Source organism: Tripterygium wilfordii, chromosome 1 (genome assembly GCF_013401445.1).
Source record: "Tripterygium wilfordii isolate XIE 37 chromosome 1, ASM1340144v1, whole genome shotgun sequence".
Classification (NCBI taxonomy): domain Eukaryota; kingdom Viridiplantae; phylum Streptophyta; class Magnoliopsida; order Celastrales; family Celastraceae; genus Tripterygium; species Tripterygium wilfordii.
In genome coordinates, this window is record NC_052232.1 from 2,121,331 (window position 1) to 2,236,437 (window position 115,107).

General features: G+C 36.2%; 12 protein-coding genes and 1 non-coding gene across 15 annotated transcripts in view; 7 read left to right on the forward strand and 6 right to left on the reverse strand.

The window, feature by feature from the left end:
• The window catches only part of LOC119989630 (RING-H2 finger protein ATL16-like), a 1,590-nt gene extending 1,179 nt beyond the window's left edge, over positions 1-411 (reverse strand). The window contains exon 1 of the mRNA XM_038835308.1: positions 1-411. This exon is cut by the window's left edge and continues 1,179 nt beyond it. Coding sequence (XP_038691236.1) covers positions 1-7 — 7 coding nt within the window. The 5' untranslated portion in view covers positions 8-411.
• Positions 412-7,239: 6,828 nt separating this feature from the next.
• Positions 7,240-7,791, forward strand: LOC119989707 (ethylene-responsive transcription factor ERF098-like). Its single transcript, XM_038835416.1, has one exon. It carries the CDS (start codon positions 7,244-7,246, stop codon positions 7,640-7,642), a length of 399 nt encoding a protein of 132 aa, XP_038691344.1. The 5' UTR covers positions 7,240-7,243; the 3' UTR covers positions 7,643-7,791.
• A 6,522-nt stretch (positions 7,792-14,313) lies between these two features.
• Positions 14,314-14,833, reverse strand: LOC120012985 (ethylene-responsive transcription factor ERF098-like). Its single transcript, XM_038864613.1, has one exon. The coding sequence runs from the start codon at positions 14,831-14,833 to the stop codon at positions 14,393-14,395; it is 441 nt and encodes a 146-aa protein (XP_038720541.1). The 3' UTR covers positions 14,314-14,392.
• Positions 14,834-37,162: 22,329 nt separating this feature from the next.
• LOC119999087 (ethylene-responsive transcription factor 1B-like) lies at positions 37,163-38,332 on the forward strand. The gene has a single exon (XM_038846630.1). The coding sequence runs from the start codon at positions 37,180-37,182 to the stop codon at positions 37,933-37,935; it is 756 nt and encodes a 251-aa protein (XP_038702558.1). The 5' UTR covers positions 37,163-37,179; the 3' UTR covers positions 37,936-38,332.
• A 12,488-nt stretch (positions 38,333-50,820) lies between these two features.
• LOC119998776 (serine/threonine-protein phosphatase PP1-like) lies at positions 50,821-54,161 on the forward strand. Of its 2 annotated transcripts, none has more exons than XM_038846315.1 (3): positions 50,821-51,521; positions 53,184-53,743; positions 53,825-53,929. In XM_038846315.1, the coding sequence occupies exons 1-3, from the start codon at positions 51,347-51,349 to the stop codon at positions 53,876-53,878; spliced, it is 789 nt and encodes a 262-aa protein (XP_038702243.1). In that variant the 5' UTR covers positions 50,821-51,346; the 3' UTR covers positions 53,879-53,929. The 2 variants fall into 2 exon arrangements, with proteins under 2 accessions (XP_038702243.1, XP_038702164.1); XM_038846236.1 differs by having other exon boundaries at positions 50,826-51,521; positions 53,833-54,161.
• A 7,360-nt stretch (positions 54,162-61,521) lies between these two features.
• LOC120002365 (probable inorganic phosphate transporter 1-3) lies at positions 61,522-63,347 on the forward strand. The gene has a single exon (XM_038851103.1). It carries the CDS (start codon positions 61,535-61,537, stop codon positions 63,134-63,136), a length of 1,602 nt encoding a protein of 533 aa, XP_038707031.1. The 5' UTR covers positions 61,522-61,534; the 3' UTR covers positions 63,137-63,347.
• Positions 63,348-66,992: 3,645 nt separating this feature from the next.
• On the forward strand, positions 66,993-69,828 carry LOC119994980 (inorganic phosphate transporter 1-4-like). The gene is made up of 2 exons (XM_038841323.1): positions 66,993-67,204; positions 67,943-69,828. The coding sequence occupies exon 2, from the start codon at positions 67,957-67,959 to the stop codon at positions 69,541-69,543; it is 1,587 nt and encodes a 528-aa protein (XP_038697251.1). The 5' UTR covers positions 66,993-67,204; positions 67,943-67,956; the 3' UTR covers positions 69,544-69,828.
• A 2,217-nt stretch (positions 69,829-72,045) lies between these two features.
• Positions 72,046-73,461, reverse strand: LOC119983703 (phosphoenolpyruvate carboxylase kinase 1-like). The gene is made up of 2 exons (XM_038827438.1): positions 72,629-73,461; positions 72,046-72,304 (listed from the first exon to the last, which is right to left on the reverse strand). Exons 1-2 carry the CDS (start codon positions 73,410-73,412, stop codon positions 72,273-72,275), a joined length of 816 nt encoding a protein of 271 aa, XP_038683366.1. The 5' UTR covers positions 73,413-73,461; the 3' UTR covers positions 72,046-72,272.
• A 3,681-nt stretch (positions 73,462-77,142) lies between these two features.
• On the reverse strand, positions 77,143-82,737 carry LOC120001856 (cryptochrome-1). Of its 2 annotated transcripts, XR_005469048.1 has the most exons (7): positions 82,282-82,737; positions 81,638-82,207; positions 80,743-80,964; positions 79,822-80,528; positions 78,012-78,678; positions 77,685-77,737; positions 77,143-77,546 (listed from the first exon to the last, which is right to left on the reverse strand). XR_005469048.1 is itself a non-coding variant. In XM_038850360.1 (6 exons), exons 2-5 carry the CDS (start codon positions 81,945-81,947, stop codon positions 78,022-78,024), a joined length of 1,896 nt encoding a protein of 631 aa, XP_038706288.1. In that variant the 5' UTR covers positions 81,948-82,207; positions 82,282-82,736; the 3' UTR covers positions 77,143-77,546; positions 78,012-78,021. The 2 variants fall into 2 exon arrangements, 1 of the variants encoding a protein (XP_038706288.1); XM_038850360.1 differs by lacking the exon at positions 77,685-77,737 and having other exon boundaries at positions 82,282-82,736.
• A 9,522-nt stretch (positions 82,738-92,259) lies between these two features.
• On the forward strand, positions 92,260-94,213 carry LOC119982227 (transcription factor MYB14-like). The gene is made up of 3 exons (XM_038825532.1): positions 92,260-92,625; positions 92,741-92,870; positions 93,273-94,213. Exons 1-3 carry the CDS (start codon positions 92,493-92,495, stop codon positions 93,808-93,810), a joined length of 801 nt encoding a protein of 266 aa, XP_038681460.1. The 5' UTR covers positions 92,260-92,492; the 3' UTR covers positions 93,811-94,213.
• Positions 94,214-95,262: 1,049 nt separating this feature from the next.
• On the reverse strand, positions 95,263-99,250 carry LOC120011573 (CWF19-like protein 2). Its single transcript, XM_038862758.1, is given in 5 exon segments — positions 95,263-95,933; positions 97,116-97,288; positions 97,291-97,327; positions 97,774-98,128; positions 98,980-99,250. Coding segments are annotated over 5 exon segments (861 nt in total). The 5' UTR covers positions 98,994-99,250; the 3' UTR covers positions 95,263-95,651.
• On the reverse strand, positions 96,374-96,503 carry LOC120004424. The gene has a single exon (XR_005469533.1). It is a non-coding gene; the product is annotated as a small nucleolar RNA snoR111 (small nucleolar RNA).
• Positions 99,251-102,736: 3,486 nt separating the features above from the next.
• LOC120001373 (PH, RCC1 and FYVE domains-containing protein 1-like) lies at positions 102,737-111,580 on the forward strand. The gene is made up of 9 exons (XM_038849709.1): positions 102,737-103,110; positions 104,165-104,251; positions 104,450-104,539; positions 104,665-104,751; positions 104,902-105,000; positions 106,113-108,248; positions 108,366-108,512; positions 109,461-109,918; positions 110,941-111,580. Exons 1-9 carry the CDS (start codon positions 103,063-103,065, stop codon positions 111,146-111,148), a joined length of 3,360 nt encoding a protein of 1,119 aa, XP_038705637.1. The 5' UTR covers positions 102,737-103,062; the 3' UTR covers positions 111,149-111,580.
• Positions 111,581-115,107: the final 3,527 nt, after the last annotated feature.

Consider the following 115,107-nt stretch of genomic DNA (forward strand, 5'->3'; position numbering starts at 1 on the left):
GATCCATGAGAAATGGATTTACTATTGAAAATCCAGGAAACAATTTCTGGGTTTCCTAATTAGATCTTGAATACGAAAAAATGCAGATCCACATGGAGATTGGACAATGAAAGAAGCTTTTTTTGCTACAAGAAAAAGATGATACGAAGAGAGAAAAACAGGAAGAAGCGTGAATGAGGGAGGTGTTTGAATTGAGAGATGAAGACGGTGTGACATTGAATGTGACGGTAATCTTAAATTTATTTTAAGGAGACATCACAGAGATGTCTGAGCTCATCAGAGAGTACGTAGTTGGTGAGTATCTCTCGGCTTCCCACGACAAGTTTAGCTAGAAAAATTGTTCATTTGTCTCGATTTCTGCACTTTTTTCTTTTCAAAAATTTCATTTGATTTTTTTTTCTTCTATTTAACTCGTACATGACATGTTTAATAATACCGTTCTAAATGGTAAACTGGGTACGCGAGTCCTAAAAAAAATAGTTATTGGATCTTTATTTTATGGGGTGACTCCAAATAAATTTATACGATATGTTACTATTGTATTTGAGAAAGGTTTATCCGGATAACTTACCACCCAACGAAAACTTGCAATATTAAAATGTAACAATTTGTGCATATTGGGTGGCTATACATGATGAATGATGAAGGTTTGATATTGATATGTTTAAATCAAAGTGAACTGGTTGGGGACCAGAAATCCAACCATAAGGAAGAAACATACTACTCACCAAAAAGAAGAAGGCCATAAAGAACAAACTGGTCTTATCTTTGTTGATAGGAAAATTTCAACTACCTAATGATTAATTAGATATGCCATGTACCTAAAAAAAAATTAATGGACATGAAACAACTAAAATGCTGGTTGGAGTTTAGGGTATTAAAGTTTAATGTTGATTAGGTAGCTATTATGATTATGGTATAGATTAAGACTATAATTTGTTTATTAAGTTAAGGTTTTTTTTTAAAAAAATTTTTTTATGAAGGATTATCAATTTGTTAAGAAAGGAGAAGTTACTATGTATACTCATTCTGGATGCAAAACAAATCTTCAAGAATCTTGCAAGATCAAGGGAGAAGCGGTCTTCGTTGTCCGAAAACACTCCGACGCTCAAGTCAGTATTCCTCATAAAGAATCAAAGTGAAAGTGAATCAAAAAATAATGTGAAGCGTACCTTAACTTAACCTCAACCTCCTTTATTCCTTTATATATGAGTTGACAGGGTGAGGAGATAAAGACATTTGATATTATCACCTTGAAGGGTCATGGTATGATCAAATCTCCCAATCCTAATCTCCTGAGTTTGAACCTCCTTGGACGTTAGCCTGAGATATTCCCTGAAAGCTAAGAGTTATCCTCTCCCAGTTTTTATTCTTAGCACGGCTTCCAGGAAGCTGCTGCAACCTGCAGTACGTAGACTTTGTTCTTGTGACACCTGACATGCATGCTGACTAGAGATGATTTATTTTTCTCATCCACACTCATGGATGAAGAGAAGTTTTATGATGCTCTCTTGATGATCTTGTAGATAATTATTTTTCTCATCCACACTCATGGATGAAGATAATTTTTATGATGCTCTCTTGATGATTTTGTAGATAATTATGTCAAGCAGCTCAGCTCTAGGTCTAAATTAATCAACAGTGTTGTGTCTTATAATTCAAAAAAAAAAACCTTGACTTTCACCAACAAATCAAATATCAATCATGGAATAGAAAGGCACATGCAACCCACCCATGTAAAGGAAAATTTTTGATCAACTTGATTAATAATTACATTGATAATATTTTCATGTACAGTGTCCCTGCAATTCCTATCTGGAAATTTAAATGGAAAAAATGGCCAGAAAGATAAGAATTCTAACTGGGTACTAATCTCTCTCACACAGAAGTCAAATCTGCGTATGAACAATCTCCAATATTGCAATAAGAAGACATAGATATTTAAGAAAGCACAGAACCGACAGTATTATTGTCTGTCTATACTTGCGTGTTGACGAATTTAGAGCAACTTGCTATAACAAATATCAAGCAATTCAAAATCATTCTTTCTCTTCTCTTCTCTCCTCTCTTGTGTGGCATAATTTAATTGGATGAGTGGGTTCCATAATATACACTATTTATCAACACTTTATACTTTCCAACACTTCATATTCATTTCTTTATTTTCTCTCTCTTACTTTCCATCATCTCTCTCTTACTTTTCATCACATCTCTCTTCCTTTTCATCACATCTTTCTTCCTTTTCATCATCTCTCTTCACGATTCATCAACTATATACATACTTCATATTTCAAGTGTCATTTTCCACAACAACCTATAAAACAAGTGTCATTATCAAGAAAGTGTGTTTTCAAGTGTTCATTTTCATCCATTGTAGAGCTCTAACACTCCAAATTTTCCATAAAACTCACTTTTTAACACTTGAAAATGTGTTATCAAGTATCCATTGGACATGCTTACACAAAATGACGAATTAAAACGAGCATGGGTAAGAAAACAGTCTCTTCTGTCTGTGATCCTTGTTTTCAAAAAGTATATATATATAGTCAAAGGTTGAGGCCCTCTGCCAAAGAAAGTTCCCTTTACCTTTCTCTAAATTTTCCAATCTCTCATGCGTGCGCGACACCGTTTTGTTCAAATCACCATTAACCAATTAACCTGCATTGAACGTTGCAGTCTTGCAGATCATCAAAATTTCCAATCTTTCATGAGTGAAATTGATTTTTCTTTTTGTTTAAAGGAAATAATGTTTGCCTTATATATATTTAAGATAATTAGTCGGGAGCTCCATAGTTTTTTTTTCATCATATCGATTAAACCTCGAAAACCTTCAACCTATACGATTTGATACACGGTTCGGTTGTGAAAACTATGGGGAGCTCACGAAATGAGCCAAAAATGCCAATATAAATACAAATACTAAATGCTTACAAATATTATATTAACCTGATATATATATATATATATATAATTATAATCAAATTAATACTATCAAATATATGTTTCTATAGTTATTTTTTTTGAAATATCATTGAGAAATTTGTTTCTTATAGAAATCGAACACATATACCTAACCCAGTCGATTGTCAACCGAATCACCTCTCTTTGGTATACGTTTCTATAGTTCAATACAATTACTGTACAGATTTTTATTTGTAATAAAAAAAAATTATCGAGTACCATTACGTGGCACAACACCCAACATGTGGCCACACAAATATTACTCTCAATTGAGCGAGCATTGAGAGTGGTTAAAATCTTAAGATATTAGGAATTGATCGAAAAGCATCCATATGTTTTCTAATCACTTTGTTTTGCCATTTTAAACTTACATATGGGTTATTAATGAAGTCCGAGCCCCGAGGGATCGTTGGCTCTTGTTGCAAAGAAACTTATATTTATACATCCTCGAGTGACCATGCATTGGCTTAACTAATATTCATTCATGTATTTCAAAATTAATTCAAACCATCTCGTCTAACTCCGATGACATATATATATTCGATTTTATAGTGATGAGATTTTCAGATCTAAGGGAGATCGAACTCTCTTGTTGAAGGGAAAGCCAAAATCCTTCCTTTAGATCCAAGATGTAATCTATGTGTTGGTTTTTTTTATTTAGTTTTTATTACCTGACATAAACCGGTGGAGTACGGAGTCATTCGGCGGTCGTCCGATGATATCTGGGATAATACGGTAACGTTCGGTGATGATCGTCTTTGTGTTTGTGTTTTTTCGTTTTCTTCTTTTTTTAGTCATCTTGATTGTACTCCATCTATATGATGGCTCAAATATTACCCAATTTATTAAGTAACTTAATATAATCATATTAAAAAAAAAAACTTGGTCGTCAAGCTAGTTGACTCATTGTAGTCTAGAAGCAACTGAACCTATAGCTAGCTATTTTCAAAACCCAACACACAGTCGAGTACATCGAGTGTGGTAAATTGGTAATGACTGCAATCAAAATGAAAACTGTATTGTATATAGTCTTTAATGGAAGTAAATAAATATGAAATTCAACAATCGTATTAGAAAATGGATATGTGGCACATGAATTTATACAACAGCTGTTGAGTACAGACAGTTTATTTAGTTATGAGGACATAGGAATGTGCAAACTGCAAATTCATTGGATTAAAATATAGCATTTAACATTTCTATAAAGTTTTTTTTTCCATCTTTTAATAAGGGAAGGGGAAGGGGAGACTCGAACACGAGTTTTGTATAAAATATCATATACATAAGTGTTATTTGGACCACTCGTGATTCTTTCCATGAAGTTGTAACTTCACTTCTCATAATATATGTGAAAATATACTATAATGTCAATTGTTTGCTCAAATACTAGTTTATTATAATTTGACCACAACTTCATCTCAGTCATGCATGTCTCAACGACGTGTAACGTTCTTGGTCAAAACTATGCAACATGTCATGTGGGCTCTTTTTTACATTTGTAGTATTGCAGTCACGTGCGTACACGTGCTTTGAGTATTTATCTTTAGGGTGCGTTTGGTATGAGCGTAAGAATTTAGGGGTATAATTTGTTACCCATGTAAATGTTACAAGGGTAATAATAATTATGGAGAATAATTGTTACCATTGTTTGGTAAAGAAGTGTAAAATTTATCCAAGTATTTATTACTATTGTTTGTTACAGCTATACGTTACTGGTGTAATACCATTACCATTGTTTGTTATTATTGTAATGAACAAAACTAGAAAAAAGTAAGGTCATATATTTTTTTTTTATTGTTACGACTATCATGTATCAAAATTTAAAAAATATAGATACATATGCGTGTATATATATATATATATATACACACAGAGGCAGACACATATTATATATATATATATATATATATATATATATATATATATATATAAGTTTCTAGTATGAAATCCTTCTCGTTGGAGCTTATTTTCAATTACCATGTGTGAAGAGTTTTTTAGGGATTTAATTAAGGGGGTAATAGGTTAGAGTAAAACTTTATATTATTTTTTATTACCCAGGTCCCCCACCAGTAAACTTTATGTATAAAAAATAAGCTCAATTACTAAAATTTATTACAGGAGTAAAGATTATACTAACATAACAAATATAAGTAAACTTAAAATGTAATTACCCTTGTAACCATTACACCCCATTACCCCTCTACCAAACGCACCATTAGGAGTGATAAAACTCTATCTGATCTGATTAATCAAATTTGTCTAACTCAGATTAAATCAAATTTAAACATAAGTTATATATGTCCGAAATCCGAATTCAAACACAAAAATTTTATCCGTAGATAGTGTTTTTATTTTTCAAAGTGGCCTGGGCCAATTGATTCGGTTGATGTAGTTATATGCGTTTTTCTCCTGCGCGGACTCTCTACTTGTTTTTAAAGCCAATAATTTTCCACGTTCATTACATTTTTCTACTTTCAGGGAAAAAGTGGATGTACCAAATCGTATCTTCATATGTAGAAACGCCAAAAACTAACTTCACATGCAAGCAAGTTACATTTTTCTTTCTGGAAATAATTGCTATAGAAAATATCACCACTATGTGACTATTAAGAACATAAAAGTCCCATATTGATTAGACGTAAGTCTACTAATAAATTTATATGGACAAAGTCCACCCTTAAAGAATATTTAGGCATTTTTTCAAAGTTTAGCAAATTGAGTTTAGTCTACTTATTAAGTTTGGGAGGAATAATGAGGGTAATACGATGTATTTACAGGACATGGAGGGATTAATTCTGACCAAAACATGAAAAAAAAGTTTTTTAAGAAAAGTGTGCGGCTCCGAAGAGAAAAGGAGGTGTCTATATTCAATTCAACAAGTTTAAAAAAGAAAAGGTCACTTCACTCTAATTTATGGTATATATTCCCTACTATTTACATATATCAATTATGTATTATCCTAATGAGTTTTATAATTTGTTCTGATAGACCAATAATGTTTTCTTTTTTTTTTCATATTTTCTCTATTCTTCTAGATTATTTCTTTCAATTTGAATATAATTTGTGACTTGAACATAACAAAACCACTCATTTCTTTTCTTTTTTTAAATACAACTGAAAAATATGTTTTTTATTGAAATCGAATCTTGAACACACGTATGTCTAACTCAGTTAATTGTCAATCAAACCATCTCTCGTACTCATTTCAGTTACCTACTTTCTTCATTTAATTAAACAAACCCACCCTTCACAGAATATGTAATGTAACACGTGGTCGAGTTTGACCAAATTCCACATTTTGGTGGTCGAAGTCTTTGAACAAATTAACCAACTGGTGCACAAGCAAAAACACACCTCATCACTCATCCGGGTCGAAAAGGTCAAACTCCTTGAATAAAAGGTTACAGGGATCATGCGTACGGTAGCAGTTGACTCCAATCTACAAATGAATCATGAAGAAATAAACGACTACGATATGTATTCCATTGTACTTAATTAATTAAGAAGATTAAGTTGTGGAGGAGCGGTAACTAAGCATATTATGGTGGGTGTGGATTTTTACTATAATATCGATCAGAGTCAACTCCACCCATTTGGGTCAACTATTGAGCCTTTCGGATGTTCTTATAGAAGGACCACCCACAGGTGAAAGGTATTTGTAGAGCTTTTCGGATGTCCAATAGACGGACCACCCACAAGTAATCCTAACCTGTACAATCCACTTGTTGGGTCTAATATAATTTAGTTCACAAGTGCGGGGGAATTTTAGTATATTTAGGTACTTTTAGGTCCTTACCATCAACAACATGTTTTCTTAGAGGAGAACATTTCATAGTAACTCTGTAGTTAAGCATGCTTTTGTAAGAGCACTATTGAGATTGGTTAACTCCTGAAAAAGCAAAGCCGTATGGGTTCAATGTATCCATACGAATCGAACAATCTAAAATGAACAATATTGTTGTTGTTTAAAGTGATGACAATTATAATAAACACCTATGACCCTCCCATCCCATGCATCCTCATTTTTGTGAAAAAGATTGCACATAAGCGAGAGGGGAAGAAAGCATCTTTAGAACCCTAAAAGTCACCACATTGACCATCTAGGTACATTGTATATATACCATATATTTAGTCTTAATTTCTAAAAGTTTCTAATTCCCACGTGAGCATATTTCTTTTCCCCTTATTCTAATGTGGACCCCTCCAAATTAGCCCACAAACACTTATATAAATACATTTCGAAGCCATGCAAAACTAACAACAAAAAACACACAAAAACTCCATGGACAAAGCTGAAGGAAAGGTCAAGTACCGCGGCGTACGGAAGCGTCCGTGGGGGAAGTTCGCGGCTGAGATACGCGACTCCAATCGGCAAGGGGCACGCGTCTGGCTCGGGACATATAACACGGCAGAAGAGGCTGCTAGGGCGTATGATAGAGCCGCCTATGACATGAGAGGTCACTACGCTGTCCTCAATTTCCCTGATGAGTACCCTTCGGGGGTTCACGCAGCTGGCTCTTCATCTTCTGCCGCTGCTTCTTCTTCTTCTTCGTCGTCTTCTGCTTCTGCTGCTTCTTCATCGTCAGTGCGTGGTGGAAATGTGAAGGAAGTCTTTGAGTTTGAGTACTTAGATGATAAGCTTTTGGATGAATTGCTTGGGGAGGAATATAAAAAAAAGTAAACTAACCTTGACACTAATGCTGCCATGTTCCATGGAGGATATCATATGCACCTGTTTATCATTTTCATGATCAATCATGGTTTGCTGCTTTAATTTGTTATTTATAATCACAGAAATTGAAGGAAATTAATATTGTTTTTTCTTGTTATAGTAAAAATAAAATTTGGACCGTTGCTCGATTTGTGCATGTCAATCTTGCTCAGTGGCCATGCTAATCATTTTCTCGGAAAAAAAAGGTTGTTTATACATGTAATTTCAACTGGAATGTATGATTTCTTTCAAATTGACCTTGCCTAAGTAATAGCAAGAAACTTAAATCCCTACACTCAATTGAAATTACATGAAATTGACCGTGTTTATTCATTGATGACCCTGAAAATTGCCTGAAACGTAGGAGTAAGAAACCTAAATCCTTACACCCACCCGCGTCCACATCTCCACCCCCGAGGGCATTTTTACAGGCGTTTCCGCCTGCAGCTTTTTTTTTTAAATTTAATTTCGAGGTGGACCCCACTATAATTTAATAGGATCTTTTTAATTATTATTACTACAAACTAATGTGGGGCCCATATTTTTTAAATTAAAAACTATTGTGGGTCTCACTTTAATAAAATAAGATAAATTATAAAATTCACGATAATATAAATAAAAATATCTAAAATAAAAAATTATCAAATATGTTATTTTTTAACTTTTAAGAGGTTTTTATACTTGCAATTAATTTTAATTAAAAATTATATAAAAATAATAAAATCTAATATTATTATACTTTAATTCAAAAGTTTTTCCCCTAGCATCAGCTATTAGTTCGCCGAATACCTCACAACATATTATAAAACTTTTTTAAACTCAGTTTTTTTTTTTTTCACAACTTTTCTATGAGCCTTGAAAATCAATCCAACCGCTCTATCAAATGGACCCTACCTCATTGATCCCTCAATACACCACTCACGCCGGCACTACAATTAAAGATGAGAGATGCATGGAGTATAGAGAAGTAAGAAAAGTACAATGAGCTGGGGTCCCCGAATTTAAGAGTGGAACCCCAAATTCGGAACAAATAACGCAGAAACCTCAAAAGACTAGAACATCATCGGTCTACGACTGTGAACCCAAAAATGAAACCAGCTCCACAAAAAACAAACTCTTGAACTTAGAGTATGTTTGGATTGAGGGATTTGGGGAAAGGAAGGGGAGAGAAGGAAAATAATATTATTTTTCTCTATTTCATGTTTGGATAGATAAAAGAAGAAGGAAAATCAAATTAGTTTAATTTACTAATTTATCCTTATTTTTATGTTAAAGTGTTATGTATAAGGATAAAATAGGTTTTTAACTTATAAATAACTTAATTAGTCATCTCTTCCTTTCTAATGACTCTATTTTGGAGAAGAAGTATTTTGACAAAAATTTAATGAAATATTCCCTCCAATTCCCTTCAAATCCTTACGGACCTTACCCTTAATTTTTTTATAAACTATCTAAAAAAAGTGAATTGGAGGGAAACTTCATTTCCCTTCTTTTTCCTTTCCCCCCATATCTCTCAATCCAAACACATTCTAAATCAAGTGCAATAGATCTAATAGACCCAAATCAACCCAACAAAACAGCATACTAAGACTAAATTTGATCAAGGAGAACAAACCCATAAAAATTGTCTTCATTTTAACTCTCAATCCATGTAGCGTGTGAAATATCAATTGATTATCGATATAGATGTAGGACCCTCTAAACTATTAAGGCTATAGCTACTAAGCCCAAACAAGGCCCAACTTGATAAGTTATGTTTCTTATGTCTTTAGGCCCATTAAGTTAAAATGTATCCGTTTGTCTCAAACGAATCTATTTGTGTCAGTAGACGTTAACTCTGTACAGCAGCTTTACTCTGTCATCTTCCTCAAGTAGTCTTTGATCTCTGCAATATATAGGTCTGTAACTAGTTCAGTAACGTTAATGAAAATAATCTCTTCACAGTTCTTTATGGTATCGGAGCCTTCAAACTCCAACGAGTTAAGCTCCTCCTCACTCATGGCAACTCCTTCTCAAAATCTCTCAACCACTATAATGGTCCCTGGCTCAAATCACTCAACCTCTGTCACTGTACATGCTATTTCTCCTATTGCTCAAAAACTAACTGGCTCTAATTTTATCTCCTGGAGATTGCAAATTTTATCACTACTTAGAGCCTATCATCTTATTGGCTATGTTGACGGAACTATCAAGTGCCCACCACTCCCAGCTACTTCAGACGCTACTACCTCCACTGATTCCTCCGTCAACTCAAAGCATCTTCATTGGACTAGTCAGGATTACTTCATTTTACATGCCATCGTTGCATCCATAGATGGTGCTATACTTCCCCTTGTGGGTGATGTTCAGACAAGTGCGGCCGCTTGGGCTAAAGTTCACTCTCTGTATGCTAATGCCTCTAGATCCCGAGTCATACAACTCAAATCGCAATTGTCCAGATGCCAAAAAGGCTCTAAACCTATGACTGAATACCTACAAGAAGTCAAGTACCTTGCAGATGAACTTACTCTCATAGATCATCCTGTCTCCTCTGATGATCTGACCATCTATATTCTAGATGGCTTAAGTGAAGAATACACTGGTATTGTTGGTTCTATACGCACTAGAGAAAACAGTTTTTCATTTGAAGAACTCAAAGATGTTCTCGTGGCACAAGAGGGATTCATCTCTCGGTTATCTGCTTCATAGCCTCCAAATTCAGTCACGGCCAACTATCATCACAAACATTCGGGGTCTAACAATCAATCTCACGGCCAAGCACGAGGACACAATCCAAAATGGCAAGGTTCACGGTCACAGTCTTGGAATGGAGGCAGAACTTCCTATCCCAATCAAGGTGGTGGAAGAGGGCGTGGCTTCTTTAAAGTGGTTTGTCAACTCTGTGAGAAACCTGGACATACTGCTAATAAGTGTCGCAAGCTCAAATTTTTTGCTGCAACTTCAAATGATCATGCACCACCTACTGCGCACTATGCCACCTCTTCCCTAGCCACCAACATCCCTCATCCACCAGGACCACAGTGGCTTCTTGACTCAGGGGCTAGTCACACTATGACACCCAATCTTCATCAGCTCTCCAACAACTCCGAATATGATGGATCTGATCAAGTCTACATTGGTGACGGCACAGGTTTGCCAATCACACACACTGGTACACTTAAACTTCACACACCACCACGCTCTATCACTATTAATAATGCTCTTTGTGTTCCTCTTATTCATAAAAATTTGCTTTCTGTGCATGAGCTTACCAAGCAAAATCATGTGTTTGTTGAATTTTTCCCTTTTCACTGTGTCATTAAGGATCAAGCTATGGGACGAACACTAGCGCTGGGCCGATGCACTGATGGTGTTTATCATCTTGACTCAACTTCACCTTCTTGTTTTGCTGCTTCCACGCATCAACCAGGAACCACCACTACTAGCACAGGCTGGCATAACCGACTTGGTCACCCTTCAAATCATATGTTCTCCGTTGTTATGAATACCACAAATCTCCCTTGTAATTCCTCAAGTTCAGTTCCACTTCGTCAATGTATTTCCTGCAATTTAAATAAAAGTCACAAATTACCATTTGCTCGCTCCACTTTATCCAGTGCCTCCCCACTTCAAGTTTTGTTTAGTGATGTTTGGGGCCCTGCACCCACAACATCTATTGATGGTTATCGCTATTACGTGATCTTTGTAGATCACTTCACTAGGTACACTTGGCTCTTTCCTTTGCAACACAAATCTGATGTCTACAATGTCTTTATTCAATTCAAGAAGCTAGTTGAAAAACATTTCCAACTGCCCATTCGCACTTTGTATACGGACAACGGTGGTGAATTCGTCAAACTCCAATCCTATCTGAATCAAGAAGGTATCACTTGGCTTCAATCTCCTCCCCACACACCCCAGCATGTTGCACTTGCAGAACGTAAACACAGACACCTAACTGAGACTGCACGTACTCTTCTACACACGGCAAATCTTCCTTCCACGCTCTGGTCATTTGCTTTTCAAACAGCAACTTACTTGGTCAATCGTCTTCCATTAACCTCCTCTAGTCCTATCTCTCCCTTTCAGAAACTATTTAATCAATCACCGAACTACTTGAAACTTAGTGTATTCGGATGTACCTGTTACCCTTGGCTACGACCATATACCACTAACAAATTACAACCTCGCTCCAAGGCTTGCATCTTTGTTGGCTATTGTACTACTCAGAGTTCCTACAAGTGCCTTGATCCTCTTACCAACAAAATCTATCTTTCTCGACATGTACATTTTAATGAATTAGAGTTTATCCCATATCCCCCAGTGCCTTCTCCAATTTTACCCAGTGAACCTCCTCCACCTCCTGCTTCTCTGATTGTTCTTCAACCACCTCCAACACCGGCATCTAATGATCAGCTTGTTCCTACTGCTCCCCTCTCATTTGCTCCCTCTTCATCAGCTCCCTCTTCATCAGCTCCTCCATCTACTACCGTCACTTCTCATACTAATCCTAGTCCTATTATTACTTCTGAAAATTCCCCAGTTGATCGTCCTCATCCTATGATTACTCGGTCCCGTAATAATATTTTCAAACCCAAGCAACTACACCATGCTACTCTACATCCTCTTTCTTCCTCGGTGGAACCTCGATCCGTAAAAGTTGCTCTAGCCAATCCGTTGTGGCGTACTGCCATGGCTCAAGAATTCTCAGCTCTAGTTCATCATCACACATGGGATCTTGTTCCCCCAGATCCTAATATCAGACCCATTGGGTCACGCTGGATATTTCGAATCAAACAAAACCCGGATGGGTCCGTCGCTCGGTACAAAGCCCGACTGGTGGCCCAAGGTTTCGCTCAAAAACCTGGTATTGATTATCACAACACTTTTAGCCCCGTCATCAAACCAGCAACGATTCGTACTGTTCTTGCAATAGCAGTTTCTCAAAAATGGCCACTTCACCATCTTGATGTGAATAATGCCTTTCTCAATGGTGTGTTACAAGAAACGGTTTATATGCGCCAACCTCAGGGCTTTGAGGACTCCTCTCGCCCAAATTATTTATGCAAATTACGTAAATCTATTTATGGACTAAAACAAGCTCCCCGTGAATGGTATAATGCGTTGAGTAAAAGTCCGATCTCTTTGGGTTTCTCCAATTCTGTTACTGACCCTTCTCTGTTTATCTTCAAAACATCTTCCCATGTGATGTATATCTTAGTTTATGTTGACGACTTAATTCTTACCAGTTCTGATGTTTCTTTGCTTCACAGGATCACCAAAGCTCTTGCCGCTCAGTTTTCTCTTAAAGAACTTGGTGATCTTTCATATTTTTTAGGTGTTGAAGTTACTCCTAATAGTGCAGGGTTGTTCCTTTCTCAGCGTAAATATGTTCGTGACATTCTGGAACGCGTTGATATGGACGGCGCCAAACCAGTACACACTCCGCTTCCATCTCACTTTACAACAAGTGTCAACGACGGCACCCCCTTATCTGATCCTACTACATACCGCCAACTTATTGGGAGTCTTCAATACCTTAGTCTGACCCGACCAGACATCAGTTTTTTGGTAAATAGGCTTGCTCAGTTCATGAACAAACCCACGGACACACATTGGTCTTTACTCAAACGGCTCCTCCGATATCTCAAAGGCACTATCAATTATGGCATCACTATTGCTCACTCTCCCGCATCACACCTACAAGCTTATTCTGAATTGCATCATGGATTACCAAACCCCTCAGTTTCTCATCTGCAAGCCTATTCAGACTCTGATTGGGCTGGAAACCCGGATGATAGATCCTCAACGTCTGCCTACATTGTGTTTCTCGGCAAGACTCCAATCTCCTGGCACTCCCAAAAACAGCGTGCCATTGCCCGTTCGTCTACCGAAGCAGAGTATCGTGCCCTGGCGGCCACTGCCTCAGAAGTTATTTGGCTCAAGCACCTTCTCCGTGAACTTCACTGGCATGTCTCATCATCTCCAACCATTCATTGTGATAATCAAGGGGCCACCAATCTCAGCCTCAATCCTGTGTTACACTCTCGGATGAAGCATCTCGGTGTTGATATTCACTTTGTTCGATCTCTGGTGAACTCTGGTCATCTTCGTGTTCGAAAAATTCCCACTGAAACTCAATTAGCAGATCTACTTACTAAATCGCTATTACGTCGTCGTTTTCAAGATCTTCGTACCAAGATTGGTGTTACTGAAGGGCCACCAATCTTGCGGGAGGATATTAAGGCTATAGCTACTAAGCCCAAACAAGGCCCAACTTGATAAGTTATGTTTCTTATGTCTTTAGGCCCATTAAGTTAAAATGTATCCGTTTGTCTCAAACGGATCTATTTGTGTCAGTAGACGTTAACTCTGTACAGCAGCTTTACTCTGTCATCTTCCTCAAGTAGTCTTTGATCTCTGCAATATATAGGACTGTAACTAGTTCAGTAACGTTAATGAAAATAATCTCTTCACACTTCTTTATAAACGTCCAACACTTTAGATGGATGGGGGTTAAAATGGGAGTAAGAAATTAGGGTTATTCATTGACTGAAATTTAGTTTTCTTTCCCAATAAAATACCAAATAAATTAACTAACTTGTGAGTCTGTGACCTCTTAATTCTTTGTAATGAAGCAACTCTACCAGCTAGGCTGGACGTTCAAGCTAACATGTGTAAACTCGACTACATAATCCCACAAAGACATAAAAGATCGAGAAGGAATTGCCATGTCCTTCATTACTTCTTCCTTTTTTCCTCTTCTGGTTCAAGAAGTTCCTCCAACACTTTGTCATCCAAGTACTCGAACTCGAACACTTGCTTTCCTCGTCCACCACTCGACGACGAACTTCCCAGCTGCTCAAAACTCTCTCTATTGCTACCACCACCTGCCGGCGAAAAATTAGGACGAGGCTGAGGAGAGTCTGGGAGTTGAGAATAATACTCGTTCGGAAAATTGAGTATTGCAAGATGACCTCTTAGACTAAATGCAGTTCTATCGTAAGCTCGAGCCGCCTCCTCAGCCGTGTTGAACGTCCCTAGCCACAAACGGGCACCCTGCCTCGTGGGGTCTCGAATCTCCGCCGCGTATTTCCCCCACGGCCTCCTCCTAACTCCCCGGTAACGAACTTCTTCTCCCCTTTCCTGCTCTTTCCCTGCTTGTTGAGCTTCTTTATCCATGTAAGTTTGATTAATTTGTTTTCCGTTAGTTTGTGTGACAGGGTATGGTATTTATTGATAGAGCACCAAGTTAGCTGCCATTCCAATTATGGATAGTCCACATACACAGGCTGTAATTATCTTTCCATCACAACTAATATTGTCAAGTAATTGTGTTCATATTGTATAGCTGTTACACAGGTCATCTGTTAACAAGACTAGTGCCGAGAATAGTGCGATCTAATTCACACAAATCATGTATATCAGTTGTATATATATTACATTGGTAATGAAAAATAAAATCAATCATTTTCTCTCATATTTTCTTCATGGTATCGAAGCCTCTCTATTTTGAATAGAGTCCGATCAATCTTCTTTCTTCTACCATTTTCATTCAGTTCGTCTCTTCTTCTTTTCAATATGGATCCTCCTCTAGCACCTGGTACCACTATTGCATCTTCCAGCAACCTAATCTCTACAAATGGAAGTCTGATTTCTCTTAATGCTTCTTCTCAGATTCCATTCAAGCTTGTCAAAAATGGTGGCAATTATGCCTCTTGGAAATCCGAAATGACCAACCTTCTCTTTGGCTATGGACTTCTAGGCTATGTGGATGGAACCTTTCCATGTCCACCACAAACAGATCCTGGACACATTTCATGGAGTCGTCAGGATCGACTCATTATTCTCGGCCTTCAGGCCACGGTACACAGTACCATTGGTCCAACTATCAATAGCTGCAAAACCTCTACAGATGCATGGAACAAATTAGCAGCAAGCTTCGCAAATCGTTCTAACACGCGAATGCTATCTATTATGTCCTCCCTCATGACAAATAAGAAGGAAGGAAAGTCTGTGGCTGAATACATGAGCAGAATCAAGAGTCTAGCCGATGAACTAGCACTAATTGGGCACCCCTTGAATGACGCCCAAATCATGTCGTATGCACTAAATGGTCTTGCCGATGAATTTAAAGAACTTACAGCGGCCGTTCGTGTCCGTGATAGTCCAATGACTTTTGAAGATCTCTATGATAAGCTCCTTGATGAGGAGTTGATACGCAATCATGGGGAACACAAGGACGACGAGGTTCCAATTACTGCTCAGACAGCCTACAAAGGTCGTAGTGGAAGAGGTGGCTACCGTGGTGGTAGAGCAGGTCGTCGTGGAGGCTACCATACAGCTAATTCTGGACGTGGGGATTACTACACATCAAACTCTCGCTCACATTACAATCCACCTGGACAACCTTTTAGATCTAACTCTATGTTAAATCCACATGGGCGAGGTATGAACACTTACTCATTTGATTCTTTTTCTCCTTCCTGGCACTCAAACTCTTTCCATGGCAATCAAAATCGGTCATGGACTGTTTGCCAACTGTGTGATAAGCCGGGTCATATTGCTAAGACATGTCGTTCAAGTGGACAATCTGGTTCATCAGTCCCTCCACCTCAAGCAAACCTAGCTTCGGGTGACTCAAACAACTCTTCAGACAACTGGTTCCTAGACTCTGGCGCTACACACCACATTACATCTGATCTTGATAACTTGTCTATGCACTCCAAGTATGTTGGCAATGAGAATGTGGTCGTTGGCAATGGTAAAGGAATCTCTATTACTCACACTGGCTCTTCTTCCATTAATTCGCCTAATGCTACATTTACATTAAACAATGTTTTGTGTGCACCCTTGATAAGAAAAAATCTCATCTCTGTTTCCCAATTTTGCAAGCAAAATAATACCTCTATTGAATTCTTTCCTACTTTTTTCCTTGTGAAGGATTTGAATACGGGGGCATCCTTGGTGAAAGGCCGGAGTAGGCACAACCTGTACGAGTGGCCTTCCTCAACAACCAGAGGCATTTCATCTCCCTCTACATCCATTGCTCTCTCTTCTCAGTTGTGGCATCAGCGTCTTGGCCATCCCTCTCCTTCAATCCAGCGACATCTCTTAGCTAGTAACAATCTTTCTGTTTCTGATTCTGCAAATAAATTCTGTGACTCTTGTTTATGTAACAAAAGTCACAAACTGTCATTTCACAATTCTACCATTCAATGTAATCATCCCTTTGATGTGGTTTACTCAGATGTTTGGGGCCCTGCTCCTATAACTTCATTTGGTAATTTTCGGTTTTATGTTATTTTTATTGATTACTTTACCAAATACACTTGGCTTTATCCCCTAAAACACAAATCAGATGTGTTCCACGTTTTTGAAAAATTCCATACTCTCATCAAGAATTACTTCACCACTAACATCAAAACATTGTATACTGATGGCGGTGGAGAATACAAGGCCCTAACACCTCTTCTTGCCACTCACGGCATTCAGCATCTCACCTCACCCCCTTATACACCTGAACACGTTGGTTCCGCTGAACGCAAACATCGCCATATTGTTGAAACCGGACTTACCCTATTACATAATGCTGCCCTACCTCTAAAGTTTTGGTCTCATGCCTTCCAAAGTGCGGTATATCTTATAAATCGAATGCCCACTCCAACTCTTCACCAAGATACACCATATCACAAACTAGTCGGCCAAAAAGCAACCTACGCCTCGCTTCGTGTATTTGGTTGTCTTTGTTACCCTTGGCTTCGTCCTTATAACAGTCACAAACTTGAACCTCGCTCTCGTCCTTGTGTGTATCTTGGTTTCTCCATTTCTCATCATTCGCATATATGTATTGATATATCCTCCAATCGAATCTTTCTTTCACGACATGTTGTTTTCATGGAACACATATTTCCTTACAAAGATAAATCCTTTCCCGATTTGTGTCTCACTAACAAAAATTTTTCACATTTTCTCTCCAAGTTTACATGTCATCAATCTGGTTCCCCCACTATCACCTCTAACTCTCCTCATGACTCTGCTGCTTCGACATTTACCTTACCAGAAAATCTTCCACGCTCTCTCAATCCTTCTAACTCATCACTTTCCATGGATGGTACTCAGCAGGTTGTTTCGACTCCACCAACTGTCCAAGATGCCGCAGATTCACTTCCACAACAGGTGAGTTTTCCTTCTTTAACCTCTCCTTCTATTCCTGATATGTCACCTTTACATGCCACTGCTCCAGCTCAACATACTTGCTCACAAACATCACACCCAAATACCTCACCTGACTCGCCCCATCCTCAACACCCACCCACCACACCTACCATCTCTCCTTCCCAAACACCTTCTCCACTTCCACGTATGGTCACTCGGGCTCAAAATAATATCTTCAAACCTAAGAAACCCTTCACTCTTTTCACCAAAACCTCTCCTTCTTCCACCAAACCAATTCTATCCAGTGAACCTACCTCCTTTACCCAAGCACAAAAACACCATCATTGGCGTGAAGCCATGCAAGATGAATTTTTGGCTCTACAAAAAAATCAAACCTGGTCTCTTGTTCCTTCTTCCGCCACACAAAATGTTGTTGGGTGTAAATGGGTGTATAGAATTAAAAGAAATCCAGATGGTTCCATTGCTAGGTATAAGGCCCGCCTTGTGGCCAAAGGTTTTCACCAACGACCCGGAATTGACTTCAACGACACTTTTAGTCCTGTTGTCAAACCAGCCACCATACGTCTTGTTCTTACTATTGCTATTAGTCATGGATGGACTTTGCACCAATTGGATGTTAACAACGCCTTTTTGCAAGGCACTCTTTCTGAATGTGTTTTTATGCAGCAACCTCAAGGCTTCATTGATTCCCGTTATCCCACACATGTTTGCAAACTCAATAAAGCAATTTATGGACTTCGCCAGGCTCCTCGTGCATGGTACACTGAATTGAAGACATTTCTTCTTGCTTTTGGCTTTCACAATTCCAGAAGTGATGCCTCTCTATTCATCTATATATCCGGTCCCTACACCATGTACCTCCTAGTGTATGTTGATGACATTATTATCACTGGCAACTATGATTCTATTGTTCGTTCCTTCACCACTAAGCTGTCCACCAGGTTTTCTCTAAAAGATCTTGGCAAACTTCACTACTTCCTTGGTGTTGAGACCACTCGGACAAAGAATGGCTTGTTGCTAACTCAGCAGAAATACATCAATGACCTCCTCCAACGCACAAACATGCATGATGCCAAGGCCGTCAGCACTCCTGTGTCTACCTCAGAAACCCTCCTACTTGACGATGGCTCTTCCTTCCATGACCCAACTGAGTATCGTCAGGTTCTTGGTTCATTACAATATCTTTCTCTTACTCGACCAGATGTTAATTATGCTGTCAATAAGCTAGCTCAATTCATGCACCGTCCGACTTCAAAGCACTGGATGGCTGTAAAACGGGTCCTTCGATATCTTAAAGGTACCTCCCATTATGGTGTCTTCATCTCAGCTAGCTCTCCACTTTCTCTCCATGCCTTTGCTGATGCTGATTGGGCTGGTAATGCTGATACTCGTCACTCCACATCTGCCTATGTCGCATTTCTTGGCTCTACTCCTGTCAGCTGGAGCTCTAGGAAACAATCCACCGTGGCACGTTCATCCACTGAGGCCGAATATCGTGCCATTGCTAGTGCTATTGCTGAGGTAAATTGGCTTACTAATCTGCTTGGTGAACTAGGTATTCCCTTACCGGTTCCCCCCACCATTTACTGTGACAATCTTGGTGCTATGTATGTTTGCTCCAATCCGGTCTTCCATTCTCGAATGAAGCATATCGCCATCGACTTTCACTTTGTCCGTGAGCAAGTCGCTCGTAAGACACTTCGCATATCCCATGTGCCAACTGCTAATCAACTTGCAGATTCACTAACCAAGCCCCTTGCTCGAAGACAGTTTCTCCTTCATCGTTCCAAGCTTAGTGTCCTATCTGGACTCTTGCGCTTGCGGGGGCATGATAGAGCACCAAGTTAGCTGCCATTCCAATTATGGATAGTCCACATACACAGGCTGTAATTATCTTTCCATCACAACTAATATTGTCAAGTAATTGTGTTCATATTGTATAGCTGTTACACAGGTCATCTGTTAACAAGACTAGTGCCGAGAATAGTGCGATCTAATTCACACAAATCATGTATATCAGTTGTATATATATTACATTGGTAATGAAAAATAAAATCAATCATTTTCTCTCATATTTTCTTCATTTATATCATCTAATATAATATAAAATGATTGTGATTAGAGTCATATATGACGATATATATAGTCTTAAGATTCTAAAACCTGCGACTGACCATGTAATAAAATACTCTTTTTGGCACAACAGATTTGAATAACGTAGTTTGTCTCCATAGTTTGAATAAGATTAGAGATTTTGTTGGATAATAACGTAGTTTGTCTCCATAGTTTTGTCAATCCAGGATTCACTGAATAATAAACATATTTTAAAAAATTGTACAATGGTATTTTGAAAACTAATCTCACTGTTATTACTCTGCTTCTAGAACTATAAAACCTCTCCCCACGACTTTCTTTGTTCAACGACATCAATGGTTAAATTTGACAGTTTCCAAAGAGCGGTCAGGTCAGCCCAGTTTTTCCGGGTCAATCCTGGTTTCACTGGTCAAACTGGTCTGTCCGATTTTTAAAATACTGGCATAAACATGCGTAATAATTGTGTTGGCCTCTTCTTCATCTGGACAGAAGATCAATCGCTTTTGACGCTTTGAGATAGAAATGATGGATGTAAACATAGGTTCAAGCGTGTCAGAACTCGTTGCCATGTCCAAAGAATTGATAGGGGATTGTGCACCAATATGACCTGATACTAGACGTATTATGTGCAATTTAAGTAGAAAACTGTTGGTTCGAGAGCGTCTTACTAAAAAAGACCTAATATTTATTGAGTGTCACACGAGAGAAGCAAAAGATAAATGACAAACAACGGAATGAAAATTCTTTTATTGAATTGATGAAAAACAATACATCAGTGGAATGTATTGAATTGAGGTTTTCATTGATAATAACTAAAATAACATAATAGCCAGAGAGAGTTGAATAAAGTAAAAACTGGGCTGAAAGGATTGAATAGAGTCATGCTAAGAAAGAAATAGAGTTTGTAGACCCAGAGTTTGTATTTGAGGCGGGGTATCTTCTAGTTCTACTTCTACGTCTTATAATCCTCTTGATCTATGATGGTAATTGTAGAATTCGGAATCCTAACATTCTTGACAAATGCTCGGACATTGTGTATATGGTTTGAATTCTGAAGTCAAGTAACAGATAATCTTATCTGTAAAACACAGAATTTATTTATCCAATGGATAAATCCTACAAAAGGGATAGAAGTTGGTTATTGATAAAAGATAGACTGTTCTTGATACAACAAACTTGTTTTGCTTGATAAAACAAATTCTATCTCAAATCGTGACTCAACAAATCACACTAGAGAAATGTTATATCTTCAGATTGTTAAGGTTGGTCTTTGAACATATTGGTATGGAATAATAGAAGACACATCACATACAAAAGTGGAAGTATAAAAGCCCCAAAGGGATCTCAGTCTGGTATCGAAACAATTAAGAGCAAAAGTGAAGATTTAAGTTTCGAAGTTTGTTGAGTGTTCTTGTAATACACAAAGTAAGTGTGTAAGAGTAAGTGTCAGACATTAGTATCTGAAGCTGGTGAGGTCCGTAGTAATGAAGAGTTCAAGGCACTGAATTGGCTCATGTTGGTGGAGTCCAATTGAAGGTCAACACAAGCAAGAAGACTTTGGTGGAGTCCAAAGCAACTTCAACATTGGAGGATTCTTGCTAAGCTGAGGCATACGTTAAATCTAGATGTACTAAGGTTTTAATTGAGGTTAAGTAATTCCTTGTAATCTACATTTCACTATAATAGATTGCTTCAAGGTTAGTCGTTCTATAGACACGAGGTTTTTCCCATCTGTGTTTTCCTCGTCAAACTGTGGTGTCACATTCATTTTTATTCCGCATCTTGTTTCATATATTGTTGATGATCTGAGTACACAAGTACAAGAGTTTTTTAGTAGATCTTCTCCTATCCACTAGACATGATCTTGTCATGACATGAAGTGATAAATCATGGGGTAGTGTTTGCTGATTTACTGCTCAGGTTACTTGCCTAGATTGATCTACTATAACCTCCGCGTCTTCAAAATGGGTGGATCAATGATGATGGATCCATATCATGGGCTTCGTTCAAGGAGGTTGCTGTGGCATATTATACATGGATCTCCCCCCACTCTCTTGGAAAGTAGGCTTCTTGCATGTTATTGATGGTTTGAGGTCGATTGGTTGTCATCCCTCATTTCTCATGGTAGGTGGTTGTGGGAAAGTGACTTGTCTGTCAAAGTGCAAGAGGCGGTCACTTCCAATCTTTGGTTGATGCGCAATGGCTTAAAACGTGTCTAAAAGAGATTAGGAACATTTGTGCATCGAAGTCTATATTCTTTTGGCTTGTTGTGATCATATCTAACTAAAATCTCGATCATTTGTTAACATACCGCTTTGAAATAGAAGAAAATGATTTTAACGATGAATCACTGGATTTTAACACTTTTGGACAATGCACCTTCAAACACCATTATTTCCAACAACATAATCATGTATTTTAGACCAAACAAGATCTCATATTTCAATGATTAACATTTTAAAATCTTAACTCCGAAGGGGTTGTCTTGATGGTAAGTTGTCATGATAAACTCTTAGCAAAGACAATGAGTCTTGGATTCAACTTTCATGTCAAGTGAATTTCTTTATAGCCATTTTCATGGATTAAAAGAACCATTTAATTTGAGGGATCTATGCGTACACAAGAAGGGGTGAATTGTGTCCTTAAATTCTAAATAGAAACCCCAAATTCACTTTAAAACAAATACGGTCTAATTAACACAACACAAACAAGCTTGGTCTCTAATTGATCCACCTAATTAAATTCAAGCAATGCTGTGTATATGATGCAAATGATCACAAGTGATATATAATGTGATGATGAAATAAGTCAAATGCACACAAGCACGATTCACACTCAAATGTAGTATATACTAGAGCAAGCAATTTTGTCACCAAATTAAATCAAGGATGAAAGACAATGCAAGTAATCACTCCAAACAAGTTAAAGTCACAAGCTTGGTTAATCATTTTCTCTAGCATTTTAGCATATATTTAACTTAAGCATGCTCACACACATTTTGACATACAATCATAACACAATCATAAAAAACACAATGTTGACCTAAAAACCAAATCTTTGTCCAACACCATCTACTCTGATTGTCTGGTGCATGAGGAATGAGAGGACTCACCTACTCGGGATTTACCATGCAGAACGAATGCTGATATGACCGTGTCTTGGATCGATTTCTTATTTTAAAAAAGGAAATTGTTTAAGCTATTTATGGTATACGGGTTTTCGATTGTGGAAATTGTGTACCAAAATTTTGAAAAAAAAAAGAGAGATTAAAATACACTAAAAGAGAAACTGGCCTTGGATTCTCAATAAGTAGATTAGCACTAAAAACAATTAAAATCGTCATTGTTGAAGCCTCTGCATCTGGTTCTTCTATTTTAGTGTTAATTGGTCGTGAGAATATAGAAATCAAAATTAGATTTTGATTCCCCACAAATTAAGAACCACTAATTAGTTTAATAAATCAACAACCTGAGTTTGGGCCAGGTTTTGGCATCCAATTAAGATTTTTTAGCTGTACAGGATCAGTCTAATAGTTTATTTGAGCCTATTATATCACAACCAAGCCTAGCCCGAAAGGCTTTTTATGTAGTGTCCGGCTGATCCACTGGTTTGTCTAGCTTAAACGACAATTCTAGAGATTAGACTTTGGAAATGGCTTTAATTAAGGCTTTTTAGTTAGTTGGGCTCTTGGGTGTCGTTTGGTTTGTGGAATCTAATTTACCAAGAACAAGAGTTTTCCTTTTGGTTAATGATTCTTATATTTAGCTGATGAAATCTTTAATATCTAGAATTTCAAGAAAAGATGAATTACTACTAAAGGAGGAATTCTCCTTTCCTCCCAAAAAGAGAGGAATTCTCCTTAAGAGTTGGGAAACCTTATTTATTTTTAATTAAATAATTATAATGATCTTTTTGAAAAACAAATAATTTCGATAATATCTCATATTCAATTAATGAGATCTATAAATAGTTCAATTCACCAGAGTTTACCTATATATTTTCTCGGCTACTATGCATCAAATTATAAATATATTATATACGTATATGCTACATTTTCTCAAATCAAAATTTGATTTAAATTACGATCGTAAGTTATATCACAATTGTTTAATATTTTATTTTGAAATATATATAATTATAAGGATATTTCAACAATTTATTTTGCTGTAGTTTTTTTACTCTAACCAAACATGGTTAAAGAAACTAATAACGCAAGGAAAATAGTATGAAAATGTGATTCAAACATTGTCAAGGAAGGAGGATGTTAGCAAAATAGTTTTTTTGATATTCTCTTTCCATTTTTATCTCCAAATACACGAATCAAACGAGCTTTACGTCCATCTTCAACATTGCCATCCTATAAGAGTTGTACTATCCAATTACTTAGGGTTTAGGGTTTATATGGACCAAAATCTCATGATTACTTGTCATAAAAACCAAAAAGAACAAAAATTTATTAATATCACAAATTGGAGGTTTGTCCACTTGCTCTTGCAATTAAAAATAAAGAAAAAAGAAAAAGAAGTGAACATTTTTTTTTTTTTTGAAACAGAGTTTGGGGAGGGGTAGGATTCGAATCCACTACCTAATGGGTGAGTGATCCCTTACATGTAATGTGATTGGTGTTCAACTAATGACTCACTTGCAAAGAAGTGAGCAGTTAAACTTGCTACCGGCGGCTCCAGTAATCTTAACATATCAGAAATATTGTAATGAACAAGGATCGTTAATTAGAGTCATGATTAATTTACTCAATCCCACTATTTAAAGGTTTGTTTATATTGGCAAAGTCACATCAATGTTGGTTAAAGGCGAATCTGCTGACATGATTATTAATAAGTTGAATGTAATTACTCACCCTAATCGTAGGTACATTGAGTCTGACCATAAATTAACCAAATGTACTTGGTTTTCATTACAATCAGGTTGCGTAGGCTAATAAATTAAAGCATCATTCTTTTGCCATGTTTAATTAGTATATCATGTGAGGATTCTCGCTAATCTTGTCATGGATTCATGGGGGACCCAAACCAGCTATACCTCAGATGGTTTTGACTTTATTAGACCCAAATTTAATTACTTTTATTGGCACTTGGAAATATATATATATAATTGTCATTATATAGATTACTAGCTTAATTGCTTTGATTACTTTCTCCATTAGAAATACACATCCCAAACAACTAACTATATTGTCCGTTTTAGATTGTTCGGTTCTCGTGAATATATCGGACTCGCACGGTTTGTTCCTCCCTAACCTAGCAAGTGGGTTAAACCCAACTTATCAAACTAGAGAAAAGACCTAATTGGTGTTTAGAAGTGGGCTTTACATATATATATATATACTCATCATCGGAAAGACTATATCTTTACAGATGTGGTATATATTATGTCTTTAACATTCTGTGCATAAAGAATTCTATTAGATTTGATGAGCTTTGCTATCAAGAGAGATGCAGATTCATGCATGTATCGAGGTTTTTGAAACACTTTATTATGGCATAGCATCAATAACTTTTCATTTTATTCAATTAGTTTCACTTTTACCTTAATCACTATTATTTTAATCTTTTGGTCTGCTAAGAATGTTTCATGTCCCTGTTTAAGCATTGAAACCTGGGCATGATGCAATGCAAAAGACATGTTTTGACAAAGTGGTGGCCTGGTGGGGCCAGCTAGCTATGTTCTGGCGATTTCTCGTTAAAGGAATTTTAGATTTGTTCACTGAATCCAATGCAACATTTGATCTTAATTATCATGTGACACATTGATTATCCGGAAAGCTCGATATGATAAAAGGGTATCCTCTTAGAGTGTATTTGGATTGACGGATTTAGAGGGAAGTGAAGAGAAGGAAAAGAGAGTTTCCTTCCAATTATCTTGTTTGGATAGTTTAGAAAAAAAATTAAAGGGATGGATTTGGAGGGAAGATTTCATTATTTTTTATCAAAATTCTTCTCTTTTTTTTTTTTTTTATCTATCCAAACATGAATAGTCCATGGTGTGGGTAGTAATCCAACATCGGTGGTGACTGGCTCCAAGTTGCAGTATATAAGTGGGCCAAACCGAACATTGGACAACCGGTTTTCTAGTGGCTAGTTAGGGCCTCTTGTTGCTGGGCTTAGGTTGAGCTGGGCCTGTGGTTGTTGCCCTCGCTGCATCAGTTGGTATCGGAGCCCGCGGGGGCCTGCCCGTGTGTACTGAGCAGGCCGAGGCCTGGGAGGAGCACGTGGACATGCTCTCTGTTGGCAGGAGGGAATGATGCAGGATGAATAGTCCATGGTGTGGGTAATAATCCCACATCGGTGGTGACTGGCTCCAAGTTGCAGTATATAAGTGGGCCAAACCTAATATTGGACAACCGATTTTCTAGTGGCTAGTTAGGGCCTCTTGTTGCTGGGCTTGGGTTGAGCTGGGCCTGTGGTTGTTGCCCTCGCTGCATCACTTCCCTTCCCTTCCCTTCCCTTCCCTGCCCTCTCCTCCCCTCCCCTCCAAATCCCTCAATCCAAACACACTCTTAAGGACAATGATTAAGGATTCGGATTGGGCGAGTACCTAATGCACCATTAAAATTTTATTCACTTTTTCAACCGTCAAATTAGAAGATTCATATCTGACGGTCGTTATTTTACTTAATAAAAAATTAAGATAAATTTTGTCTCTCTCAAAATTTGCTTAACAAGAATATCCCAAATGTGTTCAGGTTTCTCTTTTGTTTCACTCTCTCTCAAAATCAATCGATGATGCGAATTGGTTCTGTTTTGTGGTGGTGCTCCATCAGCTGGGATGTTGATTGTTCGATAGTTGTAGAGCTTTGATTGATTTCTCCCCAGCTCCATCAACGGCGATTCCATGACTTTTGTTTGTATTCACTCTCTCAAAATCAACGGTTATTCCATCTCTGTGATTGAACTATCCAGGGCCCCGCCGCCCAGCTCAACTGGAGAGGCCTAGCCTGATCTGAGAAGAAAGCATGGTGACGGGTTTCCTTTTCTATCCCCAATGAATCGTACATCTATTTTACTTTCTTTGAGACTCAAGGACAAAGACAGAGGGAGAAAATGTGTGACTGGCCAGTTGCCAATGTGAAACTCTGTGATTGATCAAGGGGTGCTGGGGAGAAATCAATCTCTCTCCTATTTACTTTCTAATTTTTTATTTTGAGAGAGCATACAAATAGGAATCTGAGAAGAAATGATATTTTTTATTTTAATTCATTAAAAAATGAAGAGATTAATGATCATCACATCATTCTCTCAAGATCTGATAGTTCAAAAATTGAACAGGTCAATAACTGGTGCACTAGTGCATCGATACCCCCTCAATCGTAAGGATTCACCACAATATGTCATGTCATGTGTGATTAACACTTTCTCACTTAATTTTTTAAACTTAAAATACATATTCCAATAAAACTTTTTCAGACTTCAAAATATCTTTAGTCAATGAGGCACTGAATAGCACTTGCCCTCATAAACTATGTGAAACTTTCATATTTTATATTATTTAGTGTGCATGTTGCTCAACAAACCCTAATCCGTGAGAAATATTACTTTTTCGATAAAAATTTATGTGCAAGACTTTGTCTCTTTGGAAGCCCAAAAATATTCCATTTTAAATAAGGGAATGAACAAACGATTGAATTAAATGTGAGAGAAATAACAAAAAAAAATTTTTAAATATCTTGGCTCTATTTGCCAAGACGACAGAGACAATATATATCCAAAAAATTTATGTAGCAGAAATGCGAAGCTTCATTGGAAGTGTGCCCACATGAGAAAATATAAAAAAGAAATAAAATTATTAGACTTTAAGGTAAATTTAGCACCAATTGAAGATAAATTTACGAAAAAATCATTTACGATGGTATGAGCATGTTCAACAAGAGATAAAGATGGAGCAGTGAGTAGAATCGAGAGAATTCATAGAGGAGGGAGTATGAATTAGAGAGTAAAACTTAAAAAGACATTGCTTGAAACAGAAAAAAAAAAAGAAAAAAAAAGATATAGATTCAATATAAGTTGATGAAAGTATGATCTTAGATGGAAATGAATGGCGAAAATGATACATGTTGTGGATTCCCATTGTTTTTCTCATAGATTCATTTAACTGACTCTAAGCTTTTGAGATAAACTCTCAAATGATGATGATTGGAACAAATTCTTGTATTAAGAGAAATTTTGTGAGAGAGTGTTTCTTCAATAAGATTTATCATTTTTGCCCATGGACATAGGCAATATTGGTTGAACCACGTAAAATTATTCTCTCATGTGTGAGTGATCTTGATTTTTAATTTCTTTAATTTTCGCATTAGTTACTAGCTGATCATGAACATCTTGTGCTATTTTCGCATAACAAATTGGTAGTAGAGCTTAAGGTTAGGGTTTACGATCAAAGATGACATCTAAGTAAGTAAAAGTTTCGAATGCTCGATTTAATAGTGAAAAGTTTGATGGAAAGATCAATTTTGGTTTATGGAAGGTTCAGGTTTGGGATATCCTGGTCCATTAAGGATTACACAGAGCATTAAAAGAGTTTAAGGGTAGGTGGTGGACATGTCTAATGATAACTGGGAGGAGTACGATCTCTAGGCGTGTAACACGATTCACTTGTGTATGGCGAAGAGATAACGTACGACATGATGTAGGAGAACTCAATGCCTTGAAAAGAAACACATTAGAATAACTTATCCTTTACTCCAAAAGGATAAAAAAAAAATGGAGCGAAGGATAAGGGCAAGAGAGTCGTAGATAAGACAAGCATAATTGAGTCGAGTTTTGATGATGAAAGGATTACCTTATCATTTGTTTTAGAAAAATATTCTTAGGATGCATGGATACCTATTCATTCTAGTTGTTCATACAATTTATGTCCTAATAGGAAGTGGTTTACTTATTATGAGAAGGTTGATGGTGGAACTGTTTTGTTGAGCAACAATATGGATTGTAGAAAAGTTGGCAAAGATTCAATTAAAATTAGGGGGAAGAATCGAAATGACTCCTGAACTTTGACGACTCAGTTGAGTCAGCCCCTGAACTTCATTTCTAATCAAAGAAACCCCTGAACTTTGATGAATATCCTTTGTTACGTGTTTATTGCACCATCTATCCCGACACACTCAGGGGCTTATTTGACCCAAAATAAAGTTCAGGGGCTAACTCGATTAAGTCATCAAAGTTCAGGGGTCATTTAGATTATTCTCCCTTATAATTAAGATGTATAATGGGTGGTGAGAACATTGATAGAGGTGCGTCATCTTTCAACTATGAGGAAGAATACGATTTCTCTAGGGTAAAAGTTTACAAAACATAATGGAGTTCTAAAGATGGTGCATGGTTCTTTGGTCATGATGATGGTCAAAATAGTTGGTAATTCATATATTTTATCTAGTAGTACAGTAACAGGTATGTCATCAATGTCTACTTCAAGGGACACTAGAAATTTTCTACACAGTTATGGCACATGCGTCTTGTGTAGATGAGTGAAATGGACATACCGTAGTTGTGCAAGCAAGGTCTATTGAAAGTGATGAGGGCTAGAAAGACTTTTTTCTTTAAGCATTATGTGTTCGGAAAACAGTATAATGAGAAGATCAATACAGTCGTCCATAAGACTAAGGTCACTCTAGATTTTTTTCACTTAGATGCATAGGATCCTTCGAAGGTTCTATCAAAAGTTGGAGCAGGATATTTCGTTTCATTTATTGATTATTAATTTGGGCATGTGTGGACTCACATGATGAAGGGTAAAGATGAAGTGTTGAAAAAGTTTAAGAAGTTGAAGGCATTGCTCAAGAAATAGATTGGAGGAAAAGTTAAGTGGTTTAGTACCGATAATGTGGTGAGTATACCACTTGTCCATTCCAAGAATTTTGTGAAAACATACATCTTAAGATAATAGAGTGACAGAACAAATGAACATAACGTTGTTGGCATGGGAATATGTATGTCACCAAAGGCATGATTAAGCAGAGAACTACGGGTTGAGGTTGTGAATACGTACAATGTGTTACTCGGTTAGGCAAACTTCTTGGGCTATGTAGATGACATCAATGGGCAGAGATTATGGTGCTTAAAGTAGGATAAATTTGTAATCAACATATATATGACCTTTAATGAGTCTGCTATGCACAGACATAGGAAGTAAACGAGTTTCATTGGAGGTGAGACAAACACAGATGATATGATGGAGGTGGAATTAGATAGCACTGTAGATTTATCAAGTGTAGGCATATACACAGAAAAACAATAACACTTTGAGCCTAAACCGATGACACGTGCAAATTTAATTCATTACTAAAATATTGTTCGCTTTGAAATTATCCACCCACACGTTTTAAAACGAATCATTCAAATTAGAGATGGATTGACCTATATAAGTATTTTATAACTTTTATTTGATTGTTGAGACGTAATGAAACAGAAGAATGATCAATCACCTTCCACTAACAATTTTGTCGGGTTTGGGGGACAGACCTTCACGTGGGAAAAATACAACGGGTTCATTTATTGCACCCTCAACTCCCACCTTAACCATGGACTAATTTGGCAAGTAGTAAAATCCGATTATGCATGTTTATTGAGTAAGACATCATTTGTCTCATCTCTAAAATTAAATTAACGGGTGGCTGGAGCTATGGCTGGTCAGGTGGCTTGAATTGACCAGAAATTAAGACTAGGGTTTTGCTGTAAAGACAAAAGGAGCACGGGTGGGGCGGTGGGGTCCCGTTATATCAAGAATCGACCATGTACCATGAATCTGTAGGCATCATGGCTCGCCTAACCAATTAGTCAAATTAATAGTGACGTCTTCCATTGGATATATACTCTCTTTAATACTTCCAACAAAGCAGCTCTCACTATCTGTGTCACGTGACCCTTTTTTATTGGGGGACCAATCTACTAATCTAGTTTTCTTTAATCCTCGTTAAACTCATTTTTTTTTTAAATCGAGGTGGGAGATTTGAACCCTAATAATTAAGGTGATATGGCTCGGTGTCTTATTAAACTCATTTAGTAAACAAATTTTGAAGGTTTAATTTAATTCGTTTAAGAAATTCCTTAGAATTTTCTTAAATTTGATTTTCTCAATATTTATTGTTATAAAACTTGTAGCACCTTTTTCATTCATCCAATTACACACATGTTACGCTTATAGTTGACAAAAATAAATAATAATAAATTCATTTTTTTATGAATTTAGTAACAAAGATACTATTTATTTGAGATAAAATATAATTCTAAATCTAAACACGATTAAATTGTAAAAATTTTAACTAAAAATTAGCATCTTAATTCATAACATCTAAAGTATTTGGAGTCTCAACTAATGACTTTTTTCAATGAATACATGTATATATATAAAAAAATGGACAATTATCAATAAGGACACAATTGAAAAGACATGTGCCAATAACAACGACAAAAGAAGTATTAATAAGAACGCATCTCATTAAATTACCTAGATACCCCTTCTCATTTAATAAAATTACATAGCAATCAAACCCTTTTCATTTTCTCTCCCACATTTTCTCCAACACATATCTGCATGAAATCATCAATATTGACTTTTTTTTATTAAACGAAATTTCAAAACCATTTATCTATTAAAATTCATGATAAAATTTGAAAAAATTATATATTTTAAATCATCGTGGAAGACTTTTTTAAACAAAATCCATTATCGATATATTTTGAGATAAAAAAAATATCGCATATAAATTTAGTGCAGATAAAGTTATTTACAGTGCATATGATAAATTTCAATATATAATAACCATAATAAAACCACAACAAATAATACAGATAATACAATGCACACAAAATTTAGTGTACACACTAGATAATGCAGGTGAATTTAGCGCATATAAATTTTAATATATACTAACCATAACAAAATCACAACAGATAATGCAGATAAATTTAGTGCAGATTTGTGTCTGTAATATTCACAACTTCGATATGCAAACTTTGAGCCTTGATTTGAACTATAAAACATTCGAGTCTCCAAAAATGTATTAGACAAAATTCGTGGGTCTTACAGTATTCTTTTGAATGCCTTAAAAATTGTCTCAATCGAAATTCAAACGAGTAAGTTATGGCTGTCCGAACATACTAACGTCAGAAATACAACTCTGATGCGTAAATTTTGTGTCTCGATTTGACCTATAAAATGTTTGAATATCCAAATATGTACTAGACAACATTCTAAGGGTCTTAGAGTCTTCTTTTGGATGCGATAAAATTTGTCTCAATCGGAACTCAAACGAGTGAGTTATGGCTGTCCGAACACACTGATATCAAACACACTTATGTCATAAACATAGCTTCGATGCGTAAATTTTGAGCCTCAATTTAACCTTTAAATTGTTCAAATCTCCAAAAATATATTAGAAACAATTTTTTGGGTCTTCGAGTCTTCTTTTGAATGCCGTAAAAGCGTATTAATCGAAGCTAAAATGAGTGAGTTATGACTGTCCGATCACACCGACTTTAAAAAAGATATTTGAATTGTTGAAATTTAGAAATAAAACAAGGGTTGATGGTACTTTGGTCAACAATAAAAATATTTTTAATAATTTGTCCACAATGAAATAAATCTTATATACTTATGAACCTTATTAGATTGAAAAAAAATAAGAATGGACCTATTGAAATAAAATTTTGTTTTTAGGGACCTATTGCCCCTTGTATCCACTATTGTTTTAGTGTCGAGCATGAAATTTTTTTTATGACCTAAACCAAAACAAAATTTTATTACTAGAAAGAGTGGACCGGTTCGAATATTAGGGAATTTACGTGCAACATTAACATAAGGGTGGAAAATATGCTTATAGCCTATAGGGTGCATACGAGTAACCATTTTCGTACTATGCAAAATTTTTTGTGTCTTCCTTGTGTTAAAAACAATTGTTTGAGGAATCAACTTCTAGTCTAAAAGTTGGGAATAGATTTTCTTTTAACGATATTCCCACATCGGTTGATAATGCCAACCATGTGTGGTTTGTAAATCTAAGCTCACCTTTAACCATTAACAATGCATTTTCCTAGGCTCGAGTGAATAGGGTCTGACCCACTTGCTTGTGCCTAAGGAGAAACAAAGTCGTGCGGGTCCGATGTATCCACGAAAACCTAAACATCCCAAAGCGGATAATATTGTTGGTGTATATGGGGGTGTGGATTTACAATATTTTCTCTCTCAATAGATCATAAGTTTGATTCGTACCTAAACCCATACATGGAATTAGCATGTACTTGTTTAGTACTTATGATCATTGTTATTGCACATGCCAATGATTCAATGATTTTACTCGGTACATATTAGAAGGGGATTAGGGTACGATTCTCTTGTAAAAATAGAGCAACCCCTCATCTTCCTTACTTTTTTGAAATCGACAAATTTGTAAAAATTTTAAAAAATAATAATAAATAGAATTATGTAAGATTTTAACCGTTGAATCATGTATTCAATTATTGAATTTTTTTTCAAGAAATAGAGGTTGTTGGCTATCAAACCATGGGTACAAAAAAACTCTCCGCTAAATAATTGAATTGTCACATAAACAGGTACCCTTTACAGTTTTTTTGCCCCAAAATGTATAAGAAATCATTGCATGGATGATGGAAAAAAAATTCCAAGCTCATACATCATTGACACTAGCTTAACTTATATTTTCCATCCAAAAGATTATATTCTTGTAAGGTGGTTATTGCATTAGTGGTATGGTGATGTTGTAAATAGGATTGATCCAATAAGACAAATCAGTTAGTCAGACTGAACTTGAATTGTTGATATCATTCCTTGTTGGCAAGTATTCTCCTTCCTTCCTACACAGAGAATGAACGTAAATTACAGTAAGACCCCAAGAGTGTGTTTGGAGAACCTCTCTGACGCTCAAGTCAGTAAAGAACTCTGCAGTGGGGAGTAGCTCGGTATCTTGAAGTTCTCCCTCTCAGTAAAAGCTAATGAAAGTGCAGGAGTCAAAATATTTACATGATGCTTGAGCTACCCTTTTTATATGGTGTTGTAATAGGAATAATTAATTAAGACTCCTCTCATTGGTCTTTATGAGAACTTCTCAGAAGGTAGATTCCATATCCATATTCATTTCAAAAGGGGAGTTGGTAGTCCTATTGAGACATTAATTCCTTAAAAGCACACCTGCCTCGAATTGTTCTTAGGATTCTAGCTCAATCGGTACCGAGGAGCTTACCTTGGTCATCACCGAGGTAGCCTCTCTTTCCCTCCACCAGACTGACTTTCAGGTGCCACGTGAGTGTGTTTTATTGGCGGGAATATTTTAGTAATATGATGGACAATCAAGACAATATGTGATATGCCACTCTAATTTGTATTCCATTCACATTTTTCAATCCCGTTTGGGTACTAATAAAGCACCAAACTAGATTGTCATTCCAACCATCACAAATATTAAAACGAGAAAGACTCTAATCACATTCCAAAAACGATTAAATTGGAGCATGAATTGGAATAATTATAATAGGGTCCCAAATTGTACTGGTTGATACACATGTTCCTCATCAACAATAAGTTCTGGTTCTCTCATAGGGTTTTTTTTTTTAAATGTCATAGATCTGATTGTATTAGGTCACCCAATAAATTAGGTAATTGAGATCTGTAGGCATTCGAGCCTTCATAAAGATGGAGTATGACTAAGAGGATTCAAAAACAAAGAAAAAATTGAAAAACACAAACACAAAGATGGCAATCGTGAGACATTCCCGGATGACATAAAAAGTTTGAAACTTTTTTGGATCAATTGATGATGATCAAGATCCTAAACTTGAGTTCTGTTCATTATTAAAAAAAACATAATCAAGATGGGATAATCTAGAATGTCCAACTTGATTTTGCGTCATCGTCAACTTTTAATTATTAAACTAAATTTCTAATATGATGTAGGTTTTCAAGGCTTGGAGAATAATATTTTTGTCTAATATATGCCATGCCATATGAGACTCTTTCAAAGTGTGTATGTTCCTTCGCAGAAAGCTCCAATTGAGAACTTACTAAAAGATGCCACATGGACCCAATGGTGGGTACCTCGTCATCAAAAACAAAAATAGTATCCATTATTTTTGGAGGACTTTCCAACAAATAAAGTTATTATATGTATATATATGTCTCTTTGTATAGGCGACTTTGAAGCCAAAAATTATTTTCTTTACTATTCAAGGGGGCCTGAATCTAGACCCAATCCAAATCATCAATTCAATTTACGACTGACTATACTTTTTTTGTAGATAACCATGTATTTTAGGTCACATTTTATACACACACGCGCGCACACATATATATATATATATATAGAGAGAGAGAGAGAGAGAGAGCTACTAGGATATCTTAGTAGCTATATATGTACATATATATAGCCATTTGAGATTCAATGAAAGGTCAGTATCATTTGAATTGTATAGGTAGCGTAAGTGAAGGAAGTTCTTTTACCCATTTGTGCAGCAATTTATGATTATCTCACAAATCATTTCACATGAATCCCATTGCTATAGGCTACGGCTTCCTACTTTGCTTGGTCAAGCTTACTTAGATTTTTGGTATGCTTAATGAAGACTAACCTTTTTTTTTTTTTTTTGTATAATATAAAGTATTAGAGTTTGTGATCTACTTTTGAAGAACTACTTACTTTCATTGACCACTTAGGAGGGATAGATTAGGTTGAAAATGATGAATCCTCCATCTAAGTTTACCTTTTGACTTTTGATATGAACTTAAATTCGGGTCATTAGGTTCGCGAGCAAAGAAGTTTTCTACTTGATGATAGCGTAAGTTGGGTCAAAACTCAACGTGAGCCTACAAAAATATTGCTCTTAATTATAAGAATCGAATTTAGGACCTCCCGTGGTGCAAATAAAGGCGCTAATGTTTGGCACTTTTGCTAATGTAAATCCAATGTTTAATTTTATAACAAGACGGAAGGTGACTCAGTGAACTTAATCTGATTACATTCCGAATTTGGCAAATTCATTTCAAGTATTTGCAGCCCAAGTTGGCATATATAATAATAATAATTTTAAGTGTCACTGTCGGGATAAAGATAAAAAAGCAAACATTAATTTAAGTAATTAATAATGTACAAAATCTATTAAAAGTTAATTTAAGTGGAAGTATCTACTGAGCTTCCCAAACTGACCACCTTTGAAGAGATACATTGTTTCTGACCAACTAAAATGAAGCCTCTCTTTTTCTGTAATGATAAGATCGTGACCCTTTTTCTTTATTTATTTATTGAAAAAATGTGAAAATAGAAGACTATTTTTCAAAAAAATGAAAATTGATAGTGCAATACAAATTCCATGCATAAAACAACCTCCAATATTTTCTTTCCATGCTTTTTGTCCATTAGAATTTAGAAGTGGACCTAAATAATTAATATATAGTCTCCTTTATAATTATTGTGTATCGTCCATTTGTCCTTGCAACTATAATATAGTTTCCTCACACATTTCTCAATTTTAATTTAAAAAAAAAACTGTTCTTGTTCACTAAAAAAAATAAAGAAACATATAAACATATAAAAATTACACAAAACTCCAACTTAATACTTTCTTTTATTATAGAGAAAGGTATCTGAGTTACTCATACTCGAACTCGAACTTAAACTTAATACTTGATAGAAGGTTATGGAGAAATTTTGCACCAACGATGCATAATTTTAATTTTATTTTTTTTGAAAGGCCTGCATGTCACACACATTCTAAATCATATCCAAGGGGTATTAAGGCAATCACAATGGATGGAAAATTAAATTACTCAAATCTTAAATCTTCCTTGAAGAGAATAGAACCCTAAATCTCAAGGTTTAGGATAAATAACCTGATCAATCAGGTATTCTCGACGATGCATAATTAACGGCAATAGTAGAACGATAGAGCTGATTCGTGGCAGACGAAAATAATTCAACCTCTCATACGTGTCAGATAAGTGGACGAGGTCTTGTGCACAGACAAAAGTGAGATGTCATAGGATGACGTCACTCTTGACCGGCCGCCTAGCCTTAATTGACGCATGTGTACAATTGGCTAAGGCCACGGACCCCACAAATTTATTGGAATATAATATTGCAAAGACATCCTCCTTGGCCAATTTTTGTTCTGTCACTCACAACAGTAATTAATTAATTAATTATAATTAATGTTGTTATTTTTAACATTAAAAAATCCCCTGTTTTCTTGGGTATATATAGGACACAAAGGCAGAGTCTTGTAGTCATCCAAAGCATGCTCTGTTTTCAAAACAGAGGAAACAGAGTAGTCATAACAGAATTTCAAAACCTTATCCCTCAATTCCCACTTCAAATGGATCCCTTCAACTTCCACTCCCCACAAAATTCCGATTTCTCGCCGGCATCCTCTTTTGGGTCATCGGATTCCTTCTGCTACGGCCAATCTTTCGATGTCAATTCACTCCCCTTCAACGAGAACGACTCAGAAGAAATGCTTCTGTTCGGGCTAATTGCAGAGGGAACCCAAGAAACAACATCAAAAGCTTCTTCTTCTTCTTTCTCTTCACAGAGTGTGAAGGAAGAGGAGGTCAATTCAACCTTTGAAGAAAGACCCAAGAAGGAGAAGACCTACAGAGGCGTACGGAGGCGGCCGTGGGGGAAATTCGCGGCGGAGATAAGGGATTCCACTAGACATGGTGTTAGAGTATGGTTAGGCACATTTGATAGTGCAGAGGAAGCTGCTTTGGCTTATGATCAAGCAGCTTTTTCAATGAGGGGTTCATCTGCAATACTTAATTTCCCAGTTGAGAAGGTTAAGGAGTCATTGAAGGACATGAAGTACAGTAGAGAGGATGATGGGTGCTCACCAGTTGTGGCTTTGAAGAGGAAACACTCAATGGGAAGGAAAATTATGGGGAGGAGTAAGAAAGAGAGAGATGTGAGGATAGACAATGTGGTGGTGTTGGAAGATTTAGGTGCTGATTACTTGGAAGAGCTGTTGAATTCATCTGGTGGTGCTGGGCCTTGGTAAAAGGGCAAAAAAAAAGTGAAAAACAAACTTTTTCACTTCTGGGCTATTAATTTTCTACTTTTTCATTTTTACCCCCCATCTTTTTACTTTTTTTTTTTTATTGATTATGTCCCTTCTTTTGTCTTTTTGTATAGTAGTAAAGTAGATTAGCTGATGATGAGGGTTGAAAGGATGGAGGATTTGTAGTATTTTATCTTTGTGGGGTTCTATTGTAATCCCTTGAGCCTCAACTCAATTCATTAAAGTAACTCTTCTTGTTAATTTTCTTAAAGCCCAAGAATGTTATTGTTGATTTTGCCAATAACAGTTGTACACGTGTGTCTATGTGTGTGTATATATAGGGCCACTCGTGCATGTGTATATGGATAATGAAGAATCTTTGCTTCTTTTCCTTGCATATTTGTATACATTCAGCATTTTGTCTTGCACCAATGCATAATCTACATATGGGGATATGGCCCTTTTTGTGCATTTTCTTCAACTTATGTAAGACTATGTTCAATCAGTGACGAGGGAAGCTACGGAAAATATAGTTCATCCTCAATAATAAACTTACGGATCACATGCAATGCCCACAAACCACATGCAATATATAACTCAACACACAGTGAGTTAGATTGTGATTAAGCTCAAAAATGTCTTGCATAATTGTATACATTCAGCATTTTGTCTTGCACCAATACATGTAATCTACATATGGGGATATGGCCATTTTTGTGCAATGTCTTGAACTTATGTAAGAGTGTGTTCAGTCAATGACGAGGGAAGTTACCGAAAATATAGTCCATCCCCAATAATAAACTCACGGATCAAATGCAATGCTCACAAACCAAATGCAATATATAACTCAACACGGTGTGTTAGATTGTGATTAAGCTCAAAAACAGACCACCGAAATCAACGGAGATGTTTAAGGATGAGTTATGAAGAAATAAAAATTTCAATCCCCTAATCATTGTATGAAATTGAAGTAGTGGACTGGTTCTGCACTCTACAGAGTATATGAAATTTAGTGCTGATTAATGTTCATCTGATATAACTTTCAAAGGAGTGTAAGAAACTATGTGCCTAACTTGAAGGAATATATGAAATATTGAGTAGAGAATCTGATCATTGAATGAAGAACTTCAACTTATCTTAGCTACTAAAATCTTCTTCTTTTTTTAGTGTTTTTTTATGTTGATTTATTTGGGCCCAATATATTGACTGGTCATTTGTTTTGAATATTAATTTTTCATTTTTTTTAAAAATCTTAATTGGGTGGATAGGAAACTACTAAGAACATGAGAAAAATGGTATTAGTCATTACATAATAGAAACTCAGACCAATGGCCACAAAAGACGAAATATGTTGGAACGTGACATTAGTCATTACATACACACCTATTAAACAAGGATTTTATACAGATTTAGGGTGCCAAATTGAACTTTACTAACCAATAATTTTGGTTAGTTGAATTCTACCACCTAAATCGATTTAGGGTCAAACTATTTTTTTTGTTGTCTACCCGATAACGATACCATACAAATTCGTCATTTGGACATCTGATATGAGCATAAATTCAGGCTATCAGAACCTTATACACAAAAGTTTTCCGCCTAATGATATAGTTAAAGTGTATTACTCCCAGTGAGAATCGAACTCGGGACATCCCGAATCCATATGGTTTGAACCCCCCATCACCCAACTATCTAGCTTGATTGAACCTTCTAATTTGGTTAGACTGTCATCTTTAATTTCTCATAAAACTAAATAAATGGAGACAAATTTTGCTTCTGAGATGGGATTTATTGAATTAAGAGAGTGAAGAAAATGAAGGTTTACCCACCAATTACATCACGTGCTTCTTTATTGGGGCCAAAAACAAGAACAAAACATCAAAAGGGTTTTTAAAGTGTGTGGTGGTCAAAATCTGTGACCATGTCGAAAGGCAATCTTATCTGATGTAGTTTCTATGGATCTTTTCTTTCTTTTGTAGTAAAGTATGGATGTCAAATCATGATTGGCTTTAACGTAATTTAATATACGAGGTCTCCCTTTCGCCTGTATTTGGTGAGCTGAACTTGGTCTGGTTTTTATGACACACAACCTTTTCATCTAACCCAATTAAAATATGGAAAAAATGGCCATATGGAATTTCTCTCTACATGCTCTGTATTTTTACTGTAGTTGTCTGTTTTCGGGTGAATTAATCATGTCATTTTGAATACTAATTAAGTATGAGCTATCCTCGGATACTCTCATTGCTTAGAAATTAAAATAATCATCATATTAATTGGGATATTATTCTTTTTTTTTTAAACGGTGAGAAGGGATTCGAACCCTAATCATCATGATGATACACACTATCATTACTACTCTAATTAGTGGCTCGGGTCTTATTAATTAAGATGCAACAAGGACGAGATTGAGATGTCTTCATTTTGTGGTATTTATGTGACTACTCAGTGGAAATTTACTCTCTGACGGAGAGGGAATATATAACCTCTTTTTATCAATATAAATTGTCGTTTACTAAAAAAAAGAGAGAGAAAAAAAAGAGTAGTTATCAATGGGTGCACGACTCAAAGTCACCACCCAAAAGGTACAAAACAACACTAAGGAAGGCTTTTCTCCAGTGATCAATAAAAGTATAAAACAACGATGGAGGACTAATGGCAAGAGTAGACTAGTAGGACTGAAAAGTCATGTTGTCATAATTGCGCGAAACTTAGATGGGAGACTCGTTTTGACGTAGTTTTCAAGACTAGTGGATGTGTCACTAGATCAACCCTATTTTTGACAAATTTCATTGTTTAGGATCTCAAATGGGCATTTCAAGGTTTTAGGGACATTTTAATAATTTCATTTTTTTTTTATGTTTTTTCTCTTCATTAGCGTTGTAGCCATCCCTAGGCCCTAGAACTCATTATCTTGTTGTCTTTGAAGAAATTAATCAAAACTTGAGAGTGTTTTCTCACTATCTGGTGGATTCAAGTGTTATTTTTCCAGATTTAACGTTGGCTAGCCTTAATCGATTGTTTTCCTCTGCGTCAAAGAAAGATCGGCATTTAACTTCCATGGCCTGTTATTACCAGAGTTCACTCACCTAATTGCATTACTTGAATCTGATTCAATAACAAGGGAGATTGGATGCTTTTCCTCCATGGACAGACTATTAGCTAATGCTTTGCATATTGCCTTCACTTCATCTTCATTTGAATCTAGCCTAGTGAGCCTAATGAGCCCAAGTGTAGGTGCTTTTCCATACACAGGGAACCCTTATTTGTCTCTTGTTGGACCAAGATTTTAGCTACCTGGAAGAGTCCATCAGTTCAGGGCTCTAGGCCCCCTTGTAAAGAAAGTCATCATACATATATAATTGGACATTTTCCCAGTCGTGTCATAGAAGGTACGATTGTCATCAATACCTTGAAAAGCAAGCAAACTCAGGGATAGAGAATAAATCTCGTTCTGATTATTAGTAATCGAATTCAAGTTACCTTCGAATTACAACTTAAAGAAATATTTATACTAGAAAAGAAACCCTAAAACCAATAGAAAAAGAAAACCAAACTAAATAAGGAAATAACGTAGATTATGCACAATAATATAAAAGTGTCATTGTTAGACCAAGATTTCGACTACCTAGAAGAGTCCATCAGTTCAGGCCCCCTTGTAAAGAAAGTCATCATACATATAATTGGACATTTTCCCAGTCGTGTCAAGTTTCAAATATAATCTGATCTGATTTCTAGTGAACCAGATTGTCCATAAAATGGCATAGAACATCATAAGTCATTTCTTCTTTTGTATTTTTCCCACAGCCATGCTTTTCCACACCAGTAGCATATGGACCAAATCAATCAAGGGCCAAGATTGAAAGGACGATGGAAGGTCAAGATGCAAAAGGACAATTAAATCCAATGGTCAAGAACGATGGAGATTCTAGGACAAGTCTGGTGTCTCCCCTACCGTCATTCATTGGAGAAGCAAATGTGAAAACCTAAAGAGAAATTTTTGCTATACTTTCAAGCCATCATTGATATTTAATTTCAAACTTCTATCAAATTACAATACTAGTCCTTCTCATCAATTTGTTGATGCAAAGAGAAGAGACTACACATCATTTATAAACACAACGGTCATGTGATTTGACATGTTGAAAATAAAACAAACATTCAAACGGTGCGTATAGATAACACTAAAGAAAGACTAACTTCATGTAGGCCCATTGTGGTATGGTAACTTGGACCAACTCAAAGTAGGCCCAAAGTAAAAAAGAAAGAACCGAAAGAAAGAAGTAAGCCCAATACACCCTATCATAACGGCCGGCAAAAGAAGTAAGCCCAATATCATGCCTCTAGGCCCATTTATATCTCCCATCATTTTTTAACTTTCTCGTTTCTCTACTACCTTTACCTTAGTCTCGGTTTGAATTTTGCAATCCCCTAATTCGAATTGGGGTATGTTGCTCTTCTTTTCATTTTCCTCATTTTTTAGATGTAAATTAATTTTTTAAAAATCTCAAAAAGTAATGAATATAAAGTGTGTAATATTTTGGCTATTGGATTAAAAAAGATAACATGTTACATATTTTGCATCCAACAACTTAAAACCATTTAAGTGTTTCATGCATTTTCTTTAGAAAATTGATTTTTTATTCAACATAAAACGATTAGTTATATTACTATGATCAAATATGTGTATGAAGTAGTCTAGCTAATGTCAGAACTAGTGGAGGAGTTACTCATCGCAATATGTTTGTACTAGGGATCCATTGTTATAGTGATATATGACCTCACCTGATATATTAAAGATAGGGTACCCTAGTGCATGCTATTTTAAGATGATATAGTTCTAGTGAATGAGACAACATAAATAGTTAACTCAAATCTCGAGATGTGCAAGCAAGCCTTAGAGTACAAGCTTTCAATTAAGTAGATCTAAAACATAATATATGAAATGTATGTTCACTACAACAGTAAGGATAGCGTCGATGCTATATATATATTAAGTTACACCTATTATGGAGAAGCGTTACCTATTTTCATTTCAACGCCACCGTTTTAGGCAAAGTCCTTTTCAGGTTAATTAATTGTAAATTGCACAGAGACTCAAGTCCCCCCACTGCTGCCTGCTATTGTGCTACACTATGCTAGATAGACAGCGTAGAGAGCTGAATGATAGCTTCACTAAGACAACTACAGAGTTACTTATCTGCGCGGCATGTCTCAATCCTAATGATTCATTTTCAACATTTGATAAGCAGAAGCTCATTCGGCTTGCAACTTTCTATCCTAATGATTTTACTTTAGTGGAGCTTATAACTCTTGAAGATCAACTTGATACATATATCTTTGATATGTGTCATAGTAAATAATTTGAACAGTTGAAAGGACTTTGTGATTTATCTGAGAAAATGGTTCAACACAAAAAGAAGTAATTGTTTCCGTTACTGTATCAACTTTTGAAAATGACATTGATTCTACCAGTTGCCACAGCTATCGTAGAGAGAATATTTTTTGCTATGAAGATTGTGAAGATTTGTTTGCGCAATCGAATGAGAGATCAATTATTAAATGATAATTTAATTGTATACATTGAAAAAAAAGTGTTCAATGATATTAGCAATGAAGCTATGATACAACGCTTCCAGAAAATGAAAAATCATCGTGAACAATTATAAATGTAACTATTTTTTTGTAAGTTATTTCAATATTATCTTTTGGACTTGTCTACTTGGTACAATTTATTTTTGTCAGTGCCCCCCCTTAGTCAAAATCGTGGCTACGTCCCTGTTTACGGTGCTTAAAAAAAGCTGAAGAAGTGTCGTTAATGTTTTCACGACGCTTTTGTACAAACGTCGTTTAAGAATTAAATAGCGGCACTTCTAAGATGGGAGAGAAATAACAAAAAATAAGATTTTTAAATATATTGGCTCGATGTTCCAAGATGAAGGGGACATTAGTGAAGATGTAGCTAATATGATTAAAAAAGGGTGGATGAAGTGAATGAGTGTATTCAAAATTTTACGCGATCGAATAATTCTTCTAAGGTTGAAGGGAGAATTATGTAAGTTAGCTATACGACCTGGATAATGTATGGTCCTGAGTGTTCGGCTATTAAAAGATAACAAAGCCAAAAAATACATGCAGCATAAATGTGAATACTTCACTGGATGTGTGGCCTCACAAGAAAAGATAGGATAAGATATTAGATTGTTATATCTAATGTAGGAGGAACACTATTGGGGTTTTTATCCATTCTTATAGTGACAGGTTGAGTGCTCAGGTGTTGAGAATTAACTACTTGTTATATATGTGTGAATGTGTTTTCTATGTGCATCGGTGTATCCTGAAATAGCCAACTTTACTGGATAGTCTCAAGTAATGTGATGTACGTGTGGATCAGATTTCACACGGGTCAAGGATTCCAGCTCAGCAGATTTGGATTATTTAATACATGGGCATTTACGACTTTTGTCAAAGACTAGTTTAGAGTTGTCTTTTATTAGAAACTCTTTGTCTAGGCTTGTATTGAAGGAATACTTGTATTGTACGTTTTCTAGTTTCGGGGTTAAGGAAACTCATTTTAATTAGGTTGGTGATTGGTTCCAACTTAGGAAACTAGAATCATAGCATATTTTGAAGTCTTAGGCAATTAGGGTTCCCGGAAAAATATATATTCTCGCCATTCAAGATGTTCAAGTTGATCGAAATGCGTGCTCAAAATACAAGGCAACTTCCTTCAAAGTTTTCGAGTTTATTTGTTTCATGAGTTTGTGATTGTTGGAGAAGAACCCTGGCATGAGATAACTGTTGGTGGAGTATCTTACTTGTTGGTGAAGTACCAGACAGTATTTTGATTGCGGCCAGAGTTTGTCCAGCTAGTGTACTTGCTGGGCTTTAGAAAAGATACACTAAATAGTTGGTGTACTAAGGTCTCTTAGGTTAGATTTTGTGTAATCTTTATTCACATAGTGGATTATTTTTAAGGTTGGCTCGCTTGATAGACTCGAGATTTTTCTCCTGTTGGGTTTTCCTCATTATTCTGGTGTGTTTTATTGTTGTTATTTATTCCAAAAGTTCCATAAGTTTGACTAACTGTTCTTGAACAAGAACAAACTTTCAAACACCAATTGAATAAAACTTGCGAGAAAATTGTTTAAGATGATATGCACTTGTACAACGTATAGATATCGTTCTAACAGTAAGGAGAATTTTAAAAAAATTAATTTTTGAGAAGAAAAGTCAAAATAATACTTATACTTGATTCCTGTTGATTTTCTCATACACTCATATGACCAACCTCAAATTTTTTGTGATACCAAATAGGCCTTTCAACCATATCGACCAAGGCCTCCAAATTAGTGTTCTATCATTGGCCTCCAAATTAGTGTTTTTAGATTAACTTTTAAGCTAAAAACTAATGCTCCTTCATCATAATTTTTTTAAAAAGAGAGTGAAAATATACCTTGTGATTGGGGGTACTACATGTTGTATATATTGTAAAATAATGAATAGACATGAATATACCCCAATAGTCATGACTCTAATACGTATAAATAGTTTTGAATTTGTTTAAAACAGTTATTAAAATAACTTCTTTAGGAAGTCATTTTTGGAGGGACATGTTGGTTCAAGATGTCTGATGGTAATAGACATCTATATAAACACAAGTCCAGAACTGTCTCTTTACGTATTATTTATCAGTTCTCCTTCTTTCCTTTGAAAATTCTTGTGAGAGTGTATGCTTTGTTGAATCCTGTAAGGTTGATTATTGTTCAAAGTGTAGTGGCAATAAGTTATCTTAAGGACAGTGTATTCATGCCTCAAAGCTTCTATTTTGTTAATTTTCTTTACAATCTTAAGACAAATTATTGATGGAGAATACTACGACCCGATCATCCTTTAGTTTCATGCAACCAGATCATGTGAAGTTGGATCGCTTTGATGGCACCAATTTCACCCGCTGGCAAGATAAGATGATATTTCTTCTTACTGCTTTGAAGATTTCATACATATTGGATCCAGAACTTCAACCATTCCCTGAAGTCCTGAACCATCCGAGAATGACACTGATCAGATTAAGGCCGATCGCAAGAAAAGAGAGGAAGATGAGTTGATGTGTCGTGGACACATTTTAAATACTCTATCCGATCGGCTTTATGATCTCTACACACCATTGAAGTCACCAAAGGAGATTTGGCACACCCTGGAGTCCAAGTACAAGACAGAGAAGATTCATACAGATAAGTTTCTTATTATGAAGTATTTTGATTTTAAGATGATTGATACGCTCTCTGTTTTGGACCAAGTTCATGATCTACAGATTCTTGTTAGCAAACTTCGTGATTTAAGTGTGAAAATTTCTGAAGCTCTCCAAGTTGGTGCGATAATTGTAAAATTACCACCTGCTTGGAATGACTACAGGAAGAAGTTATTGCATCGAACCGAAGAGATGTCTTTGGAAAAACTTGGACAACATCTTCGCATTGAAGAGGAAAACCGGATTCGTGATGGTGTCGGTCCAAGTTCTTTTGCTAATGTGAATGCCGTGGATCAAGATGAGTCCAAAAAGTATGACAAGCATTTGAAACCCAAGAAAAACAAAGGTTTCAAAAAGAAAGGTTCCACCAACAAAGACAATGAGAAGAAGAATCGGTCCTGCTATAATTGTGGCATAAAAGGCCATTACATCAAGGACTGTAAGAAACCATTAAAAAAGAAGTATGCCAAGTCCAACATAGCCAATAATATTGAAGATGACATAACCGAGATTGTAGCTATGGTTTCAGACATGCAAATTGGCATGATAACCGAAGTACACATGGCTACAACTACTAAATCTACGGATTGGTGGTATGATTCAGGTGCTACAGTGCATATTTACAATGACAAAACCATGATGAAGGACTTCAAAGTTGTTTAAGATGAAGTGGTAATAATGGGGAATCAAAACACAGCTATTGTGCGTGGCAAAGGAACAGTTGATCTCCTATTTACTTCGGGCAAAAAGCTTGTTCTTACAAATGTATTTTATGTATCCGAAGTACGAAAAAATCTAGTGTCTGCTAGCCATGTGTGCAAGAGTGGAGTCAAGGCTGTATTAGAGTCTGATAAGGTTATCTTTTCAAAGAATGGTGTATTTGTTGGGAAGGGATATGTTTGTAATGGAATGTTCAAATTAAGTATTAATAATAATAATGCTTCTTGTGCTTATATTGTTGAGTATTCTGTATGGCATAAACGATTAGCACATTTGAATCATAGTTCAATAATAAATATGTCAAAACAAAAAATTATCTCTTTTGTGCATGAAACAAAGGATAAATGTGAAATATGTAGTCAAGCAAAATTGACTAGACAACCTTTTCCTAAAGTTGAAAGAACTACACAATTGTTAGAACTTATACATTCAGATATTTGTGAATTAAATGGAGTTCCAACAAGAGGAGGAAAATGATACTTTATTACATTTGTTGATGATTTCTCCCGATTTACGTATATTTATTTATTGAAAACTAAAGATAAAGCTTTTAAGATGTTCAAAATATACAAGACTGAAGTTGAAAATCGAAAGGAGAAAAAAGTTAAAGTTCTCCGAAGTGATAGAGGTGGAGAATACTTCTCTACAGAATTTTCACAATTTTGTGAAGAACATGGCATTATACACGAGTCTACTGCTCCTTATACGCCCCAACAGACTGGACTTGCAGAAAGGAAAAATAGAACTCTAGTTGATATGGTTAATGCCATGATGTTACAAGCTAAGTTGCCTCTTAATCTTTGGGGTGAGGCATTACTAACAGCTTGTCATGTGCATAATAGAATCATTTCAAGAAAAACAAATATTTCTCCTTATGAATGTTGGAAAGGTAGAAAGCCAAATCTTGAATACTTGAAGGTGTGGGGGTGTTTGGCTTTTTATAGAATTATCGATCCTAACAGGTCAAAGTTAGGACCAAGAGCAATCAAGAGTGTATTTGTCGGATATGCTGAAAATTCTAAAGCATATCGATTGTTGGATTTAAGTTCCAAAGTAATAGTTGAATCAAGGGATGTGATTTTCTTAGAAAATCAGTTTGTCAATGATTCAGAAGCTTCACAAGAGAATAGTTCCAACAAAGACACAATGCTTGATTGTCTATTTCCTAACTCGGCATTACCTAGTCCAATCTACTGAGTTTGCTGAGCCAAGAAGAAGTCAGCGGGCTAGGAAAGAAAAATCTTTTGGATCTGATTTTATTTCTTCACAGGCTATTGCTTTTCTTGTCAAGGGCAGTAGAGATATGGTATTAAATAAAATACCAATTGTGTTGAATATAGAAGATAGTGATCCAAAAAGTTTTAAGGAGGCCATGACATCAAAAGATGCGGCTTTTTGGAAAGAGGCTATCGATAATGAAATGGACTCAATAGTATCCAACAATACGTGGGTAATAGTAGACTTACCCCCAGGTTCTAAACCTATAGGTTGCAAATGGGTTTTTAGAAGAAAATTGAACACAGATGGTTCAATTCAAATGTTCAAAGCAAGATTAGTTGCTAAAGGTTTCAAACAAATGCATGGTATTGACTATTTTGATACATATGCTCCTGTAGCACGTATTACTTCCATTCGAGTTCTATGTAAAGACGGTATTTTTAAATGGTAATCTCGATGAGGAAGTTTATATGGAACAACCAGAAGGGTTTGTTCTATCAGGAAATGAAATGAAAGTATGCAAATTAGTCAAGTCATTGTATGGTTTGAAACAAGCGCCAAAACAATGGCATGAAAAATTTGATTCCGTTATTTTAAGTAATGGATTCAAACATAATAATGCTGATAAGTGTATATATTCCAAGTTCACAAAAGAATATGGAGTAATAGTATGTCTCTATGTGGATGACATGCTAATTTTTAGTACTAATTTGTATGGTATATGTGAAACTAAGAAGTATTTAACTTCTGCTTTCCAGATGCAAGACTTAAATAAAGTGGATACTATCTTAGGAATCAAGGTGACAAAACATAGTGGGGGTTATGCTTTGAACCAAACTCATTATGTTAAGAAAGTGCTTACAAAGTTCTCACATTTTAGATTCAAAGAAGCTAACACTCCATATTATTCAAGTATCAAATTAGTTGAGAATTCGGGTAGAGCTGTTGCTCAACTTGAATATGCAAGTGTAATAGGAAGTCTAATGTATGCCATGTATTGTACAAGACCGGATATTGCTTTTGCAGTTTGTAAATGGTCACGATATATTAGTAATCCTAGTATAGACCATTGAAAAGCAATTAAATGAGTTCTTGGATATCTTAAACGATCTATTATGGTAGGTCTACATTATACGAAAAATCTGGCTATATTAGAAGGATATTCGGATGCTAGCTGGATTACAAGTGAACATGGAAACAAGGCAACAACCGGTTGGATATTTTTACTTGGTGGTGGTGTTGTTTCATGGGCTTTCAAGAAGCAAACATGCATCTCTCACTCTACTATGGAATCTGAATTTATTGCCTTAGCCGCTGTAGGAAGAGAAGCCGAATGGTTAAGAAATATGTTGTATGAAATTGACTTGTGGCCACAACCAATGCCGGCTATCTCTCTCTATTGTGATAATGAAGCAACGGTGTCTAGAGCGTACAATAAAGTGTACAATGGCAAGTCTAGACATGTAAGTCTAAGGCATGAATATGTACGTCAATTGATTTCGGATGGAGTTATATCAATTGTTTTTGTACGTACATTTAAGAATCTTGCCGATCCTTTCACCAAAGGATTGTCTCGAGACATGGTGAAAAATACATCCATAGGAATGGGACTAAAACCCATAGAAAAATCACCAATAATGGAAACTCAATCCTAGATTTTTGTCAAAATAGGATTTAATGGGTAATAACAAGTTCTTGTGTGATTAGTCGAAGCACAAACATAATTCTGGTGTCTCTTTTAGTTTGGATTAGTGCTATTTGCTACAAGTCGAGAGGTTAAGTTATAACCTTAATGCATTCCATGAAAAGATGTGTCTTAGTAGCAAAGACTTAAGGGAATGTCACCTATATGAACATAGAAGTTGTGCCGTTTCTATCAAAGAATTGGGTTGTTTTTTGAGCATGTTCATGAAATCAGGAGAGAGCACAAGGCCATAAAAGTGCTACTATGTAATTCTCAAAAGAAATATTGGCATGTGTGTTATTTCCGGTTCATATTAACAAAGTTGTGGTTTAAGATTGCTCACCATTTACTTTAATGAACTTTGAGATAACTACCCTAAAATGGTTTAATACTTGATACCGTTGATTCATGCTAATACAAAGGAATACAACTAAAGGAACTGGATATTCTTTACAATCTAGTGGGGGATTGTTGTATAGATTGTAAAATAATGGATAGACATGAATATACCCCAATAGTCATGACTCTAATACGTATAAACAGTTTTGAATTTGTTTAAAACAATTATTAAAATAACTTCTTTAGGAAGTTATTTTTGGAGGGACATGTTGGTTCAAGATGTCTGATGGTAATAGACATCTATATAAACACAAGTCCAGAACCGTCTCTTTACGTATTATTTATCAGTTCTCCTTCTTTCCTTTGAAAATTCTTGTGAGAGTGTATGCTTTGTTAAATCCTGTAAGGCTTATTATTGTTCAAAGTATAGTGGCAATAAATTGTTTTTAAGGACAGTGTATTCACGCCTCAAAGCTTCTATTTTGTTAATTTTCTTTACACTACATTAAGCAAATAATCGTTAGGTTTAAGTCAACAAATGAAAAATGAGTAAATGACCAATGAATTGGGTTTCAACCTTGAAGCCTTGCCTGCCACTAAAAAAGCATAAGATCATCCGGAAATCTGAATTATTCGTAATAATCCATAAACGATCGTGCGTGCGTCAAATTGGGTTCTGCTGCCGCCCACCGTCCCCGCTCGCAACTTTCAAAACCCCGATAGTCGTCTAGTCGTCCTGTCGGCTGTCTCTGTGTGGAGTTTGTCTGGGGTCCATTTCTTTCACCTACCTACTACTTTGGCTCCTCACTCACTCTCTTTTTCCCTGTCGAGCGCATCTTTAAGTATAATCTTCCCTTCTCTTTCTTTCAAAATTTTGTTCTAGAATATGTTCTCTATCTCGCTTTTTCCTTTTCAAACTCAGTGAACACCATTCGTTGCTCCATCACCAAGAAAAGTGCCGCCCATAAGGAGATAAATGAGCCATGCCCAGAACCCAGAACTTTGATTTGATTATAAAAGCTCTCTCTCTTTCTCTTTTAATCATTTGACGCGGCATGCGTTTCTTTTGAATTCAAGAATATCATAGTGGAAGTAGTAGTTTTCTTTATTCTTCTTGCTCGTCTTCTTTTCTTTTCGGTTTGTGTTTTGTGCCCTTCTCTCTATCTTTGCTGTTGCAATTCAGTTTGGAGAAATTGGGTATGGAGCCTTCGGTTCTTGACGGTTTGATTAGTAGGCTGCTTGAAGTTAGAGGCAGACCAGGGAAACAGGTGCAGCTCTCTGAGGGTGAGACTAGGCAGCTCTGTCTCACCTCCAGGACCATTTTCTTGAAGCAGCCAAACCTTTTGGAGCTTGAAGCACCTATCAAAATCTGTGGTAAAGCTTCCGTTTTTCCCTCAATTTCTTGGTCATTTGTGTGATGGGATTACATTGTTCAAAAATGGGATTTTATCAGTTTTACTGCTTGCCTCCTGCATCATCTGTTTTTTGAATTTGATATGCTTTGAAATTGTTTAGTTTGAATTTGGACTTAGGGTTTCGGGGTACCATGTTTAGCCGAGTGGTGCTCTATTCACGCTTGTTTTGCAACCCTGCTCCAGCCCTAATTGAGCACAAGAAGATGATGTTTAAGTTCAGTTGCCTAATTTTATGCTGCGTTTTATTCTTTTCACTAGCTTTCATATAAGGAGATCTTAAAATGAGTTATTAACAACTCATACTTTATCAGCTCCACAATCTTTCTTGTTCACAAACTCTACACAAACAAGCAAAGCATTAGAGCAGGTAGCAGGTCAATTATAGATTAATACTTGATTTTTGTTCGCTCGGTTTATTTGAGTTCTTCTAAAATACCTAAATGAATTGGGTTGACATCTATTCAGGCTCCACTTGTCTGCAAAACTTGAATTTTTGGTCCAACTTCATTGATTTAGCTTTACATACATTCGGTTCTGTGTGATTCAAATCAGTATATTATTTTTTCTACACTACGAATTGTATTTCATATTTCCAATGTGCTATAGAGCATGCGACGATGTTGAGATATAAATCTATGTATTCAAAAGCACTTGTATTATCTGTTGTTCAGTTATTTTCTGTTGTTCGTTGGCGAGTGGCTTAATTAAAAATTGCCATTTTCTTCTCTTGAGTTTTACTTAACAAGTTTCGCTCTCTGTACCTTTATTTTAGATTGTTAAATAAGCTAAAAATGCCGGTTCAAATTCTTGTATGAAAGATATTTTAATTTTGTCAATAAGATTAAATTGATTGGTGGAGTTTAAGTGCTTCATTCATATTTCTTAAAATTCACATCCACATTGCTACTCTGGCTGTCAATTGAATTACATATCATATCATTTGGCTCTAAAGTTGATGTGGATTTTATCTTTTAGAATTTGACTGCAAATAAGGGCAAAAGAACTGGGTTCTGCACTTTGGCTTGCATGCTATATCGAGTGAGCTATTTGATCTCTTTATGTTAAAAGGGAATAACTTGTTTCTCGCAGGATATACTATCTTATCATATATGACCAGATATCCTTTATAAAAAATACATAATTATCAGTCGGGCATTGCTCTAGTTTAAAGTGGTGACCATGGAAGCTACTATAATTGATTTTAGTTTTATTATTGAGTTTGAATAGAGAGCAGTCTAATCAAATAGATTTTGGTTGGACGATGGAGTCTTTATGAGTAATATTGCATGAGACTTCATCTTCTATTTAGTCATTTTCTCTGAATTATGATGTGTTGATAAGTCGCAATAAATGGCCTCTCAGTTACCCGCATGCTAGAATAATAACTAACGTCACTTAGTTCATGACCTTCAGCGACTTTTCTGTAAAATGTGCATTTCAGCATCTTTTATCCTCACTGACTAAACTGAGTATTATTATGTCAATCCAATATGGTAATTTCATGGAGCTGTTTATTCATGTTGTGTTCTATATTCTGTTGTTTAGTAACACCTGTTAACTTTGTAAGAAATCACATTCACATTGAATAACTTTTTTTATAATCCATTTCTTTGTCTCCAAGGGGACGTACATGGTCAATATTCAGATCTTCTGAAGCTTTTAGAATCTGGCGGGTTTCCTCCTCGTGCCAATTACTTATTCTTGGGAGATTATGTGGATCGTGGAAAGCAAAGCCTGGAAACAATTTGCCTTCTCCTTGCATACAAGATAAAATACCCTGAGAACTTTTTCCTTTTGAGGGGTAACCATGAATGTGCTTCCGTGAACCGTATATATGGATTCTATGATGAGTGTAAACGTCGGTTTAATGTCAGACTTTGGAGGATATTCACAGATTGTTTCAATTGCCTCCCTGTGGCTGCGCTCGTTGATGGAAAGATACTCTGCATGCATGGTGGAATTTCTCCTGACCTGCGCAATTTGGATCAGATTAGGAATTTACAGCGACCTACTGACGTTCCAGATAGCGGTTTGCTTTGTGATCTGCTGTGGTCTGATCCTTCTAATGACATACAAGGTTGGGGTGCGAATGATAGAGGAGTTTCCTATACTTTCGGGGCTGATAGGGTGATAGAATTTCTTAAGAAGCATGATATCGATTTGATTGTTAGAGCTCACCAGGTTTGAAATATTCTTTCGGGTGATGCTAACCATGAATTAAGATTGTTTTGAAATTACTTCCGCTCATTGTCTATTTTGTGGATTTGTAGGTTGTGGAAGATGGATATGAGTTCTTTGCTAATAAGCAACTCGTGACAATCTTTTCAGCACCAAATTACTGTGGAGAATTTGATAATGCTGGTGCTATGATGAGTGTGGATGAGAATCTGATCTGTTCTTTCCAAATACTAAAGCCCGCATGATGCAGCGAAATTGAAGACAGCAATAAGAGATGCAGAATAAAGATTTGAAGGGTAGATTAGAAGAAGGGACGATAGAATCGACTCAATGGAGTGTCTAGGGTAACAGAAATTTTGTATTATTATTGAATAAAAGTCTAAAAAGCCGTCTATAGCACGAGATGTTACAATCCTTAAATAGAGAAACCCTAAACCACTCCTATTAGGAAACCAACATTAAACAGAAATCAAACAGACTCCTAATTTACCCTTAAAGATACTACTTGTTCACCAAGCAATAGTAATAAATAACTAATCTCGTTTTTCTAAAATATCATAATAAAACACTAATAACTAATAAATAACTAATCTCGTTTTTCTCACTAACCTGAAAATTACGATAATGCCATCAATTCTAAAACTTAGATAAAACCCTATAATATTCTCCTAACAATAATACTAACTTAAATAAAAGATAAACAAGACCTAAAACCAACTGAAAAGGACGTAAACTTCTAAATAAACTATAATTCAAAATCTTATGATTTTTGATCTGCATCAGCGCAGATAAGAAACCAAAGTTTGTCCTTGGGAAAACCATTACAGTTAAGTCTGGCAGTCCAACTGGAATCAAGGTACACTGGAACTGAAAGTCTATTAAGAGTTGTTGTTTCTTGAAATAATATGATATGGCTGCTGTGAAATTTTTTCTTCTGCTGGTGCTAATATTTGTGGAGGAGGATACCACAAAACATTGGACACAGTTAATGATGGTACATTAACAGGGCTCATTAGTCCGCATTTACGTGGAAGAATTTGAATATTTTCATGTGTAAATTAGAACTCTTGGTCTTATGAGGAGGGGTATCGTGGTCGTATTTTCCTGGATCAAATTGTATAGGTCTATGAACATTTCACTTTCGCTGATAAGCCACCTGTTAGAAGAACTGAAAAGTAAATTTTGTTTTAGTGCAGTGTGTAGTTGTTAGATTTACTCCAAAACTTTTGGGCACACCGGCAACGTTGAAGTCCCAAACTGATGAATTTATTTCTCTCTGTATATGATGTCTACCTAAATACTGTATTAAAAGAGATAACTGTCAAATAAACAAGTATTCAATGAGCGTATGGTGATAAAGATTTGCAAAAGCTATCTAGCGGTCTAACCACCCAAGCACAACTGGAACATTCCTAAATTCCCTTCCTTTGACGTGCATTTTAATACTATGGGTATTTATATGTGAATTGTCCTGTCATTGGCATGTGCTCATACTTTTTTTTCTCATGCTATGCTTCTTTTAACGTAATTGGCAGAATTCTTGGTGGTTTATTGCCCTTGCTTCATTGTATTTTGGTTCGAACTGCAAGAATGTCTTATCTAGAAATTAAAGGTTTTTTTTTTTGGTTTGTTGTTTTTTCCTGTACATTTCTCTTGTGCCATCACTTTTCATCATGGACACTAACGAAATTTTCTTTGAAATGTCTTACGTTTTTCTAAGTCGTTTCTTGGTGGGAAGGTATGAAAGCTTTCTAGCTGATTGAGATACTAGAAGGCAGCAGCTGTCTTGGATACTGCATTGGCAAACAGGAATATTGACTTTCAACACAGGAGTAACTTGGCAACAGTGTTCTGCTCAGGCTAACTTGGAAATATTCTTCTGCAATAAATTTAGAATTTGCTGTAATCTCTTTGCTTTAGTTTCTTTGTTGAGATGACTAGCCGCTGCGCATGCCACAAACTCAATTCTGCCACTTCTCTCTTCTTAGTTCTGCGCCATCCTCTTGAGCAGGTCAGCATTATAATAAGAGCAAAGCAAGACAATCTGCTAGTGGTTGTGGTTGTGTTTTGTACATGATTTGACGTCAACATCTCCTTTCGTGTAGTAACGATTTGGCATTGCTCATCTTTGCCTGTGTTGCGTTTGTTTTTGAGTATCATCATAAAAACCTGTAACAAGAGGCAATGCCGAAATCCAATTGTTGTATTGTCTGTAACTGAAATGGAGTTCTTAATGTTTTCTCCATCTTGAATCTGTTACAAGGTCTGTTTCATGTTTCATAGGCTTCTATTATTATTGGCATAACATTCTGTTTCTGTTTGATGAAAGCCAGTGGTATTAGGATTAGGGATGGCAATTTGTCCCCGACCCACCCCGAGCGGATTTTCCCCGACCCGAGGCTTGTGCGGGGCGGGGATGGGACAAAAAATCTCAACCCGGGGCGGGAGCGGGTATGCCTCGCAACCCGACCCGCTATAGATATTTATATATATAGAAAAATATTTATTTGTTTAAACATATTTTAATTTGATATCATTATTAAAATAAAAATAACACCTAAACCCTAAGTCCCTAAACATAATATTATCACTCTTAATTAGATTGAATAAACCCTAAGTCCCTAAACATAATATTATCACTCTTAATTAGATTGAATAAATGTTGATAAAAACTTACCTTAAACCCTAAGTTAAATATGACTCTCTAGTCTCTATTCCAAGTCAATTAAATAGATCTTGATAAAAATGTAGGACCCTAAATCTTAAGTTAAATATAACCCTATACTCCTAAATCCTAATCTTCAAAACTCTAAAGGCCCTAAACCCTAAAGACCCTAAACCCCAAAACCCTAAAGACCCTAAAGGCCTTAAACCCTAAACTCCAAAACCTTAAAGACCCTAAACCCCTAAACCCTAAAGGCCCTAAACCCTAAAGGCCTTAAACCCTAAACCTAAGCACTAAACCCTAAAGCTATAATATGACCCTCTACTCATAAATGTTGATAAACTCTTAAAACCCTAAAATTTTATAAAATAAAGTATAAAATTAAACAATTTAAAACTATAGATGTGTGTGATATAAAATTTAAAATCAGTACCCATTAAGTAAAACTAAAATTATTTAATTGTGTTAAAAATATCATAGGTGGTATGTAAAGATAATAATTTAATTAGTTGGCAAATGTAACATGAAAGTAGCTTTGGTTTGTTGGTTAGTTCATTATTCTTCCACCTAGGATGTGCAATTTAATTTTACAATATTTAATTTTACAATTTTCAAAGATGTTGCATAGAGGAGGGAGCGGGGATCCACGGGGTGGGAATGGGGCGTAAAAGTGGCCCCGACATGGAGGGCGCGGGGCACCGCCTGGAGGTGCGGGGCGGGGGCGGATCCCTAATTAGGATTTGTTGTTAAGAAAGGAATATATATGTGGGAAGAGCCAAAAACAATTGCAGCTGCTGTCTGCTCTCACTTGTCCATTGAAGCATTTTGCTTTTTCACTATTGCACTAAAAAAGTATCACCATTGAACAGACTCCAGTAGAAGAACTTGATTCTGCAATGGACCACTTTCTTTGGAGACATAAATTATTGGGTATATTTCCCTTTTTTTTTGACTTGTGTAAATTAACTTCACTTGGCCAACCAAATTGGAATTTGCTCTCTTGACCTTCCCTACGAGATTCGTCGATGGTGTCCTTAGAAGATAGAAATGCATAAAGCAGCAAGATCTCCATAAGTTTCTTTGCATTACACCAAGTCCAATGTCCGGACACAATACAGGGCTCGTAATAATCCAACGACAAATGGGGGCTTGGGCAGTTAGATTAAGGCACGTTGACAACTAGGTTGTCTTTGTCTTTGTCAATAATAAACTCTTTTTTATCTTGGTCCATTTTCACATTTGATGTTCTTCTTCACTCAAGTAGTCATTGCCATCTATTAATTTGAATATTAATATATGTAGACGTCATAGGAATTACATGACAATTCCCCCATAATGATTAATTATTATGGCCCAAAGTAGTCAATTTCAATTCGATGTGTTCAGGGCTGAATTTTCTAACATGGTATCTGAGCAAAGACTCAGTTCATTTGGACATGATCTCTACCTGTGTCTACTTGTTGAGCCTTGCATAATCAAGCCCATAAGTGCGGGCCAAGAGTGTCAAGACTTGTAGTCTCATATCGGATTGGCATAACCCAATTAAGTGGTATATAAGTAAAGATCCAATTTATTGTTGTGAAATAGGTTCCTCATGTTGGACCTATGGTTCTACATCTCTAATTTTGATGATATTAAATCATTTGTAAATGATAATCAAACATTAAAGTAATATTTGATTTATGTGAATTGAATTTAAATGAATATATCTTATTGATTACTTTACAAGAATATATCGTTGAAGTGAGGCTTTTGCCTAATACTATGTGAATTTGACATTTAGTCATGCTTGATATATTGCTGAAAATTCAGAATTGCAAATGAACTAGAATTGACTAAGTTAAGAGTATTAATTTTTCAATTATCATATCTTAACCAACTTAGATCCAAATGACTTCAAACTTGAACCACATGCACATGAAGGTCTAATAAATGTTCTAGGACTATAATCATGAGAAATTAAGTGCATCACATATATATTTGGTCATATGCTTAAATTCCGCCAAAATTAGGTTTTACCTAATTTTGTGCATATGTGTTCTTTGTGAACGTGGTAAACCAAATGAACTCCAATTTAAATGAAATTTCGTGTGCCCCTTAGTTTCATCACTATAAACATATTTGACTTAGTAAAGTTCAAGAGAAAAGGTCATTTACACTGAGTTTGCAAAATGACATTGAATTTACACTTAGAATTTATCGGTTTCACTATTAGTGACTTATTTGCTTGGTTGAGTGACCAAACGATTTCCAATGGTTATGAAATTTTATATGGACATTCTAATATGTAAAAAATGATTTATCATGCAGTAATATGAGTTTTCTGGATTGTTTTTCTAATATAATTAACCTATGCGCTTTATATGAAGCTCTTTGAGGTTACATGCAATTGGGGAGTTCTACCTCCTATTTCCTTGGAGGTTAATCATCTCTGTGGTCTCATATAACTCAGAATTCAGTATGTTCAAGAGATTTGAAGTCCGGTTTCTAAGAATGAGCTTGGAGCTCTAGGAAACTATGAAAAATCCTATTTTTACCAACTTTCCACTAAGGCATTTGATCAAGTTGAATGAATCCAGCATTGAGGCTATTGGTTATGGTTTTCATGGGAGATACATCTGATATTTAACAAATGAAGAGTGCAGCTATGTTAAGTGTGTGACAAATTGGACCCGATCATCTGAAGCATTGAATCAAGGCTTTTACCAAAAATATACAAACATGTGGGACAAGCCTTGTACCCTCTATTAGAAGTGGTATATTCTTTGTTTGGTTTCTTCATTCAAGACTTGTGCTACCAAGAAGATAAGTTTGGTGCAACCAACAAGGCCCTTGCCAAGGATTCACTTTTGAAGTCTTGGAGCCAAAATGAAGGGACAAGATGGCATAGTACAATGTGCATCCATGGCTGAGAATTAAAGAGAGTTTGAATGGTCAAGATTTGAAGACATACATTGATCCAAGGATTGTGCTTGTGACAACACTTATGGAAGAAAGGTTCTACCTTTTCTCTCAAGCTTCCAACGTCTATATGCTCTATGGTGGAGATTTGTTTGTTCAAATCATCAATGGCCAAGATTAAGAGCTGCAATGAATGGTAAAGATCAACTCTTGAAGTTTGATCCAATGGCTTCAAGCATGGGAGAGCATTGACACAAAAGAGGGGTCTTCTCTTTCATTCAACTTGGAGAAGCATTTGCAATCAAGAGAGAAATTTGTTCAAAGCTTTCAAGCATTCAAGCATCCATTGTCTACTGAAATCCCAGCTTTTTCCTAAGCCACTACTCAAGGCCTTCTCACTATTTTGCTGCTGCAAAGAGAGGGTGCTTCCACTTAAGCTCAAGGTGTTACTTCTCCCAAAATTCACCTCACCTTACCTACTTGTAAATCCCACCCGTGAGTGTGTGATTGTTGTTATTGAAAATTCTTCACTTAAATAGCTTAGTGCTAGCTGTGAGAACCTTGGCTGAAAACCCCATTGAGAAAGTCCCTTTGTTAGGGCAAATTGCAAACATTGAAGTTTAAGGGAGTTCTTAGAAACCCTTGGTGTAAGGAGTTTTGTGGGTCTTTTAAAACCACACCTTAGTGGAGTTGGGAAAATCCTAGGTTGGTGAATCTAGATAGTAGACGTAGGAGAAGGGTCTCCGAACTACTATAAATCGTTGTGTTGATTTCTTTGTTTACTTGTTTCTATTTACTACTTGTTTCAAACTGCAGGATTTTCAAAACCCTAATCTGTCCGAGATTAGCAGGCTGCCTTAAACTTTGAGTTTTGATCTGAAATTTTGATATAGTGTTTCTTAAGGTGTTGTGACATTGCATATAAAACTTCGTTGCATTTCGACATCATTTGATAGGTGAAATCTGAGTTGAAAATCTGTGCGCAGTGTGTTGTTTGAAAATCTGTTTTGTGCAATTCTTGATTATTTGATATTTGATCATTCACTATATTGTGTCGCATCTTGCATTGAATTGAATATTGATTAGGATAATCATTAGAGTCCAAATTTGTGTGCTACTTGTTAATTGTCATTAATTTGTTTAAATTGAAAAAGGGATTCCAATTGGAAATTGGGGACACAATTCACCCCCCTCTTGTGTTAAACTCGATCCTTCACCTCAGTTGACTGGTACGCTAAGCTCCTCTCTCGTCTCTCGCACAACTTCCCATTTCCTAGAGTTTTTAAGTGTTAAGTATAACTTCTAATCTGAGCCATTATTTAACACTTCTCTCATACAAATGATGCGTTTTCTGGGTCTAAATACTTCGGAGAAAGACAAGAAGAACCATGCAGCTTAACATGATGTACAAACAATGATTGATTACCATATGAGACAATCCAATCCAAATACAGCCTGTGCTTAATGAAACTTAAAACTTAACTGACGATGATTATGATGACTTGATTTTGGATATAGGAATAAATAGATGGTTTATACCGTAGCAAGTTTAGGAATTGTAACCACATTCAGATGTGGGTTGGCACTATCCCAATTTTCTCCATGGACCTATATCCAAACTAGTATATCCATCTTAAATATCTATGCAGCTCTTGTTTAGCCAATTAATGATACAAACTTATGAAGAAAAGTATTCATAGATAATGTCGGAAGGAAGCATATATAGTTCGGCAAATAGTCCAAGACGTTTACGATCAATACGATTAGCCAATAACTAATGCAAAAAATAGAGAAATCGACAATCAAAATCAATCTTAGGCAAGAGACATATGCGATTAGATAACCAACCAGGTTCTTATACTTTGTAAGGATTTGATTGATATAAATAGGTGGCCATTCTCTCTCAAGTCTCAAATACAATCTCCTCCTCATTGTCTCCTCCAGGTGAGCCTCCTTTTTCAGTTCGCTCTTGTCTGTCTTTCCTTTTTTGAGGAACTTTTATGGAGCCTGACAAGTTCCATCCTTTTTGGAACTGAATTCTTAGAGCAATATCATCACTACCACTTTATGAATCATTGTTGCCTTTCGGATTTACACAGTACATATATATATATGTACACTCATATTATGATTCAGTTTTTTCAATAAGTAACATCTCTCAATTGTAACTATGTACAGGAGAATCCCGTAGTTAGTACTGGTGGAGAAATTTTGAGACCGATCAAGCCATGGCAGGGCAATTGGGAGTGCTTAATGCACTCGATGTTGCAAAGACCCAGTTGTTCCATTTCACTGCAATTGTGATTGCAGGAATGGGGTTCTTCACTGATGCTTATGATCTCTTCTCCATATCACTAGTCACCAAACTATTGGGACGCATATACTACTACAGCGAAGGTGCAAAAAAGCCAGGCTCTCTGCCTCCCAGCGTTGCTGCTGCAGTTAATGGTGTGGCACTATGTGGAACTTTAGCTGGACAGCTCTTCTTTGGATGGCTTGGAGACAAACTTGGTCGTAAAAAAGTCTACGGAATCACTCTGATTCTAATGATTGTTTGTTCTATTGCATCCGGTCTTTCGTTTGGGGATTCTGCAAAGGGTGTTATGACCACTCTATGTTTCTTCAGGTTCTGGCTTGGGTTTGGTATCGGTGGCGATTACCCTCTTTCTGCTACGATTATGTCTGAATATGCAAACAAAAGGACTCGGGGCGCATTCATTGCTGCGGTGTTTGCAATGCAAGGATTTGGGATTTTGACTGGAGGGATTGTTGCTCTTATTGTGTCAGATATATTTGATCACAAATTCGAGGCCCCTGCTTATAGTGATAATGCAAAAGCCTCAACTGTGCCTGAAGCTGACTATATTTGGCGCATAATCTTGATGTTTGGTGCACTACCTGCTGCGCTTACTTTCTATTGGCGTATGAAGATGCCCGAGACTGCTCGTTACACGGCCTTAGTAGCCAAGAACGCAAAACAGGCTGCCGCAGACATGTCTAAAGTGTTGAATGTTAATCTTGAAGCAGAAGAGGAGAAGGTTAAAAAATTAGCTAGAGAGCCCGCAAATTCTTTTGGCTTGTTCAGTAAGGAATTCGCAAGGCGACACGGCTTTCACTTGCTTGGAACTACCAGTACTTGGTTTTTATTAGATATTGCATTCTATTCCCAAAATTTGTTCCAAAAAGATATCTTCACTGCAATCCAATGGATTCCACCAGCGGCAACGATGAATGCAGTTCATGAGGTGTACAGAATTGCAAGAGCACAAACACTGATTGCACTCTGCAGTACCGTGCCGGGATATTGGTTTACGGTGGCATTTATTGATTATATGGGGCGATTCGCGATTCAATTGATGGGTTTCTTCTTCATGACAGTTTTCATGTTTGCTCTTGCAATACCATATCATCACTGGACTTTAGAGCCTAACAGAATTGGGTTTGTTGTTATGTACTCACTGACATTTTTCTTTGCCAATTTCGGACCCAATGCGACAACATTTGTTGTTCCAGCAGAAATATTCCCTGCAAGGCTAAGATCAACTTGTCATGGAATCTCAGCGGCCGCGGGAAAAGCCGGTGCGATTGTTGGTGCATTTGGTTTCTTGTATGCAGCACAAAGCACAGATTCAACTAAGACTGATAAAGATTACCCTACTGGTATTGGTATCAAGAATTCACTTCTTGTACTTGGTGTGATAAATTTCTTGGGCATGCTGTTCACTTTTCTGGTGCCAGAACCGATGGGAAAATCTCTGGAGGAAATGTCAGGAGAAAATGAGGAAGAGAATGGTGAGGATGCTTATGCAAGGACAGTTGGTTCCAATTGATTTGGGAAATGGAAATCACAAAATGATATGGTGTGCTTGATTTTCATTCTTGTCATGTATTTTGTTTTATGATCTTGGTTCTTGTAATAATTATGACCACTACATATGTGTTTCTACTGAAGTCTCAGATACATGTAATTCCTTGATTTTCAACTTGTATCCTTTGAAGAACTATGTAGCTGCCTACATGTAATGTGCATTATATGACTGAATAAAAGAGACTTCCTTTGAAAAAAACCTATCGTTTGAAAAACTTTGGGAGAGTCTCCCCGCCCCCCTCCCCACTCTACCCCTCCTCTTCCTTCTCCCCCGCCTCTCCTACCCCACTTTCTTTCCTTGCCTCTCACCCCCCCCCCTCCTCCCTCCTTTTCCCTGCCTCTCCTCTCCCCTCTTCTCCTCCTCTCCCAAACCTTTCTTTCTTTCTCCTCTTCTCCCATGGGTTAGATCTACCCTTTCTCCACCTAGATCTGTTTAATTTTGTTATGTTTTCGTGTTTGAATAACAATTTTACAGGTTGCTTTTCTCCAAATTTCGATCTCCTCCATCTGTCGTGGATCTTCAATAATTGGTGTTTTCGGTGTGCTCCGGCGACATATATTTGAATTTTTAATGATAAGATTTTCAGATTTGAGGGAGTTTGGCATCTCTTGTAGATCCAAGTTACAATCTCTGTGTGTGTGTGTTTTTTTTTCTATTTAGTTTTTGTTACCCGGCGTAGACCGATAGAGTCGGACTTATTCAGCAGTTGTTCGGCAGTGTCTGGTGTAATACGGTGTTGTCCAGCAATGTCCGACGATATCCGTTTTAGTGTTTGCATTTTCTTAATTTGTTCTTTTTTTAGTCGTATAGATTGTATTTCATCTTTATGGTAGCCCCGAGTGCCTATGAGCCTCATTTATTCAATTTGTTGAGTAACTTAATACAATCAGGTCTATGATCTTTTCAAAAAAAAAACTGAGACTTCCGTTTGATACAGTTTTGCAAGATGCGGCAATCTAAGATAAGACTAGTTTGTAGGGGTCACCATCTGATCCGGGGGCCTAAACCCGGCCCAAAATTAGACCGGGCCTGGGCTCCATTTCTGGGGCTGGGTTCGGCCTGGCCCAAACCTACTAGACAACATAATTATATATATATATATATATATATATATATATATATATATATAATATGTATATATTTACATATATTATATATATATGTATGTAGACAGTGCATGCACTATCTGCATATATATATATATATATATATATATATATATATATATTATTGCAATGTATGTGTATATATATACATAATTCATATACATATATATAATACATATATATTACACATATCTATATATATAATACATTTTCCTCAAAAAAAAAAATACATGTATAAATATTATATAGTCAAAAAGTCAAGCCCAGCCTAACCCAAAGACTCGAGGCCCGGGCCTCATTTTGAGAGCCAAGCCCGATTCTCAAAATCGGGCCCTGGCCTCATATTTCCGGGCTGGTCCGATGTGGAGCCCTACTAATTTGCTATGTTTGCTTTATTTACAATAAAATAGGTTAGTAGTATTGAAAATTGTCACATTGTCATAATTCGACAAAATGCTACTAGTTGAAACGAAACGACATGCTGAGTAGACGTAGATGCTTGTGGCCCCTAACCCCACCTTGATTTCGCAAAATTCCATCATTTAGGACCTTAAATGGTCTTTGTTGAAATTTAACCCAAATGACACTAATCGAATCAATTTCAAATAATTGAATGATGAAATTGACACCATTCTAATCTTAAAGAAGAGTCCATGGCTGCAAGATTGATAAAAAAAACATATATATAGGGTAATACTTTCAAATAGGTTATCAATTTCGACAAAAGCAGGTGATCTTTGACATTGAAATGGGTCAAAAATTGAAGGCTATTATTCCAAAATGGGCTGACCATACCAACACTTTCTAAGTCAATAAATAAGGATAAAGAAATATCCAATAGTTTTGAAATACAAGTCTGGTCATTCTATCTATTATGACAGATCCAATTGTTTGTGCCAAGAACTTCACCCCCTTTGGAGTCTCCTATACAAGTTTGGACAAGGAAAAAGAAAATGACTCGCAAATGTGTATAATGATTGAAAACCAATAAGTTCCCACTTAAAATTAAACCTCACTTATTCACATGTATATATGTAGTCATGATGACAAAGTGGAGAAGAAAAATTAAAATCATATTTATGAGTTATGGCGTATGTCATATATATTTTTATCATTCAAGTGAAGTGGGGAATAAATCACTTTTGAACTTAATTTTTGGCCCTACAGAATGAATGTAACATATTGACTATATCTACAACGGATTAGGAGCTCCACAATTCGTTTAAAATTGTAAAGTTTATAATTGAAATTCAATGGTTTGGTAGGTGTGTCACATCACACACTACATTGTTGTTTTTCAATTTTTAAAACTTGTCTGAATTTTTCTCTATCATTATATGTGAATTGTAAACTCTAGAGAATTGCGGAACCGCCAAATCCATCCACAACAAATTAGGTACAACAGAGGGGGTATTTGGTTGGCATTTTGAGGATGGAATGAGAGTAACAATTACCCATTATCTTATTTGGTTGATTTTAAGAGGGTGAAATCTCAAACTCATTACACCTTCTATTCTCCCTTGTGGCTATTCTCATTCACAAGGGAAAATGAGTTTTAATATGCAAAAAATTATTTTACTCTTATTTTTATTTTTTGAAAGGAAAAAGGGTAATATTGAAATTGAACTAATAAAATTCTAACACTCATATTCACTCTTTATTTAATACTAATTTTTGGTGATTGAGTTAGTTGAAAATATATTTTCTAGTTAGCATCCACAATTGACTCATGACGTTACTTTGTGATATTTGCTTAACACTCGGAGAGAGTGAACAGATTCATAAATATTTAAAAAAGTTTAAGGAAAAATAAAATAAATAATTAGCTAACTAATTAAAAATTAATATAAGTATACTTTGCTAATTTTAAATACAGTAAAATCAAATCATTCGAGGCTCGAATTAATCCTATTCCGGATTGGGTTCAAAATTCAAATCCCTCTTCCCCCAATTGTTGTAAACCTTGGTTATTAAAAAAAAAATTTACATCTTGAGGATATTTTCGTTTGAAGTTGATTATCTCTAATTAAAAGTTCAAATCTATTTTGTTGATTTAAATTTTGGCTACAAATGATGAATATGTAATTGTTAGGAGGGTAGGTTTTGATGGCAAGTCATGGACTAGACTTACTTACAGAGTCAATGTTGTTGTGTGAGTCCAATTTGGGGTATTGACAGTGAAAACATGTAGTTTTGTGTCTCACCATCTGATTTGTTTCAACGTGTAGAATTCACGTTGTTTTTTTAAATTAAAGAAAAAAAAAACAGATTGAATGGCGAGATGAAAAATTGCTTTCAGTTCCCACTATAGATACCCCATCTGGTGTGAGTCCAATACTAGAGCCCCATCAATTATGACGAGTTGGTTGAAATCAACTAGAGAACTCAAAGTTTGCCATGTTACCCTATAAGAAATTCTCACATGCGGGCCTAAAATGCGGATAATTTCTTGTGAATGTTGAAAAACAATATGACCGCATAGGAGAATTCCTTCTATACCCTATGAGTTACGCAAATATATATATACACTTATATATATATACTTAAAAGAATAGAGAAATCCAAATATTTGGGAGTTAATAGAGCGTGACATGAATGATTAGGAAAATGATATGGAAATGGAATTGCACGGCAATGGAATCAGTTGTGTTCGGTAGTATAAATGTGTTTGGTATGAACCAGGGAATATACTTTTGTGTAAAATCAAAGAATCCCACAAAAATAGTTAAGAGGCCAAATCTAGTTGGAGAAGGAGAGAGTCCCTTGCAGCAAAAGACGTAACCAACTCCTATCTCAACACTGCTTCCTCTCTATCTATAAATACTAAAGACTTCTGCTAGCATCGTTAAGCTTAAACACACACTCGCATTGCAAATTTCTTCTCAATCCCTCGTGATTACTACTTAGTTCTTCTCAATCGGTGGTGCGTATGCTATTGTATTTTATTCTTCCTTTGCTCATGGTTTTTGGGTTTTGTTTCTGGTTCGCTACAGTGAAGTCAGTGTATTTGATTAATCCCTTGAATGCTTGCTTGTTTATGTTCTTAATCTGTGTTCTGAATTTCGTAGTTTACTATATGTCAAAAAGTTAGACATCTATAACTATATACTGTGAATTAAGAGTTTCTTTGCATTAATGGGTGATGGTGGAAGATGAATCTTGTTTTTGATTTTCTCAAGCTTTTCTTAGTACTCTGTTTTGAACGATTTGTAATTGGTTTTCTATGTCAATTGTTCATTGGCCTACCTGTTTGTTTACTTAGTTCTCCATCTGTTTGTTTGTTTGCCTGAGAGAAGTCCTATCAAGCCTTAGGTTGATTAATAGAATAACAAGAAACAACCTACTCACCTTTGATGTTATTTCTTTTTATTGTAGGCTTCTTTCTTATTGTACTTTTTTGCCGGGTTCTTGGTCCTTTTCAAGTTTCTATCAGTTGTCGTCACAATAATTTATAATTGGATCTTAGTCATGTGGTGTGTGCTCACACACAAACAACTCTGGGGAAAGAAACAAACTCTCTTTTTGTTTTTGGTTGTTACCTGTTCATGTTTTGTATTTTGTTCACATCATCACGAGTCTAATAGTTCAACGTGACTGAGTCAATTGGTCACTCGTTACAAATACATAGTCTTGCTAATCTTCTGTGTTCAATATTTTTCAGGGAAATTGAGGAGGATGGCTAGAGAGCAATTGCAGGTGCTCGGTGCACTTGATGTTGCCAAAACACAATGGTATCATTTCACAGCAATTGTGATTGCTGGCATGGGATTTTTCACTGATTCATATGATCTCTTTTGCATCTCACTGGTCACGAAGTTACTCGGCCGTATATATTACCACGAGGAAGGCTCTGGCAAACCTGGTGTATTGCCTGACAATGTTGCAGCTGCTGTTAATGGTGTTGCCCTATGCGGCACCCTTGCAGGCCAGCTCTTCTTTGGCTGGCTTGGCGATAAAATGGGGCGCAAGAAAGTATATGGATTGACACTAATGCTCATGGTTATTAGCTCAATTGCCTCTGGCCTCTCCTTTGGCAGCGGTCCTTCTACCGTTATGGCCACACTTTGCTTCTTTCGATTCTGGCTTGGCTTCGGCATTGGTGGTGACTACCCACTTTCGGCTACAATCATGTCCGAGTACGCCAATAAAAAGACTCGAGGCGCCTTTATCGCTGCTGTTTTCGCTATGCAAGGTTTTGGGATTTTGGCTGGAGGGTTGGTTGCAATTGTGGTTTCTGCAGCATTCAAGACCAGGTTTAATGCCCCAGCTTACGCGGTTGATCCAATTGGATCCACTGTCCCGCAAGCTGATTATGTATGGAGGATCATTTTGATGTTTGGTGCTATCCCGGCTGCACTTACATATTACTGGCGAATGAAGATGCCTGAAACTGCTCGTTACACTGCCTTGGTTGCGAAGAATGCTAAACAGGCTGCAGCTGATATGTCAAAAGTGCTTCAGGTTGATTTGGAAGCAGAACAAGAGAAAGTTGAGACAATTGTTCAAGATAAGGGGGGTGAATTTGGCTTGTTTACAAAGCAATTTGTTCGCCGGCATGGGCTTCACTTGCTTGGAACCACCACCACTTGGTTCTTGTTGGATATTGCCTTCTACAGTCAGAATTTGTTTCAAAAAGACATTTTCTCTGCTATTGGTTGGATTCCTAAGGCCAAAACCATGAGTGCCTTAGAAGAGCTTTTCAAGATTGCAAGAGCACAATTTCTCATTGCTCTATGCAGCACAGTTCCTGGGTATTGGTTCACAGTTGCATTTATTGATAAGATGGGAAGGTTTGCTATTCAATTGATGGGATTCTTCTTCATGACAGTATTCTTGTTTGCTTTAGCCATTCCATACCACCACTGGACTCTACCTGCAAACCACATTGGATTTGTAGTGATGTACTCACTCACCTTCTTCTTCTCCAATTTTGGTCCAAATGCCACCACATTTGTTGTGCCAGCGGAAATTTTCCCAGCAAGATTAAGGTCAACATGCCACGGCATATCAGCAGCAGCAGGCAAGGCAGGAGCAATTGTGGGTGCTTTCGGATTTCTGTACGCAGCAAATGCAATTGGAGTAAGGAATGTACTGATAATCCTTGGTGTGATAAGCTTCTTTGGACTGCTCTTCACATTCTTGGTGCCTGAAACAAAAGGAAAATCTCTAGAAGAAATGTCTGGTGAAGGAGAAGAAGAAGACACATCAACAGCAGAATCAAGACAGGAGGCTAGTCATGGCATCACAACTCTTCCTGTTTAAACAACTCAAATGCATGAACTGGAAGAAGCCCTGTAAATCGTATGCATTTAGTATAAATCTATGATAATAGAACCACTTTGATGTGAAGCCTGAGATGAAATAACCCATTTCTGCTACTCTGATTAGTCCTAGGTTGTGGTACTTATTTTGTTCCAACTCTTTCTTAATGCAAGGAGAAGTAAATGTTCATAAATCAGTAGTATGCTTGTGCTTTATAAGTCACTATGTCCCTGCCCTATTTTTCAATGCTTCTTTGTTATATGTTACCTATGATTAGACACTGAGATTCAGATACCCAAATCTGGAATCTTGTGTTGTGTTGAGCCCTCTCTTCCTTGCATCTTTTATCAGTTTCTTCTCTCTCCACTTTCATGTAGTTAATATTCCATTGAACTTGACATACTTGATTGATTGTTGTTAAAGATGAATGGACTTAGTACCTGCATAAATGTTGGTAGAAAATCTTAACAGAATGTGCTAATTACAAACAGACAGCATTTGCAATGGCAACATAATTATTAAGTGATGATGACTGGCTTGAAAGAATTCTTCTTTCTTAGGAATGAATATCTGTCTTGCCAAGACCCCATGATTGAGCAGTTAAATTTAAATTAACTTGTAAATTTTTGAATTTTGAATGTAGATTCAGAGGAACTGTATCAGCACCTCTAGTTGTTATCTTCATTGATTTTATCTTTGATGAATTCATGGACTTTTTGAGTTTGTAGTTTGTACCTTAGATTGGATGATGGGCCAAGAGCCTCCAAACAACTCTTCAGTGCCCACCCAAATCAAAACCAATGAAAGTAGGCACCAATACTCGAGAACAACATAAAACAAACAAACATTGGACAACATCGAGATGACAACACTATCCCAAACAAGGGTGAAGCCAAGATTTCAGACAAAGGGGGCACAAAAAATTGTGCGGGATTGTTGCCCCTGAATTTTTTTTATGACTAAGTGTTGTTTTAACAAATTCATCTGTCATGGACTCATGCCGTCACCATCATTTGTCTCACTTCGTCAGTTTATTGTATTTGATACTTGAGTATTGAGAGTCAAGAGATAGAGAAAAGGATAGAGCAATTTAGCTAAGTTAAGAGTAATTTAGCAAAGTTAAGTAAGTTTGCGCCTTTTATTTTTGTGAATTTTATAAAGTGGTCAAAGTGGGTTTTAAGAGTAAGTTTAATGGATTTAGAATATAAGAAATTTAATGGGACGGATTTGGAAAAGATATTTTTAAAGGGGAAAGATTGAAAAAAGAATAGTATGATATTTAAAAAATTAAGGGAGCAAATTGAAACAAATTGGTAGTATAACGGTATTTTACAAAAAAAACTAAGGGGACAAATTGGAAAAAATTGATAGTATATGAGAATTTTCCAAAAAACTAAGGGGGCAATTGCCCCCTTATCATGCACGTAGATCCGCCCTTGGTCCCTAGATGAAATCGGACAAACTAAGATGAACCAGGACAGACTAAACAACGAACACATATGGACTTGAAATAGTTCTTGACTTCCCCTTCATAAAAAATTTAAAAAAATAAAAAAACTATCTCCACCAAATTTATAAGCCCCATCGCTATGCATCAAATGTGTCGTCGAAACACACCAGAAGAACCGATATGATGAAAAATCCACGATAGATAGATAAGAAGGTCCAGATTTAACCTTCATGACAAACGATGTGGTGAAGAAAGAAAACAATATATTTATACGAGGGAATGATAGATCTATACCAAAAGAGGAGGAGGAGGAAATGCTGGAGGCTCATCATTGTCCTCCTCCCCTCGCCTTGAAAAAAATAGCTTATGAAGTTGAGAGAGTTTTAAATCATAAAGATTTGTTAGATATGATAATCTAAATATTAATTAAAGTTGAAAACTTAATATGTAGTAATTACAAATAAAAAAAAATGAATTAAAAAAAAAAAAAAAAGGATTCTCCACGGATAGAACCATTCACAAGCAACCTCAAGCCTTGCAAACTTGCGCCTAAGAAGACAACTGTGATGGTACATACATACACTCCCATCTTTTAGCACAGACAATAAGCAAAGTTGAACGAAGATAGTGACTTTCAAGTTTCAACTAACAAATTTAGGTCCAGACAAGCTGTTGGCTACCCCATGCCGGATTCTCATTAGGGTGCAGGAGTTTGGGAACAAAAAAATATGGTCCCCTTCAACTAGAGACAAATCCTTCTCAAATTGAACTTGGTTATTTTCAACAGAAATAAACCCAAAACTGATTTTCATGTGAGATCAACAGAATTCTCAGCAGATGTTTTTTATGGATAAGATTATAAAAATTTTCATCATGAAAGGCCCCAACAAAAGGGTCCACCATTGCCTGCCATTGATGATTTTATGGATAAGATTAAACTATAAGTATATAGAGGAACCATAATAGAAGACATCAAAGAGATTCTCAATTACAGAACATTAACATATATATATCATAAGAGTGTTGTTGAGTCCCTTACTGCCAACCAAACCTTCCCCAGAAACTGCAATACTAGCGGCTTTCCTATACAAACCCATCCTCGCAATTAAAAAAACGTAGGATACTCTCTACAGAAGGTGTCCTCCTCTATACACACACTTTACAAAAGCACCTTCTTTTGTTCTAATTTATTAGAATCTACAAAGACCCTAACATTCAAGCTGCTGCATCAAAATGTTCATCACTGCAACTATATATGTATATATAGTCTTTTCCAGGATCAGTCTCCACCACTTGTCATCCATGGATGCCCTGCAAAAAGGGAGAGGGGAATTAATTGAAGAACCCAGAAAAGAAAGTAAAATTCAAAACACACGTCCTTAAATTCTGCTACTAGGGTTTTAGAGATCAGATGAAAAGAACCCCAAAAACTGTAGTAATTATAGGAAACAATTTCCGCAAACCAAAGATGGTCGATCAATTATGTAATCTACCTTGTTTGGCACTTCTTAACGGTAAAATATTTTCAATTCCATTAAGATTTCAAAAAAGCTTACTTATTCCCTTTTCTCAGTAACCAAACAGATCAGGCAAGAGGAAACAGGTAAAAAGAGATGAAATTGAAGACCGACTTACTTAGAACTTGCTCTGCAGAGAATCTCCGGGACACGTCCTTGCACAACATTCTCCTCAACAAATCCTTCACGGAAGGGGACACCGATTGAAAAGCCCTAGTCGGAAATCTCAAATTAGCCCTCAAAACCGCCTCAAATATCCCCACAGCATCGTCCCCGTAAAACGGCGGAAACCCCGCCAACATTACATACAAAACGACACCCGCGCTCCACACATCTACTTTTTCCCCGTAATCTCTCCCGGACAACACCTCCGGCGCCACGTAATACGGCGTCCCCACCACTCCTCTCGCCAATTCACCTTCCCCTACCACTTCCGCAGAACCAAAATCCGCCAATTTCACGCGGTTTCGCGAATCGAAGAGGACGTTGTCGGGCTTAATATCGCGGTGGATGATGTTGAACTTATGGCAGTGAGCGATTGCTTGCATAAGCTGTGTAATAATCTTTCTAGCCTTACATTCCGGCAGAGAACCGTGATCGACGATGATCTGGTGGAGGTCTAGGTTGGGACAAAGCTCCAAGACCATGTGAAGGTACGTATCGTCCTCGTAGCAGTCTATTAGCTGTGTGATTTGAGGGTGAGGCGTGAGGAGTTGCAGGATCTTGGGTTCTGTTAGAAGACACTGTGACTCAAGGGAGTCGCCAGAGATAAGTCGCTTGTCGATGGATTTGACAGCGAATGAGTCACCAGAGGCAGGGGAAACGCACCGGAAAACAGTGCCGTAGCGTCCCCTGCCGATCTCCTCACAGATTTGGTAGTCCTTGTGTAGTTGCTGGGTCATGAGATTTCTGTTTGTTTGTTTTGGTTATGGGGTGTTGCTTAGGGGCTTGGGAATCATCGATTTGCTCTTAAATAAGCAAAGATGGTTCAACCGTCAACGGAATGTCTTGCGAGAACAGAATATTCGGAGGGGGCGATCAACTAATTAGAGTTCGCCACGTATAGAATCCCGAATCTGAACCCTGCAGCTGTTTAGGTAACTTTACGAGAGTGCCCCTCCTGAACTTTATTCGGAATTCCACACACGGGCGGGGCGGGGTCTCCTATCCAAGTTTAGACTTCGTGTCACTTAATGATACTTGGAGCCGAAAAAAAATGTGAAAGGGGCATTGGTTTAGACAAACGATGTGGGGCAAATAAATTTTTCGTAACATAATGCGATTAAATAATTAAGTTCAAATTAAATACACAACATAAGTTGCTTTTAATTTGTTCCATTAAGGTCTTAATTCATTGTGTGGAGAGAATATATCGTTTTCACTTTTCAGTTTGCACAACGTTTAAGACGCGGCCCAAGTATATGGTTCTCTAGCAGACTCGAAACGTACACGGAGAGTTCAGTGGGGAACCTTCTTTCACTTTATTATATTTAATTTATTTCTCTTTGATTCCAGGAAAAAGAAGAAGACACTGACAAGTGTCATCACACATAGCGGAGAGGAGATGGGGCTGGGAGTATCTCGAACAACACAAATGTCACATCGGTTTGCACTTCTCGGTATGGTCGGACAAACATGACTTTGGGAATCTCATAAGACCAAAACACCTTAGCATTACGGAGCAGCTCTCATCCCCGATCAGGAAGAAGATTTGCAAGGAGATCTGTAGGAAGAGACTTTTAGAGGATTCAAACCCTGAAATCTCACAGCAATCAAAAATGATCAATAAATTAAAATTCATATAAAAGAGGAGTCACACTCAAGTAAATTTATCTTACTTTTTCATTATTCACTACCAATTAAAGAGAGAGTTGTAAATACCAATTGCTTCACTAGTGAGATGTGACCTGTCGAACTAACTTGAGTGTTAAAGTGTCTCCATGAAATCCACGTTGTGGAATCTGAAGTTTACATTTTCTATCTGTAGAAAGATAGAACATTAACTTCCTGATTCTTAATATGATCAACTAAGATGCTTGTGGTTTCACTACCTGGACCATACATCGATAGTGTATGGGTTAATAATCTAATATATAAGGATGATCTATTTCCTTAACTTTTATAACAATCGATTTTTCAAGTGAACTCTGAATATTGGTTGGAACTCAATTTCAATGAGCCCAGAGCGGATAAATTGTTGTACGTAGGAATGAGCCTGATTTATAATAATCCATAAAATCAAGCTAACAATAATGCTCTCATAGATTTTTTATCAGTGAAGATTTAAATTAAATTAAGTAACGAATATCATTAATAAATCTTTAACCAAAAGCATATAATTAATTAACCGGAGTTCATGAGATTATAGTTAAGTATATTGAAAACTAGCTAATGTTGACCTTTTTGTCAAGCAACTACAACTGTAACCAATAGCAAGACATTTGACACGTATCATGCCAACAATGGTACGTCATCAACCACGTACATTAACATACATGCGTTATTATTTAAATTATTATCATGTTATATTTAGATTTGTTTGGATTGAGAAATTTAGAGGTCAAGGAAAGAAAAGAAAGAGAAATGAGTTTCTTCCCAATTCACTTGTACGTTTAGATAACTTAGAAAAGATAAACGGAGGAATTTAAAGAGACTTGGGGGAAGATCTCATTAAATTTTTATCAAAATACTTCATCTCCATAATGAAGTCATTCGAAGGAAAGATAATATTTTAATATAAAAATAAAGATAAATTAATAAATTAAACTAATTTCATTTCATTTCATTTCTTTGACTATCCAAACAAGATAAATAACAAATCATGTCATTTCTTTTTTATGTATTCACACATAGGAGAAAAAAAAAGTATTACACCTTCCATTCTCATTCTTTCCTACCAAATTTCTCAATCCAAACATAACCTAAGTGAAATGATGACTCCTCGTCCCATTGTGAGGGATAGGATTTTATGTGAATAATTTCACCATCACACTTGAGATTGAGACCATGCACAGTTGTGATGGTGACATTAATCCACTAAACAATTAACAAGTGGTGTGTATGATATGTGAAATTGCTTTTCAGTCTTTTCTTGCAAGGCAAATAATATTTAATAATAATGATGACTTTTGAAGGAAGCAAACAGGCTTTTTCAAAAGATGGAAAAAGGATATCCTACGGAATAATCCGGACAGTGGAAGGTACAAAACCAACTCACCATCACAATTTGCTTCACAAAAAGGTCATATGGGGAGTTTTTTGTGAATATAACACTTTCAGAATTAATATTTCTCAATATAATATTGGGATAAAAATATTTCTCAACGTCATTCCAAATTTTTACATGATCACACCATCACAGATGACGTGATCCATTCACGCCATCAATGATGACGTGAGCAATATCAAAAATATCAATTACTTCAATTTAGTTGGCATGACTATTAGATTTTAAATAGCCAAGCCAACAAAGTTGGCGTGACTTATATAAATATATGTATATGTGTGTGTATATATATCTTAATGCATATATGTATTGATATATATATATATATATACATGTAATATATATGTGTACATGAATTTTCTTATGTGGACTAAAAGTATGGATCAATTTTATGACTTGTTTTTCAACCATAGATATGATGAGTTCCATAATAAATGTGTGACCCCCACTTATGTTGTGCTTTATCACATCTATATACATACATACATACTTACAAATATATATATATAGAATAATTCTCCTATGTGGACCAAAAGTGTGAACCAACTTTGTGAACTTCAAATCCAATGGTTGTAATAAAACAAAACAAAAGTGGGGATCACAAATTTTCTGTGGGACCCATCACATCTATGGTTGAAAAGTCGGTTCACATAGGAGAATTATTCACTATATATATATATATATATGTATGTATATGTATATATGTATGTATATAGATGTATATATATATAGATACATATATATGTGTGTATAGATACATATATATGTGTTTATTTTGTTCATTCACGCCATTCCAATTGACGTGAATGAACAAAAATTACTTTCACGCCATCTGTGTTGGCATGAAACAACAATTGCATTAGTCAGGCCATTGAGAATGGAGTGACTAATGCAAAATAGATCACGTCATCAGAGATGGGTGCCCTTTCATGCCTGGTTGGTGGACCCATTCATTAATTCCTGTTGAATAATCAAACAAAAAAGCACCACCCTGTTCCCGTATATATCAACCTGGAAAGATGGTGTCATGGATGACTGGATGAGCTTTGATAGATTGCAATGGCACAACTGTTTTTAGTGACAATGCAACTGAAAGATACTTAAATTAACACAGAGATATCTTCAATCTGTTGAAAGCATGCATAGATGTTTATGCATGTCTTACACACAAAGTGATAGCACAAATACAACGGTTTCATAAGACCTATTAACTAAGTAGAGGTGTCAAACGGGCCGAAAGGTCCATCGGCTTCATCCATTTCGGACTGGGCCAGCGTCTCTTCATGGGCTGGGATTTTCAGTTGTATTAAGATGACAAGCTTGATCACAGATTGCATGCACCGAACAAGAGAAAGTACTACAAGGGAATATCCGAATATTACAACAGCAAAGGTGCGTTTGATATCTATAAAATTTGAGATCCTGTGTTAAAAAGTGGACATAGATACATATGGCTCGTAAGTATACCTACATAACAGATTATACAGAATGATCAGCCGCAAGCAAATGTACATTCACAACACAAACACATCAAAAGCTATCGCGTGATGTTGGAAGGAAGTGCTGTCAAATAGCAGCATCCAAGCTAGCATTGAAGGATTATCTTTCAGCAAATGATCTCACAGACAGTCGCCACTGGATATTTGGCTAATATGGCTGCTGCTCTCACGTAACACCTGCAAGAGTAGATATCCTCCCTGTCCAGCTTAGTATTGCTTTTGCTTTTATTTCCTCCGGCCATATTTACATGATGCCCTGCTAGCTGCTACTATTCTCTCTTAGTTTGGTTCTAATATTTCTGCTGCTTATCCTAAAAAAAAAGTGCAGAATAAGAATTAACCAAAAAATTCGACGCGAAGGAAGAAGTAGAAAAGGGAAGCCTACCATAGAAGAAAAAAGTCATATGATAACTAAAGGGGATGGACCACTTTAAAGTAATTTTCAATACCTTGACACCAAACCTTCGCAAAATCTCTATTCCAAGCCATGTTCCAGAACTGGCTGTATATTGGATTGGTCAAGTATAACGTTCACATGATCAAAAGCACGAATACCGTGCCTCGACTCGAGGAAATTAGTCTTAAGGAAATGTGACAGTGCTTATACCACATTCTATTGTTTTCTGTATTTAATCTGTCTTAACGGCTCTTATAAACAATTACGAAATGATGAAATCTCAACTTCTAGTAAACTGATAATTTTCTGGTAAATAAGGAATGAAATTGCAAAAAAAAAAAACAGCTATTATGTTATGACACAGAATACTGCAGCTTACCATCTGTGCTTCAACTGCGTTCCATATCAATCTGATCCTTCTGTGGCTGATTCAATTCAAATGACTCGTACTCCTGCAACGATTCACCCGCCATTGGGGAAAAAGAGTGGGGAACAGAAAATGAGCATCTGCTGGTGTTTTGCTTCTTAGCTGCTGAAGATTCGGCTGTTGAGCACAATTGTTCTTCCCTCCTCGTGCTACCAGCTTCACTAGTGCGATCCTGCAAATTATTCAGTTGCTGCCTTTCATCTTCGTTATGTTTAGGTCTCTTCTTGCTGAGTGGGCCATTCTTGGAATTGTTGATGGTTGGCACCCTCTGGTCATTTGACGAATAGGTAGGACATGGAGTTATATCCCTCAAGATGATCTTTGGAATGGGCAAATTATCAGTATTTTCAGAATTATCAACAACGATTTCATTTTTCCCAGCCATTGCAGCAGCTTCCATTTCCCACATCTTGAATATAGCTTCAGTCAGTCGCTGCCTCGCCAAATCCTCATCAATTATAGGATTTCGATAGTTTAGTCCCAACTCCACCCCAGCAGCTTTAAGCACAGTGGGGGGTGCATCCCAAGGATGATGGATCCACTCAGTTGGCATCCGTGCTAGCTCAGGCAACCATTGCCTTACATACTCACCCTCTGGATCAAATTTGGAACCCTGAATCTGATATATAAGGTTAAAAAGACAGAGTAAGAAGGAGAAAGAGGGAGTTAATTGAAGACGAGAAATATCTTTTCAAAATAATAACATTTCCAGACCTACTTCACGCCATCTAAAATGACTGTATCTTCCACAAAAAAAAAAAGATTCCATCATTCATATTACATCATCTAAAATGACTACATCTTTCACAAAAAATGACTCACATCCTTCATCTTTCCAAATATCAAAAAACAATCAGAAGTGTGAAGCATGTCATTGCTTCTAAACAAGTTTCAAGGAAAGATAAGTACGGAATATGTTATGGAAACCCAACAGTCTTATGTTTTTCTCCTCAGGCTTAACTGATTCAAGATAAATAATTTGAGTAGTTGTTAAAAGCTTACAATACTCGATACGTATCAGCAAGGGCAAAGATTTTTTTTCGATACACCTACTAAATCTAGATGGAGACAAAACTTACTGATATAAGTGTTCTTAAGCTTGATACAATACAAATAATCAACTTTTTAGAAGAAAATAATCAACAAACTAAGAATACACTCGCAGGTTTCATGGGCATTTAACATCTATCAAATACGAACTCTTTAAAAACCGGCTTGTTTGTCACAGCCTCACAGGCCATTTGATTGCACTTCATTCTAGGTGGTAATGCCTTATAACATAGAGATATCTACTCTCCACGACAAAACATTAATAGGTTATTTTCTCAGAGGTGGTTATAATGTTTTTGAAAAAATTTACAATACACGATAAAGAATGAGACAACACAGGAAAAAAATTAGAAGATTGTATTATCTGCTCTATGATAGACAACTTAACAATTATCAGAATAGCCATTTCAGAACACTTAAGTTCAAGAAGAAAGATGACATTTAATTGTTCCCTTCAGTTTCATTTCCTTTCTTGGCGAACATATACATTCTTCCTGGATGAACCAAAGTGAAATGACTGCGAATGTTTGACAGCTTCTGTGCAAACATGGGCCAATAAAAGAGAATTGGAGATATTTGCGTCAAGCATAGATAGGGGTTGTATGGTCGTGTGCAGATAGAATTTTTGTTTTTTTCCAATTAGGAAGTCCAGAGTCACCTAAGTAACAGTATTTAGCTAGAAACTTGTTCAGTGCAAGGAAACCTGGCATACCTGTGGGCAGTCCAAGCGTTCAAGTTCATGGCCATCTGGTAAGCTTCCTGAGATATACTGCCAACCAAGGATGTCACTCTCCAAGTCTGCATCTAAAAGTGTGTCCCAGAAATACTTCATGCCCCATCTCCAGGGAAGAAGCAAAAACTTCACTGCAAAACTTGAGACAATCACTCTTATCCTGTTGTGTATCCAACCAGTTGCCCAAAGCTCCCTCATTCCTGCATCAACCAATGGGTAACCAGTCTGCCCCTGTCTCCAAGCCTTAAAATTGGCCTGGTTTGCATTCCATGGGAAATATTTTAAGTTGCTCAGCAATGATCTCTCATGGGTGAATGGAAAGTTAAAACAAAGATAACGGGAGTATTCTCTAAAACCAATGGCCCTAAGAAATAGAGTCACACTTTCTTCCCCTTCTGAGTTTTTTGCTTCTGCCCATAAGATTTGCTTCATTCGGGCGCATTGAAAGACTTTCCTCACACTTAGTTCTCCGAAATGAAGATATGGGGACAAAAGTGACGTGGAGTTTCCACCAACCTTTTGCCTATTCTTCGAGTATTCAAGTAGATGCCGTTCAACAAATTCAGCAAAAACCTTCTCAGCTTTGCTCCAACCAGGAGACCACGCTCTTCCTAGTAAGGCATTGCTAGACTTTTCTAACTCGTCTTCAAGACCTAATTCTTCAACTGAATATTTCTCAACTTTACCTGTCATGAATACAGGAAGACACAAAAAATCTCAGAAGCAAATGCACAAGCACAATTTTTCTACACTCAAATGTCAAAGAGCATCTGCCTTGTCCATTCGCATAATTACAGAAAAACTATAGCATAATGCAAGTCATAAGCAACAAGTGAAAAATTAACAGGTTTGCTTATCTCCTCAAACAACCAAATTATAATACACTAAGCAGAAACAAACCTGCAGCAGGCACCAATCGTCGTGGAGGAAGATGTGAAACAGGTTCCTTTTGCATGTACAAGCATTTTTCCCAATATGCATCGAAAGTCACCAAAGCATTGCCTCTTTCATCATATATATCCCATGGTTCATACAACAAATCTCCGTTATAGCTTTGAACAGAAATGCCAAGCTCCACTAGCTTTTCTTTGACATTGTGATCTCGAACAAGAGATACCGGATCTGAGAATGAAAAATAGAAATGAAATTTGGATATTGAAGAAAGATACTCGAACTGATGCATTTTAACAAGGATTCACGAAAGGAATGGGAGGGTGGTCTAAGTTACAACAAAAATTTGACCCCTACTAAGTTTTCAAATTGCTAAAACATGTATGCCATGGCATATAGCTGACATGCTTCTTCTTTTACTTCTTTTCTGTGGCTGAAGATGCACTGAAGAGCAGCTTCATTTATTTCTCATTGAATGATTCGCAGTTAGAAGCAACTTACATCTCCTTCAGAAACTAAACTAAATAAGCTCTACATTTTATTCTATTATGAGTTTCGAGTTTGCAACTTCTAGCTCCTCAGAGGCTAATCACTCTAATTCAAATCTTCTGATATAAACAAGAAGCATGGCCATATTTGAATTTTCCGAAATATATGGCAAATGAACTTAACGCATTTCAAAGAATAAAGAAAATAAATTCGAAAGATACCATAAATCTCAATTAAACCAACACATTCTGAGTTGAATGAACCCTTCAACCATACACAAATACATCATGTAAGAAATCAATGAAGACCTAACAAAATCACAATATCCAACTATGCGTGAGTCAGTAAATCAAAGTAAATTGAAAATTAATGGAAGTGAATAAAGCTGCATTCAAGACAGGAACCATATGTATACCATAGAGATGATTATATACAACTTTAGTTGCCCCCGTGGCGTTGATGCACTCTAAAAGAGCTGCAAGAGTACTATTGGTCTTGATCAGCACAAGTTCAGCCCCAAGAGTTTTCAGGGACTTTCCCAAGTTGGCAAGAGATTGCTTCAGCCACCACCTTGATACTCGACCTGGGTAAAACTGTCCCTCTTCCTTAGGACACCATATATAAACCGGAAAGACACTACCACTGCTGGCAGCAGCAGCTAAGGCAGGATTGTCATCAACCCTGAGGTCCCTTCTAAACCAAACAATCGTCTTATTGTTGTCCATATTGGAAGAACTGAGATCGTCAGGCAGCAGTTTCAACTTTCAATAACTATCATAAATCTTAATGATCTTTCCTTTTAACTGAGAAGTTGAGATAAAAGGAAAGAACATCCACAAAGTTCTCCTGTGTCATGTATCCTCTAAAAGTGTACTTCCAGGAAACCCAAAAGGTGGGATTGTGATTTTTACCAGAACCCAGGCAATCAGAAGTCCAAAATCATCAGGCTAAGCTTCCCATCTTACGTGGCTCATAAATCCAACCCCTAAAGCATCCACAAATAACATTATCAAGAACTAGCACAGTATATATCTCCAACAGAAAAACCCAGATACGTACCTTCTCCAATTGTTTGGTAACCAAAGAAAAGCTCAGAAGCGATTCAAACCGTATGGAAAGCCACCTCTCTAAATCCTAAAACCTTCAAGGAACTTACACTTTCCACCCAGTGTAGTTCAACAAACTAGAACTCTAAAACAAGATGAGGATCAGAATTTCATGTGACCAAAGAATACAGATCCGCAACACCCTAAATGACAAATTTCCATTTAAGAATGCCCCCAACCAGTTACAGAAATGATAAAAGAAAAAGGGTTGTTTTTTACAGTACCCAAATCTTACTGTGGTCGATACCATATACCCAATTTGAGCTACCACGCAACCAACGCAAACCCAGAACAGGACATACTTTTTGTCTACATGCTAGTGCTTTGTCAATCCATTCGCCATCACGTCGCCAAAGTGATTCTCGTGGAGCAATACTAGATTAGGATAAGGTCTCTCAACTCTGGACAAAAGCAACCAAAATGGCATGATTTTGTTGGGGCTAATAAATTGTATTGGAAAATGTTCTTTAATAAAATGTATGTGATATAATGATATAAATTTATTGATGTGTTATTTTTTTTTTAATAAAGATGGAGTCTAGTATTAATTTTGGTATAGAAGTGAGTGTGTTCAATTGTGAAATCCACTTAAAAAGCAAACATGGGAGCTAATCAATCTCCATGCGTCCTTGTTTGATCCAATAAAATAGAGCCAACAAATTGGTGTTGTTGTGTGCACCATTTCATCCATCACCCATTAGATTTTCCAAAAAGTAGATCAATGGACCAACAAAATTAGATTGCTGCAATTGCTCTTCACAATGGTTGTTTATTTTTGGGCATGGGTAATGCATGGGGTTTGTATTTTACTGATATAGCTATATTGAGATGTGTTTTATTGATGTGGTTGGATCAACAAAATGTATTGATATAATGATATAAATTTACTGGTTTTACTTTTTGTATAATAGAAGTGAACTCAGTATTGATTTTGGTGTAAAATGTGTCTGCGCGCTATCGGGCTTAGCGCATTGAATTTATCATGCCCACATTCATGGGACAGTAAAAAGAGGCCAGCACAATTATACCATTGGAGCATGAACAATTATATATTGACCCAGTAAAATTTACTTTTTGTCATCCATAGACAAACAAAAAGCCCTCATTGTTAGTGCTTAGTATTTATACTCATTTTATTGGGTCTTGGATTTCTTCAAGGCACAACAAATTCAAATAAAATGGGATGCAAATATTAAAATGGGGTGTCCTGAAGAGACAATTACTTTTTGATTGTGATTCTCAATATTTTAATTTATTAAATCTTTATAATATTCATTATATGTTTTCTTAGAAATTCTTATAAACATTTTTGTAATTAGTTCCGTTTCATATTAGATACTTATTATATATATTTTTTTATCTTAAATTAATTAATTATCTTTATTAATCTTTTTGGTATCTGATACTTGGTATAAAAATTAGGGGTGTCCATTCGGTTTTTAACCTTAACCGAAATGTCCAAATCGATTCGGTTATGATATTTTAGAATCCATAACCGAACCATATAATTCGGATAACCAAACCGAAATAACCATATTTTTCGGATCGAATTGGTTTTCGGTTTTTGAAGAAATGAAAAAGTATGAATAAATATCAAATTGAGTGAGAAAATAGTTATGATCGACTCCAACTCCATCTAACAGAGTTTGATAAAAATTCATGATAATGATAATAAATATATTATTTCATCACAATTAAAGAAAAATAAATTTACAAGACCGAGAGAAATAATATGATCAAGAAAAAAAAAACATAAATGAAAATGTCTCACCACTTTCACTTTAGCAATAATCAATCTTAATTTATATGAATTTTAAAATGATAAGGCCACCATGAGTTTCAACTAATCAATCTTAATTTATAATTTGTGTAATGATTAGGTTAATTGGCATCTAAATTTATAATTTGTTATGAAGATATAATCAGAGTTTTAATCTAAATATGTAACTTTTATATATATATATATATATATATATATATATATATAATGTATATAATGTTTGGATATTTATATAATATATATTAATATTTTTTGGTTTTTTCGGTTATAACCGTAACTGTAACAGTAACCGAAATAATATCTGAAATTTTACTAAAATCATAACCATATCCGAAACCGTAACCGAAAAAATCGAATAACCATGATTATGGATCGGTTTTTGGTTTGTGGATCGGTTGTGGACACCCCTAATAAAAATCACAAAACATATATACTTAAATAATTTAATTTAATTATATTTATTTCTATGATTTTTAAACAAATTATCAATTACCAAAAAAATATTAACAAAAATAATTGATTAATTTAAGATAGAAAATATAAAAGAAAAACATATAATAATATAATAATACGACGGCATTCATTCCCATTTCTTCTACTCGCATGAGTGGGAAATCAATTATTGAGTCAATTTGATAAATACCGTCACACTAGATGGGGCCCAAGTTTAGCATTACAAATTTAGGTCTAACTCTCTATTGAAAACCTAGATTGACAATAGGAGGTTTGTCCTCACTTATAAACTAGATTCCAAACTCGCCATCTTCCGATTTGGGTTTCTCATCAATCCTCCTCCCTTGGGAGCATGCACAATCTTGCGCATGGCCTTGGCTATACCATTTCGACATACAATCCACTTATCACCCCAAGCCTTGCGAGCTAGGGTCACATAGTCTTGCCAAATCTAGTGGATCTAGGGTTTTTCCAGTTACTTTTTTAATGGCCTTTTCTCTCTCTCTTTTTTTTACGGTATTTTTTCTCTTTTCCAACCCGTCCATAATGAATTTGACCCACTGTCTGCTAACCCAACTCGACAAGGGATGGGCTCTGGGATAGGCCCGTCTACGATAGTATTATCCCAAGGGCCTGCACGCAGACGCGTGCGCTCTCAATGAAAGCACCAATGATGAATACTCGTCACACGGGATGGGGGCTCAAGTCTAGCATCACAAGTTTGGGTCTAACTCTCTATTGAAAACCCAGGATGACAATAGGAGGTTTGTCCTCCCTTATAAGCTAGACTCCAAACTCATCATCTTTCGATGTGGGATTCTCATCAATCCTCCCCCCTTAGGAGCATGCACGACCTCGTGTAATGGGGGATGATTGATGAGAATCCCACATCGAAAGATGATGGACTTAGAGTCTAGCTTATAAGGGATGACAAACCTCCTATTGTCAACCTGAGTTTTCAATAGAGAGTTAAGTCCAAATTTGTGGTGTTAGACTTGGGCCCCCATCCCGTGTGACTAATATTCATCAAAGTTACTTGACTTGCTTGCCTTTTCGATGACATTACGGTTTAGGCTTGCCACTATGTTTTTGTGATTTTTATACCAAGTATCAATTAGCGAAAAGATTAACAAAAATAATTGATTAATTTTAAGATATAAAATATCAAAAAAAAACATATAACAGTATAATAAATATTCCATCCGAAATGAAACTAATTATAAAAATTTCAAAGAAAAAAGAAAAAATGAATATTTTAAAGATTTAATTAATTAAAATATTGAGAATGACAAACAAAAAGTAGGGGTGCCTCTTTAGTATTTGCACCCTATTTTATTGGAGAGTAAATATTAAAAGTGGGGGTGTCAATAGTCTTTCCCTATCGTGACTACTGGCTTCAACCGAGATAATTTCAGTTTAGGAAAAATTCCTAAACCCCCAATGTATGAAGGAAAAGCAAATTGTCTCCCAAAGTATCATTTTTTGATAGGACTCCCCTAACGTATGGGGTAGGACTGTGTAAAACCCGCTTAAGACCCAACCCGACTAACCTGAACTTTCCTCGCATAGCTGAGGGTTGGATAAAGGTTTGTTAAAGGGTAACCCGATCTTATGCGGGTCTGATGAGGTATTTGCCTAAACTCAACCCGCATTAACCGGACCTCATTTCAATAATATAAAGTCATTTTATACTTTTATAAGTCAATTATCAGTAGCATTTATTAGTCTATTATTTCTTCTGTGTTTGAAACTGTGGGACTTGAATACCTAATGGCCCAACCCACTAAGACACTAACACATGAGACTTTGAGTACCCAAACCCAACCCACTAACCCATGAGACTTCTTGCACACACTGCCAACCCAACCCCAAACCCTACCCAACCCATATGCCCAAAACCCGACCCAACCCTATCTAAATTGAGGTTGATTGAGGGTTGAGGGAACTCCCACCCGAACCTATGCAGGTCGAATGAGATCTCTCCCCTAACCCAACTCATGTTCACCCCTAGTATGGGGTGGGAAACAAACACTCATCCCCGTTCTTATCACGGAAAATGACGCTGAGATTCTTGTGAGACTTTTTTAATCTCATCATAAAATTATTACTCCATCAACTAGAAGAATCCGCATTGGTGATTAGAAGAAAAGGTTTCAAAAAGGGGAAAACCAGTTTGGATTTGCCACCCTAACTGTTTTATATCTATTTTCCCCAGATCAACCCATAACTTCAAACATATTTGAACTGAAATAGGGTTCTCTCCGTGGCTTGTGTTATAGCGCCTGTAGACGACGATGTGTTTGCTGAGAAGACGGTTACTGGTGAATCAAGTTTTGATTTGGTTTTGGTGATCAAAGGCTAGTGGTTTTCTGGTAACAATAACGGCTTGGAGATATCTATTGACAGTTATTTAGTTGGTTAATTGAGATTAAACGGTACACTCATTTTGTTTCGGCCTGTATTAATCTTACTTGGGTTGGGCTATGTTTTTTGGGCCTCAAAAGTCAATGTTATAGCCTCTTATAGATTGGGCTTCCTTGTGATAGAACATCACTTTTCTGAACCAACTAAGGCCCATCACAGAGCCTAAGAACAAGATTATTCTTAATCTGGTGTTTACAACTTTACTTTATCCGACACTAACCACTTTTTTCCTCTCTCAACTTGTAAAAAGTCATTTTGACACAACAAGACAGAGAGATATATTGTAGTGATGTGAATGCATTCATGTTGTGGCATTATTTAACTAGGATTAGTCCAAGTTTAATATTAATCTTATATGTTTATCAAGACACACTAAAGCAATAATGTCTCTTTTTTGGTGGTAAGCAGATGTTAGATAAATGAACACCAAGTTTCCTAAATATCATAAATTCACACCCCCATACACATCAATTATATTCTCCACTTTTGGATTTCAGTTCTCGTGGATACATCAGATTACCCTCACAGGTTTATTCCTTATGGGCCAATAAATGGGCTAAGCCCAACTCACTAAGCCCATGAAAAGACCTAGTTGAGTGTAACGGATGGGCTTTATTAAAAGGTAATTACTAGCTAGTAAGTAATGGTGAGGATTATACAAATACCACTAGTGGACGACTAAGTGATCGAAAGGGATATATGATGACTGATCATCACTGAAGGCAACACTAATTAAACAATTAATGCTTTGACAAATACACTATATAATTAATTATCATCGACTAACCATGAATATGTCTACCTAGTTGACCGTAATCAAACTGGAAACAACTCGAAGGAGCAATAAACCAAAACATGGTCAAATCTACTGTAAAATTTTCCAAATAATAATAGTTTGAGATAATGACGATTACAATAGAAACAATTGAACTATTATACAAATTCATGAATACGATTGAAAAGAGTTATATAGCAATGAAATAATTTGTGTCTCTTTCACTAAATCTCTAATTGAATTGGTTTGCTTGGTTTGTTTTTATTTTATAATGTATATATACATATATATAGTATGTGATGTTGACGATTATATAATAGAAAATTGATTCAACGAATTTGTCCCAAAAGTTGAAAATTCAACGATGTGGGTCTTATACTAAGTGTCCCGTACTAAGAAAATCGCGGCTAGTAATCGACTATGATTCCAAATTTTCGTGGATAAGCTTGAAACACTTGCATGCACGCATGGATTGTCACACATATTTACGCACGTTCCTAATTAAATTAGATTAAAGGGCTATAGCTATTAGCTGAGCCAACATAATTGACTCTGACCAGAACCAAAAAGGCAACAACATATATATATATATATATGGTACCAAGTTGACACTCTCTTTTTCCTTAAGATTATTTCATTGTGGACCCTATAATGCCCGAAGTTGGCTGCAGGACGACTCCCATTACATGTTGGGATTGCAAATTTAGGGAAAAATATATTACATACAGTGGCTAACAGCTCATCTGCGATGGAAGTTTTTGATTGTAATTAAAATAAGTTGATTTGGTAAACGAAAGAAAAAGTAAAGAGTCTATGCTCGTGCAATCTGTCATGACTAGGTTCATGTAATGGGGCCTCAAGTTTTCGTGATTACTTCACGTTTAGAGTTCATTTGTTTCAAGTAAAAGATTTCTACACCTTTTGAATCACCCCCGAATTCAAAAATTGTTTAGGAGAAATTAGAAACTTAAACTTCGTAATTGCTTCTAACTTGGTGGGCTGACTCAAAACGTCGATTCACATCGGACTAGTGTCTATATCACTGGCCCCAACACTTTTTGGTCAAATTCGTTGTTTAGCCCTCCAATATTTTGTGTATGTTATATCTTTTTAATTAGAAATTAGAATCGCGTTTTATCAATTCTGACTTGTTTTGGATTATCACTGCTAGTGATTTGTAGACCTAACCCGATTTTTTCATTTTTGGTATGTTTGTTGATTTTTAGAGTTCCCTTGTTTTTGTTTAAAGAGGGTTGTGAGTCGTCAGACTAAACATTTTTAAAATAAAAATAAATATGTGTTTTCAGAGTATTTCTCTTAGGTATCAACGCAGTTCGTACCTTAGCCCGTTTCCATTGTGCGTTACATATCATTGACTTTACTTAAATCATGAAAGTTACGGATGCTAATTATATAAGCCATTGCAATCATAAGTTTATATATACATATATAGCTATACTGCATAATATGATGGTACTACTAGTGGTAAAGCTTTTAGGTGTCGACCCTTTTGAAATAATAATTAAGTTAAAAGTGGTCGGACATTGATAGAGAAATTAAAGCCGTTTTTTCTAACAACCATAAAGTAATAAAAGATATGGCATTTATGTATATGTTTAAGGAAAATCATTAATATTCAATGGCCTGCCCGACTGACTTTTTCTTTATATACATATATATATATAAAAGATATGGCATTTATATATGAAGCTGGTGCACGTTCAGCATAACAAGATATATAATGCAAAGTTTAGCAGCAGCAGCCATTTTTGAGTTCTAGTCAATATTCCACGAAACAGAACATGCACCACGACAATTGAAGCTGAAAAAAAACCTAACACTTGTTGTTCTTTACAAAATTATATATATATATATATATATATAATATCATGGAATCGATAATTTTCTTAATTGAACACGTGCTATTAAGATTATTTAAAGGAAAAAGAGAATACTATATAATGCCTGTTTTTAATTTAGTCGGTATTTTAATTACTTTTAATTGAATTCATGGATCAATTGTTATATCAATGTTAGCAAACCGCTAATGATTCCATACAATATAGGGATTTCTTAATCGCATATTGGTTCTTCTTTCATCAAATGATCTGACCATGTTCTTAATTTAATTATTACTCTTTATCACATTTGGTTGGCTGTAAATGGAATTATACATGGAGATTCTTCTTGGCTTCCTTCTATAGGCCTCATTCATTCGGCTTTAAGGCTTATCTTAGAGTTCCAAGCTTGTTGTTCCCCCTAATCCTTCCTATGTACCAACCGAGACTCGCTGCTCGCAAATTATAGAAGCTGGCAATGTCCTCCCATAGAAGTGGTCAAAATAAATGTTACGTTTATGGGTCATGGCGCATTGGTGAGTCATGGGCGGGTGCTATTATTCGTGATCATTTGGGTCAAGTTCGTGTCTCGAGTTATATGCGAGTTCTTTCCTGGGGGATTGGTGACTATCGAAGCTTTTGGCTTTCATTTTTAGAGTTCAACTCGTAACTTATCATAATTTTGCCCAATATCAATTGGAAGGGCATGTCACTGAGATTGTGGCAGCACTTCAATGAGGAGATTCATCTTTAGCTTCTTACTACTTTATTCTGGTTAATATTTGGACAAAGTTACAATGAATTAACTTCAAGCTGCTGCATGTTCCTTGAGGATGTAATAGAGTCGCGAATACTTTAACATTCGTGAGCCGTATGTTTGAGTCGATGTTAGTGTGTGTAGATGCGATTCCTCTCTCTATTTATTCCCTACATGTCTTGACAGTTGTGCTGATTAATAAAATTAATCTCTTCTTTTTTTAAAAAGAAAATTGTGGTAGCAATATTTTTCAAATAAACAGAATTAATATTTTGTTGACTTGGCCTACTTCATGACACGTCATCCAAGTCGACCTCTATGTCCCCACAGTCAGCAATAAAAAGTCGCATGGGTTTGACTAGTAAGCCTAAAAGCCCTCCAGTGCTTACTCAGTCAAATGTTTTCCTTTCACATTCTTTGACCCATTTAATAGCAAATTGTGTGATGCTTCGCCAATTTTGTACTTTTTCAAGCCTATATATATTTTATTAAATATTCGGAAAGGGAATATATATTATAGTATTGAACTAATGCAGGAATTTATTTTTTAAACGGGGGAGGGTGATTCGAACTCTGGTTATCAGGTGATATACATCATTCTTACCACTCTAATTAGTGGCTCACTATTTAATGTGATAAGAGAATGAGAGATTAATAATAAAAATTATTAAAAAGTTGAAAATTAGAGATAGGAATGTTACTTGGAAATTTCCCTAAGACTATAGTGAACCATTTGGTAGTAAAAAAATAGTATTATTTACTGGGTCTCTTTTGAAATTGGAGGTGGTAAACGAAATTCACTACCTACTTTTTTTTTTAAAGACATACCAGAAGAGTAGTTTAATAAATATTTCACCATCAACTTATCAAAGCAAGAGTTATCATAAAAGTAATTTTTATTAAACTATTATGTGTATTTAAATTTAAACTAGATCTAGTATTCGAAATTAAACTTTACTTTAGGTCCTGTTTGGTAAAAAGAAGTGTTTCGACTCATTGTTATTTGATTCAGCTAATATGCTTTTCTATCATGCCTTTCTTTGTTCATGGTTCAATATTCTGGTATCTTAGGAGTAGAGGAGGAACCACACCAATCCATCCAGAACTAGCTAAAGTCTCATTCAAAGGCTTTAGAGAGGCCTTAAAGGATAATTTGTTATAGGAATCAAAACCTATATCAGATAGATATAATATGTTTCTTCATCTTTACAAAAAAAAAATAGGAGTAATTAACTGTGACTCGTTCACTATAAAAAATAAATTCTTTTGTAGCTAGATGCACCATCAAACCCCAATCAAAATTTGGAGATTTTCAAGGACTTGGAATAGTTCTTTGATCAACGAGTTACATTTACGTACTATCAGTGCTAATATTGACATCTTTGGGACGTTTGTTGATGCTTTGGTTTAGGGGAAGTCGAAGAATAATATGTGAAGAAGAATACGGAAGAGAAGAATATCCATTGGTGCTTAACGTCGCAAGATTTTCCCAAATCCGATTTAATTCAAATCTCTAAATAAATAAAGTGAGGGTAATTTAGTCAATAAAATAAATTAATGTAATTTTTTTGTCTTTTATGCAATAGTGGTTCAAACTTCATGCATCGAAACTTATTCGACTGTACTTGCTGAAACAAAACTCTTAATCGAGAGACTTATCTCTAATCGTCCCTTTCTAATTGATTTATTCCTGAATTAATTGTTTATAAAGTAATATAATATAATAAAATAACTAGAACTATAACTTCATGAAAGGTCGTTTTCTAATTTCCAAAGCTCATATTTGGCTACTTCAACATTGATGTATTTTATTTAACAATCCGATTTTTGTCGCATTGCATGTCCTCGATCGTATGCCATCACTAATCACCTCCACTAACACAAATAATTCAAAAACTAATCTTGGAAACATTATAAGATGGCATCCCTCCTTCCTGGAACTTGCAATTTCTTTTGAACAAATCAGATCCCTCTTTCAATGTCTTGGACTATTCATGCCCGCAACAAGACTTATCAATGACCATAAATACCCAACCCTTTCCCTTGCAAAAATCTACTACTCCCCCCATACATCCATCAATCTCTGAAACAGACAAGACAGAGAGACTTAAAGAGTTTCATTTTCTTAACGCAAAGGATGGTGAGGGCTCCTTGCTGTGAAAAAATGGGTTTGAAGAAGGGACCTTGGACTCCTGAAGAGGATCGCATTCTGGTTTCCTACATTCACAACTATGGACATGCAAACTGGCGTGCTCTGCCCAAACAAGCTGGTAATTTACACACAGAAAGTGCAGTTTTTATGAATGATTAATGCTGATTTTGTTGCATATTGTTATGGTTTCTTATGTTTTTTTTTTTGGGTTTTGGGTTCTGTTCTTTACACAGGTTTGTTAAGATGTGGTAAGAGTTGCAGACTGAGATGGATAAACTACTTGAGGCCAGATATCAAGAGAGGCAACTTCACCAAAGAAGAAGAGGACACTATCATTACATTACATGAATCCTTGGGAAATAGGTATAAATATATTTCCCTCAATGCCTTTCCAAATAATTCACAAATTTGCTGCAAATTTTAGGTTCACTAAAGATTAAAGGTTCATCGTTACTCGACTTTGAGCTTTTAGGAGAATCGGTGTTTCATATGACATCAGAGCTTTAAGTTTATCGGCAAAATCCTGGGTTTGAAACCTACCTCCACCCGATTAGCCTATCTCATAGTACTTAATTAGTACACTGTTGTCTTTAATAATTAGCAAAGTTGACACTTAAATATGAAGTAATTGCAGATGATAATTAGCTGTTAATCTGTGAACCCCATCAACTGAACTATTTAAGTCTTTATTTTTCACAATAAGACAAGAATATGGTAAGAAGCAAGTTGCTGATTTATGGAATCTTTTTTGTTTGTAATATCTAGGTGGTCAGCAATTGCAGCACAGCTTCCAGGAAGGACTGACAATGAGATTAAAAATGTATGGCACACCCACTTGAAGAAGAGACTACTCAAACAAAACCATACCCCACAAATCATCAAACACTCCATGATCACATCTCCACAATATGAACAAGAACAAGTCAGCATCAATGCCGACTCAGAATCCTCAAATATCACTCTCTCTACGCATAATAACATATATTCATGTGAGCAATATTCCAGCTTGCTCACTGACACCACCACAGTGGCCACCAGTAGTACTGAAACCATCAAATGTGGGAGTCTTGATTATGCAATGAATTTCCCTCTAATGGACGAAAGTTGTGGATCATCAGACGCAGAGAATTCTTCCAGCATGATGACAGCTGAGTTTTTTGATGGATTACAAGACCATTTTGGGTTCAATTATTCAAATGTTATGGATCCAAGTCATATGAATGAAGCTTCATACGTTGATGATGGCATGGACTTCTGGCGCAGCCTATTAATTGATGTGGGAGGAATACAAGGATTTCTATGATTTTCCAAGACTCTTTCAATTTGTATGAAGATTTGGTATTTGGGTTTTGACCATTAGAGAATTGAAAGAGATGGGTTGTGCACAACAGAGATGTTTGTTAATGGTGGGGGGAAGAACTGTGCCAAGTCCAAAAGGTAGAAAAGGAAAAGCATTCATTGACGAAGAAACTGAAAGGCAGTTACTTTGTGATAAGGATAACGTGGACGAAGAAATTGTTCATTTGAAAGGTCAGAAAGGAGAAACAAAGTGGGAAGACTGACTAATTGAGACATGTTAGTGACAGATTCATGTATATGTTTCTAAATTAGATTAAGATTGTTTTATGGTATTGAAGATAATGTTCAATATATTGTTCATAGTGTATTAAATGCTGGGCATTAAGTCAATTCATTTTATTTTCTTACATTAGACCTAGTCCTGGAAATTTCCGGGCACTTAATCCGCTGTATTAGCATAAGGGATTTGGTGTAACTAAGAGAGTAATGGGAGAAAAAAACAAATAAACAAGAAAAGAAAGATAAAAAAAACAAAACATAATAAAATGTAACTCCCATTTTGAGTAAATAGCCAAGTTGGTCAAACAAAGATATGACTCGTTTCACTGTTTGTTTCAAATCAGTCACCGAAAGATATGACTAGCAACGTCTAAGTTGGGGGTGATTGGATCTCTAAATTGAGGTTCCGATGACCTTTAATGAGAGTGTTTTAGTATCTAATTAATGTATTTATATGTGTTTGAGCATAATTTTACTTTTACAAGCATTTCCCATTGGTTTTATGGAAAACGAGAGCAAAGTGGCTATTTTTGGAGCAATTATTACAACTGTTAAAGTGACCAACACATATTGTCCGGACACCTCATTGTGCCGTCCGGATAACTTAACAAGTCCATAATCAAGGCGGGAGAAGAGGTCGTCCGGACGCCCAACATATTCGTCTGGACAGACAAACAGATTTTGAAGGCAGATTGTAGAAGGCCGTTTGGATGCCATCATATCCCGTGAACAAATTTTTTAAAGGAAATTTGGGAAATAAGGATTGTAGGACTCGTTTTTTGTAAAGGTAGATAGAGCTTTTTAAAGTTAAAAGCATTCATAACCCTAGTTCAAGGGTTATTTTCTACACTCTTGATACTTGCTTCATTGTTTTCGTAGTTAACCCTACAATTGTAAAACAGTTTTCTCTCAAGCTTTCATATATTTTTTTAGTTTCTTATTATTAATTTTTGTGTAAACACTAATTTTAATCAATAAAATTATTATCGCGAAATCATGAGTGGATAACCTGTTTATCTAATATCTAATCTCTAATATCTAATCTCTAATGAGTATGTGCAAAGTTGATTTGTTCAAACATCTCTGTACAAGCCAAGGATTTTGAATCACGACTAAAACAACTCTTCTTAAGTGAGAGACTATTTCTTATCAGTATCTTTTAATCATAGATCTTCGATTGAGGAATTGGATACTGAGATCTTTATTTCAAGATAATAGACTTCTAAGGAGGGGGGAAAATGATGAAAGCAAATACAAGCTCAAGTCCCTAGCTCATGCCCTGATTCCACATAGGAGAATGAGAATCTTGTTCTGTAATAAACATAACAAAGACAACAGATTATGCTCTACAATTAGACATGATTCGGGCTTAAAATATGGTAACCTCCCAAGTATACAGACTCAACCCATATCAATCATACCACATATGTGCTCCTGTATGTATGATGCATGGTTGATGCCAACTCCTTCAACTTCCTCACTAATTCTTTCCGGACCAACCCACTGATCTCTGCTCTCAATTGATCCCACCTTTAGAAATTTGAATGTACAATAGCCCCAGATCACTTAGTCGAGTTGTTTCGTCCAATCGAAAGGCTCCCATTCTTGAGCAAATTTTGCAACAGCTTGCTTTTGAGCCTCAATTGTCTCGTGTCGACGGTACATGTCTTCCACTGGCAATCGTAGCATGCCTCTTACAATGTTAAGGCCAAAGCTGCTTTTGAAACCAAATTCCACGTGGAAGTATGGAAAATTTTTGGGGATTGAACCACGCAAACCCTTCACACTTGTATCAATGAGCTTCTTTGCATCATGCTGGCTCCACTCATCTTCAGCTTCATCAATTGCCTAAAACAAATTGTTGTCAGGAATTTTTACAGAAGCCGGCAAGAACATATTCCACGATATAAGAAACACTGCAATTGTGTATGTATTTTAAGAAAAATACTATGAAAATATACTCAAAATACTTATGGTAACATCTGAACCTTTAGTACTACAATCATAACATTGAAGGAGAATTTAAACAGATGTAGAAGGTAGCCCAAGACATCACAAACTGTAAAATAAACAGATTTAACAGAATATTGTAAAATAGAAACTGATTAGAAACGACAAATAATAGTCAGAAATGGCAAGCACAGAAATTTTTTGGCAGTTATTCCGCAAATGGCAACTGAAAATACCAGAGGATAACAACAGTTGACGTCACAAAAGTTATATACACTGGCCCAACTACAAACACAATGATTATGGACCCAGTACTAGGGATTAACAAAACAAAGAATATGTGGCCGAGCAACAATCAAATCATCAATTGAGAGAAATGGCGATGAAATGACGTCTCAGCTGTTGATTTGCTATACCTTATCTGACATTGTAGACAAAGAGACTACTAAAATCATATCTTGTTCTCGACAGAGAACAAAGGTTCTCTTCCAAATCCTATCAGGAAACCTTTATAACTAACATACAAAGAATTCAAGAACAGAGAAAACCAGATAATAGCACAGACTACTACAACACTTGTTAAGCCGAAATTTTAACATTTATGTGATGCTATATCGGTATATCCCCAACTAGACATTTCTCAACACTCACTAAAAGTGACTAGCAAATGATTCAAGACAAAGGTATGAGAAAACAAGAAATTTTCCAAACTCCACTTAACAGCATTGCCAATACAGAACACTAATTAACCTGCACCACATGCATGGAAATTGGCCATATTAAATATTCTAAAGCAATAGTTTCTCTACCCATAACATGCTAATCCAAGCTGAACCAGCTTTATGAATTACTGCCTAACATTAAGGCAAGAACTTCCCCCATAAATGGAAAATACATTTGCAGAAATTAATTGCACATTCTTTTTTTTAATTAAAAAGATTGTATGGTTTTATAGAAAGGGGAACAGGGCAGAGAGTCAAAGTTTTCAAGATGACTTCCAAAAACTGAATGAGGAACATATTACATAAAAAATAGACAAAGCAACACAAATCGATATATAATATCATAAGGAGACCTTACCTTTTTAAAATGAAGTGGGGCCTGTTTTGCAATTTCTCTAGGCAATGGAATGCACTCAATCATACAATGACAACGTTGCTGAGCCAATCCCATCACTGTTTCAATGAACACCAAATCCTTTTCTTGCTTTGCGAACATCTTTATGAGGCATTTCTTGAAGTTGCGAATTTCACCCATATGTTATCATCAACAGTCCTCGTGGCTGACTCATGCTACAGAAGAAAAGAACATTATTAAATTAAACTCTAACGAAGTTAACAAGAGAGGGAGAGAGAGATCACATCACATCTATAATTACGTTTCAATGTAAATAAAACCGTTCTAAGATGTAAGTTCAATTTACTCGCCAGAACAAGTGCTCCACATTTTGAAACAAGTCAAGGCTCAAGAAGTGACACATTTTCACATTTTTTACTACAAATTTTTTGAATGATTCATTTTTTGGCAGTTCCATAATAATCCTAGTAATTGGGCCACTGTAAATAATATTGTGCATTCAGGTGAAAGAAAAGGGGAGAAAAAAATCTTCACTTTGTCAAAGCATCAAAAAGAATTTCTGAAGACATGGAGCCAAAACTAAAATTGAAAAATCATCCGATAAAACTAATTAACAAAATAAAATGAAAATATAGCAAAAGAAGGAGTAGATTAAAATTACCTGCAATGTTAAGATGCAGCAATGTCCTGGCACAAGGGGTTGGTATTTCGGCAATATCAAATAAGAGAAATTTGCTATGGATACAACAAGATGTTTTGGTCGATTCGGGTTCTCAAAGCAAAAGATACAGCGTTCTTGCTGAGTCAAGATGCGCTTTGCAAAAATGTTCTTCCCATAAACTTTGTGATCGTCATCTCTCCCTTTCTTCCGGGACTTTTTCTTTGGGCCATCTTCAAAATCATATTCATCAACTGCTCGACCAAATAAATTGCACTGCTTGTTCTGCATAATTTTATGAGCTAGATACCTATCAGCATCCTCTTCCTTTCTGGTATATAAATCTGTGACAATATATCTCTGTACAAAGAAAAATAAAATAAACATACCTACGAATGAGAAGAAAAAGATGATATTGATATGGAAAGCAATAGTAAATTAAGAGCCCATTTGTACCATTGGGAGTGTTTCTTGTTTATAGTGAGGATAGATAACTCTTGTGCACAACTCTCGCAATGGGCAGGGTCGGGGACAAGCAGCATGTACGCAAACTTTACCCTCACATAATATGGACCCCCACATAATATAGAGAGACTATTTGCAAGAATTGAATATGTAACATCTAGGTTGCAACCCTGTAACTCTACCACTAGGTCACATGCTCGCCTGTTTAATTATGGTGATGATAAACAATTCAAACAACACTCATGCACAAAGCTCCTGTAATGGACGGGGTCGGGATAAGCAAGATGTACACAGACCTTGCCCTCACATAATATGTGGAGGGGCTGTTTCAAAACCAAGGCCTCAACCTAACTATCTAGTTTTCCTAAACTCATCTGCGATCCTGAAAATCCCATAAACTATCTTGATATTCTTTCTAGCTTCTCCTCACTAGCACACAAGGAAACCAACATATGTTTTCCTCATGCACACGACTCCACCGGGTATTCCAATTACTATCTTTTATTTTTGAGTCCATAGTTGTCAAAAGCCTACAGTGCGCGCTTAAGCGCTGAAGCAAGGCGAGGCGCTGGGCTTCACCAGCCATCATCTCGTCTTCTAATCCCTAATAGTCTCTAATACGAATCAGCCATCATCTCTCGAATTCAATTTGAATCAATTGAATGCATAGAGTTGATACTTGAGAATCGAAGGAGAAGAAAGAGCAGAAAGAAACAGTATAAACAAACCCTAACGACAATTTACCTCGAAGATTTCATAAGATGTTAGTGTTCTGCTGTGCGATTTTCCAGCTTTGTTGTATCTTCTCCTAGCTCTGCCGTGTCTGTGTTTCCTTGCCTCTGCGTCGATCGTCTCCAGAGTTCAGCCTTCTGGTTGTGTCTTCTCCTAGCTCGGCTGCGACTGTGTTTCCTTGCCTCTGCTTCGATCGTCTTCAGAGTTCAGCATTCTGTATACTTTTCGTCCTATCTACTATTTATTCTCTCTTTTGGGCCTCCGACTCCCTTAATGAATTCTTAGGGAAATTTTACATGAACACAACAAAAAGATAATTACATTATTTTTTTAATTTACATAAATATCTTTATACATAAAATGACATATTAATTTTTAAATTAAAAAATTAAAATAAATAATTTTAACGTATTTAATTAGAGAATACTACATTTACATTGTCGCCTCCTCCTCCCGATTCATACCATCAATCCAATAAACTCAATTTTTCATAAGAAACGCTTGAGGTGTGGTTGAAGCCGTAGTTGAACTTCAAGCAATTGCAGGAATCCAAGCATGTTGGCTACTCCTCCTCTCCTTTCACCTCCTCTGATCTTGGGGTCCCAAGAAATGTTGTATCAGTTTCACTTATTCCCCTTTTTGTGTTAAATTTAAGTTTCAATTACTTAATTCGTAAAGTTGAGTTCTCAAAATTAAGGGTTTTTGTGTTAAATTTAAATTTAAATTACTTAATTCGTAAAATTGAGTTTGCAAAATTAAGGGATTAATCAGGGGATCATGGTCCAAGATGGATAGAGGTACCAGCGCATCATCCACAAGTCCAAGATGCAGCAAATCATGCAGGGAAGATGATTCAAGTGGTGACCTCTCTCTTGAGGGTGGCCCCGAGCCTAGCTCAAGCTTAGGAGGTTGTGAAACACAGGGTGAGGCTCGATTGCAAGTCAAAGAAACAGAGTGGGTGTAACTGATGATGATTTAGGACGATTTTGTAGAGGAATGAGGGATTCCGACATGAGGAAGAAGAATTCGGTTTTTTTGTCTTATTATATTTTTAAAAAAAATATGTCTGTAAACTTAACACTAATATTTTAATATTGTATAAAATAAGGGTAATTTGGTCTTTTCACTACAATTATGGGTGTAGACTTATAATTTTTTTGGTGTTTCTTCCCTTTAGTCCATTGTCCGCATACTATAGCAAATCAAGTTCTTTCAAAATTAATAGTGTTCTTGTCTTATCATTTAGACGTTATCTTTAATTCAACTTATATAGGCTATTAGCCATTGTATAATCGGTCAGTTCTGTTATCATTTAGACGTTATCTTTAATTCAACTTATATAGGTTATTAGCCATTGTATAATCGGTCAGTTCTGTTATCATTTAGACTTTGTCTTTAATTCAACTTATATTGGCTATTAGCCATTGTATAACTGGTTAGTTCAATAGAGAGACGATCACCTGTTCGACCGACTTGTCTATTTTTCAAAACCTTGATAAGAGTAATGAATAGTCAAACTTTCCAAACACATAGGTATAGCCTATATAGGCTATTTTGCATGCTCATACCATAAATGAATATAAGCACTCAATAGTTTTTTAAACAATCAGAAAGTCGACCCTAGATATTATGCAGTTATATGGGGTGGGATATACAAAAAATTATATATGAGCGGGCTGTACAAAAAAATTTATTTTGTAAAATCAGTTGACCATCCTTGTAAAATTCAATTGACGGGGTGTCTTTAGTAAAAATCAGGGTGTGACTAAAGTTTTCCATCTAGTATGTATCTCGTTCGGTCTACAACTTCAACTTGAAGTCTAATTGTTGTGGGCTTTGTATGTTTTAAGTATTTAATTTATCCTTTGGGCCTTTTGCCTCCTTTAAAAATTTTATCTACCCATCACAAAAATATTATATTTACATCACTTTTTAATTTTTTTTTAGTTTACATAAATATCCTTATATCAATAACATATTAATCCTTAAACTAAAAATTTAAAATAAATAATTTTTGCATATTTAATTATAGACTACTAAGTTTACATCATAATTTCCCAAAGGGAAAAAACCAACAATAGAATGTCGTTTTACTAGAAGAAAAAGCAACACGACTGTCGTTTTTCTTCTACACGATCCTATCATTTTTCTAAAAGAAAAACAACAAGACACTGTCATTTTTTTTGAAAGAAAAACAAAGCGACTCTACCGATTTCTTGAGTTAAAATCGGATTTGATTTGTTGATTTTCGTTTCAACCGTTTTTAACACAAAATCAGCACGTGGAGTACAATTATACACACCCACTAATGCTATGTAACAATTATTTTACCGATCTTGTTTTATTTAAGAGATTTTTAGAAGTAATATACATATTAGAGAGATTTACAAATCAATGATCATTCCTCTACTCAATCTCTAACTGTTTGACCTTGATATTGGGCGTCTTCTTGGTCGAAATTGCAAGTCGACGTTTCTTGGTCAGAAATGAACTTCGAATCTGGTGTGGAGAATTGGTGGCAGCAATCATCTGGGCAATGGTTAAATCGGTAAGAGAGTGTGAAGATGAATTTGGGGTTAAAGGAGATAATGTGTGTGTAAACTTAACAATAGAATTTCTAATAATTTACAGATCAAGGGTAAATTGATCTTTCACAATAATTTTTCTTAATTATATTGTTGATGGGTTTGCTTTCGTCTTATTTGATTCCTTTTAGTCCACTGTCCACAGTAGCTTATACGCTAAGGACATATACTCTTCTAAACACCTCAAATAAAATAGCTTATAAGTTAGTTTAGAAACTCTAATAAGCTCTCGAAAAATCAATTCTAAATTGAAGTTTCTTTTAGAGCTTATATTTATTTTTTCTTTTTCTTTTTTCTTCTAATAACTTATAAGTTAGCTTAGAAACTCTAATAAACTCTACAAAAAAATAAACTCCAAATTGAAGCTTCTTTTAGAGTTTATATTTTTTTTTTCCATTTTTCTTCTCTTCTTTCTTTTTCTATTAAAATAATATTATATATGACATTATAAATTAATTTTTTATATAAAAATATTTTTTAATTTATATGTCTAAACTTACTTTTTGACCCCAATGAATGTTTGTCCGTTTTAGGCTAGTCTATACTAGCTTGGATGGATTTGTTCTTATGGACCCTTTGGTCCAGAAAACGCGGTCTCTAGGTTAGAAGATTTAACCTATTATATTATGCACTTCATTTCTTCTTTGGACAATATGGGATTTAGACCATTGATCGATAGCTCGCCTAGCACCACCAAACTTGATACTATAGAGGCTTATGGCTCCACCTACTCGAGCCAGGTGCTACAATCTCCCCCACTTAAGAGTTCATGTCTCCGTGAGTCTCATACCCTCAACACTGGTGAGTGGGTTATGATACTAATTGTAACAGTCTGCCCCTTCTTGGGGTTAGTGAATATTATCCGCTTTGGAGCAACCCATATTAGCCCGCAAGATTTGTTGTCCTCTATGATGTGTCAAAGAAAATGCTTTCACTAGGTTAGGAGATTTGGGTTATTATGTTCTACACTTCACTTTCTTCTCTAGGGGATATGAGATTTAGAGCGCCAAGCCTTTTCGCTACTACTCGATAGCTCCCCCAGTGACATTGCAGAGGCTTATGCCCTGCCTATTTCAGTCGTTTCTACGGTATTTGTGTGTTGAATAATAATATTAAATGATAATTATTATAATAAGTATTAGGGGGACGTGGACGCAAGCAAAAGAGCGCGCCAATATCTGACCCCAATGACTGGTGAGCTGCAAACTTCCCTAAACATGAGACCCGTTGCTTACTCCCCCTCTCGTTTCGCTTCCCCTACTCTGTCTCTCTCTTCTCCTCCCTCTGATCTGCATTCGCTTCACGATCCGATTGCCTCAAAAAATAGGATTATCACGACTATAATTCATGTTTTGTTACGATTGATCTATGAGTCCTGGATTCTGATTTCTTGGATTACCTCGACGAGAGAGTTTGATGAGAGGTCCAAATAAAAAGAAAAAAGCAAATGCATCTATGAAGACTGGGCCACGGAAGTTGCCGCCGGTTGAGCTTCTTCTTCGGCGATGGAATGGCAGATCTTGTTAGTTATGGGCATCCCGAGCGTGATATCGAGCAAGTTAGTCATTCCCTCTAGTTTTTTTTGGTCTCTTTCGCTTTATGTAGCTGAAAAAACTGAAATCTAAGGATTCAAGAACGGAATCGAGTGTCCACTAACAAAGTACTCGAAATTTTGTTCTAGCAAGTGGCATTTCTACTGACTTTTCTAGCCCCAGTGGAAAGAGAATTTATTTTATTTTTTTGCTTTTTTTTTTCCATATTTTATGTTCAATTTTGTGGATAAAGCTCAATTTTCGATCAATTAGTGTAATAATGTACAGTTATGGCATACCCAGAAACATAATATGCCACGAGAATCTTATGAATTTGGAGCTGTTTAAGGAGAACTCTAGGATTAGTATATCAAGAGATTGGATGAAGCTTGCAAATGAATAATCACCAAGTCAAAATGATTGATGAACTTCTTCCTCTGAGGATGAAGTGATGCAGCTTGGATGGCATCATTAACTCTACAGTTAAGGATGAATTGATGCATAAACTATCATTTTGACGAGCATAAAACTGTTAATACTGTAGTAGTTTAGCTAAACAACAAGTATTGAGCTTTTAAACACTACTCCCCCAGTAAAATTTAGGACATAAAAATAGCTTGGGCTTTGAGGAAGTCATTTAGTTTGTTATTTCAAGGAAAAAGGATCATTCCCATATTCGATTTTGAACGTAGGGGTTGTTACAAATATGAACTAGATGTGGAAATGATACCTTCAGAAAATTTGCATTTATGGACGGCTGGATTTTTTTACGCGAGCGATGAGTGTGACCTAGATATGTTCTTACTTGTGTATCAGATGGCATTGGGCATCTGCCGGTTGGCTTGTCTATGGGTTCCTCTAGATAGGATAGACATATAGAAAGTAGTCGTTTGGAACTGTTAAATTCTATTGCCTCTGATAGTCTGATGGTATTAAAATTTCTTCTTCTTCTTGTTTTTTTTTTTCATTTTTCACGAAGAATGTAATTTCTAAGATTTTAAGCCTTTATTTTAATCATTTTTACTAAATACATTATTCCTAGGTGCTCTGAATTTTTTCTGATATTCCCTTTCTATGAAGGCACTCATTACCCTGAAAAAAGGCACACAATTGATCAAGTACAGTAGGAAAGGGAAACCTAAATTCCGTGCCTTCAGAGTTTCACTGGTAAGTTTTCTTTCCTCTGCTTGCAATCAAATTTGGGGGAAGAAACTTTCATATTCTTCTTTTTGTTTGTGTGTCTGGAGTAACTTACCTATTCAATTCTCTAGTGTTTCAGCTTACCTATCTCCTCCATGAATAATTATAGTGAATCTGTCAGCAAGCTCAATGCTTGAATAATTTTAACTTTAGTGGTATTAACAGGATGAAACATCACTGATCTGGATCTCACATGGAGACGAAAGGAATCTAAGGTTGTCATCCGTCTTACGGATCATCCCTGGACAGAGAACTGTGAGTAAAACACCTCATTTGAAAATTCTTGATGAAAAAATCTGCAGTCCAGCCACTTTATGTGATTCTGACATTGTTTCTTCCTCAAGTGGCTTGAATAACTGCTATGGGTGTTTCCTTAACAGGCTGTGTTCAGAAGATACTTGCGCCCAGAAAAGGATTATCTGTCATTTTCACTTATATATAATAACGGTGAAAGATCTCTTGATCTGGTTAGTTCCACTAAACAATGTAAATGGCGGAAATGAACGTAGTTGATTCCCTTTGATTTTCTCATACACTCATGTAGTCAACTCCAAAATTTTGGGATAAATGCTTGGATGATGATGATAAGTGTTGTCATTGATTGTTCCTGTTTGTAGATCTGCAAGGACAAAGTTGAGGCGGAGGTGTGGTTTGGAGGCCTTAAGACATTGATTGGGAAAAATCGTAACAGACGTGCTACGAGTGATATTTCTGACGTAAGTTTCTGATTTTACGCAGATCCATTTGTGGTTGCAAATAGTGAGTTTTCTGAACTAATCTGATTACATTTAAACCTTCCTAAAGCTTGGTTTGGTTTGTGGGTGTGATGTTTTATGTCAAAGTTAGATTTATTGTCAAAACATCAAGCTTGATTTTAAAAGATACACTTATGCAACCATGCAATATTGAATTTACCTTTTTGATATTTGACCAATGAATAAGCTAAAAAATTCCAGACTAAATTTTAGAAATGACCATATTTGGTGAAATCTTAGTAAAACATGTAAAATAAATTTTGGAGCTGGAAAAATCTGCTCAAGAGCAGTGCCTACTACTTAATCACACAAATAATAACTTTCTCTTGTTCTTTTCATGACAGTAGATTCAGTACTAATCGAAGATAAAACTTCCTTATATTCCTCATGCCATTTACGTTGTAGCCACAATAAACAGCCTCTGGCCACAAAATGAGAGAATTGATGATATTGGGATCAACTCATGAATGTAGTGAATTAGGGAAATTCTCCTAGGAGGAAAATAAATACAGACAAACAAAAAGAAAAGGGATAGAGGAAAAAAATTTAAATGAATGAATGAATGTAAATGGAAATAAAGAAAGAAAGAAAAACACAATGTGTTACTTACATTGAGTTTGCTTTATGCATTTTTACCATTAAGGAGATTACTTGCTCATAGTTAAAAAAAAAAAACCTCCCGTATTATCCATTATGAAGCAGCATAATTTAAGTTGCAGAAAAAGTAAAGAAACAAACAAAGGAAGAAGAATTTAAGAATTCATATGGCCTGGATTAGGAAACCTGAATATTGCATCCTCTTAATGAAAGCGACTAGTACTTGCAATCTCGAAGAACACAATGAAATCCCAAAGATCTTTGCAGGTGTTATTACAAACCATAAAATTTTTGTGGTGTAATGTAATTAAGTTAATGATGGAAGATCTTACATGAGCATGTTGAATTGTGTACCATGACGTCTTTTACTCTGAATATGTCTTCCATATTCCGTGAATCCATTGTCAATATCACTTAAGGGAATTGAAGCACTATGTTGTTAAACAACTTTATTTAGCTGCATGTCTACTTTGCAGGTACATGGTGGAGATTTTGTTCAAAATGGTAGTCCTTTTGGTGCATCTCTAGATGACACTTCTAGTATTGCTCGTGGGAGGGTACCTGTTGATTCAGGTTCTCGTGATTCTCCTTTGACATTGGCAAGTTCAGATGTGGTGTCAGATAATGCAAATATGCAACTAAGAACAAGTACTGGAGATGGATTTCGTATTAGTGTCTCAAGTACTCCCAGTTGTTCAAGTGGAGGATCTGGTCCAGAAGACATAGAATCACTGGGTGATGTTTATGTATGGGGAGAAGTTTGGAGTGATGCAGTTTCCGATGGGTCTGTGAGCTCAATCCCAACAAAAGTCGATGTCTTGACACCTAAACCATTAGAATCAAATGTAGTCCTTGATGTTCATCAGATTGCTTGTGGGGTGCGAAATGTTGCCCTTGTAACAAGGCAAGGTGAGGTTTTCACCTGGGGGGAGGAATCTGGGGGTAGACTTGGTCATGGAATTGAAAAAGACTTTAGTCATCCTCGTCTCATCGAGTTCCTGGCTGTTATCAATGTAGATTTTGTTGCATGTGGTGAGTACCATACATGTGCTGTATCTACTTCCGGAGATCTATTCACTTGGGGTGATGGCACCCATAATGCTGGACTTCTTGGACATGGTACTGATGTCAGCCACTGGATACCAAAAAGAGTTTCTGGTCCTTTAGAAGGACTTCAAGTTTTATCTATTGCATGTGGTTCATGGCACTCGGCATTGGCTACTTCCAATGGGAAACTGTTCACATTTGGCGATGGAGCATTTGGTGTTCTAGGCCATGGAGATCGAGAAAGTGTTTCATGTCCAAAAGAAGTTCAGTTGTTGAGTGGACTAAAGACTCTTAAGGTTGCATGTGGAGTATGGCACACAGCCGCTATTGTGGAGGTTATGGGCCAACCTGGTGCAAATATTTCATCTAGAAAGTTGTTCACCTGGGGTGACGGTGACAAATACCGTCTAGGTCATGGAAATAAGGATACTTACCTGCTTCCTACCTGTGTTTCTTGTCTCATCGATTACAACTTCCACCAGCTGGCATGTGGGCACACTATGACTGTAGCCCTCACTACCTCTGGTCATGTGTTTACCATGGGCAGTCCTGAAAACGGTCAGCTAGGAAATCCAATTTCTGATGGAAAGGTACCTTGCTTAGTACAAGATAAATTGGTAGGTGAATTTGTTGAAGAAATTGCTTGTGGTGCATATCATGTTGCGGTCTTGACGTCAAGAAGTGAAGTACTCACTTGGGGAAGGGGTGCCAATGGAAGATTAGGTCATGGGGACACAGAAGATAGAAAATCCCCAACATTGGTCGAAACACTGAAGGATAGGCACGTTAAAAATATAGTCTGTGGCTCAAACTTTACTTCCAGTATATGCATCCATAAGTGGGTCTCAGGAGCAGACCAATCAGTTTGCTCTGGTTGTCGGCAAGCATTTGGTTTTACAAGAAAGAGGCACAACTGCTATCATTGTGGTCTTGTTCATTGCCATGCATGCAGTTCCAGAAAAGCATTGAAAGCAGCATTAGCTCCAACTCCTGGCAAACCGCATCGTGTTTGTGATGCTTGCTATGCAAAACTTAAAGCTGCTGAAGCCGGGAATGATTCAAATATTAACAGAAAAGTTGCTGCTCCTCGCCGGTCAATAGATACTAGGGAAAGAATAGACAGAGGAGAGGTAAGATCTTCCAGGATTTTGCTCTCTCCCACTACAGAACCAGTCAGATACCTTGAAGTCAAGTCTGGAAAACGTGGAGACCATTCTGATTCTCCTTCCATAATAAGGGCTTCTCAAGTTCCTTCACTTTTACAGCTGAAAGATATTGCATTTCCAAGTTCACTAAGTGCTCTTCAAAATGCATGGAAGCCTGCTATGAATCCAACACCTCAGCTTGCTATGAATCCGGCACCTCAGATTGCTCTCCACCCGACACCTCAGATTGCTCTCCACCCAACACCTCAGCCCACTAGCAACTCAAGACCTTCTTCCCCATACTCAAGGAGACCAAGCCCTCCGCGCTCAGCCTCTCCTGGATTTTCCAGAGGTGTTGTTGATACACTCAAAAGATCGAATGATATACTGCACCAAGAATTAGCTAAATTGCACAATCAAGTACCACTTTACCCCTGTTATTCTAGCTTGCTTTACATGCATCCTTGTATTGTTTACGAATCTAATTCAAGAAGCTGTCGAAAAGAAATAACCCTATCTTCTTCCAATTGACATCAGATTAGAACATTGAACCAGAAGTGTGATGTTCAAGACATGGAGATTCAGAAACTGCAGAAGAACGCTCAAGATGCTGCTTCCTTGGCTGAAGCTGAATCTTCCAGGTGTAGAGAAGCAAAGGACATTGTGAAGTCCATCACAGAACAGGTAGATTTACTTTCCTCAAATTCACTTTGTCATTCAATACAATGAATTTCAGATGCTAATATGCTTCTGGTAATTGTAAATAATGATGATAGAGATGGTATAAGTTAGAGCCAATAACATTTAATCGAGTTAGAGACTTATAATAGTTGGAATTGAATTTTATGCGTATAGTATGTGTGAGTATGTGCACACAAATGAGCAATGTAGAAAAATAAATGAAAGAGAAAATTAATAGCATACAAGTACTTCAGTAAATGCCATAGCACAATTTGTTTAATTAGTAGCAAAAGTACTTTAATAGCTACGCAAAAGACAACTAAAAGTGACAAGAATGGGAATATTTGTTTACAATGCAACATAGGAGAAAAGATCATGCTATTCATCAAATTAAACATATTTACATACTCACATAATTTTTACCATCCTGGTTGTGCCTGGTTATTTGCTTGCCACCTTTTTAATTAGATTATTCAATGTACAAACAAAAGCAAATGAATGCAACCAAATTTAGCTGTCTACAACAAATTTTTTACCATGTTTCCACCTGCATGGATCAATTGAGATACAACCCTGTTATTCATTGTCATCCTAGACAAAGCAAATATTTATGTGAAATTTATGTATCCTTGTATTTATTGAAAAAGCTAAGAGTAACTCAACTTTTTGTATAATGAAACATGTATGGCATGAATCCATGCAAATAACAACTATGATTCACATTACAGAATGAATATGTTCTTGAATTCATTGGTCATGTGAGTAATAGGTGACATGCTTCATTTTTTGGATAAGTTGTATCCTTTTTTAATTATTGTCATTAGCGTGAAAGGGGACTCGAACTTGGGATCTTACGTTGGTTCAAGTCCTTAGGGTAGGCTACCACTACGCAAAGAGCTCCTTAAGTGAAATATGCTTTTAGTCAGAATTCTCACTGCCTTTGTTATTCAGTTGAAGGAAATAACAGAAAAGCTGCCTCCCGAGTGCCAAGAGAGTGAAACCTTTAGAATGATGAGTGCTCATGCTGAAGCTTTTCTAAACACAAATGAGACATCCGAAGATTCATCTTCCTTGCCCACAGGCTCAGAGCCTCACCAACAAATTGCACATGATGAAAATCCAATGGTGCATGAGTCTTCTAATAAAATGGAAGATCATGACAACTCTACAGGAGCTACTGATATGTCTCATTGTAGTGGAAATGTCCCTTATGATAGTAGACCTTCTGTTTCTACTACAAATGGAGCTGCAAGTCATCAAAGCTCAGGGAAAGACTCCAAATCAACCAACGCTACAACAAGAAGGAGCGAAGGAGAAAAAGAAATTATTGAACAATTTGAACCAGGCGTTTATGTAACTTTTGTTCAACGTCGAAACGGTGGCAGGAACTTCAAGAGAGTTAGATTCAGGTACTTGCTGGAAAAATTGCTATACTTTTAAGTTTTAATCTATCATTGACATGAATAGAGTCTGCATTAATAACCTATCCTGCAAACAGACTTATTTAGGAAGAACCTCAGTTCCAATAAATTGAGGAAGAAAAAACAAACCTAATTTTCTAGCCAATAGCAAATTCTCTCTAGCCTCATGGTAGGTCAATGGATACAGCATGCTACTTGCGCAAGTAGGCATACACATGCATATTGAAGTAGGATGTTGGCCCAAGCACCCAAAGTTGAAGGTTAATGACAAGCTTGAGATGATTTTTGGACCAATTAGTTAAATTTGTATAGTTCCACAAGTAGGATGATTATGTTATCTGGAGTGAATGGCACCATTTCATACTTCTGTCTGTTTCACTTAACTTGGGCCAACTACTCAATAACAGGGATACTTTTAACAATCATGCTACTTGGATGTCACATTCTTTGGAAGAAGTGAAGAACTTTCACTCTTGTTCCCTTCCTTCCCCTACTCGCTTTCATGAACCCCGTCTGTGAAAACATGGTTTGGCCTTTCTTTGTCCGTGTGTTCTGTTCTTGCATTTTTGTAGTTTGAGTTTTGTGAGGATTCATCAAATAGTAATTTATGTTTTCAACACTCAAGTATTTTCAGTTGATTTCCGATTTAATAAATCTTTTACTAATATTGAAATCAGATGGAGGTTTGACAAGACAACAATTTTAGTGGGCATTTGAATTCTGAAGAAGGTTATTGAGTGGTAGTGTATTAATGCACCAAATAGAAACATGGTTACATAAACATACATGCTCTCTGTCATGGAGAAACATAAAAGCTACCTTACCATTTAGAGCCAGTTGATCACTCAAAACCACATTACAGTTACATGAAATGCCATGCTTGTGCTTTTAAAAAAAAAGTGCAGTGGACTTTATAATATGAATATGCATTGCAAATGGTTCAATAGCTTTCATGAAGTGTTCTTATGAGTTATGTCACTGCCTCAAATCGGCCTTCGATGTTTTTGCAGTAAACGGAAATTTGCTGAGCAACAAGCAGAGGAATGGTGGAACAGAAACAAAGAAAGGGTACTTAAGAGGTACAACACACAAATACCAAACAACGCTCATGTTAGGTCATCATCATCTATTCCAGCAACTTCCGAGGAACACAAGGAGGAAGGACCTCCTTCTCACGAAATTCAGGCTTCTAAAGAAGAATCATCTTCTGAAGCTTAGTATCTATCCTCTTGCCATGTAATGCAAAAGTGGGTAGAAGGATCAAGGAGAGCCATTCTCCTACTGCAAGTCTGCAGCAGTATCAATAGACTAGTTAGCAGTGAATGTCTTCAGAACAGAACAGAAGAGGGATCCTTTTCTTAGAAAATTGGCAGGGCTAGAGTTTACTCCATTATTTCTTGATGTAAGAAGGAGAAGATGTCCACATCAATTCCAAGTGGATCAAGGATGCCTATGAAGGTCTTCTACTTAGCTGCAGCAGAAACAATTACCTGTATCACCGTTTATTCATGTAATTCTTTCATTCTTTTTGTGTTGTACTGTTTTTCAACATCCAGCAGTCAAATATTCGTAGGTGCACAGTTGATAAACATAGTTTTGGGATATGTCAAGTTTACAACGGCTTGAGACTGGTTTTCCATGTGGTTTGGTGGGATCTGGAGACTCCGCAATTCGTTTAAAAATGTAAAGTCTATAATTTGAATATAATGGTTTGGAAGGTGTACAAAAATATAGGATAAGAAATGAGATTACTATATTTAAGGTAGATCTAAGATAGAAATGAGATTACTAGATCTAAGATAGGAGTAACACCTATTGAAGATAAGTTACGAAAAAATCGTTTAAGATGGTATGGACATGTTCAACGTAGAGATAGAGTGATGAGAATCCCATATCGGAAGATGGTAGGTTTGAAGTATAGCTTATGAGGGAGGATAAATCTCTTATTATCAACCTCAGTTTTTAATAAAGAGTTAGGCCCAAACTTTCGATGTTAGACTTGAGCCCCAATCCCGTGTGACGGCTATTCATTATTGGTGCTTTCATTGAGAGTGTGTGTAGGCCTATGGGTTGGCACTATCGTAGGCGAGCCTGTCTTATAGCCCATCCCTTGTGGAGTTGGGTTAGCAGACAGTGAGTTAAATCCATTGTGGGCGGGTTGGAAAAAAGAAAAATGCCGTTAAAAAAAACAAAAAGAAAGGCCTATGAGTTGGCACCATCATAGGCGGGCCTGCCCCAGAGCCCATCCCTTGTAGAGTTGAGTTAGCAGACAGTGGACCAAATCCATTGTGGGCGGGTTGGAAAAGAGAAAAAAACCATTAAAAAGATAGAAGAAAGACTTGTGGGTTGGCACTATCATAGGCGGGCCTGCCCCAGAGCCCATCCCCTGTAAAGTTGGGTTAGCATACAGTAGGACAAATTCATTGTAGGCGGGTTGGAAAAGAGAAAAAGGCCGTTAAAAAAAAAAAGAAAGAAAATGTTGTGGTCCAGCCCTAACCATGCACGAGAACGTGCATACTCCTAAGGGGGAAGGATGGATGAGAACCCACATCGAAAGATTGTGGGTTTGACATCTAGTTTATAAGGGATGACAAATCTTCTATTGTCAACCTGTCTTTTCAATAGAGAGTTAAACCAAAACTTGTGATGCTAGACTTGGACCCCATCCCATGTGGCGGGTATTCATCATAGTGGTGCTGCTAGACTTGGGCTTTCATCTCGTGTGGCAGATATTCATCATGTGGTGCAACAGGGAGAAGGAACGAGAAAATTTGTATAGGATGTAGAAAACAAATATGCGTGGTGGATTTCCGTTGATATTCTCATAAACTTAGTTAGACCCAAACTTGTGATGCTAGACTTGAGTCCCCATCCCGTGTGGCGGGTATTCATGATAGTGGTGCTACTAGACTTGGGCTCCCATTTCGTGTGACAGGTATTCATCATAAAAGTTTTGATGATGATGATGTTTGACTTTTTTTTCATCATTATATGCTAATTGTAAACTAAGGATTTGCGGAGCACCTAAATCCGATTTGGTATGTCTGAAAGCATAAGAACCTCCTTTTTCGTAAACTAGGCATAAAACGAATTTGTCTGCACCATGTGCTTTTGTGCAAACAATATTTCATTTTGAAAAGACTCTGCTAATCTTACTACTTTGCTTTTCTTAATTAAAGAGAAAGGAACAAACTACGTTCTTTGCCTTCTAAATAGATCTTGATTACGATTTCATTCCACTAAAATTAAGTGACGAAGTTCTGTATCGTTAAAGACTAATTAAATCTTTTGTTTTAGCGCGACTTATCCACACATGGTGAAAACACCCATGAAACTTGAACTCACAACCTTGCGCTAATTGTTAGCAATTTAACATCTAATGGAAGATATTAAAAATGTTCCCTAAGGGACAGAAAAGAAAAAGGAGGATGCTAATTTTGATTATATTGGATTACAAGCTACTTAACGACTTGATTCTGCAGCTGTAATTAACTCAGCTAGTGCGTAGAATTGACTGATCAGCAAGGTATTGTCATCTTTATTCTTAATTCATGAAGGGAACCTAATTATAAGAAAAAGTAGTTAGTTTATTTGAGTGGGACTAATTAATCAGGCTTCATATTGAAATCAAGAAATAAAAAGGCTAATTTACAGCCTCATGAGCAACTAAAGCAGAAATGCAAGTAGGAAATTCTTCTAACCAAATTTAAACTAACAAATTAACCCAAACGAAGCTGTTTTGAGGAGGCATGGATACAAATGTTCTATTAATTTATATATTTCATATGATGACATCTAATTTGGGCCGTATTTGCACATACTATACTAAAATCGTGTTTAATTTCTTGTTAAATTGAGTATTGTGATACTCAAGTTCGAGCCCTCGCTCCCACTTGTCTATCAAAAAAGAGGGTTTGTTTGATCACCCGTGGTTTATACAAATACATTAAAATAAGAAAATAATAAAGATCGTGAATGGATTTCATTAGGGTACTACTAAGTTTGATCACTAAAACCCTAATTTTTCGCGGGGTACGCGTTTGAAGCTGCAAATTTAATCTTAAGAACCAGTTTGTGCGTATCCAAACACCAAACATGTTTTCTTAGATTCTACACGGGTTTCTCATACAACACAGTATGAGTAGAATGAATGCCAGCACTGTTGTCAGGGATCGATGTTTCCAGGAACTAGAGCAAATATTAATGGAAAAAAAAAAAGGTAACATTTCACCAAGCTGATGAAGGATGGTATTGGGTATAACATAATTTCACATAATTGCAAATGTCATTTCCTATATTGGTTCGAGATCTTTGAAAATAAGGTTCTAACTTTTAAGATTCACTTTTAGAGTTCAAAATATTTTTTAAAAATTTGAAAAGAATATATTTATATTTTGATCGGTTTTATGAACCCAGCAATATATTCAAATGCAACCAGAAAAGTGTATGAAATGTTTTTTGTTTTATATCTAATGATCAAGAATTATCATACACTTTTCACGTTGAATTTGATTTTTGTTTTGAACAAAAAATATATCATTAGATTCGAAAGACCAATCAAAATATAAATATATTTTTTTAAAAAAGTTTTGAACCCTACAAATTAACACCTCATTTTCTTCACACACACATATACATACATACATATATATATATATATATATATATATATATATATTCATGATTAATAATTTAATGTAGGGTTAAGGTGTCATGCGTGGTAAGTTATGAAGGTAAACCCTAGCTTGTCAAAGACAATAATGGATGACTTTCATGTGCACAGGGTGGTTGTATCGTGGATGGATTATTGGTTTAGAGAAGAAGACAAGAAATCAAACATGAACTGTTTAGGGCAACTGTGGATTGACATGATATTTCAGCTGGTTTTGAACACAAGTGGAAAAAAAATCAATGGAGGTAATTTGGCAAAAGGAGTTGTCAATCAATCAACACAAGAAACAATGCATGTTATTATTCCTTCTTCTTTTTTTTTTAACGGAGAAATCATCCGATCCAATATACCACAGTTGCATGGGTGTAATCGGGGCGGCAAGACTCTATTGGGTCATGATTATCGAATTTATTCGATTGAGATTAAATTAAATTTAGACATAAATTATATGTTTTAAATTCATATACAAAATCAGCATTTTTGTTATATTTAAAATCGGGTGAGA

Excerpts from the sequence above, each read along its gene's own strand:
- LOC120012985 (XM_038864613.1), bottom strand. The coding sequence starts at position 14,833 with ATGGATAAAGAAGCTCAACAAGCAGGGAAAGAGCAGGAAAGGGGAGAA.
- LOC119999087 (XM_038846630.1), top strand. The coding sequence starts at position 37,180 with ATGCTCTGTTTTCAAAACAGAGGAAACAGAGTAGTCATAACAGAATTT.
- LOC119998776 (XM_038846236.1), top strand. The coding sequence starts at position 51,347 with ATGGAGCCTTCGGTTCTTGACGGTTTGATTAGTAGGCTGCTTGAAGTT. Across the intron at positions 51,522-53,183 it reads AGCACCTATCAAAATCTGTG|GGGACGTACATGGTCAATAT; the intron begins GTAAAGCTTCCG and ends TTTGTCTCCAAG. Across the intron at positions 53,744-53,832 it reads TGATTGTTAGAGCTCACCAG|GTTGTGGAAGATGGATATGA; the intron begins GTTTGAAATATT and ends GTGGATTTGTAG.
- LOC119994980 (XM_038841323.1), top strand. The coding sequence starts at position 67,957 with ATGGCTAGAGAGCAATTGCAGGTGCTCGGTGCACTTGATGTTGCCAAA.
- LOC120002365 (XM_038851103.1), top strand. The coding sequence starts at position 61,535 with ATGGCAGGGCAATTGGGAGTGCTTAATGCACTCGATGTTGCAAAGACC.
- LOC120001856 (XM_038850360.1), bottom strand. The coding sequence starts at position 81,947 with ATGGACAACAATAAGACGATTGTTTGGTTTAGAAGGGACCTCAGGGTT. Across the intron at positions 80,965-81,637 it reads TGTATATAATCATCTCTATG|ATCCGGTATCTCTTGTTCGA; the intron begins GTATACATATGG and ends TTTCATTCTCAG. Across the intron at positions 78,679-79,821 it reads AACGCTTGGACTGCCCACAG|ATTCAGGGTTCCAAATTTGA; the intron begins GTATGCCAGGTT and ends CTTATATATCAG.
- LOC119983703 (XM_038827438.1), bottom strand. The coding sequence starts at position 73,412 with ATGACCCAGCAACTACACAAGGACTACCAAATCTGTGAGGAGATCGGC. Across the intron at positions 72,305-72,628 it reads CTCTGCAGAGCAAGTTCTAA|GGCATCCATGGATGACAAGT; the intron begins GTAAGTCGGTCT and ends CCCTTTTTGCAG.
- LOC119989707 (XM_038835416.1), top strand. The coding sequence starts at position 7,244 with ATGGACAAAGCTGAAGGAAAGGTCAAGTACCGCGGCGTACGGAAGCGT.
- LOC119982227 (XM_038825532.1), top strand. The coding sequence starts at position 92,493 with ATGGTGAGGGCTCCTTGCTGTGAAAAAATGGGTTTGAAGAAGGGACCT. Across the intron at positions 92,626-92,740 it reads TGCTCTGCCCAAACAAGCTG|GTTTGTTAAGATGTGGTAAG; the intron begins GTAATTTACACA and ends TTCTTTACACAG. Across the intron at positions 92,871-93,272 it reads CATGAATCCTTGGGAAATAG|GTGGTCAGCAATTGCAGCAC; the intron begins GTATAAATATAT and ends TGTAATATCTAG.
- LOC120001373 (XM_038849709.1), top strand. The coding sequence starts at position 103,063 with ATGGCAGATCTTGTTAGTTATGGGCATCCCGAGCGTGATATCGAGCAA. Across the intron at positions 104,752-104,901 it reads GTGAAAGATCTCTTGATCTG|ATCTGCAAGGACAAAGTTGA; the intron begins GTTAGTTCCACT and ends TCCTGTTTGTAG. Across the intron at positions 105,001-106,112 it reads CTACGAGTGATATTTCTGAC|GTACATGGTGGAGATTTTGT; the intron begins GTAAGTTTCTGA and ends TCTACTTTGCAG.